At 35.7% G+C, this 144,179-nt stretch overlaps 7 protein-coding genes and 1 long non-coding RNA gene across 16 annotated transcripts; 6 read left to right on the forward strand and 2 right to left on the reverse strand.

Moving 5' to 3' along the window:
• Positions 1-1,105: 1,105 nt before the first annotated feature.
• Positions 1,106-6,341, forward strand: LOC133831562 (putative disease resistance protein RGA1). Of its 2 annotated transcripts, none has more exons than XM_062261924.1 (4): positions 1,106-1,495; positions 1,632-4,748; positions 4,841-4,941; positions 5,124-5,765. In XM_062261924.1, the coding sequence occupies exons 1-3, from the start codon at positions 1,193-1,195 to the stop codon at positions 4,889-4,891; spliced, it is 3,471 nt and encodes a 1,156-aa protein (XP_062117908.1). In that variant the 5' UTR covers positions 1,106-1,192; the 3' UTR covers positions 4,892-4,941; positions 5,124-5,765. The 2 variants fall into 2 exon arrangements, with proteins under 2 accessions (XP_062117908.1, XP_062117907.1); XM_062261923.1 differs by lacking the exon at positions 5,124-5,765 and adding an exon at positions 6,262-6,341 and having other exon boundaries at positions 1,107-1,495.
• Positions 6,342-28,527: 22,186 nt separating this feature from the next.
• Positions 28,528-34,011, forward strand: LOC133831565 (putative disease resistance protein RGA3). The gene is made up of 4 exons (XM_062261932.1): positions 28,528-28,911; positions 29,059-32,181; positions 32,274-32,374; positions 33,681-34,011. The coding sequence occupies exons 1-3, from the start codon at positions 28,609-28,611 to the stop codon at positions 32,322-32,324; spliced, it is 3,477 nt and encodes a 1,158-aa protein (XP_062117916.1). The 5' UTR covers positions 28,528-28,608; the 3' UTR covers positions 32,325-32,374; positions 33,681-34,011.
• A 15,781-nt stretch (positions 34,012-49,792) lies between these two features.
• LOC133833129 (putative disease resistance protein RGA1) lies at positions 49,793-52,977 on the forward strand. Its single transcript, XM_062263386.1, has 4 exons — positions 49,793-50,122; positions 50,270-51,160; positions 51,274-51,926; positions 52,014-52,977. The coding sequence occupies exons 1-4, from the start codon at positions 49,820-49,822 to the stop codon at positions 52,975-52,977; spliced, it is 2,811 nt and encodes a 936-aa protein (XP_062119370.1). The 5' UTR covers positions 49,793-49,819.
• Positions 52,978-70,541: 17,564 nt separating this feature from the next.
• On the forward strand, positions 70,542-71,282 carry LOC133833130 (putative disease resistance protein RGA3). The gene has a single exon (XM_062263387.1). The coding sequence runs from the start codon at positions 70,542-70,544 to the stop codon at positions 71,280-71,282; it is 741 nt and encodes a 246-aa protein (XP_062119371.1).
• Positions 71,283-73,389, forward strand: LOC133831563 (uncharacterized). Its single transcript, XR_009892530.1, has 3 exons — positions 71,283-71,577; positions 71,670-71,770; positions 73,059-73,389. It is a non-coding gene; the product is annotated as an uncharacterized LOC133831563 (long non-coding RNA).
• A 1,675-nt stretch (positions 73,390-75,064) lies between these two features.
• Positions 75,065-81,014, forward strand: LOC133831564 (disease resistance protein RGA2-like). Of its 7 annotated transcripts, XM_062261927.1 has the most exons (6): positions 75,065-75,412; positions 75,539-78,667; positions 78,760-78,860; positions 79,901-79,999; positions 80,315-80,372; positions 80,762-81,014. In XM_062261927.1, the coding sequence occupies exons 1-3, from the start codon at positions 75,110-75,112 to the stop codon at positions 78,808-78,810; spliced, it is 3,483 nt and encodes a 1,160-aa protein (XP_062117911.1). In that variant the 5' UTR covers positions 75,065-75,109; the 3' UTR covers positions 78,811-78,860; positions 79,901-79,999; positions 80,315-80,372; positions 80,762-81,014. The 7 variants fall into 7 exon arrangements, with proteins under 7 accessions (XP_062117911.1, XP_062117909.1, XP_062117913.1 ...); XM_062261925.1 differs by having other exon boundaries at positions 79,901-80,372; XM_062261929.1 differs by lacking the exon at positions 80,315-80,372.
• A 1,236-nt stretch (positions 81,015-82,250) lies between these two features.
• LOC133831566 (folylpolyglutamate synthase) lies at positions 82,251-98,608 on the reverse strand. 2 transcript variants are annotated; one of them, XM_062261933.1, is made up of 17 exons: positions 98,453-98,608; positions 97,441-97,599; positions 94,354-94,565; positions 94,053-94,118; positions 93,579-93,688; positions 92,825-92,885; positions 92,442-92,525; positions 92,200-92,256; positions 91,939-91,999; positions 91,730-91,776; positions 91,495-91,572; positions 90,858-91,016; positions 90,312-90,632; positions 90,134-90,212; positions 89,750-89,905; positions 82,729-82,925; positions 82,251-82,579 (listed from the first exon to the last, which is right to left on the reverse strand). In XM_062261933.1, exons 2-17 carry the CDS (start codon positions 97,577-97,579, stop codon positions 82,520-82,522), a joined length of 1,887 nt encoding a protein of 628 aa, XP_062117917.1. In that variant the 5' UTR covers positions 97,580-97,599; positions 98,453-98,608; the 3' UTR covers positions 82,251-82,519. The 2 variants fall into 2 exon arrangements, with proteins under 2 accessions (XP_062117917.1, XP_062117918.1); XM_062261934.1 differs by lacking the exon at positions 98,453-98,608 and adding an exon at positions 98,109-98,395.
• A 37,914-nt stretch (positions 98,609-136,522) lies between these two features.
• On the reverse strand, positions 136,523-140,206 carry LOC133831567 (peptide chain release factor PrfB3, chloroplastic). The gene is made up of 6 exons (XM_062261935.1): positions 139,866-140,206; positions 139,308-139,525; positions 138,699-138,896; positions 138,249-138,461; positions 137,469-137,646; positions 136,523-136,964 (listed from the first exon to the last, which is right to left on the reverse strand). Exons 1-6 carry the CDS (start codon positions 140,047-140,049, stop codon positions 136,675-136,677), a joined length of 1,281 nt encoding a protein of 426 aa, XP_062117919.1. The 5' UTR covers positions 140,050-140,206; the 3' UTR covers positions 136,523-136,674.
• Positions 140,207-144,179: the final 3,973 nt, after the last annotated feature.

Genomic DNA, 144,179 nt, shown 5'->3' on the forward strand with positions numbered 1-144,179 from the left:
TTTTACTCTGTCAAAAAAAAAAAAAAACTAGTAAATACCCATACTTTATCTAATGAGTATTTTTCACTTGCGGTCCCCATTATTTATATTTTGTAACAGTTAAGTCTCAAAAATTAATTTTGTATCAGTTAGGTCCCCAATATTTTCAAATTGTATTATTTAGGTTTTTAAATGCTATTTTTGTTTCTTTTTTATTTGAAAATACATAAAAAAATACAAAATAAATGTTGAATCATTTTAAAAATATTTGGATATTTAATTTATGACAATAACAAACATGACATGAGAAAATAAATATTTTCATGACATTTTTAAAAATATTTAATATTTTTATAAATTAAACTAATGTTTTATTAAAAAAAATATTCTTACTTATATTGTTGTTTTATAATTAATATTAATAATTATATTATCTCGATTATCTTGATATTATCATTTTTTATTATGTTTATGTTTTTTTATTTCATACATTCTTTTTAAAACTTAATAGTAGTGTATATAAAATTATTTATGTGCATATATATATATATGATTAGTCATAAGTCGCATTATAGAAAAAATTTACAAAACAAAAAAATAAATATATATTATAAATATTGATAATCATGTGGTAGTTCAGATATTAATATTAAAAATTTATAAGTTAGAATTTTTTTTAATGAAAAATTAATTTAATTTATAAAATTATCAAATATTTTTTAAAATGCTATGAGAATATATTTTTTTCAATATCATATTTGATATTATTATAAATTAAGCCGTCTATTTTTTTTTAAGATCAATTCACTATTTTTTATATATTTTGAAAGAAAAAATAAATAAAAATAGTATTTATAGAATTAAATATTGAGTATTAACCGATAAAAAATCAAACTTTCGGACCTAAAGCACAGTATAAAGTATGAAACTACAACTAAAAACAAAGAAAACGTGATTGATGCGAAGAATAATTTTCAATAATTTATTACAAATAATAAATATCGCAACATATCGCAAAACTATTGTACATGCATGGCAAAATATCGCAACATACGTGGTTGAGATTGATTGAGAATAATAAGACCATTAATAACGTCACATTCCTTCAACTTCAACTTCAACTTCAATTATTAGTCTTCAGCTACTGTGAAGTGAAACTCTATTATCTCTCTCTCTCTCTCTCTCTCTCTCGATCTTCAAGTCAAGCTAAGCCATGGCGGACTGGATTCTCTCTCCCATTGCCCAGATTATCATTGATCGTTTGGGATCTGAAGCTGTGAGACAAATCTCTTCGCTTTGGGGTGTCAACGATGAGCTTGATCAACTCAGACAAACCATTTCAACCATCCAAGCAGTGCTTCTCGACGCTGAGAAGAAGCAGAGACACAACAACCAAGTTCAGAACTGGCTCCAGAGGCTCAGCGGCGTTGTTGATGATGCCGACAACTTGATGGACGAGATCAACACTCAAGCTTTGCGATGCCAGGTCATGTCTGGAAATCAGATTTCCAAGCAGGTATTTCATAAAGTGAATCAATTTTTGTAGTTTATTTTCTTTGATTAAATCTCATAATAAGATTGTGTTTGGATTTCATTATCTATTGCTTATTCAATGAAATTGTAACTTAGTCTACTGAATCATATCCATACAGATGTGCACTTTCTTTTCCAGCTCCAACCAATTTGGTTTTCGGTTCAAGATTGGTCGTAGAATAGAGGACATCAAGAAAAAACTAGAAGCCATTTCCAATGATAGAAACTTCCTTTTGGAGACAGGGCGTGAAGAGGCTCTGAGTGTTAAGAGAGTGAGAGACAACACTCACTCCTATGTACGTCAGGAAGATGTTATTGGGAGGGACATGGATAGATTGGCCATAAAAAGTAAGCTTTTGTCGGAGAGTGGTGAAGATAATGTTTCCCTCATCGCTGTTGTCGGCATAGGAGGATTGGGCAAAACAATGCTTGCTAAAAGCGTTTTTAATGATGAGCAAGTCCAAAAACATTTTGAGTTAAAGATGTGGGTGTGTGTCTCTGATGATTTTGACTTGAAACAAATTGTTGCAAAGATCATTAAGGCCGCCCCAAATGATAAGAACTTGGAAAATCTGGAAATGGAACAATTGCAAAAGAGGCTTCGAGAAGTACTTGGTGGTAAGCGATATTTCCTTGTACTTGATGATGTATGGGAGGAAAATCGTGCTAAGTGGTTGCAATTAGAAGAATTGATTACAGATGGTGCAAAAGGAAGTAGAGTTTTGGTTACAACTCGAAGTAAAAGGATTGCTGATTTTACTGCAAGCAAAGACCAGTCACATGCATTGGGAATACTTAACGAAGATCAATCTTGGACTTTGTTTAAAAGGGTGGCTTTTAAAAGTGGACAAGAACCGGAAAACTCTAATCTTGTGAAGATCGGAAGGGAGATTGTTGGAAGGTGCAAAGGGGTCCCACTAGCAATAAGAACAATAGGAAATTTGTTGTATGGCGAAAATTTAGAGTCAAAGTGGTTAGCCTTGAATAAGGAATTTTCAGAAATACCACAGGCAAGTGAAGAGGATATTATGCCCACCCTTAGATTGAGCTATGATCATCTAGCCTCCCATTTGAAACTTTGTTTTGCCTATTGTTGTTTATTTCCTAAAGACTATGAAATTGAGGTGGAGACATTAGTTAGGCTTTGGGTGGCACAAGGATTTCTCAAGTTATCAAATACAAGTCAAGATCAATGTTTGGAGAAGGTGGGTTATGAATATTTTATGAATTTAACGGAAGGATCATTCTTTCAAGATGTTGAAGTAGATCAGTGTGGCGTTATAACACAATGCAAGATGCATGATCTCATGCATGATCTTGCAATACTTGTGTCCGGAGAAAAATGTGCTACTTTCCATTCAAATTGTCAAGGAAACATCAATGAAAATACTCACCATGTGTCCTTTGAACGTGATTCTTTCTCAGTAAGTCAAACTTTGCTGGTTCAAGCAAGGAAGGTTCGAACAGTTCTTTTCCTTGATGAATATTGTTCCAAAGTTGAGCTAGATGCAGTAGTATCAAATTTTTTGTTCATACGCTCTCTGAATTTGAAAGAGTTGAAAACCAATTCATTGAATTCAATTGGTAGGTTGAAGCATTTGAGATATTTAGATCTTTCTCATCATCAACATCTAGAGGCACTACCGAATTCAATTACCAATTTGGTGAATTTGCAAACACTAAAGTTGAGTAATTGCAAAAAGTTTCGAGAATTGCCTAGAGATATTGAAAATCTCATCAACCTTAGGCATCTTGAAATTGATAATTGCCGTAAATTAGAGTATATGCCGAGTGGAATAGGCCAGCTGACTAATCTTCAAACTTTATCGATGTATGTACTGAAGGAGAACAAGAAACCTGTCCTAAGATATGTTGGTGAGCTAAAAGATTTGTTGAGATTGAATGGTTTGAGAGGCAAATTGGACGTTGTAAATTTGCGCCATAAGAAAGATGAGGTAGAAGAATACGGGAGTGCAAAATTAAAGGACAAACAATACCTTCGATCATTGAGGTTGGACTGGTATTATGATGTTGAAATTGTTGAAGCAGATGCCATTATTGGTTATGAAATGTCAATGGATGCCCTTCAACCACACCCAAATCTTCAAGTGTTAGATATAAGAAATTATGGGGGTGTCAAGCTCTCCAGCTGGCTCTCATCACTTGAAAACTTGGTCGACTTAAATTTAGTTGATTGTAAGAAATGTCAGTATCTAGTTTCATTGAATCGATTCCACGATCTCAAGGTTTTGAAACTGTGGAGGTTGGAGTCTTTGGAGTACATATCCAACAATATTTTCAACGAAGACTTATTTGGGACAACAAAGACAATATTGCCATCTCTACGAGAACTTGAGTTGAATAAGTTGCCTAATCTAAAGGGATGGTGGAGAGAGATTGTAATTGATCATTCTTTTGTTGCTGCAAATGAAGAAGACAAACACATGTCCTTGCCTTATCTCCCTTCTCTTTCAACTTTAGAAATATGGGATTGTCCTAAGCTGACTTGCATGCCACTTTACCCACATTTGGAAAAGTTGTATCTGTCGAATACTAGCTTGAATCCATTGGAAGAGACATTAAGAATGAAGATGATGAGTAGTAGCACTGGATCAATAGTAGTATTCCCAACAACAACATCTTCTTTCTCTCCTCTCTCCACATTGAAAGATCTAACTCTATCAGCCATTGAGGATCTAGAATGTCTTCCAGACTGGTTCGAGAGCCTTACTTCTTCTCTCAATTACTTGTGTATTGAGAGTTGCCCTAAATTGAAGGATCTGTGTCCAGGTATTCTACATCTCTCGTCACTTCGACATCTGGAAATTTCAAATTGCGAGGGGTTAGCAGACATGCTTAATGGTGATGATGGCATTATGTGGAAAGCCCTAACTGGAAGACTCCACTCGCTAAATATAGTGACTGTTCTTCCCAAGGGTATCCAACATCTTACAAGTCTGCAACAACTTGTAGTTTCAAGTAGTGATAGTCTGACAACAATTCCAAAGTGGATCCACAACCTCAAATCACTTAAGACACTTCACTTACAAGATTGCCCCAATCTGACATCATTCCCTGAAGGAATTCGAAGCCTCACCACTTTGAACTCACTCTTTATATGGGACTGTCCCATGTTATTGAAGAGATGCAAAAGGGAAATAGGTGAAGATTGGGATAAGATTTCTCATATACAACACTTGGACTTATATCCAAATCCCAACAAAGAAGAAAATGAGGTAGATTCTTCAATCTCAAAGATCTTGTTTTTATTTTCTAATTCAATTAAAACAGAGTGCTTATCATTTTATTCTTTGATATTCCCTTGCAGAATGCATCGGAGATAAAGGGATGCAACCCCTTCAAGAAGTTTGGGCTATAAATGTTGCAAGGAATCGAAGATGATGGGACATACATGATACATATTTATAGGTAACATTATTTTTCTATTTATTTTATCCTTTTCTCATGAATAACTATTATAAGAATACTTTCCAATCATTGAAAATATATATTTTTTAAAAAATCAAAAAAGAAAAACGATAACAGGTTTTTCTATTTTAGTTATATATAATTGCCCTTGTTTTATTTAAAACTTGTTATATGCTTTACAGAGGGTGAATTAATTAAGCAAGTTACCAATTTTCATTTTAGAGGATGTTGGATCATTCATATATACAGTAAGTTTGATTTCATGATTTATTCATATAACTTATACTCTGAATAGTTTCTATTTAAAGCAAACATCCTTTTCTTTTCTTTTCTTTTTTTCTTTCACATAGTTGGTTTTATTTGCTCTGTAGTATCCTTGTAATTCTTTTTTAAAAAAAATGTTGAAAACTTTTATGGTAAAATTTGGTAATTTTAAGATGGTTTTCAATTTAAAAACGTTTTTGTGTTTCTTTGGATTCTGTTCATTTTTATGATCTCTTCTTGTTGTCACTTTGGTGAAGAACCCTCTTTTAAGTGTTTTGATCAATTCATTCAAGTGTTTTGATCTATTTGGAGATCTGTTGTTACTGTTAAACTATTGGTTTATTTTTGCTAATTTTTCATTTCTAATTAATAATTTTTCATTTCTAATTAATTCTATGTATTATATCCTTGGGATGGAGTCTAGTAGTGTAATTCTGTTTTTTTGTTTTAATAAAAATGTTGAGATATTTTATGGTGAAATCTGGTTGTTTTAAGATGGGGACTATGCTCAATGTAAAAGCTTTTTTGTGTCTCTGTTCATTTTTCTGACCTCTTCTTGTTGTCACTTTGGTGAAGAACCCTATTTTTAAGTGTTTTGATCTATTAATTGCAGTACTGATTGCATAAATGGTTTGAGTGAGCCTAACTTTAGAGAGTGGCTGATTATTTTTACTCTTTGAATGTGATCCAAAAATTGGAAAGTTCTATTGCTATGTTCCTTATTTTATACATTCTTATAGAGATTGGTCCTATACTAGTTATATTTGGAAATCTGTTGTTACTGTGAAATTATAGTTTTCTTTATACTGATTTTTCATTTCTAGTTAATTCTATGCACTAATCCTTGGGATATGGGATCTAGTAGTGTACTGCATAATCATATATTTAAGGAACAAAAGATACAAGATTATGAATATGATAATATAGATTCAATGTTCTATGAATACAACATCTAGTTTTCAGGTAGATGTGCAAGTTTATTGCTAGTCCTTGTTTTTACAATGCAAATCTAAAAGGAAATTTGGGACATTTTGGTAATGGTGATCTGTATTGCAGGATGGTTAAACATTGAGAAAGAACTGACTGAAATTTATGGTAATGGAGAATTTTGGCAGACTCCTGTTTGGCATTGTTTTCTGTTTTTTGTTTTCAAAATTTTGTTCTCAGAAATGAGAACAGAAAACTGTTTTTGTAGTTTTCAAAAAACAAGAGGTGTTTGGTTAATGTTTTTTGAAAATAATTTTTTTTAGTTTTATTTTTTTTAAATCTTAAATAAAAAATTAACAAATATATTTGCAAAGAGGAAAATATTTTAAAAGTTTGTAATAAATAATGAGATAAAATAATTTGAAGGAAAAAATGATGAAAAATAAGAAGTGAGAAAGTTAGTAAATAAAATTTGAGAACAATAGAAAACAACTTTTTGTTGTTCTCAAAATTTTATGTTTTTTGTAACTTTGTTTTTAAAAATTGTTTTCTGAAAACAATGCCAAACACTCCAACTTGTTTTCAAAAAACTGTTTTTAGCTTTTAAAAACAAAAAACAGTTTTTTAGTTAAGGTGCCAAACACCCTCTAAGTTTCCAAGTGAAGATATGTTGCTGGGAGGTTAGCATTGATTGATTAACAGATTTTAGTATATAATCTTCACATGTCTAGTAGTTGTTATTGGCATGATCTTGGGTTTAAAACTTAAGAAACTGCTCTTCAAAATGTATTGCTGAAACTTGTAGCTTCTTTAATATGAAATTTGGTAACTATTTAACTTTCATTCTATTCTTGTAAATTATGGAAGGCAAGCCATATTATAATACATAAAGCCACCAATAAAAATGAAATCTTACTGTTTCAATTTCTCATTATCTTTACCTGCTTTGATATGTTCCTTGAGATAGGATCCATCTTTTCGAGCTTAAATAGAATTTCTCATTTTCCTTAAGTAAACACAATTTTATAAAAGTTGAGGTTTTAAGGATGAGTAGCTTTGGGGTTTATATTCTAGCAAAATAAGAACAAGAATATATGAAGCTTAACAAACATTTTTAGTAAACTTTTCCCAGTTCCATAGACAAACCAAGATATAATCAAAGAACCCAGGTATGACCAAGGTGCATGCCCTTTAACTAAACACAGGTATCAAACAAGGTCACGCTAGTTATTTTCACCAGCAAAATCCTTTAAAAGACAAGGAAATTTATTTATTTCTCTCTCGTATTTAGATTTGATTCAAAATGACAAAAAAGAAGTAGAGACAGAGAAGACTAATTGTGTTTATTATCACATATATTTCTTGGTATCATCTTGTCAAAGAAAGATAGTTGTTTTAAAAAATGAAACTTACAGAAGTTTAGGGCCGGATTGGTAGTGAATCCAAATTCAATTTTATGATTTTTAAAACTAAAAAATGGTAGGACCCACATGAATACTTGATTGGTTGTTTGTTTTCAAAATCTTAATCCAAATACTGATTCTAATTTTAAGCTACGAAATAGAAAACACTATTTTCATGTTTTCTCCCAATCCAAATCATTATATTCTAAAATCCTACAAATCTATCACTTTTTTATATTTTCAGATTCTCTACCAATCACATATTCAGCTTTTTAAAATTAAAAAACAGTTTACGGATTCTGAACCAATCACATTTTCAAAAACATGTTTTAAGACTATAAATCTAGATTTTCATTAGAAACACACTTTTTGAAAATGCAGTTTTTCTGTAACGACCCGAATTCACTAATAAGGCTTAAGGGCCTTGATTAGTGTGCCTGGAGGGCATAATGGGAATTATGTGTGATTTTAATGATTTGGATGCATTGTTATGATTTAAAGCATGTTATATATGACTATGTGTATTATGTTATATGATTTGTACCGCGTGGGTGTGGTGGTATCAATGTGACGCATGTGCCGAGACGGTCCTAGAAAGCTAGATAATGGTAACTGGTGATTTAGTAACTTGTGTAACTGTTAGTAACCATAGAGAGTAACAGGTTTTGTTGGAAAAGTGGTAGAACTGTAAAGTAAGTAAGAGACAAGTGTGCCCTTGAGGTTTAGTTAGAATAGGATATTTGAGGAGGGCTAAAATGGTCTTTTGGCAGTGGTATAGATTTCTTTGGCTGAGGGAAAAGGATATACACGATTCTTTTATGCTAAGTATAACTGAAGTTAAGACTTGGAAGACTAGAAAGATCAAGAAGGAAAGGGAGAATCAAACCTAGAAGGCAAAGTGGAAGAAGAGTTGAACTGTGTTCTTTGAGGCTAGTAAAGGGCTTAAGGGTGTGGAATCAAGCATATATCAAGGTTTATACTGAGGTAAGGATTTGGTCCCTGTTTTGTTAAGTTCTGAATTTGGTTTTTGAAAGAATTGAGAGATGACCATGGCTTGTCTTGCATGGAATTCAGCTGGTTTGTTAAGGTGGAATTCAGTTCAAAGCTTGGATTGGAGGAGGCTCAAGTCGAATTTCTGATCGAGGTAAGGGTATTAAATATGTTTGCAATCTCGTAGCTCTTATGGTTTAAGGATTTAGAGGTCTGGTTTGTACTTTTCTCAAGTTTTGGCTTAAGTGTTATAGTTTGAAACTTAAGCGTGAATTCTGAGAATAGTTGTGTAATTGAGTTACATTATGATGGTTATAGGGTGAGGTATGGTCTATTTGGGGTTTTGAGTTGGTTTTGGGGCTTAGGTATAAGGTTGGGATGATTTGGAGTGATTTGGGTTCGGGAAAAACGCAGGGGAAAAACCCAGATTTCTGGGCTCGCAAAGGAGCGCCGCGGCTCCAACTTGATGGGCGCCGCAGCCCTACAGGGCTACGCCGCGATGCTAGGCCAATTTCAAAACATGGGATTTTGCAATTTTGAGCCTTTGCTCCGGGGGTTCGGGGGATGTTTTCGGTACATTATTTTAGGGAATTGGGGAGTTCCGAGAGTGTGGGATTGGTTCCGGGAAGTAGTTTTGGATTGATTAGTGACAAAGGATGTTTCAATTGCATTGTGACTAGGTCTTTGGAGAGGCTCGGGGTAGAGGACCGTGCTCGCGGCTTCGTGGCATCGGAAACTAGTAAATTGAAAGGTAAGAAAACTGCACCCGGTTGTAAGATTGTGATGGGACTAAGTGCTCCCGAAAGCTATATCGTGTCAATGTTGGTATTACGCCATGGGACATGTAAAAGCGGTCTAAGAGTACCGTACATGATTTTAGCGCACAGGGCGCGGATTGGCCACTGGGAGCCAGGAACAACGGGATAACAGAGGGAGCAGCCTGAGGGCGCTAGCCCTGGTTATCGTTTGTGAATTGTGAATGTTATGAACTGAAATGCCTAGTATGTGGAATACTTGATTATACTGACTGATGATATATCTGAGTTTATGTGATGCAATGTGAGTTATTGACTTGTCTGCTAATTGATCATGCTCTGTTGTTGTTGTGTTTTCTTGCTGGGCCTTGGCTCACGGGTGCTACGTGGTGCAGGTAAAGGCAAGGGCAAGCTGGACCAAGCCTGAGGTGGAGAGCTCTGAGGTGGAATGTACATGGCCAGCGGCTCGACCGCCACGGTCGAGGAGTGGACCAGGACAGGGATCACCTAACAACTTGTTTTGCCTTAGTATGGCCAGTTGTTGTAAATAAACCTTGAGTCTTTTGTAAACGGTCTTTGAACTTGATATTTTTGGGATCCCATGTAACGGATGATACTTTTTAATGAAAATGTGACTTTTGAGACCAAAACGCTTTTAACCCTAGTTCCTTTATAGTTTTATCAACACGATTTTATTTACATGACTTGATTAGCAAGTCTGGCACTTTATAAACACACAGTGTAACGGTCTTGGCTATCCAGGGCGTTACAACTTGGTATCAGAGCGTCCTAGGTTTATGGGTCCTGAAGACTGGCTGGATATGTACATTCGCCGCAGGAGACAAGCTCAACTCAGGGTTTGGTAATTGTGTATGCATGATTATGTGTTTAAGTGATTTGAGTGAGATATGATTGCTGATATTTGTTTGATGAATAGGAAGCATGAGATACTGATAGGGCCTGGCCCTTGACTATTGCATGATGTTATTGAGGCGTGCTTATTAGCATTGCTGTGCATGTGGATGAATATTTGGATAAATTGCTATACTTTGATTGCTTGTGAATGAGAGGAGTTTTAGTGATGGATTATGGAAAGATTGTTACCCTGTCATCTTAGCCTAATTGCCGAGTCGTTGATTGCAGATTGACTTGAATAGTTATGCGTTCAAGGAAATCCACACGACAAGCCGGCAGGTCTGGGGCTAGAGAGGATGACCAGGGCCCAACCCCTCCGCCAGTCCCTGAGAACTGGCAACAGTTAATGGCAGATATGCAAGCTAGGCTTCAGAGCCAAGATGAACAGATCAGAATTCTGCAGCAGGCTCCATCTGGGAGTGTTGCCCTGCCGTGCCACCGGCGATGGTACCTGTGGTACAGCCAGTTGATATTGGGAATAAGTGGGAACCGTTGTATGAGCGATTCAGGAAGCAGCAGCCCCCGATCTTTGAGGGTGGACCAGATCCACTAAAAGCTTAGTAGTGGATGACCTTGATCACTACCATTCTTGATTTTATGAGAGTGGAAGGACATGATAGGGTGGCCTGTGCCACTTATATGCTGAGAGAGGATTCCCTAATCTGGTGGGAGGTGGCATCACAGACTAGAAATGTTGCCGCGTTGACTTGGAAAGAGTTTAAGGATTTGTTCAATCAGAAGTACTATAACGTTGCCATCAGGACAGCGAAGGTGAATGAGTTCGTGGGGCTGGTTCAGGGCAGTATGACAGTTATAGAATATGCCTTGAAATTCGACAGACTTGCGAAGTTCGCACCAGATCTTGTGGCTAATGATGCAGCCAGGCTGGACAGATTTATCAGAGGGTTGAATGTTATGATAGCCCGAGATGTAAGAATTACCACAGTTCCTGGAGTGACTACTTATGCCCAGGCTGTGGAGAGGGCTCTTACCGCTAAGGAAGCGAAGAATAGGATATGGAGGGATAGTGCAGCAAGAAGGGAGGGTCGTAGGCTGGTGCCTCCATATTCTGGTTCTAGTAGGGGCGGAGGCTCCAGTGATTTGAAGAGAAAGACTCCTGATGCTCCAATCGCTCCTAGGTTTGATAGGGGAGGTCGGGGTACTCAGGGTGGCCGTCAGGGAGGCGGTGATTCATGGAGGACTTACCCAGAGTGCACGAGGTGCAGGAGACGCCATTCGGGCGAGTGTCGGGCTAAGGCCTGCTATGTGTGCGGGGTGGTGGGACACCTTAGGAAGGATTTCCCGGCAGTGAAAAAGGGAGAGACAGGAAAGGTGGACAGCTTGACTCCAGCTCGAGTGTTCACTTTGACGCAGGTGGAGGCCAAGGCTAGTCCCTCAGTAGTGACAAGTCAGCTTTCTAGTGCTGGCACTCCCTTTACTGTTTTGATTGATTCTGGTGCTACGCATTCATTTGTATTTGATAGGGTGATTGATAAACTGTGTAGGCCTAGTGAGTATAGTGCTTTGGGATTTGGGACTATATTGCCTACAGGGGAATTGGTAGTATCTAGGAGGTGGATTAGAGCACTGCCAGTGTTAGTTGATGGTAGGGAGTTGTCAGTAGACTTGATTGAGTTGAGTATGGAGGACTTTGACATGGTTCTAGGCATGGATTGGTTGGTTAGATACGGAGCTACCATTGACTGTAGAAAGAAGATGGTAACCTTTGAGCCAGAGGGCGAGGATCCCTTCGTTTTTGTGGGAGCGGTGCGTGGACCCCGCGTACCCAGGATATCTGCATTGAGAGCCAGAGATTTGTTACAGGGTGGATGCATAGGCTTCCTGGCTAGTGTGGTGGATACCACCAAAGTTTCACCAGTTGTTCCGGAGGATATCAGATTGATTTGTGAGTTCTTAGATGTGTTTCCTGAGGATTTGCCTGGGTTGCCGCCGCGTAGGGAGATTGAGTTTGTTATTGAGTTGGCACCGGGGACAGAACCAGTGTCGAGGGCACCATATAAGATGGCACCGGCGGAACTGAAAGAGTTAAAGATACAACTGCAAGAACTTCTGGATATAGGGTTCATCAGACCTAGCTACTCGCCATGGGGTGCTCCAGTTTTGTTTGTTAAGAAGAAGGACGGGACTTTGAGGATGTGTATTGACTATCGAGAATTGAACAAGTTAACTATTAAGAATAAGTATCCCCTACTGAGGATTGATGACTTGTTCGATCAGCTGCAGGGTAAGACGGTGTTCTCAAAGATTGATCTTCGATCTGGTTATCACCAGCTGAGGATCAAAGATGAGGACATACATAAGACGACCTTCCGGACGCGGTATGGGCATTATGAGTTCTTGGTCATGTCTTTTGGTTTGACCAATGCCCCAGCAGCCTTTATGGACTTAATGAACAGAGTGTTCAAAGACTTTCTAGATCAGTTCGTTATAGTCTTCATAGATGATATCTTGGTGTACTCCAGTTCAGAGGTAGAGCACGAGTTTCATCTTCGACAGGTTCTTCAGAGGTTGAGAAAGCACCAGTTGTATGCTAAATTTAAGAAGTGTGAGTTTTGGTTACCTGAAGTGACATTCCTTGGACACATTGTTGGCGCAGATGGGATTAAGGTGGATCCGTCTAAGATAGAGGCAGTTAGAGATTGGCCGAGGCCAAGGAACGCCTCGGAGGTGCGGAGTTTTCTTGGTTTGGCAAGCTACTACAGACGGTTTGTAGAGGGCTTTTCGAAGATAGCAGCACCCATGACAGAATTGACAAGAAAGAATTTGAAGTTTATCTGGTCAGACAAGTGTGAAGACAGTTTTCAGGAGTTGAAGTGACGACTTATTACAGCGCTAGTGTTGAGTTTGCCTTCGGGGGAATGGAAGTTTGTTGTTTATTGTGATGCATCAAGGTTGGGCTTAGGCTATGTGCTGATGCAGAATGAGAAGGTTATAGCTTATGCATCACGACAGCTGAAGGAGTATGAGCAGCGGTATCCTACTCATGACCTAGAGCTGGCGACAGTGGTTTTTGCCTTGAAGATTTGGCGGCATTACCTTTATGGGGAGAAGTGCGAAGTGTACATTGATCATAAGAGTTTGAAGTATTTCTTTACACAGAAGGACCTGAATATGAGAAAAAGGTGTTGGCTGGAGCTGGTGAAGGATTATGATTGTGATATTCTTTACCATCCAGGGAAAGCCAATGTGGTGGCGGATGCATTGAGCCGCAGAGGTCCAGGTCAATTGTATAGTGCGGTTCAGATCTCGAGGGAGTTAGCTAGTGAGATGATTAGAGCAGGGATAGAGTTGGTGGTGAGTCGGTTGGCTAATATTACTCTACAGTCGACCCTGCTAGAGCGGATTAGAGAGGGGCAGTTGGTAGATGCTCAGTTACAGAGGGTTAGAGAGGACGTCCTAGCGGGATTAGCTAAGGACTATTCTGTTTCTGAGGTTGGTTTACTTCGGTATCAGGGGCGGATTTGTGTTCCCGCTGATGAAGGGATCAGACGAGAGATACTAGATGAGTCTCATACGATGCCGTATTCACTTCATCCGGGTACCACGAAGATGTATCAGGATTTACGGACTTTGTATTGGTGGCCCGGGATGAAGAAGGATGTGGTCGAGTATGTTGCCAGATGTTTGAGAACAAGATGGAATTGAAAACCAAAGCGGCTCTCTTTGCAATGAAGAATAATTTTGAGTTTATGGTTAAGAAGTCTGGTACTGATGTGTTGTATATCACCTGCAAGGATCCTGATTGTGGTTGGAGAATAAGAGAGAAAAAAGTAGCGCGATCGGAGATGTTTGAGATCACTGTTTATAATAGTGTACATACTTGATCACTAGAATTGCGACAAAAAAACCACCGTCAAGCAGCACCTTTTGTCATTGGGCACCTTATCAAGAACAAATATGCTACTGATGGCACTAGTTATCCACCAAACAGCATAAATAGGATATGAAGAATCATTTTGGGATCGATATGAGTTATATGAAGGCTTGGAGATGCAGAGAGAAGGCACTCGGTTATGTCAGGGGGACACTGAAGAATCGTACTCCAAGTGACCTTCTTACCTGTACATGCTGCAACAAAAGAATCCAAGTACAATAACTGATTTTGTCACAGATGACGATCGTTTTCTTTACTATTTCTTCTCACTCAGAGTTTGTAGAAGGGGATTTACATCATGTCGTCCTGTTATATGTGTGGACGGAACTTTCTTGAAGTCAAGGTACGATGGCCACATGTTGTGTGTTGTCGCATTGGATGCGAATAACCACATTTATCCAATTGCATTCGCGATTGTTGACAGTGAGAATCATGCTTCTTGGAAGTATTTCATGATGAAATTGAAGGAAGCCATTGGAGTTGTTGATAATCTGTCTTTTGTATCAGACAGGCATGCTAGCATTATTCATGCTCTTGAGTTGGTCTTCCCTGATGCCTACCACGGCGCATGCTACCATCACAAAAGTATGAATGTAATCGCTAAGTTCAAGACCGATCACTGTCACAAGGAGATGTGGAATGCGGCATATGCATTTCGGAAGTCAAAATTTCACAGGTTCTTCAACAATATAAAGCAAATGGATCCTGCCATAGCTCAATATCTCGAGGGTATTGGCTTCGATAAGTGGACTCGTGCTTACTTTCCTGGGAATCGATACAATGTAATGACAAGCAACTACGCTGAAAGTTTCAATAACAAAACCAGAGACGCAAGAACATTCCTAGTCATTACTTTCGTAGAATTCATTCGTTTCACAATTCAGTCATGGTTTTCCACGCGTCGTGAGGAGGTAGAGAAGTGCACATCCAAATTAGCAACAATATATGAGAAAGATGTCTCAGGCATTGCGGATGATGCAAGGTATTTGAAAGTCCATCCTCTTGGACAGTTTGAATTTCATGTGGTAGACCCAGAAGGTGATGGTGAGGTGAATTTGATGACCAAATCATGCTCTTGTGGTCAGTTTCAAATAATGGGTTACCCTTGTGTTCATGGTGTGGCTGCGGCCATGTTGCGCAGTGTCAACATTTACTCACTGTGTTCACCATATTACACTACTGAGATGTGGATGGAGTCTTACAAAGAAACAATTTACCCAACTGGCAACGAGGATGATTGGGAAGTTCCCGAGAACATAGAGAAAATGAAAGTTGGGGTTCCCGTTGAAAAACAACCAGTTGGTCGACCGAAGAAGAATAAGATGGGAAGAAGGAAGACAAACTGCACTCCATCGAATGGAGAAATCATTCGCAAAGAGCGCAAGTGTAGCATGTGTGGTGGTCTTGGCCACAACAGGGCTACATGCAAATCTAGGCTTTAAACTCTTTTTTCCCATTTGAACTTGTTGTATTAATAAACTCTTTTTAGTTGATTTTTCTTAAAAGTTATGTTAATGGTTCGATATGAAAATGATATTACTCAATAACAATTCGATAATAGTTCGATATAGCTTGATATTAGCTCGATAACAGCCCATGAAAGTTATAAAAAAATGATAACAGTTCGAAACTGTACATGTAAAGACCCCGTATACAAGATTATCATGAAGGTAACAGCCCATGAAAGTTATAAAAAAATGTGAACAAGAAACTGTACATGTAAAGACCCTGTATATATACAATCATCAAGGTAACAAATTTTGATACCACAAGTCTGTGGTCCACTTGTTCCTGAACACCTCCATATTTTCATCGCAGATAGTTTCCAATAGAAGACCGACCATTAGATGCTCAATATGCTTGACAGCATACACACCACAATCCCCACTGTAAAAAAAAGTAAATATTAAGTGCACATTACTATAATTTTAGTTAGAAACAAACTTAGTATGAAGATGATGTTTGTTACCTTCTCTTTGACTGAGGGAGCTCGTGTTTCTATTTGCGACGCCATGTGAACTAATGCGGCCTCTTTCCTGCTGATGGAATCTTCAACATCAAGCTATCAGTAAACAGTTTACTCTACATTAACAGAGAAGGAAGCAAAAAGCACCATGGACTCATAATATCCTCAAGCTTTGCGTCACTAATCACCGAGTTGTCCGAATCGTAAACAGTCAGGGTCCAACTAGAAATGGAAGCCTCAATGGCAAACCAATGTTGTTGTCCATAGTTCTGGCACCAATATACATCCTAAACTCCTCCCCAAGATGCCAGAAACTGTTGCTCGATGCCGGTCAACATGGACATAACGTCAGCATCCCAAGTATACTTTGTTTTGTCGACTGTTTTCTTGTATTGATCATATCGGGCAGGTATCACTTGTGAGAAAAAAATGTTCATCACAACTGCATTCTGTCGATATATATTGGGAAAATACTTGCGACGCATACGAAGCATGTGTTCTGCCGCATCAATATGCTGCAAAGAGAGTATGATAAAAAAATTATCCAAACTGAAACAGTAAAGAACAACCATATTTTAACATCCCTATCAAACTGCTATCAAATTACTATCGAGCTCAGATCGAGCCAATCTCCAAAAATAAAGAACAACCCTATTTTAACATTCCTATTGAACTCGCTTGTTTGTCATAGTTATGGATTATCTAACTCGCTTGTTGTTAAAGGCTTCTAAGGAAAAAAGATTTCAAATTTCACCCCTTATGTAAATCCTTAAATCTGGTCAGCCTCTGCTTTGCCGATGACCTCCTACTCTTTTCCAAGGCTAACCCGAGCTCAATCAATATATTACAGCAAGTTTTCACAGATTTTACTAAGGCATCGGGTCTGTCTATTAATCAAAGCAAGTCTAAAAAATTTTTTGGAGGTATTTCTGATGGGGACAAACAATCTTTGTTGCAGATTTCAAACCTGTCTGAAGGACAGTTCCCTCTGAACTACTTAGGGGTTCCTTTGAGACCTACAAAATGGAGAGCCATTGATTGTGAAATTATCCTTGATAGAATGAGATCTCGGCTATCTGGTTGGGCTAATCATCATCTATCCTATGCTGGTCGGGTTCAACTTATTAACTCAGTTTTGATGGGGATTCGAGCCTATTGGATGCATATTTTTCTGTTACCTCAGAAAGTAGTCAAAGCAATAGACTGTCTGTGTAGAAAATTTCTTTGGGGTGAGAAGAATAATAGAAGTAAATTTCACAGGGTCTCTTGGGATCGTGTTTGTAAACCGAAATGCTGTGGTGTTTGGGTTTCAAAGATAGTGCTTCTTGGAACAAGATTTTGTTGGCTAAGTTCATTTGCGCTGTCTCTTCCAAGCAGGATATGCTTTGGGTTAAATGGGTCAACTGCATTTATCTCAAAGGATCTTCAATTTGGGACTATCTTTTGAAGCATGATACCAGTTGGTATTGGAGGAAAATAATTAATTTCTGTCAAAACCTGTATTGGAGGCTGCTGTGAGGAATGGCAAGCTTCAGCTGGGCAGACTGTACTCAGTGGTCTTTCCTAGCTCCCTGGTGCACTATGACAAGGCTGTTTGGTGTAGGCTCTCGGCTCCTAAACATCAATTTATCCTCTGGCTTGCTGTGAATCAGAAATTGCCTACTAGAGATTGGCTTAATTACTGTCATATTCCTCTAAATTCAATAAAATGTCCAGTTTGTTTACAAGCAGAGGAAAGCCATTCCCATCTGTTTTTTTATTGTATATTCTCCAGGAAAGTGATTCAATCAGCCCAAGAATGGCTGAGAGGGTTTGCTTGGCCAGTTCAGTTCCAGAACTGGATTACTTCGCTGTCCTTGCCTCAGTCCAGTTGGTTTTCGAAGGTGATTATTGCAGCCTGTGCTGCTTCGGTCTACCTCATTTGGTTGAATAGAAATAAATGTTGGCTTGAGAATTGCTGTATACCGGTGTATAGGATTGATCAGCTGACTCGATTCTCTATTAAAGCAAGAATTATGAATTTAGTTGGTTGTAATTGTTCTTCCAGTGAAAAACAAATGTTGCATTTTGTTAGTTTACTGTAATTTGTGGCTTTGCTGTGGTGTGGTTTTATGTCCAGCCACTGGTTTTTGATTGTTTCTGCTGTAATCTGTGCTGCTTGCTGAGGTGGTTCTTTTTCCCATCCCTTGGCTTTGTATTTGCTTGTTGATCAATAAATATTTTCTTTTGATAAAAAAAAAAGCATTCCTATCGAACTCCTATCGAGCTCACATCGAGTCAATCTAAAACAGTAAAGAACAATCCTATTTTAACATCCCTATCGAACTGTTATCGAATTACTATCGAGCTCAGATCGAGCCAATCTAAAACAGTAAAGAACAACCCTATTTTAACATTCCTATCGAACTCCTATCGAGCTCCATCGAGCTCACATCGAGTCAATGATAACTCTACAAAATAGAGTTATTTTACCACTTTTTATGTGCTAATTGTTGCTTAATTCTTGAGTTTTTAATTGATTTATCAAGTTTTAAAGTAATTTTGAATTTATTAGTCTTATCATGATTTTATATACTTTTGTGTGTTTTTATAATTATTTTGTTGTAAAATGTTGTAGTTAATTATTTGAATTATTATTGTTAAGCTAGTGGTAAAAAAATGTTGTATTATTGAACTTAAATGTAAAATATAAATTAAGTTATAATTAATATTTTCAAAGAATTAAATTGATTTATTTTATAGTTGGAAATATTGTATTATGATTTATTTTATATTTATTTTGTAGGGAATTTATGCTCTTTAAAAGAAAGAAAAATGAAGGACAATATGTCATTTTCAAGAAAGCAAGACAAGAAAAAATGTGGCATTTTTGCCTTCTCTCTTAGGCCCAAAGCAGCTACCAGCCGAAGCCCAATCCAGCCCAATGATGCCCTCTTCTCTGCCCCATCCGAAGCCCAGCCAGCCAAGCACTTTAGAGGCCCACTCCACATGCCGTCTGCCTGCCAATCACGTCTTCAGCAGACCCAGCAGCTCCCTCCACGTGCCAACATCACCCTGCCTCCAGCAAGCTATCTCCAGCCGCCACCTGTCCCAACTCTCTAGCAGCAATTCTCCCCAGCTGCCTCAAGACTTCCCAGCCGTGCACCTCCTTCCGCCTGGCCTCTGATGCACCACCCAGCCAGCTAAAGACTTCCTCATCACATGCACCCATTCGGCCCAATCCAAGCTCCTCGGTCCTGCCTCCTTCACCCATCTGAAGCCCAACTCGCCTGGCCCAAGCATCCCAGCCGAGCATCACCTGCTGCGTATGCCAGCCGCCTGCCACCAACAGCCAAATAGCTGCATTTTCCCATTTTGAGCCTAAAATTGCATAAGTGTACCTCTTGTCCCGTGTATTAAAAAATGCCACTTTTTATCCCACTTTCTATACGTTTTACCCCAAAACATCATTATTACACCCTATAATTTACCCATATTTGCCATATTATAATTAATTAAATTAATTTAATCAATTTAATTAATTTAAATTGATTATTTTAATACCTCATGTTTTGGCTATAAATAAGGGATTTGGGGTGTCAATTTGAGAAAGGAGGTTACTATACCATAATTTCTACACATTCAAAACCTCTCAATTCTCTTCATCTTCTTCTTCTTTTTGGTTATTTTTCTATGTATTTTTAGAGGAACAATTTGGGGGTTTCCCCTCCAAATTTTTCTATCTATGTTTGTAATTTTTTTGTTTGTATTTTCTATTCTAGTTATGAGTTTCTAATCTTTTTAAGATTATTAAGGTGATGATGAAACAATTTGTCACTAGATAGTATTTATTTTGTATGTTGATTTCCCATTTTGTGCAACAAAGTTTATGGAATTTTCTTCTTCAAATATCTTCTTTCATCTTAAATATCATGTATTTTGGATTATTAGCACATATTTACACTTTGTTCTTCATTAGTGCAAAAACATAATATTCTTTGTGTAAGATGTGTCATTAAATTGTACACATCCATGCTTAGAACAAAAAATATTATGTTTTGCCTTATAAATAATGTTCATTGATTTATTTGTTATTTCATTAGATTGATTTACACTAAATGCTTTGAAATTATAATTTTGAAAAGTGAAGAAAAATATTATCTTTTTAGAAGTAATTTGTGCTTAAAATTATAAATCTATTTGGAAAATGATAGTTTGATTTATTTTAACTATCACTAAAACTTGGGAATCAATGTACTTATAAATATTATTGAACTTATATTTTGTGGATTCTAATCCTTAACAATCTTATATTTACCATCTTGATTTTTACTTTTAATTTATGTTTATATATTTGTCTTTAATATCTTTATTATTGTCTTTTATTTTATTTTCATTATACAAAACTCTCATCAATATTTGGAGCTGGGTTAGAATTTATTAATTTTGGTTTAAAATAGTTTTATTTTCGATTTTAGACAACTCCTTTGGGTTCGACCTCGTGCTTACATGAACACTATTCTATAAATACGATTCATGCGCTTGCGAGTATAAATATTTAAAACATACCCGTTTTGGGTATATCAGTCAATCTGAAACAGTAAAGAACAACCTTATTTTAACATCCCTATCGAACTGCTATCGAATTACTATCGAGCTCAGATCGAGCCAATCTGAAACAGTAAAGAACAACCCTATTTTAACATTCCTATCGAACTCCTATCGAGCTCCATCAAGCTCACATCGAGTCAATCTGAAACAGTGTAGAACAACCCTATTTTAACATCCCTATTGAAGTACTATCGAGCTCACATCGAGCCAATCTGAAACAGTAAAGAACAACCCTATTTTAACATTCCTATCGAACCCCTATCGAGCTCCATCGAGCTCACATCGAGTCAATCTGAAACAGTATAGAAAAACCCTATTTAAACATCCCTATCGAACTACTATTGAGCTCACATCGAGCCAATTTGAAACAGTAAAGAACAACCTTATTTTAACATTCCTATCGAGCTCCATCGAGCTCACATCGAGTCAATCTGAAACAGTAAAGAACAACCCTATTTTAGCATCCCTATCAAACTGCTATCGAATTACTATCGAGCTCAGATCGAGCTAATCTGAAACAGTAAAGAACAACCCTATTTTAACATTCCTATCGAACTCCTATCGAGCTCCATCGAGATCACATCGAGTCAATCTGAAACAGTATAGAACAACCCTATTTTAACATCTCTATCGAACTACTATTGAGCTCCATCGAGCTCACATCGAGCCAATTTGAAACAGTAAAGAACAACCCTATTTTAACATTCCTATCGAACTCCTATCGAGCTCCATTGAGCTCACATCGAGTCAATCTGAAACAGTATAGAACAACCCTATTTTAACATCCCTATTGAACTACTATCAAGCTCCATCGAGCTCACATCGAGCCAATTTGAAATAGTAAAGAACAACCCTATTTTAACATTCCTATCGAGCTCCATCGAGCTCACATCGATCCTGTAAACTCCCATCAAACTCCTATCAAACTCATATCGAACTATCATCGAGCTCATATCAAGTCAGTAAAAACAAAACATGTCAAATTGAATTAAATGATCCATAATTAGGTATAAATGGCTTACCCCATCATTGAGCCACGACTAGGGTGTCTTCAATGTCAAAAACCACGCTGGACCGTGACTCCTAGTCTTTACATCCCGTGAGGTCTTGTTGGACATGTCTCCAAGTAGCCACTTGCACATTGTCCTATACTGTTTGGGATCTGGCTTCTTGAAAGGGTCCAGCACCTGTGTAGCCTCCTCTGCTGGTGCAGCTGCATCAGTGGGATCGGTGCGAGGTCTTTTCCTTGTGGGATCGGTGTAGACCTCAAACCAATCTGGCTTGCGTCTAGGGCGTCTAGCCCTCTAAAACTGAACCCCAGCAACATCCTCAGGGTTGACAATAACGACTCCCGGAGTCCCAGCATCAGGTGTCACAGTGATGGTAGGAGGCGTGGTTGGATCATCAACATAGTCTAGAGGAATATCCAATGACTCTGAGTTTGAATCTTCATTGGAGCCCCTCGGTTTCTCCTTAATAAATGTCAGGATCTGACTGACTACTGTAATGACCCACTAATCTAGACTAATTGGACCATTAACGAAACTATACATAAACTTACATTTTTTACGAAAATACCATAATTTTATTGAGTAACTTGTAAAATAAGAGTTACTTACAAATAAATACTAAGAAGGATATGGGATCCCATTGTCTTTAAAAAAACAAAACATGATTTAAATGAAAAGAATTACATAAGAAATGCGGAAAATACATATAAAACCATAAAAAGGTAAAATGAGACTACATCCTCGAATCGAATAACGCTCGGCCCCTCGACTCCATTCACCATTGATACACATCCTCTAAGCGTCACGAATCTTACCGCCTCTTTAAGCTATTTTCCTGCACATAAAACAAAAAGGAATGAGCCTAATGCCCAGCAAGGAAAATCTAACACATAGCCATAAACATATATTTCGTAATAAACGTAAAGACATATCATAACACATAATACATACACTTATTATAATGGCCATTATTATTTGGGGTCCCCATAGACTAAACAAGCTTATGCCCATGAGATTAGTGGGGTCCCACTAGCTAAGTGGGCATATGCCCATAACCTTTTTGGGGTCTTGTTAGTCAAATAGGGCATAAGCCCAAGCCTACAAACATACACATTCATAACATATTCATAGCATGTTTCATAACATAACACATAAAATAACATAAACATATAGATTCTAGCCTATTTTCCTTACCAAAGTTACCGGGATATGTGGACTGAGTTGGGACTTTTGGAACACTCCTAATAACCATAATGAACAAGAGTGAGTCGAAAGAAGAAAAGAGATGAAAAGGAAAATGGGAAGACTAAACCATTTGAGAATCATGCTTACCGAAACTTATGTGCTCAAGAACTTAGATTCCCTAACCAAAATGAAGATTAAGGTTAGAGATTGAGTAGAAGACTATGAGAAAGAAAATAACATAATACAGAAATGAACTAGAGTTTTGGTTACCTCAAAGACTTGAAAGACCAATCTACACCTCAACCGAAATACTATAGAACCTCACTTCCCAAAGTGTTTGATAAGCTTATGATGTTTAAGCTTATGATTTTCCCAAACCAGGTGTTTACACTCTCACACTCACTTAACACTAGCAGCTTCTGAACTTAGAGCAAAAGGTGAATAATGGCTGGGTACTAGGTCCTATTTATAGAGTTTGGAGATGAAAGGATCTTGATTTTACTTGAATAAAAATAATAGCTTTTTAGGTGAAAAATATTTGAATAATCGTTCAGCAGAGGCTGAAGACTCGCTCAAAAGATGCTGGACTTATGAAGGAGTTTGAATGACTGAAAGGAAAAGAATTCAAAAACGTTTGAACATATGCTGAAGGAGGCGATATATCACCCCCTGTAGGCGATATATCGCCTGGGCTAGTATGCCCGAGGCGACCGTGCATCGTCTCGTGTTTTCCGTATCTACGTGCTGCGATATATCACCCCCTATAGCTGCGATATATCGGCACACGCTGAATAATTAAACACGAAATTACACATTTTTAGCTAAGTTTGAATGGAGTAAACAGCCTTGACTAAGCCCTCAACGTATTCAAAGCTGCTGACTGACCCTATAACATTCAAACTTTACTCCTTATTAAATTTAATCCTAAAAAATACTTAATCCTTAATCACCATTCATAACATGTGCTTAAAATCCTATTGGTTGATGTCTAAACCTTATAATATAATAAATATAATCCTTAATATCAGTCACATTAATCAAACCTTAGGTTATACTTAATATTCTTAAACTATAGATTAAACTTAGAAAATCTATAAGTACTACTATGAGTGTCCAAATAATTCCCGGTCTGAACCAAAAATCCACAGTAACAAAGATAATACTATACATACTATAATACTACTAAACAATTAGCTAAGTAAAGTTCTTGGACTCTACAACTACGTCCAAGATCACTGACTGGTTCTTCAGGAGGGTCTCCTGTCGACCCTCGACTCTGTCCAACCGCTCAATCAAGTCGGCGAGCTCAGGGGTTGAGGTTGAGGCTGGTGTTGGGGCTGACGTTGAGGCTGGGGTTGATGTTGGGGCAAAGGCTGAGGCTGAGGCTGAGGCTGGGGCAATAGGAGGGGTGGGACCTGCAACCTCCTCCCCCGGTGCAGCATCAACAAATATCTTGGCTGCCTCGGCTACTTGAGAAACTATCTCCGAGATCTTCTCAAAAGTCGCATCCTCCTCCTCATCAGTCTCCGAGGGATCCTGGCCAAGCCCAGGATAAAGGGGAAGATCTCCCTCAGTCAAAGACAAGTAATAGTCTTTTTCTGCTGGCCGAGACTTCAACATCGGAAGAACAATTAACTGCAAACAACATAAAACATTTGGTTAACTCAAATAATGATAAAAGATAAGCATATAGATAAAAAAAAAACATAATTTACATTCTTCTTCAATAATATCGGTGCGATGATGGACTTGGTGAAATCCTTGTTCCTCCGATGCCACCAACTAAGCATCCTCGGGAACATGTTTCCCGAGCTCACAACAAGCTCCACCGCAAGTTGCTAGATAGCCTCATATGCCCAGTACTGTAAGGCCGGGGCATAACCATACATACTGTACTTGGACTCTTGCTGCACCTTGCCATCCTTTTTGGCATCATAGTTGGCCTTTTGCTTCACCATGTCCTTCTTACAAGAATGCAATAGCCTCCTATAAGAGTACTTCCCCCATGGATAGCTGAAGAAGTACTTTACATTCTCAACAATTTTTAGAATATCTCGCCAAATGTGCAACTTGCCCTCAATGGCATTCAGAACCCCCTCAACAAACAGACATAGACCAAGCTTGTACACATCTTTCACAACCGTACAAGTCTTGAAAGCATTGTCCACCTATGAGAACTTTACTTTCTCAGCATCGTTGAAATACTCCTTTATCAACCAGTCGCTGAGATTACGCCCTTCCAACTCTTCTGATGATGGGAAGGTACTGAAATCCAACCCCGTCACCAGGGCAAATTCTCCCATGCCGAATCTACAAGACTTCGACCCCAAGAAAAAATGCACCTCATCTTCGTTGTTGCTGGCGATTTTCCTCAGCAACAGTTGATGCACCAAGACTCCGGAGAAATTAAACTCCGAAGCCAAAAAGAACTACTTGAAAGGGGATTCCTTAGCCCTTTCAAGCAGCTCGAGCTCCAAAAACCTGGTCTTAATATGATTTAAAGTACTACTACCTCGATATATCACTCGACTAGGAAAGTGATCATTGAACGGAACAAGCAACTTAGGCATCTGCAACAACACATGAAAAAAAATTGGTAAGAAAACAGAATGTTAAACATAATCAGGAAAAAATTCAAAATAATTTCATCAAAAAACTGAAATAAGCTGTCATCGAGCTATAATCGAGCTGAAACATACACTATCGAGCCAATGTCGAGCCTATCGAGCTAAGCAAAATATGTCTACATAAATAATCATTATCGAACCTGTCGAGCCCTATTTATTAATACCACAGATCCATCGAGCCTACTGTCGAACCCTTATCGAACCTATCGAGCCCTTTTAACCTAATACCACAGATCCATCGAGCTCTTATCGATCCACCATCGAACCATTCAAGGTACCCTATCGAGCCTACTATCGAACTATAATCGAGCCTATCGAGCTAGTTTCATATATTACCCATGATAATATCGAGCTTCTATCGAACCTTCATCGAACCTATCGAGCCCTTTTAACCTAATACCACATATCCATCGAGCTCTTATCGATCTACCATCGAATCATTCATACTACCCTATCGATCCTACTATCGAACCATAATCGAGCCTATCGAGCTAGTTTCATATATTACCATGGATAACATCGAGCTTCTATCAAACCTTCATCGAACCTATCGAGCTACTAGTTCAAACCCATAAAAAACCATCGAGCAACCCAAACCAAAGAACTACCATACCCATTCGACACCACCAGATTCAAAAGAATCAGAACAACAAAAATATCACGAGGGTTCAAGAATATACCTTAATGAGAAATGGGTTCGATTGATGGGTTCGACGGGTTCAACCGGTTCGACGACGTGGGTTTCGAGCTTCTTTGTCGCCGTTGGCTCGATGGGTTTGACAGCCGATGCCGGAGAAGAGAAAATGGAGCTTGAGATCGACGGTTTCCTTCATTTTTGGGGGTTTTTGGGTTTCCTTTGGATTGGGTTTGGGAAAAAATGAGAGAGTTTCTGCGGATTGGGTTTGGGAAAAAATGAGAGAGGTTTCGGGATTGAGAGACTGAGAGAATGAGAGAGTTTGTGTGGGAAAAAATTTGAGTGGAAAAAAAATGAGAGAGGTATTTTTGGTACTTCTTGAAAGTTTAGCACCAATTTGAAAAATTTATTAGTGCTGGTATTATTTAGTAATTATACCCATTATTATGCATAAATAGTGAAATTTCCTTTTTTTAACTGTGTTGTTAGTTTGGTAATGTTAATTTTTTTTACAAATTGGGCCTTAGTAGTTTTTTTTTTTTAATTATGTTCGGGTTTGGGTTTAGGTTCAGATCGGATTTCACTCGAATTCGATGAGTTTTGCAAAAAATCAGATTTTTGGGTTGCAGGTCGAGCGAGTTTGCGAATTTTTCGGGTCAAATGTTCACCCCAAACATTAACTCATTTTTTTTATGCCAAATTCAACACAAAATTAAATTATGCATTGAAGAGAATTTTAGGCCATTGTATTTATATGGAAATGTAATGTGTTCCAACACCTCCAAAGGATTATTTATATATATATATTCTCTTTCAAAATATTGAACTAATAATATACATTAAATAAATATGGATGTCGAATATATCATAGATGAAGACATGAATTAGCCTTAAAATTAGAAATAACAATGATACTGTAAGCTAAGCATCATATGATATTATGTATAATTAGATGGAATGATATATATTTTTTTAAAATTTTATTTAAGAATCATGTTAATATGAATATATGACATGAAGAGTTTGTGGATTTTGATATAGATCATGAAAGATATGAAAAATTAGAGCAATAATATTTATTTATTTTTAATAAATTATATAAGTTTAAATTCTTATTTTTTTTTATTTCAAAATGTATTTTACATCCCATAAAAAATTATATTTCCAACTTTAAAATTAATTTATAATGATTTTTTAAAAAATAAAAAATCATAAGATTGTCATTGACTATAAAGAATGTGATAAATAAATGCCACTGGTAAGGGGCGGTAATACTATTTTAAGATGTTTAAATATTTTTCTACAAAATTAATACAACTCAAAAATTTGAATAGAATATTTGTGCCCTAATTATGTAATTATTCATATTTTACTCTGTAAAAAAAAACTAGTAAATACCCATACTTTATCTGATAAGTATGTTTTAGCTGCGGTCTCCATTATTTATATTTTATAGCACTTAAGTCCCAAAAATTAATTTTGTATTAATTAGGTCTCTAATATTTTCAAATCGTATCATTTAGATTCCTAAATATAATTTATATATTTTTTATTTGAAAATAAATAAAAAAATACAAAATAAATGTTGAATCATTTTTAAAATATTTGGACATTTAATTTATGACAATAATAAATATGACATGAGAAAAAAATATTGTCATGGCATTTTTAAAAATATTTAATATTTTTATAAATTAAATTAATGTTTTATTTAAAAAAATATTCTTACCTACATTATTGTTTTATAATTAATATTAATAACTACATTATCTCGATTATCTTGATATTATCAATTTTTATTATTCATACATTCATTTTAAAACTTAATAGTAATGTATATAAAATTATTTGTGTGCATATATATATGATTAGTTATAAGTTGTATTATCTCGATTATCTAAAAAAAATTACAAAATAAAAAATAAATATGTATATTATAAATATTGATAATCATTTGATAATTCAGTTATTAATATTAAAATTTTATAGTTAATAATTTTTTTGAATAAAAAAATAATTTAATTTATAAAATCACTAAATATTTTTTAAAATACCATGAAAATATTTTTTTCAATGTTATGTTTGGTATTATTATAAATTAAGTGGTCTAATTTTTTTTTAAGATCAATTCACTATTTTTTGTATGTATTTTGAAATAAAAAAGAAATAAAAATAATATTTATAAATTTAAATAATACAATTTAAAAATATTAAGACTTAACTAATATAAAATTACCTTTCGGGAAGTAAAGTATGAAACTATAACTAAAAACAAAGAAAACGTGATTGATTAAGAATCATTTTCAATAATTTATTACAAATAATAAAAATTAAGGCTAAAACTACTCTATCTACATGCATGCCAAAATATCTGAACATATGTGGTCGAGATTGATTAAGAAAGAATAAAACCATTAATAACATCACATACCTTCAACTTCAACTTCAACTTCAATTATTACTATTAGTCTTCAAGCTAAGCGTACGGAACCCAATTTCAAAAGCCATGGCGGACTGGATTCTCTCTCCCATCGCCCAGATTATCATTGATCGGTTGGGATCTGAAGCTGTGAGACAAATCTCTTCGCTTTGGGGTGTCAACGATGAGCTTGATCGACTCAGACAAACCATTTCAACCATCCAAGCAGTGCTTCTCGATGCTGAGAAGAAGCAGAGACACAACAACCAAGTTCACAACTGGCTCCAGAGGCTCAGTGGTGCTGTTGATGATGCCGACAACTTGATGGACGAGATCAACACCCAAGCTTTGCGACGCCAGGTCATGTCTGGAAATCAGATTTCCAAGCAGGTATTTCATAAAGTGAATCAATTTTTGTAGTTTATTTTCTTTTATTGAATCTCATAATAAGATTGTGTTTGGATTTCATTATCTATTGTATTGTAATGGTTTTTTCAATGAAATTGTACCTTAGTCTACTGAATCATATCCATACAGATGTGCACTTTCTTTTCCAGCTCCAACCAATTTGGTTTTCGGTTCAAGATTGGTCGTAGAATAGAGGACATCAAGAAAAAACTAGAAGCCATTTCCAATGATAAAAACTTCCTTTTGGAGACAGGGCGTGAAGAGGCTCTGAGTGATAGGAGAGTGAGAGACAACACTCACTCCTATGTACGTCAGGAAGATGTTATTGGGAGGGACATGGATAGATTGGCCATAGTAAGTAAGCTTTTGTTGGACAGCAATGAAGATAATGTTTCAATCATCGCCGTTGTCGGCATAGGAGGATTGGGCAAAACAATGCTTGCTAAAAGCGTTTTTAATGATGAGCAAGTCCAAAAACATTTTGAGTTAAAGATGTGGGTGTGTGTCTCTGATGATTTTGACTTGAAACAAATTGTTGCAAAGATCATTAAGGCCGCCCCAAATGATAAGAACTTGGAAAATCTGGAAATGGAACAATTGCAAAAGAGGCTTCGAGAAGTACTTGGTGGTAAGCGATATTTCCTTGTACTTGATGATGTATGGGAGGAAAATCGTGCTAAGTGGTTGGAATTAGAAGAATTGATAATAGATGGTGCAAAAGGAAGTAGAGTTTTGGTTACAACTCGAAGTAAAAAGATTGCTGATTTTACTGCTAGCAAAGACCAGCCACATGCATTGGGAATACTTAACGAAGATCAATCTTGGACTTTGTTTAAAAGGGTGGCTTTTAAAAGCGGACAAGAACCGGAAAACTCTAATCTTGTGAAGATCGGAAAGGAGATTGTTGGAAGGTGCAAAGGGATCCCACTAGCAATAAGAACAATAGGAAATTTGTTGTATGGTGAAAATTTAGAGTCAAAGTGGTTAACCTTGAATAAGGAATTTTCAGAAATACCACAGGCAAGTGAAGAGGATATTATGCCCACCCTTAGATTGAGCTATGATCATCTAGCCTCCCATTTGAAACTTTGTTTTGCCTATTGTTGTTTATTTCCTAAAGACTATCGAATTGAGGTGGAGACATTAGTTAGGCTTTGGATGGCACAAGGATTTCTCAAGTTATCAAATATAAGTCAAGATCAATATTTGGAGGAGGTGGGTTTTGAATGTTTTATGAATTTAATGGAAGGATCATTCTTTCAAGATGTTGAAGTAGATCAGTGTGGCGTTATAACACATTGCAAGATGCATGATCTCATGCATAATCTTGCAGTACTTGTGTCCGGAGATAAATGTGCTACTTTCCATTCAAATTGTCAAGGAAACATCAATGAAAATACTCACCATGTGTCCTTTGAACGTGATTCATTCTCAGTATGTCAAACTTTGCTCGTTCAAGCAAGGAAGGTTCGAACAGTTCTTTTCCTTGACGAATATTGTTCCAAAGTTGAGCTAGATGCAGTAGTATCAAATTTTTTGTTCATACGCTCTCTGAATTTGAAAGAGTCGAAAACCATTTCGTTGAATTCAATTGGTAGGTTGAAGCATTTGAGATATTTAGGTCTTTCTTATCATCGACATCTAGAGGCACTACCGAATTCAATTACCAATTTGGTGAATTTGCAAACACTAAAATTGAGTAATTGCAACAAGTTTCGAGAATTGCCATCAGATATTGAAAAACTCATCAACCTTAGGCATCTTGAAATCGATAATTGTGATAAATTAGAGTATATGCCGAGTGGAATAGGCCAGCTGACTAATCTTCAAACTTTATCGAAGTATGTACTGAAGAAGAACAAGAAACCCGTCCTAAGATATGTTGGTGAGCTAAAAGATTTGTTGAGATTGAATGGTTTGAGAGGCGAATTGGATGTTGTAAATTTGAGCCATAAGAAAGATGAGGTAGAAGAATATGGGAGTGCAAAATTAAAGGACAAACAATACCTTCGATCATTGAGGTTGAACTGGTATTATGATGTTGAAATTGTTGAAGCAGATGCCATTATGTTAATGGATGCCCTTCAGCCACACCCAAATCTTCAAGAGTTACACATAAGAAATTATGGGGGTGCCAAGCTCTCTAGCTGGCTATCATCACTTACAAACTTGGTCGCCTTAACTTTAGCCGATTGTAAGAAATGTGAGTATCTAGTTTCATTGAATCAATTCCACTATCTTAAGTTTTTGAATCTTCAGAACTTGGAGTCTTTAGAGTATATATCCAACAATAATTTCAATCAAGACTTATTCGGGTTAACAAAAACATTATTACCATCTCTACTAGAACTTGAGTTGAGTGAGTTGCCTAATCTAAAGGGATGGTGGAGAGAGATTGTAATTGATCATTCCTTTGCTGCTGCAAATGAAGAAGACAAAAACTTGTCCTTGCCTTATCTCCCTTCTCTTAATAAATTATATATATGGAATTGCCCTAAGCTGACTTGTATGCCACTTTACCCGCATTTGGAAGAACAGTTGTCTCTGTGGAATACTAGCTTGAAGCCATTGGAAGAGACATTAAGAATGAAGATAATGAGCAGTAGCGCTGGATCAATACTAGTATTCCCAACAACATCTTCTTTCTCTCCTCTCTCCAAATTGAAAAGCCTATCTTTAGAAGGCATTAACGATCTCGAATGTCTCCCAGACTGGTTCAAGAGCCTTGCTTCTTCTCTAAATAAATTGGATATTTGGGTTTGCCCTAAATTGAAGGATCTGTGTCCAGGCATTCTACATCTCTCGTCACTTCAAAATTTATGGATTTTAAATTGCGAGGGGTTAGCAGACATGCTTAATGGTGATGATGGCTTTATGTGGAAAGCCCTAAATGGAAGACTCCACTTGCTGTTATTAAGACAATTGCCAAATACAGTGACTGTTCTTCCTAAGGGTATCCAACATCTTACAAGTCTGCAACAACTTTCTATTGCAACTTGTAATAGTCTGACAACAATTCCAGAGTGGATCCACAACCTCAAATCACTTAAGATACTTCACTTAAGTAACTGTCCCAATCTGACATCATTACCTGAAGGAATTCAAAGCCTCACCACTTTGAACTCACTCACTATACGAGACTGTCCCATGTTATTGAAGAGATGCAAAAGAGAAATAGGTGAAGATTGGGATAAGATTTCTCATATACAACACTTGGACTTATATCCAAATCCCAACAAAGAAGAAAATGAGGTAGATTCTTCAATCTCAAAGATCTTGTTTTTATTTTCTAATTCAATTAAAACAGAGCACTTATCATTTTATTCTTTGATATTCCCTTGCAGAATGCATCGGAGATAAAGGGATGCAACCCCTTCAAGAAGTTTGGGCTATAAATGTTGCAAGGAATCGAAGATGATGGGACATACATGATACATATTTATAGGTAGCATTATTTTTCTATTTATTTTATCCTTTTCTCATGAATAATATACTTTCCAATCATTGAAAATATATATTTTTTTAAAAATCAAAAAAGAAAAACGATAACAGGTTTTTCTATTTTAGTTATATATAATTGCCCTTGTTTTATTTAAAACTTGTTATACGCTTTACAGAGGGTGAATTAATTTAGCAAGTTACCAATTTTCATTTTAGAGGATGTTGGATCATTCATATATACAGTAAGTTTGATTTCATGATTTATTCATATAACTTATACTCTGAATAGTTTCTTTTTAAAGCAAACATCCTTTTCTTTTCTTTTTTTTCTTTCACATAGTTGGTTTTATTTGCTCTGTAGTATCCTTGTAATTCTTTTTTTTATATATATAAAAATGTTGAAAACTTTTATGGTAAAATTTGGTAATTTTAAGATGGTTTTCAATTTAAAAACGTTTTTGTGTTTCTTTAGATTTCTGTTCATTTTTATGATCTCTTCTTGTTGTCACTTTGGTGAAGAACCCTCTTTTAAGTGTTTTGATCAATTCATTCAAGTGTTTTGATCTATTTGGAGATCTGTTGTTACTGTTAAACTATTGGTTTATTTTTGCTAATTTTTCATTTCTAATTTATTCTATGTATTATATCCTTGGGATGGAGTCTAGTAGTGTAATTCTGTTTTTTTGTTTTAATAAAAATGTTGAGATATTTTATGGTGAAATCTGGTTGTTTTAAGATGGGGACTATGCTCAATGTAAAAGCTTTTTTGTGTCTCTGTTCATTTTTCTGACCTCTTCTTGTTGTCACTTTGGTGAAGAACCCTATTTTTAAGTGTTTTGATCTATTAATTGCAGTACTGATTGGATAAATGGTTTGAGCGAGCCTAACTTTAGAGAGTGGCTGATTATTTTTACTCTTTGAATGTGATCCAAAAATTGGAAAGTTCTATTGCTATGTTCCTTATTTTATACATTCTTATAGAGATTGGTCCTATACTAGTTACATATTTGGAATTCTGTTGTTACTGTGAAATTATAGTTTTCTTTATACTGATTTTTCATTTCTAGTTAATTCTATGCACTAATCCTTGGGATATGGGATCTCGTGGTGTACTGCATAATCATATATTTAAGGAACAAAAGATACAAGATTATGAGTATGATAATACAGTAATATAGATTCAATGTTCTATGAATACAACATCTAGTTTTCAGGTAGATGTGCAAGTTTATTGCTAGTCCTTGTTCTTACAATGCAAATCTAAAAGGAAATTTGGGACATTTTGGTAATGGTGATGATCTGTATTGCAGGATGGTTAAACATTGAGAAAGAACTGACTGAAATTTATGGTAATGGAGAATTTTGGCAGACTAAGTTTCCAAGTGAAGATATGTTGCTGGGAGGTTAGCATTGATAGATTAACAGATTTTAGGAGTACAAGTTGATTTGTGCTGACTTAATTTGTTTGGTTATCAGAGACTTTGGTTGTATTGTTCTTACAGATTATATATATAATCTTCACATGTCTAGTAGTTGTTATTGGCATGATCTTGGGTTTAAAACCCAGAAACTGCTCTTCAAAATGTATTGCTGAAACTTGTAGCTTCTTTAATATGAAATTTGGTAACTATTTAACTTTCATTCTATTCTTGTAAATTATGGAAGGCAAGCCATATTATAATACATAAAGCCACCAATAAAAATGAAATCTTACTGTTTCAATTTCTCATTATCTTTACCTGCTTTGATATGTTCCTTGAGATAGGATCCATCTTTTCGAGCTTAAATAGAATTTCTCATTTTCCTTAATGGAACTAGCTAGAGAACCATTTAGACAGCTCAAGGCATAAGCCCACATGAGAAAAGTAAACACAATTTTATAAAAGTTGAGGTTTTTAGGATGAGCAGCTTTGGGGTTTATATTCTAGCAAAATAAGAACAAGAATATATGAAGCTTAACAAACATTTTTAGTAAACTTTTCCCAGTTCCCTGTTCTTTGAAGCCAGGATTTACAAAGGGACTGATGATCAACAGACAACTTCTTAGGGTCAAGTGTTAAAGCAAAACCAAGATATAATCAAAGAACCCAGGTATGACCAAGGTGCATGCCCTTTTAAAGAAACAGCTAACTAAACAGCAAAATCCTTTAAAAGACAAGGAAATTTATTTATTGGGGTAAAACACACACACCCAATGTCTCAGTATAAATTCATCATCATCATTTCTCTCTCGCATTTAGATTTGATTCAAAATGACAAAAAAGAAGTAGAGACAGAGAAGACTAATTGTCTTTATTATCACATATATTTCTTGGTATCATTTTGTAAAAGAAAGATAACTGTTTTAAAATTTGAAACTTACAGAAGTTTACGTGGTACTGTAATTGAACACACTTCACACTTGTTGAATCAGGTTTTCCCCCAATACCAACTTCGACAATAACAACAGCAACCTATAAAACAAACTGTTTTAAGTAGTAATAATACTCTCGAAAATATGTGTGGTTAGCAAAAAAGAAAGCTTCCTATATAGGTATACCTGTTCAAATGTAGAAAACTCAAGAAAGATTCAATGTTTATAGATCAATATTTTCCTGCAAATTCAATTTTACAGCCGATAAACTAATTTTACTGGAGATATTCTACAGCTTAAAAACATCTAATATATAAGTTGTGATTTCAGTACATAAATTGTGGTTTCTATCTAAAAATAGTAAATTGTTATTTATATATTTCTTTGGCTGTTTTAACTTAAGAAATGAACAAGTAAGCTTCACTGTGAATTGAACTATATTTGTTGAAGAAGAAGATGAATCAGCTACAAACGTGGAGCCTAGTCATGATAGATCACCACTCAAAAATTCTTCACAGAAAAGATTTGTAACGGCTCAATCTTATCCTAAAGTTTGTTTTGCTATCTTGTCTGTAGTAAGATTTTATTATAATTCAAATGATTGTAAACGATTTGTTGTCGTCCTTTGCAAGGACAATTTGTTATGATTGATTTCAAGAATATTCTCATTCTAGAATAGTCCTCACTCGTGTATAAATATGTCATCACTGCTCCATCATTCTTTGAGCAGGAATTTTTCAATATAACAGTAGCCATTTTTCTCCATATTCCTCTCCTTTAATTTGGTATCAAGAGCCCCACAAAGACCTTCGTCTATGGATCCGTCCACCACCTCCTCCACCGCTTCCACTGACCAACGTCAACCTGTCGTCCCTGACCCACAACTGCATCCTCCCCCGGCTCATGTACCAGTCGCTCACCAAAACGTTCCTGCTCCAAATCCGGCCATGCCGCCTCAGTTTCAATTTTTCCAGCACCTAGCTCCCTCCCCTCGCCATTAAGTTAGATCGCCAAAACTACTCCTACTAGCGCTCCCTAATGCTTAGCACGGTCTGAGCCTTTGACCTTGATGGTTTTATTCTTGGGTCTCACCTCCGTCCTAAGCAGTAACTACCCAATCGCACCCTCAATCCCGAGTTCACTGTGTGGATACAGATCATGCCCTGATGAGTTGGTTGTTCAATTCTATCATTGAGGTTATGATGGGCCATGTGGTCCGTTGTATTTCCTCTCACCAAATATGGGCCACTTTTGAGTCAATGTTTACCACTTAGTCCAAGGCCCGTTCACTCCAACTTACGTTCCAAATGCAAACCCTAAAAAAAGAGTCCTTTTCCATTCACAATTACATGTTGAAAATGAAAAACCTTGCTGAAAGTCTTTGTAGAATTAGTCCTATATTTACTAAGTCATATGCTGTAGAATTAGTCCTATTTTATCTATTGTAAATATAGTATATATATTTGGCTGTAACTTATTCATATTATGGTGGAATAAATTAAGCGTTTTCTCTTAATTAATTGCTATATGGTATCAGAGCAATTAAAGCAATTTTTTGGTTAAGAAAATTCAAATTTTTCTGGAATGAGCGGGACAAATGAATCTGATGTGTCCTTGGACACAACTCGATCAAATCCCTCAATCATTCCACCCAACCTTACTTCCACCGTACCAACTCAATCGAATCCCATAACCAATTCCACCAATCCTGCTGCCACTGATAATAATTCCCTACCTTTCCAAATTACTAGTTTCAAACTTAGTGGTCGGAATTACCTTCAATGGTCTCGGTCTGTTCAACTCATCATTCGAGGAAAAGGTCGTTTTGGCTATCTTGATGGTTCAATTCCGAAACCAGCTTCTACTGATCCTAGTTTTCCTTCATGGGACATCCACAATTCCATGGTTATGGCGTGGCTTCTACATTCAATGGATGACTCCATTGCTGAAATCTATCTCCACTACCCGACAGCAAAAGCAATATGGGACGCTGTTATTCTAGCTTATTAAGATTTGGAGGATTCCTCACAAATGTTTGATTTATGAAATCGTTCCATAAATCTTCGCCAAGATGAAGGTACAGTCACTGAATATTATAAATGTGATATTTAGTCGAGGAAAATTATGAAAATACAAATATTTTTATACAAGAAATTGATAAATATGACATTTAGTCTAGGAAAATTATGAAAATACAAATATTTTTATACAATAAATTAATAAATGTGATATTTAGTCTAGGAAAATTATGAAAATACAAATATTTTTATAGAAATTTTTTTACAAGTATATTGATAAATTTATTTATTAGTAAAAAAAATGGCATTAACATTATTGCATTTATTAGATGCGGTACTTTATCTATAATAAATAGGAGACATGTCAATATGTTTAATAAGAATAATCGAATATTAATAAATGTGACATTTAGTCTAGGAAAATTATGAAAATACAAATATTTTATACAAGAAATTTTTTAAGTATATTGATAATTTTATTTATTAGTAAAAAAATGTCATTAGCATTATTGCATTTATTAGATGATGTACTTTATCTATAATAAATAGGAGACGTGTCAATATGTTTAACAAGAATAATTGAATATTAATAAATGTGACATTTAGTCTAGGAAAATTATGAAAATACAAATATTTTTATACAATAAATTTTATAAGTATATTGATAATTTTATTTATTAGTAAAAAAAATGACATTAACATTATTGCATTTATTAGATGCGGTACTTTATCTATTATAAATAGGAGACATGTCAAAATGTTTAATAAGAATAATAGAATATTAATAAATGTGACATTTAGTCTAGGAAAATTATGAAAATACAAATATTTGTATACAAGAAATTGATAAATGTGACATTTAGTCTATGAAAATTATGAAAATACAAATATTTTTATACAAGAAATTTTTTAAGTATATTGATAATTTTATTTATTAGTAAAAAAAGTGGCATTAACGTTTGTATAGAGCTCGACTGTATTGAGTAGAGCTCAACTGTACGTGGTTGAGATTTTTAGAACCTTTACAAAATGGCTCGACTGATATGAGTAGAGTTCGACTGTACATGGTTGAGACTTTTAGAACCTTTACAAAATGGCTCAACTGATATGAGTAGAGCTCAACTGTACATGGTTGAGATTTTTAGAACCTATACAAAATGGCTCGACTGATATGAGTAGAGATCGACTGTACATGGTTGAGATTTTTAGTACCTTTACAAAATGGCTCGACTGATATGAGTAGAGCTCGACTATACATGGTCGAGTTTTGTAGAACCTTTACAAAATGACTCAACTGACATGAGTAGAGCTCATTTATACCTTGTCGAGTTTTATTACAAATATTTACAATATGACTCAACTGACATGAGTAGAACTCGACTATATATGGTCGAGATTTATCAAAATTATAATTTTGTTTACTATAGAGCTCGACTATATCTAGTTGAGATTTCCAATACTAAATAAGCTTCAAATTTAGAGCTCAACTGACATTAGTATATGGTTGACAAATCTAGAGAAATTCATGATGATCTTCAACTACGTATAAAGTTTTTAAAACATTGTCATTCTTGAAACTATCCAAACATTTTAAAATATAAAAATTATTAAAGATCCCAATCTTGACAAAAAATATCTACTGTCATCTTCATTCTGTAGAATGGTATCATGTCATCTGAAAGATGATCAAAAGTACAACCAGCCATGTCAAACTCAATGAACTTAATTGTGTACACTGCACAATCTCCCCTGTTATTAGAAAAGTTTAAAATCAATAATAGACTTAAGATTGCAATAAATATAGACTAAGTAAGCATGTATATATAGACTTAGATAAATACACTTACCTTGAATTTTGTGGAACACTAAGTAAGCGTGTATATGTCCATGGTTTGTGAAGACATTGTGCTATGTCCTCAAATTGTGAAGATACACGAAGCATAGTCGGAATCATCATTTGGAGTGGCAACATCAAAGCATCCATTTCTTTTGATGAGGTCGCTCCAATACTGCAGTCATAAACAATCAACTCTAATGCTTGTAAGTCTACTTTAACTGCAACCCAATGATAGTCCCTTATGTTTAAAGGCATATACAACTTTTTTGAGCCTTTCCATTTCTTGCCCCAAAAATGCGGATGATTCCCTAAAATATATTGACTTATTTCATCATCAATAATGTTAGGGTTAGAGTTGAAGTTGATGGTCACCAATTGAGTAAATTTTTCATCCAAAATGATTGCATCTTGTGGAATCACATCTTGATACTCATGTTGTCGCTTTCTAATGCCAAACAAAGCATCATCAATGTGCTGTAAAAAATAATAATAAGTAGTCTTTTATCTCATTTTTCTTTCATTTAGTGCGGGTTTATGCTTTGTTTGTTTGTCTTTGTGAATATCATGAAGAATTGAGTACTTGGAGGAAAATGTCAAAGAAATGGAAGAATTAACCAAGTTTTTCAACATATTTCGAGAAATGATGAATCTCAACATGATTTGGAAGTGTTGGTGAATTTTTGGGATGAAATCTTGATAAATTGAGAAATTCCTTAAGAGCCACGGCATGAGCAAAATAGAGTCACGGCTAGCTGGTGAAACATAACCATTGTTTTGAAGGAGAACCACGGGTCGCGGCATGGCTAAAGAGAGCCGCGGCATAGATGGGCATCAACCCAAAAATCGTCGACACGGGCCGCGGCATGGTGCATGTAAGGCCGCGGCCCGCCTCTTTTAAAAATTGAATCCTAGGTTTTTATAAGGCGAAAAAGAGAGAAGAAAGGAGACGTACGGATCTGTGAGTGGTTTTTGCTTGAAGGCTGAAGGCTTGGAGTATTCAATCTACATGTTTTTCTTCTACTTTATGATGTTATCTTTAATTTTCGTTGTGATTAGTATTATGATTATGAACTAATTTTCTATTTAGGATTTTTAATTGAATCACTTGAATCCCTATTATGAACTAATGCAATTTCAATTTTCTTCTTCTTCAATCTTCTTCAATTCCATATAACCTGTTCTTATAGATTGATTATTGATTGGCCATCTATAGTCATATATATATGTTTTTAAATCAAAATCTGAGAAGTGAGATTTGAATTTGCTGTGGTTATATTGGACATAATTCTAATTTGGAACGAAAGTATCCATATTAATTGTGTAACTTTTTATTAAGTTGTCAAGATTAATGCTACCTTTGTGGTTCAATTTACCATAGAAATATAGGAAATTGTCACCTAGGTTGAGTTTATAATTCATAGTATGATTATAGGCTGATGTATCAACTTGTTAATTGAATTAGGCAAAAAGAAGAAGAACTCAGTACTTTGCATTAGGGAATGATAGGGAGGATAGTTGATGAGATTAAACATCCTAATTATTTCTTCAGTGGTTAATTCAAAGGTTTTACTATTAGTTGTTATTCCATTTAATTTTCAATTATTGTTTCTGAAATTTATAGTTTCTTTTGCTGTGTCTACAAAAATCAAGAATTTTAATTGATCAAATAGAAAGAGAAATTAATTGACTGGTAATTGATAATTCAGTCCTTGAGGACGACACTTGGTTTCTTTACCATATTATTACAAATTGTGACTGTGTGCACTTGCATAGCTTAAAAAAATCGCAACAAATAACATTATACACGTGGAAACAAAATTAAGTCTTAGATATAAGGGATCATAAAAACATATGTCATACCTCACTAAATAGCAATTCATGGTCTTTAATAATCCACTGGAAATAGTCTATAGTTCGTAAACCAAGCCCATAATCAATACTTTTTTGACTTCTTAAATGTTCATCAAACATATTTTTTTTTCAGGATTAATCTCCCTTGAAGGATCAAACTGGATATGATCTTCTCGTCGCAATCTAGTCCGACGAAAAGGGTCAGTGTATGGTGATTTCATGTAGTGTGAACGCTTTAGTGGCCTCTTTGGAGGGTGTTCTTCAACTTGGGGAAGGTGCTCTTCAAGTTGGGGATGTTTCTCTTTATCAAGAGGAGGTTGGTCATCAACCTGAGGAAGCTGCTCTTCAACATAAGGAAATTGTTCATGGTATGTTCTCATGTAATCATCACTAGTACAGTTGCCACCATGACCATCATCACATTGGGGCATTGATACGATATTCTGTTGTTGAAGTAAGGAAATTATCTTTGAAGGCAACAACGCAATTTCTGATCTTATCAATGCACATTGTTGATCTATGTAAGCCTTGAGAGCAAACCAGTCAACTTTGTCACCTTGACTCTCTTTTGGTCCAACTTCTGTAGCTTGACTAGTGGCGTGGCCTTCATTTGTAACACCAACATTGTCACAAGTCTCATGCCTATCAGTGTCATCTCTCGTGGCTTCATTCATAGATTGGACATGATTTATGTTACCAACTTCAGTAGCTTGGCCTTCAATTGTAACACCAACATTGTCACAAGTCGCATGCCCATCAGTATCATCGACCTAATTAATTGTACCTCCAAACTCTAACACAACAATCAAAATATCAATCATGCGATTTGACTTTGGTTCAGGGATACGAATGAATCCTTGCATGTGTGGCATTCTCTTCTCTTGTTCAGTAGGTGAAAGGATACTTTTTATATCCTGAATACAAAAAACATTAATATAAATATATATATATATGTATATTAAAAGGAAGACTAAATAACAAAAAATAAATTAGATGCTAACCTTGGAATCACCTAGAGCTTCTAGTACATCACTATAAGAGGGAGGTCTCTTATGCTTCCAAGTAGTCCTCCATCGACAAATTCTCGGCATTGATTCGTCAATATCATCTTGAAGCTCTACATACTTTCTTGCCACTGCCGGCACACATTCATACACTAATGTCTACACATGCAAATAAGAAAAATTGTAAGGATTTCTAAAATAATGGATGTTCTTCAACTTTACTCAGGGCAATTTTCTTACCGCTAATGGAAGAACAAAGCCTGAATAGGTGAATGACGACATCATCTTTGCTTTTTCATGCACTGATTTTGCTTTTCCTTTCAGTCCCTTCCGAAGTTGCTTTAATGCATACTCATAAGAATGAGTCCCCCAAGGGTATTGGTTGAACATGTCCAAATTATCAACCAATCCCAATAATAATGAGTCGATGTTAGAAGAACTTTTGTTCCTATGCATTAAGGCCGCAGAGACAAACAAGAGAGATGCCATCTTTAATATTTCCTTGTTACTTACATTTACATTCCTTCGAACTCTATTATTTTGGTTTTGGTTAGACATTTGTGTAAATTTGGCCTTCACGTCGTCAATGGTAACTATTTCTTTCCCACGAAAGTGTCTATCTTTAAATGCATTTGACTCAGCTTGAGTTTCCCAACCTTCTGGATATTCTGAGCATTTTAGCCCAGATATTAATGCATACTCCATCAATGAGAATCGGATCGGTACCCCATTAACAACAAACCACATCTCTGAATCTCTATCACAGTCTGCTTCCCGAATGAGTAATAACCACATCACTTGACTTGAATGTTCATAGTTCTTAAAAAGATCAAGAAAGTGGCCAAACGGAGATTCCTTGAACACTTGTAAGTTGGTCGGGTCATTCTTTAGTACATCATTGATATTTTTTGTGACCTTATCTATCTGACTTTTTACACTTATCTTGCACTCAAAGTGTTCATTCTCCTCTAATATAGGCTTCAATCGAGGAATCTTTTCAATCTGCAATAAATTAAATATCATATTAAATAACATAAGAACTTAAATATTTTACAAAACAAAACTTACTGGAAGTGTTTTCTGTCGTGGCATAGAGTAGGACTCTGATTGTTCATCAACATGTGATTCTAATTGTTCTTCAGAACATGTCACTGACTCTTCTTCAATATATACCTATTAATTAAATATAAGAAAAATATAACTTTTTAATCAATAGAGTAAAAACACGTTAGTCGAGCTCTACTCACTCTAGTTGAGCTTTACACTAAAATTTCATTTAGATTTTGGAAATCTCGACCATGTTTGGTAGAGCTCTACTAAAGCCTGGAAATCTCGACTATGTATGGTCGAGCTCTACTCACACCAGTCGAGCTCTATACTACAACTTCAATTAGACTTTGGAAATCTCTACTATGCATGATTGAGCTCTACTCACATCAGCCGAGCTTTACTCACTCCAGTTGAGCTCTACTCACAACAGTCAAGCTCTATGGTACAATTTCAATTAGGCTTTGGAAATCTTGACTATGTATGGTGTTGCTCGACTTACACCAGTTGAGCTCCATACTACAATTTCAATTAGAATTTGGAAATCTCCACTTTGGTCGAGCTCTACTCACACTTGTCGGGTTCTATGCTACAATTTTAATTAGACTTTGGAAATCTCAACTATGTATGATCGAGCTCTACTCACCAGTCGAGCTCTATGCTATCAATTAGACTTTGGAAATCTCAACTCATGCTAATCAAGCCCTAAACTGAAAGTTCATTGCGTTTTTAAAAATCTCAACCATAACCACTTGAGCTATACTCGTTCTAGTTGAGTTCTACATTTTAAACCAATATTTTTCAAATCATGCATTTAGTGCTCTAAATTTATAGCCAATTGATTTCAATTAAATATATTATCTATTCTAAAAAAAAGTACAAGAGTAGAAAAAATGTATTTAACTTCATTTACCTCATTATCTAATTGAGTCGTTGTGTCTGCGGGAGGTGTTGGTGGCACACTAGCATCCAACGATTTTGAGCACGACGACTCCGGACTAGATTCGTGAATAATCAACTGTCGTTGAATCGGTTGTTGTGGATCTCTAATGCTTGGTACTTTCGTTCGTGCCATGGAATCTAGGAAATAAAGTGTATAAGAGTTGAGCTTGGGTGATTGGACAATCGATCCACATAAAAATGCTAATAGAAAGCAAATTTATATAAAAATATAATTATTCGAACATCATAATAAGATCTATTTAAATATATGGGTCTAAGAAAATTGACTTAAAGTGATTATGTACCGTGATTGAAATCTTCAATAAAAACAAGGTTGTTAATATATCAATTATCAAACTAAGCTAAAATGTACACTCTACATCACATATCCAATATGTTTTTTTAAACAAAAAAAAAAGATAATGAAGTAGTACAATTAATCAATCCAATGTAAGTATTCATTTTAAATATCAAACCATAAGCAACAACACATATTGTATATTAGTTGAAAATCTCAATCTAATTTAATAAAGTTAGTTCATTGAGACATTTTCACAAATATATGGTTTGCATTATTATTAAGATTGTAAAATAAAAAAATTAATAAACAAAATAAATATTATAACAAAGTGTAATAGATTACACAAAAGTTTAATACAAAAAAAAATGGGTACTCATTGTCATTTTAATTCAAGAAATCAACTCATTTATATGTATATATAAATATATATATATATATAAAAGCTGAAAGAAAACAGGATAAAAAAAAACAAAAACAAAAAAGTGAGAAATGTACCTTGGTGTGGCAGTGGAAGTGAATATATTTTTGTTGTTTTGCTTCTTTTCAATTCTTTGATAATTGTACTGTGATGTCAATATTGTATTATTAATATTATAGTGAAGGAATAGAAGAAAAAGAGAGTGGGAAAGTGGGAAAATGGGGCCTGCGAAACGAGAGAAGATAATATTTATATATTGGGTTTTCAGTTAAAAGGTTATTTTAGTAATTGTCTTCTTAAAATTGTAAAAAAAAAATTAAAAAAAGAAATAAATATTACTCAAATATAACCAAGTTATATTGTTAAAACCGGGTAATCACAAGGTTATATAACTCAATAACCCCTATATTTTGTACCATGTGCCAAATTTAACATATATTTTAGACTACTATTATAATTCAATTTTATGAAGATAAGCTAAAAAATGGATACACATCACTTTTATAGCACTCCATTGGAGATGCTCTTACAAGTTTTTTAAAAGTAGCAAATAATAACATCGAAATCAGGTAAGAGCAACTCTAACATAGTAAAAAAATGCTACATTACTATATTTTAATACATTTTAAAACATACTACTCCATTGTTGTTTAAAAAGTGTGTCTAATTTGAGTTATTGGAGTTAATTAAGATGGGATTTCGACCTTACTGGGTTAACAAATTAATGAAATGCGTAACTTCAGTTCGATATTTGTTTCAAATTAATGGAGTAATCTATGGAGAAGTAATTCCATCAAGAGGGTTAAGACAGGAGGACCCTCTATCACCTTATCTTTTCCTGGTTTGTGCAAAAGGTTTTTCAGCTTTACATCAACAAGCAGAAAGTAGAAAGGAAATAAAGGGACTAAGAATAGCTAATATAACTCCTTTCATTACGCACTTATTCTTTGCGGATGACAACCTCATTATCGTCCAGGCATCTGAGAGATATCTACAAGCTATACAAAACATTTTTTCTCTATACTCGACATGTTCTGGACAGGTAATGTTTTTAACCATTGCAATTAAATTCTGGAAGACACAATAAAGGCATTCACTAATAACTAGCTCTAATTAGAGATATCAAAACATATGTTTTTCCAATTATTCAAATATAGCTATAACTATTATCTTTCTTTTCTACGCAGATGATCAACTTTACAAAGTCTTTATTATATTTTTCTCCAAATACTTCGGAACAGATTGCCACTTTGTATACATCCTCTCTAAATATGCAAAGAACTGATTCTATAGAAACATATCAGGGTCTACCGATGTTCAATAAAAGACAAAGTTTGGATGAAGTTACACTTATGGCAATCAAAGCTTTTTTCTCAAGCTGGTAAAGAAATCTTACTTAAAGCTATTATCCAAGCTATGCCAACTTATCTAATCTCATGCTTCCGTATACCAGAAGGTTTGTGCCAAGAAATTGAAAGAATACAAGCCCGATATTGGTGGGGTTCTACTACTGAACAAAAGAAAATTCATTGGCGCGCTTGGCATAAAATGTGTAGACCAAAGTGTGAGGGAGGATTGAGATTCCGTGGTTTTATTCAGTATAATCAGGCACTTCTGGCAAAACAGGCTTGGCGATTACTAATAAACCCTACATCCCTTCTTGCAAAAGTATTCAAGGCAAGATATTACAGGTATATTGGAGGCTAGAGAAGGTCATTATCCTTCAATAACATGGAGAAGTATCATCTGGGGTAGGGACCTCTTACGAAGAGGATTGCAAAGACGTATAGGAAATGGAAAAGAAACTTTGGCCTTTAGTGATCCATGGATCCCAAGACCTCCATCTTTTCTCCCAAGTACAATCGATATATCTGATCCCCTTAGAGTACATGATCTCATTGAAACTCCTGGTTCGTGGAACATGATACGAGTCCAACAATTTTTTAATGCTGCTGATGCCCAAAACATCTTAACCATACCTCTAACTCAATTTGATCATCCAGATTCGTGGCTCTGGCACTATACAAATCATGGGAACTATTCTGTCAAAAGTGGGTATAATCTAGCCTCAGCTATGGACACTACACTGCCATCTTCATTTGTTACATTAATAGCAATGTGGTGGAAGTCCTTTTGGGGAATCAAAATACCACGTAAAATTATACATTTTGCTTGGAGAGGTTACCATGAAATATTGCCCACTCTTAAAGGTTTAAATCGACGAAATATCTCTAAACACTGTGTTTGCCCACTATGTGGTTTCTAATGCACATGTTGTCTTTTGGTGTCCTTCCTCTAAAGAAATATGGGATCGGTGGGATTATCCTTTCATGTCACATAGGAAAGAGGACATTTTTTTAAGGAGATTCTACTCTATGCCTCTGAAATTTTGGAAAAAGAAAACTTTCAAAAAATGCTCATCATAGCTTGGGCAATTTGGTTTGAGAGGAATAAAAGAACCCATGGACATCCAGCAAGACAAGGACACCAAGTGTTTGAATGGGTAACCCGATATTGGGAATCGATAAGAAGTACACAGAGAACGACAGAGCAACCCATACAAAATGCAACATCTACAAATCAAAGAAGAGAAGATTCAGGGAATCAATCCAATATCTTATCAGTGGATGCTGCATTATCTAACCAGACAGAAACGATAGGATTTGGAGCAATCATCCTCTCCCCAGAGAAGGAAGTTATTGCAGCTTTATCTAAGCCCTTAAAAGGTAAGTGTCGTTGTTCTTTAAGTTAAAACTTACTACAAAATCTCAAAATTAATTGATAAGAGGCATTCCTATAAGTGAGCAAAAAAGGTAAATGGTTATATCGATCTTTGAAAACTTAACCAAAGGGATTCATCCATTTGGTTAAGGTTATCTTATTGTTCTTGAGGGAGGTTTGTTTATAGTCTTTTCAATTCCTATGAAATCCCTTAGTTTTGTTTTTGCCTAAGCTCTCTTATGAATTATTTTGCAGGAATGTTGTGAGCCTTTCAAGCAGAAGCTATAGCACTGTTGGTCGCACTCAATTGGGCTCAAAGGCTTGAAATTCAGCTGGATGTTATCTTTTCTTACTCCCTTTCTCTTGTCTTGGCTTTAATAATAACATAACTTATCAAAATGAACTGGGGATTATTTTTTCAGATATTAAAACTTTATTGTCTACTTTTCCGAGGGCAACTCTGTCACATGTTGGCCGAAAATTTAATAATTTGGCCCATGGATTGGCAAATGATGCCCTTAGGCTAGACGATGAGTTTTGCTGGTTGGAGGAAACCCCCCTCCAATTTGTACTCTTTTTCCGTTACATTCTGAATAGTTATAAAATCTATTCCCCACAAAAAAAAAAAGTGTCTAATTTGATATAGAATATAACATGGCCAAATTTGTCCCAACAATATAATTTTATTTTTTATTTTTTATGTCACCACTAATTATTATGATTTATATTCATTATTATAAATTTAACATGTTGTCATTAATTATAAATTTCACATTTTTCATTTACTATATTACTATAATTTAGACAATAAAAACATGTAAACTATTAATTTTTGTATTTATATTATCGATAAATATTAAATGATTATTAATTATTATTAGCTTTTTGAGTTGATTTTTATTTTGTATGTTGAAGCACAAATATAAATATTAGACCAAATAATAAATTAAATTATTTTGTTATGCCAAATTCAACACAAAATTTAAATTATGCATTGAAGAGAATTTTAGGACATTGTATTTATACGGAAATGTAATGTGTTCCAACACCTCCAAAGGATTATTTATATAAATATATATTTTTTTCAAAATATTGAACTAATAATATACATTAAATAATATATGGATGTCGAATATGTCATAGATGAAGAGATGAATTAGCCTTAAAATTAGAAATAACAATGATACTGTAAGCTAAGCATCATATGATATTATGTATAATTAGATGAAATGATATTGTTGACTTAAATTTGAAGAGTACTAAACAATGATTTAAGAAAATAAGGAAGAATAATTGGATTTTTACGTGATTCAACAGTTAGAATATGTCTAGTCCACGAGTTAATGTTATTGATTAGTGTTATTCTCTCTAAACTTCTACAAAACAACTCAGTAGAGTGTTCTGAGTACCAAATTGTGCATGTCTATCAACGAAATTCTCCCGTCTATTTATAGACTTGTTAAAAAAAATATCTTCCTCTTATTTCGAGAAGTTACAATTCAAATTTGAAATAAATGTAATTAAATGCATTAATTACATAATATCTCATGATAATTGAGATTTAATATCATATAATAACAATTCCCTAAGAAATAGGGATTTCCTAATAGTTGTCGCTTGTAAAATGCGTTGCTGATCTCGAAGGCAAGGCTTGTGCTATTCTGAGATCGACCAACACTTCAAGCTCGTTATTCTAGTCAGCTTACTCCTTTGCCTGTATTTCCACCGGGCTCAACCTTTAGAGACCAACATTTTCGAGCTTGCAACGAAGGCTCGAAATACACCCATATGCATCGGAGAAGGTTCATCATTTCGAACTTAATGCTTAAACACATGCCTTCTAAACTTGTGCTCGAACACCAGAGTCAGAAATCATGCACATTTATACAAGTGTTGACCAATTACTTGTCATTTTTAAGCTTACGCTTTACGAGCCTACATTTCGAGACTCATTTATGACAGTGTCGAAATTTAAGTGTAACAAATATATATATTTTTTAAATTTTTATTTAACAATCATGTTAATATGAATATATGACATGGGATTTTGAGAGTTTGTGGATTTTGATTTAGATCATGAAAGGTATGAAAAATTAGAGCAATAATATTTATTTATTTTTAATAAATTATATAAGTTTAAATTCTTATTTTTATTTATTTCAAAATATATTTTACATCCAATAAAAAATTACTTTTCCAACTTTCAAATTAATTTATAATGATATTATCAACTTTTATTATGTTTATACTTTTTTATTTCATACATATTTTTTAAAACTTATTAGTAGAGTATATAAATTTATTTATGTGCATGTATATATGATTAGTTATAAGTTTGCATTATAGAAAAAATTTACAAAATAAAAAATAAATATGTATATTATAAATATTGATAATCACGTGATAGTTCAGTTATTAATATTAAAAATTTACAAGTAAGAATTTTTTTTAATGAAAAATTAATTTAATTTATAAAACTATTAAATATATTTTAAAATGCCATGAAAATATATTTTTTCAATGTCATATTTAATATTGTTAAGTGGTCTAATTTCTTTTAAGGTTGATTCACAATTTTTTTTTATATATTTTATTTATGTATTTTAAAAAAATAAAAAAATAAAAATAGTATTTAGAAATTTAAATGATACAAAAAATTGAGGACCTAATACAAAATCTATATTCATAAAAGTATTACAAAATATAAAAAATGAAAACTAAAAAAATGTGATTGATGCCGAGAATAATTTTCAATAATTTATTACAAATAATAAAAATTAAGGCTAAAACTATTCTACATGCATGGCAAAATATCTCAACATATGTGGTTGAGATTGATTGAGAATAATAAGACCATTAATAACATCACATACCTTCAACTTCAACTTCAATTATTAGTCTTCAGCTACTCTGAAACTGTATTATATATCTCTCTCTCTCGGTCTTCAAGCTAAGCCATGGCGGACTGGATTCTTTCTCCCATTGCCCAGATTATCATTGATCGCTTGGGATCTGAAGCTGTGAGACAAATCTCTTCGCTTTGGGGTGTCAACGATGACCTTGATCAACTCAGACAAACCATTTCAACCATCCAAGCAGTACTTCTCGACGCTGAGAAGAAGCAGAGACACAACAACCAAGTTCAGAACTGGCTCCAGAGGCTCAGTGGTGCTGTTGATGATGCCGACAACTTGATGGACCAGATCAACACTCAAGCTTTGCGACGCCAGGTCATGTCTGGAAATCAGATTTCCAAGCAGGTATTTCATAAAGTGAATCAATTTTTGTAGTTTATTTTCTTTTATTGAATCTGATGATAAGATTGTGTTTGAATTTCATTATCTATTGTATCGTATTGGTTTATTCAATGAAATTGTACCTTACTCTACTGAATCATATCCATACAGATGTGCACTTTCTTTTCCAGCTCCAACCAATTTGGTTTTCGATTCAAGATTGGTCGTAGAATAGAGGACATCAAGAAAAAACTAGAAGCCATTTCCAATGATAGAAACTTCCTTTTGGAGACAGGGCGTGAAGAGGCTCTGAGCGTTAGTAGAGTGAGAGACAACACTCACTCCTATGTACGTCAGGAAGATGTTATCGGGAGGGACATGGATAGATTGGCCATAATAAGTAAGCTTTTGTTGGAGAGTGGTGAAGATAATGTTTCAATCATCGCCGTTGTCGGCATAGGAGGATTGGGCAAAACAATGCTTGCTAAAAGCGTTTTTAATGATGACCAAGACCAAAAACATTTTGAGTTAAAGATGTGGGTGTGTGTCTCTGATGATTTTGACTTGAAACAAATTGTTGCAAAGATCATTAAGGCCGCCCCAAATGATAAGAACTTGGAAAATATGGAAATGGAACAATTGCAAAAGAGGCTTCGAGAAGTACTTGCTGGTAAGCGATATTTCCTTGTACTTGATGATGTGTGGGAGGAAAGTCATGCTAAGTGGTTGCAATTAGAAGAATTGATACTAGATGGTGCAAAAGGAAGTAGAGTTTTGGTTACAACTCGAAGTAAAAGGATTGCTGATTTTACTGCAAGCAAAGACCAGTCACATTCATTGGGAAGACTTGAGGAAGATCAATCTTGGAATTTGTTTAAAAAGGTGGCTTTTAAAAGCGGACAAGAACCGGAAAACTCTAATCTTGCGAAGATCGGAAAGGAGATTGTTGGAAGGTGCAAAGGGGTCCCACTAGCTATAAGAACAATAGGAAATTTGTTGCGTAGTGAAAATTTAGAGTCAAAGTGGTTAGCCTTGAATAAGGAATTTTCAGAAATACCACAGGTAAGTGAAGAGGACATTATGCCACCCTTAGATTGAGCTATGATCATCTAGCCACCCATTTGAAACTTTGTTTTGCCTATTGGTTTTTATTTCCTAAAGACTATCCAATTGAGGTGGAGACATTAGTTAGGCTTTGGATGGCACAAGGATTTCTCAAGCTATCAAATACAAGTCAAGATCAATGTTTGGAGGAGGTGGGTTATGAATGTTTTATGAATTTAACGGAAGAATCATTCTTTCAAGATGTTGAAGTAGATCAGTGGGGCGTTATAACACATTGCAAGATGCATGATCTCATGCATGATCTTGCAATACTTGTGTCCGGAGAAAAATGTGCTACTTTCCATTCAAATTGTCAAGGAAACATCAATGAAAATACTCACCATGTGTCCTTTGAAGGTGATTCTTTCTCAGTAAGTCAAACTTTGCTGGATCAAGCAAGGAGGGTTCGAACAGTTCTTTTCCTTGATGAATATTGTTCCAAAGTTGAGCTAGATGCAGTAGTATCGAATTTTTTGTTCATACGCTCTCTGAATTTGAAAGGGTTGAAAACCAATTCATTGAATTCGATTGGTAGGTTGAAGCATTTGAGATATTTAGATCTTTCTTATAATCATCATCTAGAGGCACTGCCGAATTCAATTACCAATTTGGTGAATTTGCAAACACTAAAGTTGAGTAATTGCCAGTTTCGAGAATTGCCTAGAGATATTGAAAAACTCATCAACCTTAGGCATCTTGAAATTGGTGATTGTGATGAATTAGAGTATATGCCGAGTGGAATAGGCCAGCTGACTAATCTTCTAACTTTATCAAAGTATGTACTGAAGAAGAACAAGAAACCTGTCTGAAGATATGTTGGTGAGCTAAAAGATTTGTTGAGATTGAATGGTTTGAGAGGCGAATTGGATGTTGTAAATTTGAGCCATAAGAAAGATGAGGTAGAAGAATATGGGTGTGCAAAATTAAAGGACAAACAATACCTTCAATCATTGAGGTTGAGTTGGTATTATGATGTTGAAATTGTTGAAGGAGATGCCATTATTGGTTATGAAATGTCAATGGATGCCCTTCAGCCACACCCAAATCTTCAAGTGTTAGATATAAGCAATTATGGGGGTGTCAAGCTCTCCAGCTGGCTCTCATCACTTGAAAACTTAGTCGACTTAAATTTATTCAATTGTATGAAATGTCAGTATCTAGTTTCATTGAATTTATTCCACGGTCTCAAGGTTTTGAAACTGTGTAGCTTGAAGTCTTTGGAGTACATATCCAACAATATTTTCAACGAAGACTTATTTGGGACAACAAAGACAATATTGCCATCTCTACGAGAACTTGAGTTGGAATTTTTGCCTAATCTAAAGGGATGGTGGAGAGAGACTGTAATTGATCATTCTTTTGTTGCTGCAAATGAAGAAGACAAACACATGTCCTTGCCTTATCTCCCTTCTCTTTCAACTTTAGAAATACGGTATTGTCCTAAGCTGACTTGCATGCCACTTTACCCACATTTGGAAAAGTTGTATCTGGAGAATACTAGCTTGAATCCATTGGAAGAGACATTAAGAATGAAGATGATGAGTAGTAGCGCTGGATCATTAGTAGTATTCCCAACAACAACATCTTCTTTCTCTCCTCTCTCCAAATTGAAAGATCTAACTCTAACAGACATTGAGGATCTAGAATGTCTTCCAGATTGGTTCGAGAGCTTTACTTCTTCTCTCAATAAATTGGGTATTTGGCATTGCCCTAAATTGAAGGATCTGTGTCCAGGTATTCTACATCTCTCGTCACTTCGAAATCTGTGGATTTAAAATTGCGAGGGGTTAGCAGACATGCTTAATGGTGATGATGGCATTATGTGGAAAGCCCTAAATGGAAGACTCCACTCGCTACAACTATGGTCGTTGCCAAATATAGTGACTGTTCTTCCTAAGGGTATCCAACATCTTACAAGTCTGCAACAACTTCATATTAGAAATTGTTATAGTCTGACAACAATTCCGGAGTGGATCCACAACCTCAAATCACTTAAGATACTTCACTTACAATATTGCCCCAATCTGACATCATTGCCTGAAGGAATTCGAAGCCTCACCTCTTTGAACTCACTGACTATTTGGTACTGTGACATGTTATTTGAGAGATGCAAAAGGGAAATAGGTGAAGATTGGGATAAGATTTCTCATATACAACACTTGCTCTTATATCCAGATCCCAACGAAGAAGAAAATGAGGTAGATTCTTCAATCTCAAAGATCTTGTTTTTATTTTCTAATTCAATTAAAACAGAGCGCTTATCATTTTATTCTTTGATATTCCCTTGCAGAATGCGTCAGAGATAAAGGGATGTAACCCCTTCATCTTTTACAGTCAAATTTTTTTCAATTTTTTTTTTTAAGCAGATGCAATTGACTGGTTATACCTTGATGATAGATGTTAAATTGAGCAACAAGTTTGTTCAATAAAAAGTTTATCGGCATAAAAAAATTGGATAACTAGAAAACAATTATATAGCCGATGAAGATTATTCTTTAAAACCAAGTCTCTGTTAAACCCTTTCGTTGTCAAAACCGACTTCTTGCCCTGAATGAGAAATAGTGAGATAGGCCATTCATTAGGTACCAGTTCAGAAAAGCCTGACTCTCATTCTTTCTCTAAGAAAACATTTAAAAAAAAATCAAAATTGTTTCCAAATGTATAAAAATAATAAATGGCGTATTGATACTATGCTAGAAGGCAAATAACCGTGGCCACTCGGAAATTCACACACTTAGCTTAGTATCCCCTCATTGAATAAAACAAGGGATAAGTCTTGACTAACCAATCCACCACTTTATCTACTAAAAAAATAATTCCCACATGTCTAATAAGATAGACATGTCTCGTTTCAACACCTATACCAATAATACTTAGTCATCACTTCACGCAAGTAATACATTAAGTTACTTTCGGGATAAAGTAGCTAATATACTATAATTTAACCGCCGAAAGTAATTCACACTATAGAGTAATTCAGTAATTAACATTTATCACCTCGATTCATTCAACAATTCACAAAATGTTTCCATGTTCAAATCAGGATCACAAAATCAATAGAAGTGATTTCTTTGTCGACAACATTTAATAAGTTTGACTTTCATCATCAGATAGGATAGTGTAACACATATTAAACAAGTTAAAATATGTGATATCTATCTTGAAAACAACCAAATTCAAGGATCCAATGACCCAACAGTTCAACGCATTTTTCTATAAATAAAATTCATCACATACACACTAAAACACAATCAATCTCAAGCTTTTGAAAACCAAATCAATTATTACTTCCGTCCATTACTCAAGCTAAGCAACACATGGCATCCTCATCATCTCAGATGAACTTAGACCTAACTTTAGCTTTACCTGAGCCAAATCTACCCACTATTGAACCTTCACCAAAAATTTCTGCACCCCTACCACAGCTAATGATGTATCCTACGGTACACATCCCAGAACGAAATACTCAATTTCCCAGAGTTTGGCTTCCCAAATTTTACTCTGATACTGGCCTTGTCACGGTGGAGGATTCAGCTATGCTCGATAAAAAGGTGGCCATTAGTATAGGTCAAAGCATACTCACCCCTAAAGACCAAACAATTTTATCCCATAGGTCAGACCTACAAGCTGTAAAAGATTCCTTAGTTCTTACCATTCAGGCGGCGACATCGGTCTCAAACCTAGGCCAACGGGTTCTTGCAAGAGAACAAGAGGTTGACCACTTGAAAAGGTATATAGAAACACAAAAACAAGAGATGCTAACCATTAGAAATGCTAACAAGGGATTGACTCGAGAGAAGGAGAAGTTGGTTAAGGAGAATGGGACTTTAACTAAACTTCTTGCTAACTACTCAGTCGATATGAAGGAAAAATTTCAGACACTGCAAACTACTGGGGAGACCCTTATAGTTGAACAACAAAAGTTGATCAACGAGGTAGAACGTGTCCAAAACCCCAATCCTTAATGTATTATGTACTTTTTTTTTTATCTATATATTTACTACTGTTTCACTAAAGTTTCTTATTGTGTGCTCTCAGCGACAACTTAAAACTCTACTCTCCAAAACACTAACCTGAATATTAACCCTTTAACATACTAACTGAACGGATAGGTCACTTTCAAAGCTTGAGAATATCAAATAACAACCCAACATCGACATCATTAAGTCATCAATTATTTATCACATTAATAATAAAGACATGCATTCAGATAAATAACAAATTTAAGTTTCTCTATCAAGTATGTGAATAATCATTTAATCCAAACTCATACTTATATCATATGGAAACTCAAAAACACAATGAGTTTCTAATACAATTATACAACATCATTAACATACATTAACTAAAATATGGATAGATTATACTAACCATTAATGTGTGGCTTGTCATGTGGCGGAACTCAGTAGCATTTTGGATCCCAAAATTTAATAATATAACGAGTATACGACATCTACAAACTCAAAGCTCTGATACCATATGTAACGTCCCTAATGTAGGGTACGTCCGCCACATACTCGTAATTCTAGGGTTTACGAGTATGTAAGGCACTTGATCAAATGAATTTAAATAAAATGATACAAAGAAATACAGAAAAATTTAAAACTTTTATATAAACTTATTAGTATAAAGTATTACACGTATGAATCCTTTAAATTTAATGTAGCCATATGAAAACTCTAAACCACTATTGCATTGCTACTGAGTCCGTGCTCCACAAGTTGCTCAACAGCTAAAGCCACACCTGGAAAAATGTTGGAAAATAACATAATGAGCTAACGCTCAGTAAGCAAATCTCATGCATACACATACACATGAATGTCATGAGTTTGAAGTGCCCATATACTAATATGCTGACTTATATACTTATGCATTTCATTTATTGCTCATGCACTTTCAAACTTTACTTTTATGATATTTCTTTTAGTTTCACATTTTTTATGGGCCCAATATCACTTGTGCACACTGTTTGATTCGGCCAATGCCTGCAGGGCTTGTTACACATATCATATAGAATCCCATGGGTTCTCCTCCGGCTAGCCATCATCACAGCTAGGCTCATCATAACACTCATTTCATCGTTGCCATAGCTGCCATACTTATTGTACACATATGGAGGAGAAAGACGGGAACATGGAAAGCATGTTTGAATGGTCAACTCTGACCTAGCCCATACTAGTGGGCAGCCACTATTAGTCTTATAGACCTCCGTCTTCTTTGCCGAACTTACTTAATTGCTTCATCAAAACAGTGGCACCCTTTTTAAACATATTATTATCACTTTGCTTAAGTCTTGTGTCATTAAAATGTTTAATTTTACATAAGACTTTTCAAGGCATTTCATAACTTTTCTCATATTCATATGCATGGTCTTATATCACATAATAATGTATCACATAACTGTACATGCCATGCATACATGCTGATGCTGAAATGCCAATGCTCATGTTCATGATTCATGTTGATGGTATTCAATCAAGGCATTGTATCACATCTCATATAACTCAAAACATCTTTAGTCATAATACATGAAGCTTTGGGTTGGTGGCGTTGTTATACCTTAACGTAGAGCTATGGCTCAGGTCTAAGGTTTCTAGCCTAAAAACTTAAACGCTTCATATATCATAACATATAACAAAATCACGAACATAACAGTAATCAACATATTCATCAACATAAGAACACATACTTGCACAAAATTCATATCAATCTTAACCAAGTAAGACATCTTTCACATATCACGAAATTCATAAATTTCATATCACACAACACTATCACGATATTCATATAACCATTCTTCACATACTTATCATATGCATCATCATCATCCCATACTTAACTCATCAGATATACACAATCAGTGTAGTCATGCATCTTACACTTAAGCACAAAAGGTGAGATTCACTTACCTTAGGTCCTTAGCTTATTTTAAAAGTGCTCACCAAGAGTCAATCAATAAAATCCACACGAATCCTATTCAAGGCACATCATTTATTAAATTATATCAAAATCGTAAATATACACTATTGATAGTGTATATTAACAATATCAGAAACTATATAAATGATAATAATAAGAATTATTATCAACGTAATGCAAATAACTCTTCATATAAAACCATGCTTTAAACCTTGCTCATAATATAATGTACTCTTATGATAATAATAACAAGAATAATAATTATCGTCTATAAATAAACTTACTTCAATATTAATAACAAAAATACTTCAATAACAATATATATATATATATATGAATGTATATATTCAAATAGTCATTTTATAAAAGAAATCATATTTTTAACATAAAGTTGTAATAATCGATATAATGATAATAATATAAATATAAATATAAATATAAATATTTATATTATTATTAATTAGTCATAATATCAATTCCAATAATATAATAAATATACTTTATCCAAAATTCACTGGTCTTACAAATATCAATAACTGTAAGAAACTAATATTGATATTATTTTAATATTCAAATATTAACAAAATATTAATATATAAGAATAATTGTTAAATATTAGGTTTACTATAAATCACACTTTTCATATATATATATATATATATGAAACTATATTCTTGATTTACTTAACAAAATAATAACAATAATAATTAAAATTACTTAATCATAATAATTTCCATATTAATATAAAATCAATTAAATATGTATTTTTATACTTTATTTAATATCTAATATTTTCTAGAAAATTGGACAGCACAACGGCTATAAAATGGACAAACCCAAAATCAAAACCTGTATCAGAAATATATATATAATCTCAGACAGCCAGTATAATTACAGAAAAATATTCCATATATCAATAATATATAATTATATACTATAAATACACATAATAACAATTAATCTAATCAATCACAATTAAATCATAATATATAGGTCAAAGAAATTATACCACAATGATCGGGTTCCACAACAAGTCAAACGGTGATTTTCTGAAACTCAAAACGTACTTCGAAACCTCGAACACTAAGTTTCGACCGTTAGTCTACGGTGGATCGCGGTAGCTCGTGGTGGGCCCACCACCCAACTATGGTATATGTAGGAACAAGTTATTGGGTTTTGAAGCCCACAACACGAGGAACGCGATGGTGGTGACAGATCGGCAAACGGATGCCCGAGGTGGCCGAATCGCAACTTTGAAGTCGCGGGGTGGCCGAACTTAAATCGACCAGTTGAGGTGTTTAATCGGCGAGTGAGCTCTAGATTCCCGCGCGGTCGATAGTTCGGAGGCCTCTGAATGCAACGGTCCGGCGCGTGGTTATAATTGGTGGCCGGAAAGTACTCTTGCGTCGTCGGCAACAGTAGCATGCAGAGGAGAAGGAGAGAGAAAGAAAGAGGAAGAGAAGGAGAAGAAAAAAAAAATCTAAGGAGAGAGAGAGAGAGGCTCGGTTAAAAGGCTGAAGCCTTTTTTTTCATTTTAATTTTTATTTATTTATTATTTTTTTTTGAAATTACACTTGGACCCAAAATATTAAAATTCTTTTCAAATAAGCCCTTTAGCAAAACTTTCTTAATTTTTTATAAAAATCCCCAATTAAAATTATATGACAATTGGGTCCAATACTTGACTACTCAAGTTTCTCTCTCTTTAATCTCATTAAAAACATAAAAACATATTTTAAATACTATTTTTCCATTACTATTTCTTAAATTTGTAAACTTGTACATTTTATGTATTGAAACTCTGATTTATAATAAAGAAATGTATTATGAAAATGTGGGATATTACATTAGTATTATGATTATGAACTAATTTTCTATTTAGGATTTTTAATTGAATCACTTGAATCCCTATTATGAACTAATGCAATTTCAATTTTCTTCTTCTTCTTCTTCTTCTTCTTCAATCTTCTTCAATTCATTATAACCTGTTCTTATAGATTGATTATTGATTGGCCATCTATAGTCATATATATATGTTTTTAAATCAAAATCTGAGAAGTGAGATTTGAATCTGCTGTGGTTATATTGGACATAATTCTAATTTGGAACGAAAGTATCCATATTAATTGAGTAATTGTTTATTAAGTTGTCAAGATTAATGCTACCTTTGTGGTTCAATTTACCATAGAAATATAGGAAATTGTCACCTAGGTTGAGTTTATAATTCATAGTATGATTATAGGCTGCTGTATCAACTTATTAATTGAATTAGGCAAAAAGAAGAAGAACTCAGTACTTTGCATTAGGGAATGATAGGGAGGATAGTTGATGAGATTAAATAGCCTAATTATTTCTTCAGTGGTTAATTCAAATGTTTTACTATTAGTTGTTATTCCATTTAATTTTCAATTATTGTTTTTGAACTTTATAGTTTCTTTTGTTGTGTCTACAAAAATCAAGAATTTTAATTGATCAAATAGAAAGAGAAATAAATTGACTGGTAATTGATAATTCAGTCCTTGAGGATGATACTTGGTTTCTTTACCATATTATTACAAATTGCGACTGTGTGCACTTGCATAGCTTAAAAAAATCGCAACAAATAACATTATACACGTGGAAACAAAATTAAGTCTTAGATATAAGGGATCATAAAAACATATGTCATACCTCACTAAATAGCCATTCATAGTCTTTAATAATCCGCTGGAAATAGTCTATAGTTCGTAAACCAAGCCCACAATCAATACTTTTTTGACTTCTTAAATGTTCATCAAACATCTTTTGTTTTTTAGGATTAATCTCCCTTGAAGGATCAAACTGGATATGATCTTCTCGTCGCAATCTAGTCCGACGAAAAGGGTCAATGTATGGTGATTTCATGTAGTGTGAACGCTTTAGTGGTCTCTTTGGAGGGTGTTCTTCAACTTGGGGAAGGTGCTCTTCAAGTTGGGGAGGTTGCTCTTTATCAAGAGGAGGTTGGTCATCAACCTGAGGAAGCTGCTCTTCAACATGAGGAAACTGTTCATGGTATGTTCTCATGTAATCATCACTAGTACAGTTGCCACCATGACCATCATCACATTGGGGCATTGATACGATATTCTGTTGTTGAAGTAAGGAAATTATCTTCGAAGGCAACAATGAAATTTCTGATCTTATCAATGCACATTGTTGATCTATGTAAGCCTTGAGAGCAAACCAGTCAACTTTGTCTCCTTGACTCTCTTCTGGTCCAACTTCTGTAGCTTGACTAGTGGCGTGGCCTTCATTTGTAACACCAACATTGTCACAAGTCTCATGCCTATCAGTGTCATCTCTCGTGGCTTCATTCATAGATTGGACATGCTTTATGTTACCAACTTTAGTAGCTTGGCCTTCAATAGTAACACCAACATTGTCACAAGTCGCATGCCCATCAGTATCATCGGTCCAATTAATTGTACCTCCAAACTCTAACACAGCAGTCAATATATCAATCATGCGATTTTACTTTGGTTCAGGGATACGGATGAATCCTTGCATGTGTGGCATTCTCTTCTCTTGTTCAGTAGGTGAAAGGATACTTTTTATATCCTGAATACAAAAAACATTAATATAAATATATATATGTATATTAAAAGGAAGACTAAATAACAAAAAATAAATTAGATGCTAACCTTGGAATCACCTAGAGCTTCTAGTACATCACTATAAGAGGGAGGTCTCTTATGCTTCCAAGTAGTCCTCCATCGACAAATTCTCGGCATTGATTCATCAATATCATCTCGAAGCTCTACATACTTTCTTGCCACTGCTGGCACACATTCATACACTAATGTCTACACATGCAAATAAGAAAAATTGTAAGGATTTCTAAAATAATGGATGTTCTTCAACTTTACTTAGGGCAATTTTCGTACTGCTAATGGAAGAACAAAGCCTGAATAGGTGAATGACGACATCGTCTTTGCTTTTTCATGCACTGATTTTGCTTTTCCTTTCAGTCCCTTCCGAAGTTGCTTTAATGCATACTCATAAGAATGAGTCCCCCAAGGGTATTGGTTGAACATGTCCAAATTATCAACCAATCCCAATAATAATGAGTCGATGTTAGAAGAACTTTTGTTCCTATGCATTAAGGCCGCAGAGACAAACAAGAGAGATGCCATCTTTAATATTTCCTTGTTACTTACATTTACATTCCTTCGAACTCTATTATTTTGGTTTTGGTTAGACATTTGTGTAAATTTGGCCTTCACGTCGTCAATGGTAACTATTTCTTTCCCACGAAAGTGTCTATCTTTAAATGCATTTGACTCAGCTTGAGTTTCCCAACCTTCTGGATATTCTGAGCATTTTAGCCCAGATATTAATGCATACTCCATCAATGAGAATCGGATCGGTACCCCATTAACAACAAACCACATCTCTGAATCTCTATCACAGTCTGCTTCCCGAATGAGTAATAACCACATCACTTGACTTGAATGTTCATAGTTCTTAAAAAGATCAAGAAAGTGGCCAAACGGAGATTCCTTGAACAATTGTAAGTTGGTCGGGTCATTCTTTAGTACATCATTGATAAGTTTTGTGACCTTATCTATCTGACTTTTTACACTTATCTTGCACTCAAAGTGTTCATTCTCCTCTAATATAGGCTTCAATCGAGGAATCTTTTCAATCTGCAATAAATTAAATATCATATTTCTCAATATTAAATAACATAAAAACTTAAATATTTTACAAAACAAAACTTACTGGAAGTGTTTTCTGTCGTGGCATAGAGGAGGACTCTAATTGTTCATCAACATGTGATTCTAATTGTTCTTCAGAACATGTCACTGACTCTTCTTCAATATATACCTATTAATTAAATATAAGAAAAATATAGCTTTTTAATCAATAGAGTAAAAAACACGTTAGTCGAGCTCTACTCACTCTAGTTGAGCTTTACACTAAAATTTCATTTAGATTTTGGAAATCTCGACCATATTTGGTAGAGCTCTACTAAAGCCTGGAAATCTCGACTATGTAAGGTCGAGCTCTACTCACACCATTCGAGCTCTATACTACAACTTCAATTAGACTTTGGAAATCTCTACTGTGCATGATTGAGCTCTACTCACATCAGCCGAGCTTTACTCACTCCAGTTGAGCTCTACTCACAACAGTCAAGCTCTATGGTACAATTTCAATTAGGATTTGGAAATCTTGACTATGTATGGTGTTGCTCGACTCACACCAGTTGAGCTCCATACTACAATTTCAATTAGAATTTGGAAATATCCACTTTGGTCGAGCTCCACTCACACTTGTCGGGTTCTATGCTACAATTTTAATTAGACTTTGGAAATCTCAACTATCTATGGTCAAGCTCTACTCACCAGTCGAGCTCTATGCTATCAATTAGACTTTGGAAATCTCAACTCATGCTAATCGAGCCCTAAACTGAAAGTTCATTGGGTTTTTAAAAATCTTGACCATAACCACTTGACCTATACTTGTTCTAGTTGAGTTCTACATTTTAAACCAATATTTTTCAAATCATGCATTTAGTGCTCTAAATTTATAGCCAATTGATTTCAATTAAATATATTATCTATTCTAAAAAAAAGTACAAGAATAGAAAAAATGTATTTAACTTCATTTACCTCATTATCTAATTGAGTCGTGTTGTGTCTGTGGGAGGTGTTGGTGGCACACTAGCATCCAACAATTTTGAGCACGACGACTCCGGACTACATTCATGAATAATCAACTGTCGTTGAATCGGTTGTTGTGGATCTCTAATGCTTGGTACTTTCGTTCGTGCCATGGAATCTAGGAAATAAAATGTATAAGAGTTGAGCTTGGGTGATTGGACAATCGATCCACCTAAAAATGCTAATAAAGCAAATTTATATAAAAATATCATTATTCGAACATCATAATAAGATCTATTTAAATATATGGGTCTAAGAAAATTGACTTAAAGTGATTATGTACCGTGATTGAAATCTTCAATAAAAACAAGGTTGTTAATATATCAATTATCAAACTAAGCTAAAATGTACACTCTACATCACATATCCAATATGTTTTTTTAACAAAAAAAGAAAGATGATGAAGTAGTACAATTAATCAATGCAATGTAAGTATTCATTTTAAATATCAAACCATAAGCAACAACACATATTGTATATTAGTTGAAAATCTCAATCTAATTTAATAAAGTTAGTTCATTGAGACATTTTCACAAATATATGGTTTGCATTATTATTAAGATTGTAAAATAAAAAAATTAATAAACAAAATAAATATTATAGCAAAGTGTAATAGATTACACAAAAGTTTAATACAAAAAAAATGGGTACTCATTGTCATTTTAATTCAAGAAATCAACCCATTTATATGTGTATATAAATATATATATATATATATATAAAAGCTGAAAGAAAAGAGGAAAAAAAAACAAAAACAAAAAAGTGAGAAATATACCTTGGTGTGGCAGTGGGAGTGAATATACTTTTGTTGTTTTGCTTCTTTTCAATTCTTTGATAATTGTACTGTGATGTCAATATTGTATTATTAATATTGTAGTGAAGGAATATAATAAAAAGAGAGTGGGAAAGTGGGAAAATGGGGCCTGGGAAACAAGAGAAGATAATATTTATATATTGGGTTTTCAGTTAGAAGGTTATTTTAGTAATTGTTTTCTTAAAATTGTAAAAAAAAAATTAAAAAAAGAAATAAATATTACTCAAATATAACCAAGTTATATTGTTAAAACCGGGTAATCACAAGGTTATATAACTCAATAACCCCTATATTTTGTACCATGTGCCAAATTTAACATATATTTTAGACTACTATTATAATTCAATTTTATGAAGATAAGCTAAAAAATGGATACACATCACTTTTATAGCACTCCATTGGAGATGCTCTTACAAGTTTTTTAAAAGTAGCAAATAACAACATCGAAATCAGGTAAGAGCAACTCTAACATAGTAAAAAAAATGGTACATTACTATATCTTAATACATTTTAAAACATACTACTCCATTGTTGTTTAAAAAGTGTGTCTAATTTGAGTTATTGGAGTTAATTAAGATGGGATTTAGACCTTACTGGGTTAACAAATTAATGAAATGCGTAACTTCAGTTCGATATTCGTTTCAAATTAATGGAGTAATCTATGGAGAAGTAATTCCATCAAGAGGGTTGAGACAGGGAGACCCTCTGTACGCCCTGGTTTTCCCACGGGCTGATTAGCAAGTCGAGCCTCGGACTAATCAAGGTTAGTCCGTAGATTTCTCTAGGCCAGAGCTCCTGTTTTCGAGGTCGTGCCTTATTAGCTCGAGGGATCCTCAAGGACTCGTCAAGGTTGCCCAAGACGGGCAAAGAGCCTAAAGGCCGAAGGTCGGTTCAGGGGAGCAGCTCGTGGTACGAGCTGGCCTGGACCTCTGACCTTTTGTAAAGTCAACACACGCAAGTTAAACGTGCCTATATCTGACATCACGTGTCCGATATCTCCCTGACTTCTCGAACACGCAGCAGGAACGTGCGTATTCAGACACCCACGGCTGGGTTGGGCCGTGCGGCCCATTATCTCCTTACCTACCGATTTGACCATACTTATATGTCAGGTTTAGGAATTAATCATGAATGTCACAGAGTTGATATGACAAATAAGAAGGTCACGGGATGACCTCCTTGCCAACTTCCAGGGGCCTTCTCCTATAAATATGGGGACCCTGGGAGTTGATAGGGGTTGGAAAAAATAGTCTCAAAAGAGATATATATTTTGTAATCAAATACCCAGAATAGATCAATAATATTGACTAGTGGAGTAGAAGGATTTTAACCTTTGAACCACTTAAAAACGTGCCTTAAGTCACCTAGTTCATCCTCTAAGATTTCATATCTGTGACGGTTCTACTTTCAGCACTAATCCCTTTCTCTCCTTCTCTTAATTACCTGTTGGCGAAGAACCGCGTCAACACCCTCTATCACCTTATCTTTTCCTGGTTTGTGCAAAAGGTTTTTCAGCTTTACTTCAACAAGCGGAAAGTAGAAAGGAAATAAAGGGACTAAGAATAGCTAATACAACTCCCTTCATTACCCACTTATTCTTTGCGGATGACAGCCTCATTATCGTCCAGGCATCTAAGAGATCTCTACAAGCTATACAAAACATTTTTTCTCTATACTCGACATGTTCTGGACAGGTAATGTTTTTAACCATTGCAATTAAATTCTAGAAGACACAATAAAGGCATTCACTAATAACTAGCTCCAATTAGAGATATCAAAACATATGTTTTTCCAATTATTCAAATATAGCTATAACTATTATCTTTCTTTTCTACGCAGATGATCAACTTTACAAAGTCTTTATTATATTTTTCTCCAAATACTTCAGAACAGATTGCCACTTTGTATACATCCTCTCTAAATATGCAAAGAACTGATTCTATAGAAACATATCTGGGTCTACCGATGTTCAATAAAAGACAAAGTTTGGATGAAGCTACACTTATGGCAATCAAAGCTTTTTTCTCAAGCTGGTAAAGAAATCTTACTTAAAGCTATTATCCAAGCTATGCCAACTTATCTAATCTCATGCTTCCGTATACCAGAAGGTTTGTGCCAAGAAATTGAAAGAATACAAGCCCGATATTGGTGGGGTTCTACTACTGAACAAAAGAAAATTCATTGGCGCGCTTGGCATAAAATGTGTAGACCAAAGTGTGAGGGAGGATTGAGATTCCGTGGTTTTATTCAGTATAATCAGGCACTTCTGGCAAAACAGGCTTGGCAATTACAAATAAACCCTACATCCCTTCTTGCAAAAGTATTCAAGGCAAGATACTATCAACATACAAGTATATTGGAGGCTAGAGAAGGTCATTATCCTTCAATAACATGGAGAAGTATCATCTGGGGTAGGGACCTTTTACGAAGAGGATTGCGAAGACGTATAGGAAATGGAAAAGAAACTTTGGCCTTTAGTGATCCATGGATCCCAAGACCTCCATCTTTTCTCCCAAGTACAATTGATATATCTGATCCCCTTAGAGTACATGATCTCATTGAAACTCCTGGTTCGTGGAACATGATACGAGTCCAACAATTTTTTAATGCTGCCGATGCCCAAAACATCTTAACCATACCTCTAACTCAATTTGATCATCCAGATTCGTGGCTCTGGCACTATACAAATCATGGGAACTATTCTGTCAAAAGTGGGTATAATCTAGCTTCAGCTATGGACACTACACTGCCATCTTCATTTGTTACATTAATAGCAATGTGGTGGAAGTCTTTTTGGGGAATCAAAATACCACGTAAAATTCTACATTTTTCTTGGAAAGGCTACCATGAAATATTGCCCACTCTTAAAGGTTTAAATCGACGAAATATCTCTAAACACTGTGTTTGCCCACTATGTGGTTTTGGAGAGGATTCTAATGCACATGTTGTCTTTTGGTGTCCTTCCTCTAAAGAAATATGGGATTGGTGGGATTATCCTTTCATGTCACATAGGAAAGAGGACATTTTTTTAAGGAGATTCTACTCTATGCCTCTGAAATTTTGGAAAAAGAAAACTTTCAAAAAATGCTCATCATAGCTTGGGCAATTTGGTTTGAGAGGAATAAAAGAACCCATGGACATCCAGCAAGACTAGGACATCAAGTGTTTGAATGGGTAACCCGATATTGGGAGTCGATACGAAGTACACAGAGAACGACGGAGCAACCCATACAAAATGCAACATCTAGAAATCAAAGAAGAGAAGATTCGAGGAATCAATCCAATATCGTATCAGTAGATGCTGCATTATCTAACCAGACAGAAACGATAGGATTTGGAGCAATCATCCTCTCCCCAGAGAATGAAGTTATTGCAGCTTTATCTAAGCCCTTAAAAGGTAAGTGCCATTGTTCTTTAAGTTAAAACTTACTACAAAATCTCAAAATTAATTGATAAGAGGCATTCCTATAAGTGAGCAAAAAAGGTAAATGGTTATATCGATCTTTGAAAACTTAACCAAAGGGATTCATCCATTTGGTTAAGGTTATCTTATTGTTCTTGAGGGAGGTTTGTTTATAGTCTTTTCAATTCCTAAGAAATCCCTTAGTTTTGTTTTTGCCTAAGCTCTCTTATGAATTATTTTACAGGAATGTTGTCAGCCTTTCAAGCAGAAGCTATAACACTGTTGGTCGTACTCAATTGGTCTCAAAGGCTTGAAATTCTGCTGGATGTTATCTTTTCTGACTCCCTTTCTCTTGTCTTGGCTTTAAATAATAATATAACTTATCAAAATGAACCGGGGATTATTTTTTCAGATATTAAAACGTTATTGTCTACTTTTCCGGGGGCAACTCTGTCACATGTTGGCCGAAAATTTAATAATTTGGCCCATGGATTGGCAAAGGATGCCCTTAGGCTAGACGATGAGTTTTACTAGCTGGAGGAAACCCCCCTTCAATTTGTACTCTTTTTCCATTACATTCTGAATAGTTATAAAATCTATTCCCCACAAAAAAAAAATGTGTGTCTAATTTGATATAGAATATAACATGGCCAAATTTGTCCCAACAATATAATTTTATTTTTTATTTTTCATGTCACCACTAATTATTATGATTTATATTCATTATTATAAATTTAACATGTTGCCATTAATTATAAATTTCACATTTTTCATTTACTATATTGCTATAATTTAGACAATAAAAACGTGTAAACTATTAATTTTTGTATTTATATTATCGATAAATATTAAATGATTATTAATTATTATTAGCTTTTTGAGTTGATTTTTATTTTGTATGTTGAAGCACAAATATAAATATTAGACCAAATAATAAATTAAATTATTTTGTTATGCCAAATTCAACACAAAATTTAAATTATGCATTGAAGAGAATTTTAGGACATTGTATTTATACGGAAATGTAATGTGTTCCAACACCTCCAAAGGATTATTTATATAAATATATATTTTTTTCAAAATATTGGACTAATAATATACATTAAATAATATGGATGTCGAATATATCATAGATGAAGAGATGAATTAGCCTTAAAATTAGAAATAACAATGATACTGTAAGCTAAGCATCATATGATATTATGTATAATTAGATGAAATGATATTGTTGACTTAAATTTGAAGAGTACTAAACAATGATTTAAGAAAATAAGGAAGAATAATTGGATTTTTACGTGATTCAACAGTTAGAATATGTCTAGTCCACGAGTTAATGTTATTGATTGGTGTTATTCTCTCAAAAATTCTACAAAACAACTCAGTAGAGTGTTCTGAGTACCAAATTGTGCATGCCTATCAACGAAATTCTCCCGTCTATTTATAGACTTGTTAAAAAAAAATATCTTCCTCTTATTTCGAGAAATTACAATTCAAATTTGATATAAATGTAATTAAATGCATTAATTACATAATATCTCATGATAATTGAGATTTAATATCATATAATAACAATTTCCTAAGAAATAGGGATTTCCTAATAGTTGTCGCTTGTAAAATGCGTTGCTGATCTCGAAGGCAAGGCTTGTGCTATTCTGAGATCGACCAACACTTCAAGCTCGTTATTCTAGTCAGCTTACTCCGTTGCCTGTATTTCCACCAGGATCAACCTTCAGAGACCAACATTTTCGAGCTTGCAACGAAGGCTCGAAATACACCCATATGCATCGGAGAAGATTCATCATTTCGAACTTAATGTTTAAACACAAGCCTTCTGAACTTGTGCTCAAACACCAGAGTCAGAAATCATGCACATTTATACAAGTGTTGACCAATTACTTGTCATTTTTAAGCTTACGCTTTACAAGCCTACATTTCGATACTCATTTATGATAGTGTCGAAATTTAAGTGTAACAAATATATATTTTTTTAAAATTTTTATTTAACAATCATGTTAATATGAATATATGACATGAAGAGTTTGTGGATTTTGATTTAGATCATGAAAGGTATGAAAAATTAGAGCAATAATATTTATTTATTTTTAATAAATTATATAAGTTTAAATTCTTATTTTTTTTATTTCAAAATATATTTTACATCCAATAAAAAATTACTTTTCCAACTTTAAAATTAATTTATAATGATATTTTTAAAATAAAAAATCATAAGATTGTCGTTGACTATAAAGAATGTGATAAATAAATGCCACTTAATAGTATATTACGCAAGAGATATAAGGGACGGTAATACTATTTTAAGATGTTTAAATATTTTTCTACAAAATTAATACAACTCAAAAAAATTGAATCGAATATTTGTGCCATAATTATGTAATTATTCATATTTTACTCAGTAAAAAACAAAAACAAAAAACTAGTAAATAGCCATACTTTATCTAATGAGTATTTTTCAGGCCATTATTTATATTTTGTAATAATTAAGTCTTAATAGTTGATTTTGTATCAATTAGGTCCTTAACATTTTCTAATTGTATCATTTAGGTCTCTAAATTTTATTTTTGTTTATTTTTATTTGAAAATACATAAAAAAATATAAATAAATGTTGAATCAATTTAAAAATATTTGGACATTTAATTTATGAAAATAATAAACATTACATAAAAAAAAACATTTTTAAAAATATTTAATATTTTTATAAATTAAATTAATGTTTTATTAAAAAAATATTATTATCTACATTGTTGTTTTATAATTAATATTAATATCTATTTTATCCAGATTGTTTAGATATTATCAACTTTTATTATGTTTATACTTTTTTATTTCATACATATTTTTTAAAACTTAATAGTAGAGTATATAAATTTATTTATGTGCATATATATATATATATATATATGATTAGTTATAAGTTTGCATTATAAAAAAAAATTTACAAAATAAAAAATAAATATGTATATTATAAATATTGATAATCACATGATAGTTTAGTTATTAATATTAAAAATTTATAAGTAAGAATTTTTTTTAATGAAAAATTAATTTAATTTATAAAACTATTAAATATTTTTTAAAATGCCATGAAAATATATTTTTTCAATGTCATATTTAATATTGTTATAAATTAAGTGGTCCAATTTCTTTTAAGGTTGATTTACTATTTTTTTTTATATATTTTATTTATGTATTTTAAAAAAATAAAAAATAAAAATAGTATTTAGAAATTTAAATGATACAAAAAATTGAGGACCTAATACAAAATCTATTTTCAGAAAAGTATTACAAAATATAAAAATATAAAGAATGAAAACTAAAAAAACGTGATTGATGCCAAGAATAATTTTCAAATTTTTTTATTACAAATAATAAAAATTAAGGCTAAAACTATTCTACATGCATGGCAAAATATCTCAAAATATGTGGTCGAGATTGATTGAGAATAATAAGATCATTAATAACATCACATTCCTTCAACTTCCTTGGAGAGTGTGAAGATAATGTTTGGCTATAATCTTACTTATTATAGATTGGCTATAATAAGTATGCTTTTGTTGGAGAGTGGTGAAGATAATGTTTCCCTCATCGCTGTTGTCAGCATAGGAGGATTGGGCAAAACAATGCTTGCTAAAAGCGTTTTTAATGATGAGCAAGTCCAAAAACATTTTCAGTTAAAGATGTGGGTGTGTGTCTCTGATGATTTTGACTTGAAACAAATTGTTGCAAAGATCATTAAGGCCGCCCCAAATGATAAGAACTTGGAAAATCTGGAAATGGAACAATTGCAAAAGAGTCTTCGAGAAGTACTCGGTGGTAAGCGATATTTCCTTGTACTTGATGATGTATGGGAGGAAAATCGTGCTAAGTGGTTGGAATTAGAAGAATTGATTATAGATAGTGCAAAAGGAAGTAGAGTTTTGGTTACAACTCGAAGTAAAAGGATTGCTGATTGTACTGCTAGCAAAGACCAGTCACATGCATTGGGAATACTTAACGAAGATCAATCTTGGACTTTGTTTAAAAGGGTGGCTTTTAAAAGCGGACAAGAACCGGAAAACTCTAATCTTGTGAAGATCGGAAAGGAGATTGTTGGAAGGTGCAAAGGGATCCCACTAGCAATAAGAACAATAGGAAATTTGTTGTATGGTGAAAATTTAGAGTCAAAGTGGTTAACCTTGAATAAGGAATTTTCAGAAATACGACAGGCAAGTGAAGGGGTATTATGCCCACCCTTAGATTGAGCTATGATCATCTAGCCTCCCATTTGAAACTTTGTTTTGCCTATTGTTGTTTATTTCCTAAAGACTATGAAATTGAGGTGGAGACATTAGTTAAGACACTTCACTTACAAGATTGCCCCAATCTGACATCATTCCCTGAAGGAATTCGAAGCCTCACCAATTTGAACGAGCTCGCTATAATAGACTGTCCCATGTTATTAAAGAGATGCAAAAGGGAAAATGGTGAAGATTTGGATAAGATTTCTCATATACAACGCTTGTACTTAATTCCATATCCCAACGAAGAGAAAATGAGGTAGATTCTTCAATCTCAAAGATCTTGTTTTTATTTTCTAATTCAATTAAAACAGAGCACTTATCATTTTATTCTTTGATATTCCCTTACAGAATGCATCAGAGATTAAGGGATGCAACCCCTTCAAGTAGTTTGGGCTATAAATGTTGCAAGGAATCGAAGATGATGGGACATACATGATACATATTTATAGGTAGCATTATTTTTCTATTTATTTGATCATTTTCTCATTAATAACTATTATAAGAATGCTTTCCAATCATTGAAAATATATATTTTTTAAAAAATCAAAAAAGAAAAACGATAACAGTTTTTTCTATTTAAGTTATATATAATTGCACTTGTTTTAGTTAAAACTTGTTATACGCTTTACAGGGTGAATTAATTAAGCAAGTTACCAATTTTCATTTTAGAGGATATTGGATCATTCATATATACAGTAAGTTTGATTTCATGATTTATTCATATAACTTATACTCTGACTAGTTTCTATTTAAAGCAAACATCTTTTTCTTTTCTTTTTTTTCTTTCACATAGTTGGTTTTATTTGCTCTGTAGTATCCTTGTAATTCTTTTTTTGTTTTTATAAAAATGTTGAAAACTTTTATGGTAAAATTTGGTAATTTTAAGATGGTTTTCAATTTAAAAACGTTTTTGTGTTTCTTTGGATTTCTGTTCATTTTTATGATCTCTTCTTGTTGTCACTTTGGTGAAGTGTTTTGATCAATTCATTCAAGTGTTTTGATCTATTTGGAGATCTGTTGTTACTGTTAAACTATTGGTTTATTTTTGCTAATTTTTTTATTTCTAATTAATTCTATGTATTATATCCTTGGGATGGAGTCTAGTAGTGTAATTCTGTTTTTTTGTTTTAATAAAAATGTTGAGATATTTTATGGTGAAATCTGGTTGTTTTAAGATGGGGACTATGCTCAATGTAAAAGCTTTTTTGTGTCTCTGTTCATTTTTCTGACCTCTTCTTGTTGTCACTTTGGTGAAGAACCCTATTTTTAAGTGTTTTGATCTATTAATTGCAGTACTGATTGGATAAATGGTTTGAGTGAGCCTAACTTTAGAGAGTGGCTGATTATTTTTACTCTTTGAATGTGATCCAAAAATTGGAAAGTTCTATTGCTATATTCCTTATTTTATACATTCTTATAGAGATTGGTCCTATACTAGTTATAAATTTGGAAATCTGTTGTTACTGTGAAATTATAGTTTTCTTTATACTGATTTTTCATTTCTAGTTAATTCTATGCACTAATCCTTGGGATATGGGATCTAGTAGTGTACTGCATAATCATATATTAAAAGAATAAAGATACAAGATTATGAATATGATAATATAGATTCAATGTTCTATGAATACAACATCTAGTTTTCAGGTAGATGTGCAAGTTTATTGCTAGTCCTTGTTTATACAATGCAAATCTAAAAGGAAATTTGGGACATTTTGGTAATGGTGATCTGTATTGCAGGATGGTTAAACATTGAGAAAGAACTGACTGAAATTTATGGTAATGGAGAATTTTGGCAGACTAAGTTTCCAAGTGAAGATATGTTGCTGGGAGGTTAGCATTGATAGATTAACAGATTTTAGGAGTACAAGTTGATTTGTGCTGACTTAATTTGTTTGGTTATCAGAGACTTTGGTTGTATTGTTCTTACAGATTATATATATAATCTTCACATGTCTAGTAGTTGTTATTGGCATGATCTTGGGTTTAAAACTCATAAACTGCTCTTCAAAATGTATTGCTGAAACTTGTAGCTTCTTTAATATGAAATTTGGTAACTATTTAACTTTCATTTTATTCTTGTAAATTATGGAAGGCAAGCCATCTGTTCCTGATATTATAATACATAAAGCCACCAATAAAAATGAAATCTTACTGTTTCAATTTCTCATCAACTTCACCTGCTTTGATATGTTCCTTGAGACAGGATTCATCTTTTCGAGCTTAGATAGAATTTTTCATTTTCCTTAATGGAGCTAGCTAGAGAACCATTTAGACAGCTCAAGGCATAAGCCCACATGAGAAAAGTAAACACAATTTTATAAAAGTTGAGGTTTTAGGATGAGCAGCTTTGGGGTTTATATTCTAGCAAAATAAGAACAAGAATATATGAAGCTTAACAAACATTTTTAGTAAACTTTTCCCAGTTCCATAGACAAACCAAGATATAATCAAAGAACCCAGGTATGACCAAGGTATCAAACAAGGTCACGCTAGTTATTTTCACCACCAAAATCCTTTAAAAGACAAGGAAATTTATTTATTTCTCTCTCGTATTTAGATTTTATTCAAAATGACAAAAAAGTAGAGACAGAGAAGACTAATTGTCTTTATTATCACATATATTTCTTGGTATAATCTTGTCAAAGAAAGATAGCTGTTTTAAAAAATGAAACTTACAGAAGTTACACTTCACACTTGTTGAATCAGGTTCTCCCCCAATACCAACTTCGACAATAACAACATCAACCTATAAAACAAATTGTTTTAAGTAGTAATAATACTCTCGAAAATACCTGTTCAAATGGTAGAAAACTCAAGAAAGATTCAATGTTTACGGTAGGGTTGATCATTGGACGGGTTGGTCGGGTTACAAGGTATTTTTACCCGTCCAATGTCATAATCGGGTTAGTAAAAGTGACCCGTAACTTGCCCAATTAAGAAATTTTTTTTTAACCCGTTCAATAATTTAAGCAGGTTGGTCGGGTTAACCCGCCCAAACCGAAATGGTATTTTTTTTTGGGCGGGTTGGTCGAGTCAACCTGCCCAAACAAAAGTGGTATTTTTTTTTTACATTTTTGTAATTTTTTTCTTTTAAATACTAGTACTAATAGTGTGAAGTTTATCTTTTTAAGCTTAAAACAATATTTTAAATTTATAGTAAAAAAATTAAAACAAAACTTAATTAATTTATATATTTATTTGAATATATTAAAAATAATAAATTCTTAATTGGGCAGATTGGGTTATATTGGGCAGGTTGATAATTATTTTCAACCCGCCTATTGTAACAATTGGGCAGTTTAAATTTTGGTCGGTTTATTCAGGTTGCGTTTTTTGGTGAATTTTTCGAGTTGGTTTGAGCGGGTTGTAAAAATTTATGCACAACCCTAGTTTACGGATCAATATATAAGTTGTGATTTCAGTACATAAATTGTCGTTTTTATCTAAAAATAGTAAATTGTTATTTATATATTTCCTTGCTGTTTTAACTTAAGAAATGAACTAGTAAAGCTTCAAAGTGAATTGAACTATATTAAAAAAATAAATAAATAAAATAAAAAACTAAAACCCCTTCTTGTTACTTTTAAAGATTATTATTATTATTATTATTTCAAGGTAAATGAAATTACTTTTTAAAATTCCCATTAGTCAAACACAACGTGTGTATCTTACTTACAGAAGGATACGACAAAAAAGAAAAGCACAGACCACAGATATATATATATATTAGTCTTCAGCTACTGTGAAACTCTATTATATCTCTCTCTCTCCCTCGGTCTTCAAAAGCCATGGCGGACTGGATTCTCTCTCCCATCGCCCAGATTATCATTGATCGTTTGGGATCTGAAGCTGTGAGACAAATCTCTTCGCTTTGGGGTGTCAACGATGAGCTTGATCAACTCAGACAAACCATTTCAACCATCCAAGCAGTGCTTCTCGACGCTGAGAAGAAGCAGAGACACAACAACCAAGTTCAGAACTGGCTCCAGAGGCTCAGCGGCGCTGTTGATGATGCCGACAACTTGATGGACCAGATCAACACTCAAGCTTTGCGACGCCAGGTCATGTCTGGAAATCAGATTTCCAAGCAGGTATTTCATAAAGTGAATTAATTTTTGTAGTTTATTTTCTTTTATTAAATCTCATAATAAGATTGTGTTTGAATTTCATTATCTATTGTGTTGTATTGGTTTATTCAATGAAATTGTACCATACAGATGTGCACTTTCTTTTCCAGCTCCAACCAATTTGGTTTTCGGTGCAAGATTGGTCGTAGAATAGAGGACATCAAGAAAAAACTAGAAGCCATTTCCAATGATAAAAACTTCCTTTTGGAGACAGGGCGTGAAGAGGCTCTGAGTGATAGGAGAGTGAGAGACAACACTCACTCCTATGTACGTCAGGAAGATGTTGTTGGGAGGGATATGGATAGATTGGCTATAATAAGTAAACTTTTGTTGGAGAGTGGTGAAGATAATGTCTCAATCATCGCCGTTGTCGGCATAGGAGGATTGGGCAAAACAATGCTTGCTAAAAGCGTTTTTAATGATGACCAAGTCCAAAAACATTTTGAGTTAAATATGTGGGTGTGTGTCTCTGATGATTTTGACTTGAAACAAATTGTTGCAAAGATCATTAAGGCCGCCCCAAATGATAAGAACTTGGAAAATCTGGAAATGGAACAATTGCAAAAGAGGCTTCGAGAAGTACTTGGTGGTAAGCGATATTTCCTTGTACTGGATGATGTATGGGAGGAAAATCATGCTAAGTGGTTGCAATTAGAAGAATTGATACTAGATGGTGCAAAAGGAAGTAGAGTTTTGGTTACAACTCGAAGTAAAAGGATTGCTGATTTTACTGCAAGCAAAGACCAGTCACATTCATTGGGAAGACTTGATGAAGATCAATCTTGGACTTTGTTTAAAAGGGTGGCTTTTAAAAGCAGACAAGAACCGGAAAACTCTAATCTTGTGAAGATCGGAAGGGAGATTGTTGGAAGGTGCAAAGGGATCCCACTAGCAATAAGAACAATAGGAAATTTTTTGTATGGTGAAAATTTAGAGTCAAAGTGGTTAGCCTTGAATAAGGAATTCTCAGAAATACCACAGGCAGGTGAAGAGGATATTATGCCCACCCTTAGATTGAGCTATGATCATCTAGCCTCCCATTTGAAACTTTGTTTTGCCTATTGTTGTTTATTTCCTAAAGACTATGAAATTGAGGTGGAGACATTAGTTAGGCTTTGGGTGGCACAAGGATTTCTGAAGTTATCAAATACAAGTCAAGATCAATGTTTGGAGGAGGTGGGTTATGAATGTTTTATGAATTTAACGGAAGGATCATTCTTTCAAGATGTTGAAGTAGATCAGTGGGGCGTTATGACACATTGCAAGATGCATGATCTCATGCATGATCTTGCAATACTTGTGTCTGGTGCAAAATGTGTTACTTTCCATTCACATTGTCAAGGAAACATCAATGAAAATACTCACCATGTGTCCTTTGAACGTGATTCGTTCTCAGTAAGTCAAACTTTGCTGGTTCAAGCAAGGAAGGTTCGAACAGTTCTTTTCCTTGACAAATATTGTTCCAAAGTTGAGCTAGATGCAGTAGTATCAAATTTTTTGTTCACACGCTCTCTGAATTTGAAAGGGTTGAAAACCAATTCATTGAATTCAATTGGTAGGTTGAAGCATTTGAGATATTTAGGTCTTTCTTATCATCAACATCTAGAGGCACTGCCGAATTCAATTACCAATTTGGTGAATTTGCAAACACTAAAGTTGAGTTATTGCAACGAGTTTCGAGAATTGCCTAGAGATATTGAAAATCTCATCAACCTTAGGCATCTTGAAATTGATAATTGTGATAAATTAGAGTATATGCCGAGTGGAATAGGCCAGCTGACTAATCTTCAAACTTTATCGAATTATGTACTGAAGAAGAACAAGAAACCCGTCCTAAGATATGTTGGTGAGCTAAAAGATTTGTTGAGATTGAATGGTTTGAGAGGCGAATTGGATGTTGTAAATTTGAGCCATAAGAAAGATGAGGTAGAAGAATATGGGAGTGCAAAATTAAAGGACAAACAATACCTTCGATCATTGAGGTTGAGCTGGTATGATGTTGAAATTGTTGAAGCAGATGCCATCATTGGTTATGAAATGTCAATGGATGCCCTTCAGCCACACCCAAATCTTCAAGTGTTAGATATAAGCAATTATGGGGGTGTCAGGCTCTCCAGCTGGCTCTCATCACTTGAAAACTTGGTCGACTTAACTTTAACTGATTGTAAGAAATGTCAGTATCTAGTTTCATTGAATCGATTCCACGGTCTCAAGGTTTTGAAACTGCAGAGGTTGGAGTCTTTGGAGTACATATCCAACAATATTTTCAACGAAGACTTATTTGGGACAACAAAGACAATATTGCCATCTCTACGAGAACTTGAGTTGGGATATTTGCCTAATCTAAAGGGATGGTGGAGAGAGATTGTAATTGATCATTCTTTTGTTGGTGCAAATGAAGAAGACAAACACATGTCCTTGCCTTATCTCCCTTCTCTTTCAACTTTAGAAATATGGCATTGTCCTAAGCTGACTTGCATGCCACTTTACCCACATTTGGAACATCTGACTCTGGCGAACAGCAGCTTGAAGCCATTGGAAGAGACATTAAGAATGAAGATGATGAGTAGTAGCGCTGGATCAATAGTAGTATTCCCAACAACAACATCTTCTTTCTCTCCTCTCTCCAAATTGAAAGATCTAACTCTAAAAGCCATTGAGGATCTAGAATGTCTTCCAGACTGGTTCGAGAGCTTTACTTCTCTCAATAAATTGGGTATTAGGCATTGCCCTAAATTGAAGGATCTGTGTCCAGGTATTCTACATCTCTCGTCACTTCGAAACCTGTGGATTTCAAATTGCGAGGGGTTAGCAGACATGCTTAATGGTGATGATGGCATTATGTGGAAAGCCCTAAATGGAAGACTCCACTCGCTGACATTAATATCGTTGCCAAATATAGTGACGGTTCTTCCTAAGGGTATCCAACATCTTACAAGTCTGCAAGAACTTGAAGTTTTAAGTAGTGATAGCCTGACAACAATTCCAGAGTGGATCCACAACCTCAAATCACTTAAGATACTTATGTTAATAATCTGCCCCAATCTGACATCATTGCCTGAAGGAATTCGAAGCCTCGCCACTTTGAACTTACTGACCATTGTCAAATGTCCCATGTTATTAAAGAGATGCAAAAGGGAAAATGGTGAAGATTGGGATAAGATTTCTCATATACAACACTTGGGCTTATATCCAAATCCCAACGAAGAAGAAGATGAGGTAGATTCTTCAATCTCAAAGATCTTGTTTTTATTTTCTAATTCAATTAAAACAGAGCACTTATCATTTTATTCTTTGATATTCCCTTGCAGAATGCATCGGAGATGAAGGGATGCAACCCCTTCAAGAAGTTTGGGCTATAAATGTTGCAAGGAATCGAAGATGATGGGACATACATGATACATATTTATAGGTAGCATTATTTTTCTATTTATTTTATCCTTTTCTCATTAATAACTATTATAAGAATACTTTCCAATCTTTGAAAATACATATTTTTTAAAAAATCAAAAAAGAAAAACGATAACAGGTTTTTCTATTTTAGTTATATATAATTACACTTGTTTTATTTAAAACTTGTTATATGCTTTACAGAGGGTGAATTAATTAAGCAAGTTACCAATTTTCATTTTAGAGGATGTTGGATCATATATACAATAAGTTTGATTTCATGATTTATTCATATAACTTATACTCTGAATAGTTTCTATTTAAAGCAAACATCCTTTTCTTTTCTTTTCTTTTCTTTTTTTCTTTCACATAGTTGGTTTTATTTGCTCTGTAGTATCCTTGTAATTCTTTTTTTTTATATATAAAAATGTTGAAAACTTTTATGGTAAAATTTGGTAATTTTAAGATGGTTTTCAATTTAAAAACGTTTTTGTGTTTCTTTGGATTTCTGTTCATTTTTATGATCTCTTCTTGTTGTCACTTTGGTGAAGAACCCTCTTTTAAGTGTTTTGATCTATTTGGAGATCTGTTGTTACTGTTAAACCATTGGTTTATTTTTGCTAATTTTTCATTTCTAATTAATTCTATGTATTATATCCTTGGGATGGAATCTAGTTGTGTAATCATTTTTAAGGTATAAAAATACAAGAATGTGAATATGAATACCATAATAGATTCAATGTTTTGTGAATACAACATATAGTTTTCACGTATATGTGCAACTGTATTGCTAGTCCTTTATTTGTTCTTAAATATATTGGTAATCAACTCTTTGACTTCATTTATCTTACTTTGTTTTCATAATGGTTCTGGGGACTTGATCCTTGTTTTTACATCGCACATCCAAAAGGAAGTTTGAGACATTGTGATGCCTCTTGGTTCTGTTGACCTATATTTAAGTTTAATTTATTTTTCTAATGGTGATCTGCATTGCTGCTGAATGGTTATGAATATTTTCACCCTAAGAGCATTGAAATTTATGCCAATGGGGAATTTTTGCAGGTTGTTTTGCAGTTCTCTTCACGAGTGTTTCTTTTGTTTTGTTTCGAGCGTCAATATTATCGAGTGTCAGAATTTGTGTGGTTCCTGATAATTTGCTAGGTACGTACGAACCATGTTCTGTCATATAAAAACAAGCGAGTAGGGCTAAGGGAACTGAAGTCTAACAGCAGTGTTCTAGGTGATGCTGAAATGAGATCACCTAATAGAGTGTAACTGAGTGGTGAAGCAAATAAAGTGTCACAGAAGTATGTATCAGCTAGAAGACAGCAGGGTCAAAGTCAAAGCATATTATACAGTAGCCATGCATTGATACTTTGTGCTTTCTGAGTTTTGAATCTGAGCTTAAAAGAATACATTGCGCTGTTAGATTGCTATAAATTAATAACTAACTTTATCAACTCTTGAATTCTGTAGATGAGTAGCCAAAGACTCTATGGAGAGATAGATGCTTACAAGGAAGACAACATGGCATGTATCTCTCTCAACAAGTTTCTCTATTCCTCTTGTTCACTTCATGACATGAATCCCATATAAGAAATAACACATGTTTACAATCCATTTGTCAAATTCTCATTGTTGAAAATTAATGTTCACCATTGTTAAAATAGTGTTGTAGGATCCACCATCATTTACTTTTCACAGTTAACACAAACAAATTGGCTCCAAAGTAGTTAAGTTCTCACGTTTTAGACAAAATGCTAAGGACTTTCTGTTTCGAAGAAGCAAACTCAACTTTCTACCTTTCTAGACATTGTGGCATTTGTTATGAATAGGACTGATATAATTTGTTGATGTGAGTTGTGCTTTTTCTTTGTTTATTTATTTAATCTTTGTTTCATTGTATTGTGAATTTTGGTGCAGAATCTGAAGAGGGTTAACTGGACATTGCTGAAGTAGTGCTATTAAATTATTTGTGTTAAGATTTATGTGAAATTTGGTCAAAGCCTATTTCTTAATTGATGATGCAATGTAAAAAAAAAGTTCATCTGTATATGGTAGTTAATTTTGGTTTTGGAGTTGTAAAAATATGATATTATGCTCAGCTAACATCTGGGCAAAATCATGGTTTACATAATTAGTCTAGGATAATAAAATATCATTCATTTTCCTTTAATTTAAAAGTTTATATAAATATATTTGAGTCATAAATTGATTCACTGTCTACTTTCATTGTATCCCCCATTGAAAATTTGTATATTTGGTTTTAATTTCATTGTTTTTATATTTGTTTAACTAATGTTAATGTCGAAATGAGTTTATCTAATATACTATACATTAACCCTTTTTTTTTTCTTAAGAAATGTAAAACTAATTCAATAACTCGAATGAAATTAAGGTACATATAATTAATTTATGTTGAAGGGGAAATAAGGCTACATTGAATATTAACACTTTAAAACTCTATTTTGTTTTTTTTTTACCTTTTTTAAGCTGAAATAAGTGAAGAGTTGGGGAACTATGAGACATATGTGCATTAAATTTGCTGTCTAAAGAAGTAGACTAGAACGATATGTGAGGAGAAAAAAGTCAATCTACATCTCATAATATTGAGACAAATCAGATCTCTACTGTCTAGTAGTGCTGCTCTAATGAAATCTTCTCATAATTCTCAATAATTAAAGTTTATTAACTTTGAGTAAAAGTAGCCAACAATGCCCTCTAAATTTATGTAAATTATTTATAGGGAAATGTACTATGTATTCCAACACCTCCATAGATTTTTTTCTTTAAAATATTGAACTAATAATATACATTGAATACTATATGAATGTCATATAATATTGTTACACTCCAAATTTCGAAATACAAAAAACTGCCTCCAGATACAAAAGCCAGCCTCAAAATGAATTACACCCAATGATAGTAATTCATTTTAATTTGTAATTTTATCACCTTTCGAAAATATGTGTAGGCTAGTTGATGACAAAATTTTAAAGATTACATTATAAATTCAACACAATTATCATTATTTTTTAAATTTAAGAATTTAATTTCCAAGAAAAATTTCTTGAAATCCTTTATCAATTCTGATAAATACAAAAAATTCCAAGAGTAACCTTACTAGAAGCCATTTTTATAAGAAAACAACAGTTGCAAAGAAATCCGAAAAAATATTACAAAAACTATCCAATTTAATTACTAATTTGAACGAAATAAAAAAAATACTAACTTAAATTTGATCAGTTGTTACATGAGTATTTTTTTTTTTTTTTGGCAAGTTGTTAAGTGAGTATTCTAATTGTGAGTGTTTATGGTTATTAAATACAAGTTATCATTTAATATAAGTGCAAAATCATAATCAAATGTGCTTTGAAGATGAAGAGAGTCAAGCTTCAGGAGAAGCATGATATGCCAAACAATTAATCCTCAATTGAACAAATTAAATAGAATAATTCATTTTGCTCATAGTACAACAACAATTAATATCACAAACTAAAGTGTATCTATCAAAACTCCACTGAAAAGAGAATTATTCAAGCCAGGTTTTAAACAATAAGCCATATAGAGCTTATTTTGACAATGATGTAAAAATGGAGTGAAAGAAATGGAGTGAAAGAAAATGCACTTCAAAGAATGTTTTAAACAATCTGTAATCAATAACCTCTTCTTGATAATCTATCATCTTCTTAATACCTTTAGTACATCTCCCACCAAATGCAATGATCCAGTCACAAGAACCTGTATTTCAATACCAAGTATGACAACAATTCAGCACTTCTACATGTATAAATTACACCCACTACAGCATACTGGCATTTGCTTTTAAATTCTGTTCACAAAAGAGATAACTAAGAAACATAATAGGATTGTGTCAATAACATTCATACCTGAAGTCTCAAGGAAGGGTTTTCCTTAACACAATCTCTCAGCCATTTGATTGCCAATGGCAGCGAAGGCATTACGGCACTTGAAGCAATGTAATTATCTGTAGTGCTGCAACGATAAGCGTCCTGGTAAATGAATTCACGAGGTAAAGTTTTTGCATTATCGATATTCAAGCCCTTGTCAGAAGCAGCATCTACTTCTGCATTTCAAACAATTAGAAGCCAAAAAAAAGTGTCCCAGTTAGATTGGTTTTGAGTGGTATTCGAAAGAAAATATCCTGCAATGTGCATACAAATGCGATTTGAGAATTAACAAATGAAGAAAAGAAAAGATGGAAAAAAAAAGGGTATACATTTGGTCTTCTCAAGCACTAGTAGAACATGCTAAAGCATAGTAAAAGGGATGGCCATATTGTTAACAAGCAAGTGGAACGTTATGGTAACCTCAAAAAGACCAAGTTGAAAAGTGTACAGAACTATAGAACCTGTTCAAATAATTTTTTTTTTTTGAAAAAGAGACAAAGGTCAAAAGACTGACCTTTACTCAAATAGTTGAACACCCTCACTTATGGCGGAGGAATACCGTGGTTACAAAAACAATTAAAAAAACAAACAGCCAAGAAACCACAACTAACCCCACCCCCAAAAATTAACTCCAGAAATTGCCCCAATCTCTAATAAGGTCAGAGAAGGTAACCCTCTCAAAACATTTGTTTCTATACACCCAAGTAGCCACCCAAAATTTTATCTTATCCCAAATAGTCTCTACCGAATTTGAAATATCTTCGAATAGTCTGTTATTTCTCTCAAGCCATAAGGCCCAGAAAGTTGCCAAAACATTAGTTTGCCAGAGAAGTGAAACTCGCTTGCCGCGCCCTAACTTAGTTGAAAACAATTGAGAACAGTTAGAGGGCATACACCAAAAAATACCAAACTCAGCTAAGACTTTTCCCCACACTTATCTTGAAAAATGACACTCCAAGAATAAATGACTAGTGGATTCCCCTGCCTGCTTACAACAAACGCACCAACCAGGGGACAAACAATGGTAAGGTCTTCTTCTTTGCAAGTTGGCATGAACGTTTAGTTTATCGTTGAAAACCAGCCAACCAAACACTTTAACCCTCGAGGGAGAGACACTTTTCCACAAAGACTTTCCCCACTCCCGAACAGAACCCAACTGAGCATAACCTAACCTCCAAAAGGCCGATTTGCAAAAGAATACTTCATTACAGTCAGGTATCCAGGCCCTCCGATCTTCTAATACTCCCGGTAAAGCCACGCTTTCCAACAAAAGTAATAACTGAGAGAGACTGGTGACCTCCCTATCGAAAAGATTCCTTCTAAAACGCAAATCCCAACCCTGAGTTTGGAGGCCCGAACCCCCTCCTAAAACCACCATGTCCCTAATCAAACAATTTCTGGACATCGAAATCAAATATAATTCAAGGAACTGCTCCTTTAATGGGACACCGTTTATCCAAATATCTTCCCAAAAACGGATTCGATCCCCCTTCCCCACCCTGAAGCTAACCAGCTGAAGATATTCCTCATAAAGGGAAGAAATATCTTTCCACGGGCCACGAACAGACAACCTCCTCCCTCTACCTGTGTCCCAAAAACCTCCATCCCCCCATACCTTCTCAGCACCACTCTATGCCACAAGGTGTTGTTTTCCATCGGAAAGCGCCACAGCCACTTCATGAGAAAAGCCTTATTTCTTGCTTCCAAATTACCGATACCAAGGCCCCCGTGATCCCGAGATTTGCAAACTTCTTTCCACGAGACCAGATGATCCGACTTAGAATGATCCGCACCTTCCCAAAGAAAGTCCCGCATCAGCTTTTCCAACACATCCACCACCCCTTTAGGAATACGAAAAAGCGACAGGTAATACACCGGGATAGCAGACAGAACCGAATGGATAAGTGTCAATCTGCCTCCCCTAGACAGGAAAGCACACTTCCACCTATCCAACCTCTTAGCACAACTTGATACCACGGGCTCCCAAAAACCTTTGTTACGGGGGGAATCCCCCAAAGGGAGCCCCAAATACTTCATAGGCCACTGACCCACCTCACACCCAATCTCCCTAGTAGGAAGCTTCACTATTTCCTCCTCCAAATTAATCCCTAATAACTGGCACTTCTGCAAGTTTATAGAAAGACCAGAAACAGCACTAAAAACTTTCAGAATATCCAACAGTGCTGTCAAAGACTCGTTATCGTCCACAAAAAATATCGTATCGTCTGCGAACTGAAGATGGCTAACTTCCACCAAATCTTTCCCTACTTTGAAACCTCGCAAGGCCAAGACGCTCTTGGCCTTATCCACCATCCTACCCAAAACATCAACCACCAAGGTAAACAAGAAAGGTGAGAGGGAATCACCCTGGCGAAGACCTCTAGAACCCTTAAATTTCCCCCTCGGTCTTCCATTTAAAAACACGGAGAAAGAAGTAGAAGACAAACACCCCAGAATCCACTTTCTCCAAACTACACCGAAACCTTTCTTTTCCAGAACAAAATCCAAGAAATCCCAATCTACACAATCATAAGCCTTAGCAAAAACAATTTTGAAAACCCAGCCCTTCTTTCCTTTACTCCGATACTCCTCCACTGCCTCATTAGCCACCAACACTGTATCCAAGATCTGCCTGCCCTCTACAAAAGCTCCTTGAGTCTCAGCTATTGTATCGGAGAGCACTCCTCTAAGACGACCAGCCAGCACCTTTGAGATAATCTTGTAAAGACTAATGACCAAACTAATTGGCCTGAAATCTCGCACCCGACAACTATCCAACTTCTTCGGAATTAGGCAAATATATGTTTCATTGGTCCTCCCATGAATAACCCCATCCTTAAAGAAACCATCGAACACTGTTTGAAGGTCACTCTTAAGCGTATCCCAATTATCATAATAGAAATCCAAAGAGAATCCATGGGGACCCGGAGCCTTAGACCCATCACAATCAAAAACTGAAAGACGAATTTCCTCTTCCGAGAATGGCCTCTCAAGGAGAGAGGACAAGAAAGAGGGAATAGGCTCCCAAGAAATGCCTTCAACACCACGCCACCTCCTAGGGACCAAAGAATACAACGAGGAATAAAAATCAACAATTGCCTTTTCAATATCAGCATCTTTGTCGAGGATAGTACCATCCTCTTGCTCAATTCGAGAGATGAAATTCCTAGCTTTACGAGCGCTAAGGATACTGTGAAAGAGCTTGGAATTAGAATCTCCTTGCTTGGCCCATTGACATTTCGACTTAAACCAAACTCCTCACTCCTCTTCAAAGACAACCTGGTGCCATTCTTCCTTAATCTTCCTTCGCTCCGAAAGAAAATGCTCATTCCACTGACCACCTTCCTCTAACCTATCCAACTCGAACATCCTTCTTTCCAGGGAATGTTTAAGCAAAGATCTTGAACTAACAACCTCCTTACTCCACCCCTTAACTTTGTCTTTAACCAAAGAAAGTTTTTCCATGAACCCATAGCCTGGCCACCCCATCATCTTAAACGAGTTCCACCATTTTTGACAAAACACTAAACACCTTGAAATACTTATGCTCAAGCCAGGAATTATCAAATCTGAAAGGGCTGGGACCCCACGAAGGAGGATTGGAATCCAATACAATAGGACAATGATCTGAGACAATGCAGACCAAAACTTCCTGGCGAATGAAAGGATACAACTCAGTCCACAATGGCGAAAATAAAAATCTATCAAGCCTACTACAGATAGGCCTCTGTCTGAAGTTAGACCAAGTGAAACGGCCATTTTGGAGTTTAGGATCCACCAAGTTCATCTCTCTTATCAACGCATCAAAATTCTTCATACTTCTAGTATTGGATACACTGTTCAGTTTCTCATCTCCTCTCCTAACCACATTAAAATCCCCCCCAGGCACCAATGACTGCCACAAATGACTTGTAAACCAGCCAACTCATCCCAAAAACTCTCCCTTTTACCATAAACCACAGGCCCATAAACACCGGTAAACCACCAAGGGCTCTTTCCCTCAGCTTCAATACGAATGGAAACGGTGAACTCCCCAACCAATGAATCCGAAACAGAAACACTACGAGTATCCCAAACAACTAACGTCCCGCCTGATCTACCCATAGCCTGCTGAAAAAGCCAAGCTTTAAATCTGGACCTCCAAATACTCCCTATAAAACTCCTGTCTATTTTAACCTTTTTCACCTCTTGAAGCACAATAAGGTGAGGATTGACCTTGCAAATGGTTTCCTTTATCGCCCTCCGCTTCTCTTTATTACCACTTTCCCTTACATTCCATGATAAAATCTTTATGAGAACTTTCGACACCCAATAATTCTCCTATTCTCATAGTTCACATTAAACTCAAGTTTTTTAAGTTCGCATGCACTCTTTTTAGGCAAAGATGAAGGACTTCCTTTCTCTTCCTCCCCTTGATTACTAGGTAGTAAAGAAATTCCAAAAGACTCCATCACGAGAACGAGCCTTGAAATATCATGAGGGTTGTCTGCCACTTCCACAGTAATTTCCTCTATGCCTCCGCCCTCTTTCTCAATACTAGGAGCTAGATTTACCTCAGAATTTACCACTTCTTCTTCGCACCACAACTTCCTAGCTTGGACTACGATTTCTTCAATATCCTCCTTGTCAACATCAGATTCCAAGTCTAAAACCTCCTCCTCTGAACTACAACATTCCGAAGGGCCATCTTCCACCGGATTAAAGAACTCAACCTCTGCCAAATCTTGTCCTGTATCCATCATTGTCTCCAACTGTTCTTCTAAAAGAGAATTACTCACTGGAAAAGCACCTTTTGGCTTACGATGATACACTTTCAGGCTTTTAGTTGAAAACTCAAGGTTTTTCTCTTCTATTTCTGACTGTTGAAGAGAAACAGCCCCATGACTAGGAGCCTTAACAGACTGATCTATCCAAAGAGAGATTTTCCTCTTGCCGAAGGCCTCACAAAGTTTGGGGTTTCTAAAATTTCGAGTGGGCCTATTTTTAGTGGTCTTAAATTCTTTCCAGGGCCAGCCACCCACTCCAAACCCCATTAAAGTTGGATTGAAGAGAGCCCAAACATGGGTGAAATTTACTTTAAAAGAAAAGGCCCTATTTTCTAAAGACAAGGCCCAGCCCAAATCTCCAACATAAAGGGCAATTTTAAAATTTCTTTTTGGACACGTGGACTCAGTTAAAAGAAAACTTAAGCACGTGCCCTCTTCTTCCTTTTCTGATATTGATAGGTCTGAAAATAGTCTATTAAAAATAGACTTTAAAGTGTAGCAAGAGTTCAGCGTAACATTCCCTATTTTTCCGCGATCAACTCCCTGAATATCTGGATCCGAAATAAATTCTCCTAGCGACAGAGGACCGTTTTGGTTGACCTCCGGCACCACCTCAACCGTTGCCCCCCCTATCACCGGCGCCACCACACCAGTAGATCCCTCCTTCTGAAGCTCCACTTGCGGCTCCGAAATCTCTGAATCAGCCACCGGTTTCTGGGTTTTTTTTCTAACCCAGATTTTCCTCCATCTAAACGCCTCTGTCCTCATCTATCTTCCTTACCCCCAATCTTCGGCCACCAACTTTGGATTGTAAAAGTTGATCATCCAATTTAAAAAAACTTTAAAGCTCTATGCTACTTCCTTCGTACGACAGTGTGATTGAACACGGAATGAAGCCGTTGGAATCTCCAACCAATCTCAGTCGGGCAAAAGAAATATCTCTCATCTCTAAAGAACTTTTGTCTACTGCCATTAAACCGCCACAAAGAGCCCCAATGACCTTGAACACGTGAATATTCCAGATATGGAAACAACTGACTTTCCTATTTGCCATCTGATTATTCCAATTCCAAGGTTGTATAAAAATCTGCATGTCTCCTGCAATAGTAATCTCCCTTCTACATAATAGTTCCTGTTGTAGGCCTTCATTAGGACACCAAATTATCATTCTATCATCAGACACAAAAGTTGAATCCACCTTGACTCCTAAAACTTTCTGTAATCCTTCTAAAATTATCTTCCACTGATGCTGGCTTTTGCTGCGAAACACCAACACTGCATAACCCTTGTTTCCCAAAAAAAGTTGACTAGCTCGACTTCTAATCTTCTCATCAACCTCCTTCTCTTCCTTCCCTGCTACCACGGAGGCCCACGACTTCTATGATAGGCTGGCCTTTTGATTCTACTCCTTTTTGAATCCTGCTTGTCGCCCCACCGAACCAAGAAGGCAGTTGTTTAATTCCATCCAACAAGATTCCCAACCTTCATCCGGAATAATGACGCATCTGACAGCACTGTGAATAAAGGTTGAAATTTTAAGAAAAACTCCTCTGATATTTCTGAAACATTCAAAAGTCACCCTCTGATTGTTGTTCGTGAAAAGACTTTTGAAACCCTTCCTATTGGCATCCTTCAAGGCCGACAAACTCCTTATCTCATCGACCAGCCACCTTGCGCCTTCTAAAGACAGCCTAATCTCGAATCCAGACAACCTTGTTCTTTCACATAATCGGACTGCCCCACCGTCGTTGGTCAAAGTGACCATGAAAACCTTGTGCTCTGTTTTGAAACTCCAATAACGATTAAGGATGTTACTAGAATTATCAAGACTGGAATATTTTTTACGTCCAATTACAGTGGGGAAATGGATATTTTGCTTCACATAACCAGTGGGGTTACGTGAAAAACTCGAACTTTCTCTCATACTCTCAGGTTTCTAAACATCATTTGGTTCAAAGATTGGTCCATCCTCTGCATATTCTGTGTTTTAATTAGAGCAAAACTATATTGATTCAAAAATAATTCAAATAATTCAAAATTGTTCAAATAATTCAAAAATGGTGTACGAGCTAAATTGATCCTCGTGCAAAACATTACAAGTTCCATTGATTCAACTCAGTAGACAGATACTAAGAAACTTGTATAAATTTTCATGAAAATCTAAATGGAGTAAGTAACAGTAGCAAAACTAATCATATGCATTCTTTTAGGAAAGCCGAGATGAGAGTATATACCCTTTCCTTGGACAATCTTTTCCCAAATTCGCTGTAGATTGAATTGCCAGGACAAGTCTTTTTTACAGATGCCAGAAGGAATGGCAGAGGCACCAGATGTAACTTTGTTATATGCAGACATACTTGGGACAAAGAGGGCCTTCGAAAAATAGGTACCTAAGAAAGATTATAGTCAATCCCAAAGCATCAATGTTTTACAATGACAATAACAATGCCGAAATACCAATGGGTTTTTCCTTTCTTTGGCTGGGAAAGGATGACTAGTAATAAGATACGAATAATATACAGCAATTTCTAAGCTAATTTACTTATTTTAAAAATAAAATGCAAAAGAATGATATCTCAGGAAGCACAGGTATCATAGAATGTGAAAGCCAATGATACCTGAGGAAGCACATGTATTAGCAAGCCGGGGAAGCAAAATTTGAGGGTCTCTCAAGTCCATGCAATTGAATAAAAGAATCTATAAGAAGGAATATACACTGTATAAGAAGCCACTTAATACAGCATATACAACCAATAAAAATGAAACCTTACTGTTTCAGTTTCTCATCAACTTTACCTGCTTCGATATTTTGCAAGAACCAAACTCATTCTCATGTTGAAGGTGACCATTCCTTAGAATACGATCCATCTTTTCGAGCTTATAAGAAGAAACCGAAGAATGTTCATTTTCCTTAATGGAACTAGAGAACCATTTAGCACAAGCTTCCACGCTTTCTGGACTATGAGCTCCATCTAAATAGAAAATCAGATCTCCACGAGAACCTTCAGACACATTAGAGTTTGAAGAAGTATCATGAATTATCTGAGCTCTTCCAGAAATGTGCGCAGTTGCCAGACCTCTACGAAAGGCATGTGGTAAATCAGCTTCTAAATTACCCTGATGAAATTTGTAATTGACAAAAGTTAGAACAGAAAAAGAAAAAAATAAACTATAAAGGCAAGCCCATAAATTTTGGAAGCTCAAGGAATAGTATATTCATATTAGAAGGCCCACATGAGAAAAGTAATCACAGTTTCCAAAAAGTTCAGGTTTTTAGGATGTGCAGCTTTGGGGTTTATATTCTAGCAAAATAAGAGCAAGAACATATGAAGCTTAACCAACATTTTTAGTAAGCTTTTCCCAGTTCCCTGTTTTTTGAAGCCAGCATTTACAAAGGGAAACAGCAAGTCCAGCGTTAATTAACTGATGATCACCAGACAAGCTAAGCTTTAAGCCCTTCAACTTCTTAGGGTCAAGTGTTGGAGCTACTTTTAATGGAACCTGCAGCAGAGGGTGAAAAGAGAGAAAGAGATCAATGTAAAATTCTCCAATTCCATGTAGTGTGAAAGCAGCCACATGAAGCATTAGCTGCATTACTCTATGAATATGTCACTGTAAACATTGGCAAACACCTATGACCAATTCCATACTGGCTGTACTGGCTATTATTTAAGTTATTATTACAAAGAAATTAAAAAACAAATCTCCAAAGTCACGATACGCTGATAATGAATTAGTTTCTTATCTGAACCCAACTTAATGCAAGAGTAATATTTCCATTAAGCCAATGAAAAACCAATATATAATCATAAAACCCATGGCTAAGGTGCATGTCCAAAAGAAACAGCTAAACACAGGTACTATCAGACAAGGTCGAGCTAGCTATTTTCACCAGCAAAAAACCTCTAAAAGGCAAGGAAATTAATGGGGGTAAAAGACAATACAGTGAATAAAGGATGGGACTTGGAAATACAATTACCTCGAGCTCATACGCCCTCTCCCGAATAACATCCATTGCTTCTGAAAGTTGGGATACCGTGAATGCTGGAATTTTAGGCTTCATGAGCAGGGAAGACATCAATCCAATTCAGAAACTACTTGAAAATGAAAACTGCCAATTTAAGTAATCAAAACAGAAATATTGCAATAAATAACTTATTACCAAAGAAATTCATATTCATGCTAGTTAAGTGACTTACATAGGACACTTATACCTTAAAAATTCCAGCTTTGTGAGATGCTATCTCTGAAAGGGTATTTCCTGAAAATTTATTAAAGTATGTAGTTTAAGCATATACATAAACATGTACAAATGAAGATCATTCATTCACTATGTCCTCATCTGAAAAAACTGAAAGATCCAACACCAAAGAACACTAAAACTTGAAAGTTGAAACTAGTTATCAAGGAATAAGACACACACCCAATGTCTCTGTATGATCCATTCCCAAAGAAGTAATGCCACAGACAACAGGTTCTTTGATCTGCATGGTTAATAAATTCCATCACCATCATCACCATTTCTCTCTCATATTTAGATTTTATTCAAAGAGACAAAAAGAACTGCAGAGAAAACTAATTGTCTTTGTCACATTTATTTCATGGTATCATCTTGTCAAAGAAAACTGGTTTAAAATTTGCAATTTTAAGAAATTTACATTGTACTGTAATTAGATATACATACCACATTTGTTGAATCAAGTTTTCCCCCAATACCAACTTCAACAATAGCAACATCAACCTATAAAACAAACTGTTTTAAGCCATAATACTATCTAAAATGTGTGGAAAAAAAAGTAAGGTAAGATAGAAAAGCGTGATATGGCAGTGTAAAGAACGAATACATAAGCGCCTAAAGCTTCCTAGCTAGTTCAAATGTAGAAAACTCAGGAAAGATTCAATGTTTTGGATCAATATTTGGCATACCTGTTCAGAAATAAAGATTTTGAACGCCAATACAGTGAGGAACTGAAATAATGGAGGCATTGGTAGGTCCTCTGTTATATTTTCCTGCAAATTTAATTTTAGAGCTGATAAACTAATTTTTATGGAGATACAATAGAGCAGAAAAAGTCAATTATATAAGGTGTGATTCAGTATATAAATTGTTGTTTCTAAAAGGAATAAACATATTTATATATTTCTTTAGCTATTTTAACTAGAGAAATTCACAAATAAGATTCACCATGAATTGAAATCAGGCATTGCTGACAGCTTAAATTATATAAAATGAATAAATAAAAAAGTAAAGCCCTTCTTATTAATATTTTTGTGGTTTAATGACACTATAACAAAATCATGTTTATTACCTCCAGCTTGTGCCAGCATTCCCAAAAATGCTGTAGAAACATATCTTCTGTGATCTCCAACCTAAACACATACAATTTAAAATAAGAGTTAAAATGAGGAAAGAAAGAAAAAAAGGAAAAACAATCAGTCAATTAACAAACAAAAGTAGCTAAATAGTTTCCTGTGTCGTAGCAATAGGGCTTTTCTTCTCTTTTTTTTCTTTCACATTTTAACTCTGACTCCAGCAAAAAAGCATATGCATAAACATTGCATCTTGACTCAACCAGGCCTTTATCCCAAAAAAAATTGGTATCCCTTACATAATGGATGCTAAAGCTTTTGGGTTGCAACAACTGTTTTGAATATCAATGCATCTGGCATCCTAGTAAATTGGTGTCCCTTACATGAACAATTAAGATGGTTTAATAATACTTTAGAACACCATATCCTATTATGGGGCAATGTCAACACATTGAATATATATAGAAGGACTTGTAAAAACAACTATAACACATTGCAAGTCAAAAGTGCATGTATTTATTTAGTTTTTAATAAAAAAAAAGACATTCTTGAGCCATCCTACCTTAATAGAGTTTTATAATAAAGCTTACATCTGATCCAAATTTTATGGTAGGGGTTGCTTAGGAACCTGTTCCTTAGTTTTATTTGTATTCTAGCACAAGAATCTAACATCAAGTATTGTGTGGCAACGCATACACATGTTAAGATTAAGGTCCAAAACAAAACACAATTGTCAAGAGATCATGCTATTACCCATTTATTCGGAATCTTTCTCTCACATCAATTAGGTGAGGAGAAGTGAAGAGTCCAGTTCGCACACCACATTCCCGTAGAATAGCCTCACAGAAGGTGCAGGTCGAACCCTAAAATGTTCATTAAAAAATGAAACAAAAATAAATTAGTACAGAATGTAAATCATCTTTGACTATTTTCAGTACAAACAGCAACAAAGTTATAGATGTAACACTATAGTGTAAACAATAAATGCAACGATTACCATCAGAATTTTAGTTCCAAATTATTTATGTCAAATATATCCAATTCTCATTCATAGGTGAACCAAAAGTACATACTGCTATCCAATACATATTTGTCAAGTACATTTTTTGTGCTCACCAACAGGAAGATTGAATTCACATTCAAGTTAAATGGGTGGCTATTAACTATTTGAAAGTTCAGTTTGAATTCTTAAAACAAATATACATAATAATTCAATTAGTACAATACCTTCCCCTTTGTTCCAGCCACGTGAATAATTTTGAGTCCTGCGATATGTTCTTCCAAGCCAAGTATCTACAAACAAAAAGGAATTTAAACATTTAAATATCAAGGAATTTTATTTAAACGCAAAAATCCCCAAATTGGCAGGAAATAGATGTTGATGTAGGCAAAAGAATTGCAGAGAGGATGACAAAAGATAAAATCAGTCAATTGCTTAAAATGTGACACCCCAAGAAATGTGTATAAATGCAAATACAAATTACTCAAATTTTCTATCCTTGAAAAATTCTGAAAAAACTGCTATTACCTTTAGATACATCGTCATTCGTTCCATTTTTTCATATTTACAAGGTATAGACGATTTCTGTCCACGTTTCTGACCAGTAATGAGAGAAGAAAGTGCCTCCATGGCAGACTCATAAGAAGACGCAAGATGCAAGTCATCAACGTACTCTTTGGTACTGCCATTGCTATCAAACTTTTCCATAACTTGAGATGATACCTTTCGATATCTAACACCTAATAAAATAAAACAAATGCACGATTAAATTAAAATTATAAACAAAGGCATAAACGAATAATGGTTTGCAAGATCTCCTGACAATAGAAGGAGCTCACATAGAACAAATAATCCCAAGTGAATTGATTCAGAAGTCTCATATAAACATTACTAGTGATTTATAAAAAAAGGCAATTGTTGATTTTTACTCCTCGTTGTATTCTTCGGTCCCTAGGAGGTGGCGTGGTGTTGAAGGCATTCCTTGGGAGCCTATTCCCTCTTTCTTGTCCTCTCTCCTTGAGAGGCCGTTCTCGGAAGAGGAAATTCGTCTTTCCGTTTTTGATTGTGATGGTTCAAAGGCTCCGGGTCCCGATGGATTCTCTTTGGCTTTCTATCAGGATAATTGGGATACGCTTAAGAGTGACCTCCAAACAGTTTTCGATGGTTTCTTTAAGGATGGGGTTATTCATGGGAGGACCAATGAAACATATATTTGCCTAATTCCGAAGAAGTTGGATAGTTGTCGGGTGCGAGATTTCAGGCCAATTAGTTTGGTCACTAGTCCTTACAAGATTATCTCAAAAGTTCTGGCTGGTCGTCTTAGAGGAGTTCTTTCCGATACAATAGCTGAGACTCAAGGAGCTTTTGTAGAGGGCAAGCAGATCTTGGATACAGTGTTGGTGGCTAATGAGGCAGTGGAGGAGTATCAGAGTAAAGGAAAGAAGGGCTAGGTTTTCAAAATTGATTTTGCTAAGGCTTATGGATTTCGTTCTGGAAAAGAAAGGTTTCGGTGTAGTTTGGAGAAAGTGGATTCTAGGGTGTTTGTCTTCTACTTCTTTCTCCGTGTTCTTAAATGGAAGACCGAGGGGGAAATTTAAGGGGTCTAGAGGTCTTCACCAGGGTGATTCCCTCTCACCTTTCTTGTTTACCTTGGTGGCTGATGTTTTGGGTAGGATGGTGGATAAGGCCAAGAGTGTCTCGGCCTTGCGAGGTTTCAAAGTAGGGAAAGATTTGGTGGAAGTTAGCCATCTTCAGTTCGCAGACGACACGATATTTTTTGTGGACGATAACGAGTCTTTGACAGCACTGTTGGATATTCTTAAAGTTTTTAGTGTTGTTTCTGGTCTTTCTATAAACTTGCAGAAGTGCCAGTTATTAGGGATTAATTTGGAGGAGGAAATAGTGAAGCATCGTGCTAGGGAGATTGGTTGCGAGGTGGGTCAGTGGCCTATGAAGTATTTGGGGCTTCCTTTAGGGGATTCTCCCTGTAACAAAGGTTTTTGGGAGCCCGTGGTATCAAGTTGTGCAAAGAGGTTGGATAGGTGGAAGTGTGCTTTCCTGTCTAGGGGAGGCAGATTGACACTTATCCAATCGGTTCTGTCTGCTATCCCGGTGTATTACCTTTCGCTTTTTCGTATTCCTAAAGGGGTGGTGGATGTGTTGGAAAAGCTGATGCGGGACTTTCTTTGGGAAGGTGCGGATCATTCTAAGTCAGATCATCTGGTCTCGTGGAAAGAAGTTTGCAAATCACGGGATCACGGGGGCCTTGGTATCGGTAATTTGGAAGCAAGAAATAAGGCTTTTCTCATGAAGTGGATGTGGCGCTTTCCGATGGAAAAGAACACCTTGTGGCATAGAGTGGTCCTGAGTAGGTATGGGGGGGATGGAGGTTTTTGGGACACTGGTAGAGGGAGGAGGTTGTCTGTTCGTGGCCCTTGGAAAGATATTTCTTCTCTTTATGAGGAATATCTTCAGCTGGTTGGCTTCAGGGTGGGGAAGGGGGATCGAATCCGTTTTTGGGAAGATGTTTGGATAAACGGTGTCCCTTTAAAGGATCAGTTCCCAGAATTATTTCTGATTTCGATGTCCAAAAACTGTTTGATTAAGGAATTGTTGGTCTTCGGAGGGGATTCGGGCCTCCAAACTCAGGGTTGGGATTTGCGCTTTAGAATGAATCTTTTCGATAGGGAGGTCACCAGTCTCTCTCAGTTATTACTTTTGTTGGAAGGCGTGGTTCTACCGGGAGTTTTAGAAGATCGGAGGGCCTGGATACCTGACGGTAATGAAGTATTCTCTTGCAAATCGGCCTTTTGGAGGTTATGTTATGCTCAGTTGGGTTCTGTTCGGGAGTGGGGAAAGTCTTTGTGGAAAAGTGTCTCTCCCTCGAGAGTTAAAGTGTTTGGTTGGCTGGTTTTCAACAATAAACTAAACGTTCATGTCAACTTGCAACGAAGAAGACCTTACCATTGTTTGTCCCCTGGTTGGTGCGTTTGTTGTAAGCAGGCAGGGGAATCCACTAGTCATTTATTCTTGGAGTGTCATTTTTCAAGAGAAGTGTGGGGAAAAGTTTTAGCTGAGTTTGGTATTTTTTGGTGTATGCCCTCTAACTGTTCTCAATTGTTTCTAACTAAGTTAGGGGGCGGCAAGCGAGTTTCACTTCTCTGGCAAACTACTGTTTTGGCAACTTTCTGGGCCTTATGGCTTGAGAGAAATAACAGACTATTCGAAGATATTTCAAATTCAATAGAGACTATTTGGGATAAGATAAAATTTTGGGTGGCTACTTGGGTGTATAGAAACAATTGTTTTGAGGGGGTTATCTTCTCTGACCTTATTAGAGATTAGGGCAACTTCTGGAGTTAATTTTTGGGGGAGGGGTTAGCTGTGGTTTCTTGGCTGTTTGTTTTTTATTTGTTTTTGTAACCACAGTATTCCTACGCCATAAATGAGGGTTTTCAACTATTTGAGTAAAGGTCAGTCTTTTGACCTTTGTCTCTTTTTCAAAAAAAAAAAATTATCAAAATTTATAATAGCTTATATATACTTACTCTTGGTTCTAACATGTAAGAAAGACTGGATCTTACATTCTAACAAGTGAAAAAGAATGGAGCTTACCACACCCTTTAAGAGTATCTAAACTTAGGCAAGCAGTTGGCCTCCATGTTATTTCATATATTGAACTATAGTTTCTCCTAAGCAAGTATGAAACTCCAAATATTCCACTCGTTAGGTATGCGTTCGTATTAATGTACATCAGGAAATGTCAAATCAAACCTGCAAAATACAACAAAATTCTCAACCTAAAGTACCAAATTATCAAACAACATCATGTGACATCTTGAAGCACAATGAGGGGTGAGAAAAAGTAGACAAGCATGAAGAGAAGGATAGAGGCATCCTACCACAACCAACACTAATTGAGTTACAACAATTCTGTTTCTCCTTACAAGTTTAAACCCAACAAATAATGGAATATAATGGAAGGAAAAATCGTTTAGGGACTTCAGATAGTCTTTCTCTGTCATATGATAATTTAACCAGAACTAATTGCTAGTTCTAACATCACCCAGAACTAATAACTTCATAAGCAAATATAACTATAGTTCTAATTGGGTTATTCCATCTTGTAATGCATACAGCTTCACTATTGGAGTACAGATAATATTTAGCTATAACATTGAAAAAAAAATGCTAATAATAATAAAAAATGACTACCCATTTACGGCTATAATATGGGAAAATTTTCATTTATAGGAACAGCCAAATCAAGATTCATTCCTTACTCAAAGGGCTGACAAATCTCCAAAATTGATAGATACCATGACAAAGCGAAATAGATGAGTGAAAAGTATCACATTTGAGCAATATTATGTTATCTTCAATCCCAGAAAAGAGCCAACACCTTAAACTAACACCAACCCATTTTTATCCTCACCAACTCAAAAACAGAAAAAAAAAATGCTCTTTTTTATTTCTTCTTCAAACAAAAAAATTGAAGCTCAAAACTTTCACACGCCGTTAAAATCATGACACACAAAGATCCAGAAAAAGAAGAAACCCCATATATGACACACACATATATATATACGCACACACATATGCGTGTGAAAAAGGAAGATTAACTTACAGAGTAGCGAAAGGGAAGAAGGGTCATGGTGCTATGGAGGCGGTAAGGCACTGTCCAACTCCAACCACACACTTATGAATTGCGCTATCGCGCATTTCAAGTTTGTTTTTTCGCTTAAGAAGAACGTCACCAACCGATTCTTTTTTTTTTTTTTAAGGGAAACAAACAAACTCAACCAGTTATATTTTATTATTATTAAAGAGAGAACCTTTTGATCTAGGGAATTTATTAAGGAATATTTACATTTGGGAATTTATTTACAAAAATACCAAATATAAAAATAATATACAAATACATATATTTGTAAAAAATAATTATAAAATATGGAGTTTATATTTTAATTATTTTTAAAACTATTTAAAATACTTTTGTTACTTGCTTGATGCAAAATCACCCTTTAAAATAATTACATATTACATTTCGAATTTATATTTTAAGTAAATGTACATGATTTTTATCAAGGAAACTACATTTTATATGAAATTTTTAATAGAGTGTGAACAAATATGGTTTTTTTTTCAAAAAAAAAGTTAGTCTATTACTTTTTTTAAGAATTTTTACTTTTATGGATTTATTTTCTATATTTTTGTATAAAAGTTGGTTTATGTCATAGTTTTACTCTTAATCAAGTTTTATTAATTTTAAAGAGTATGTTTGTAATTTGATTATTATTTTTTTAGCTTATTTATTTTTTAATATTATTTTTATATAAATAATTTTATATTAAATTTTTCTTTGGTTGTTTTGCAAATTTGTAATCCGAATTGTGTTTATTATTTTTTTATTTATTATAAACATTTTTTTCCTTTTTTTAGACTATATATTTATTTTTTTCAAATGCCGAGTAAAATAACCAGTTACTTGATTGATCTTTGACAATTATGTAAAAAAAAATCTTAGAGCTAAGTTAAATAACATGTATCAGGAGGAGTAGTCAGTTACCCGGAGAGGAGTAATTTTCATAAGAGGGGTAATCAGTTATCATAAGAAGGATGACGAGTTACTCATATTGAATATGAAAAGAAACATCAAATTTGAATGAAAAAGAGGAAGAACACTTCATTAAAAAAAAGAATAAGTAATTATGATTTTAGTAACATAGGTAATCGGTTACCATAAAGAATCCAGAAATATACACACATCAGAACGTGAAGGTAACCAGTTGTCCCCAAAAATATACACACAAAAGACGGTAATGTAACCAGTTACCAAAGATCTTAAGACAGAAAAAAAATCAGATCTATCCCTTTTCCCTTCTCTCTCATCTTCTTCGTATAATTTTTTTTTCTAAATTTGAATGTTTTCATTAAAGTAACTGATTACCTATTCACATTTTCATATTTTTATTAGTTTTTTTTCCAAATTTTGGTATTCTATAAGGGTTACAGTAAAAAGAAAATGCTAAAAAAATTGATTAATTTTTTTACATATAGTGGAAAAAATATAAGAACAATTACAATAGATAAAAAATAGTAAAATAATTATGTAATGTTAAATATATGTGTAAAAAAAGAAAAAAAATGGAATGAGAAAATAATAAGTACAAAATATGAAGAAAAAAATAAAACAAAAGAAATGATGAAGGAAAAAAAGTAATGAATAAAAATGAAAAGTAGAAGAAAAATAATGGAAAGAAAAAAATATGAATGAAAAAATTGGTAGAAAAAAATAAAAAAAAATTGAAAAAAAAAGAAAGAAAAAAAAGATCATTTGTGTGAAAAAAGAAAAAAAAAAGGGAGAAAATAATAAATACAAAAATGAAGAAAAAAAAGGAAAGAAATTAAAAAAAAATGAAAGAAAATTGAAAAAATATGAAGAAAAAAACAACAAAACAATATTGTTATCCCCAAAATTTGAAAAATGATGATGTGGCAATAAAAGTGACAAGTGGCAAGAGATACTTGACTGATCAGTTACCTGCTCCGGCCGACCAGATAAGTGTTTGGCCGACAGGTGAGGTGTGTGGCCGACCAATCAGGTGCTTGGTCGACCAAATAGGTGTTTGGCCGACCGGTGAGGTGCATGGCCGACCAGTCAGGTGTTTGGCCGACCGATGAGGTGCTTGACCGACCGGAGGAGTGCTTGGTCGACCAATGAGGTGTTTAGCCGACCGGTCAAGTGTTTTGGTCGACCAGTTTTTCTCCAAGGAGTGAAGTCGACTTACTGAACAGATTATTGTTATGCAAGCGAAGTTCCAGCAACGGCTTAGACTAGAATCAGTTGTGCCTACGCGGGAATCTCTTAGATTATCCCAAAGAAGTAGTGTATTGTTGTATTTTAAATATTATTATTAACTAAATATTGTGAGAGTAATAGAAAGATCCCGATTATAAGGGATTTCAGTTTGTACGATCCTGGGCCTATAAATACATAGCTCATGGCATCATTTAGGGATTCGAATTCTGATTTTCCTAAGAGAGTATTTGTATTTAGAGAGAAGTATTGTATCCTTTTCATTTACACTGAAAAAACTCAGTTAACTCACGTTCATCTGATTTTTAGTGTAGATCTATAATCATAACTCTAAGTGGACTAGGTTATTACCAACACATTGGGGCTGAACCACTATAAAAATCATCAGTGTCGTTTTTTTTCTCTTGAAGGTTTAGTATAGTTTTCACGTCTACTTGATAACTCTACAAAATAGAGTTATTTTACCACTTTTTATGTGTTAATTGTTGCTTAATTCTTGAGTTTTTAATTGATTTATTAAATGTTAAAGTAATTTTGAATTTATTGGGTTTATTTTGATGTTATATATTTTTGTGTGTTTTTATAGTTATTTTGTTGTAAAATGTTGTGGTTAATTGTTTGAATTATTGTTGTTTAATTTGAGGAAAAAAATGTTGTATTATTAAAATTAAATGTTAAATATAAATTAAGTTATAATTAATATTTTCAAAGAATTAAATTGATTTATTTTATAATTGAAAATATTTTATTATGATTTATTTTGTAGGGAATTTATGGCATTTTTTTGCTCTTGAAAAGAAAGAAAAATGAATTAAATGTGGTATTTTCAAGAATTAAAGCTGAAAGAAATAAGGGCAATATGGCATTTCTGAAAAGCTTCTGGCCCAAGCCTCACTTGAAGCCCACGGTTTCAACTCCAGGCCCAAGGAAGCCCATCAACTCTCCAGCCATTGCTTGGTGCCATCACCCATTCAAACACCAACAATCACGCCTGCCTCAGGCCATTGTCTCCCCAGCCACGCCAGAATGCATCCAGCCATTTCATTTAGTTGATGCCATCCGAAGCTGCCACCTGGCCAGGCCCAAGAAGCCCAACCGTTTGTCCCCTTCAGCCAAAAATCTCCAACCAGACCCAACACAAGCCCACTCCAATCCACCTCTGCAGCAGCCAGCTTCCCAGCTGCCACTGTCCAGTCGTACACCACACAAAGCCACGCCTGGCCCAGCCACCCAACCAGCCACCAACACCATTCTTTTGAGCACAATATCCAAGCTTAATTTGTCACTTTGTCTCATTTTCACCAAATTTCAATTTTCAAACATACAACATTTACATAAAAAATTACCTTTTTATTAGTTTTTTTATTATTTCATATGTTATTTTGGTTTAACTCTTATTTTTAATCCCCAATGTAATTTAATTTTATTTCTTAGTCCCCATCCCCTCCTATAAATAGGAGTCTCATACCACAAAATTTGGACACCCTCTCTTAGACCACTTCTTCCACCACTCTATTCTTTTCTTCTTGTCTTCTTCTTTTGGGTCATTTTTCCTATGAATTTTTAGAGGAAAATTTTGGGAGTTTCTCCTCCAAATTTTTCTATTTATGTTTGTAATTTTTAGTTTGTATTTACTATTCTAGTTATGAGTTTCTAATCTTTTTAAGATTATTAAGGTGATGATGAAACAATATGTAACTAGATAGTATTTATTATGTATGTTGATTTCTCATTTTGTGCAACAAAGTTTATGGAGTTTTCTTCTTCAAATATCTTCTTTCATCTTAAATATCATGTATTTTGGATTGTTAGCACATATTTACACTTTGTTCTTCATTAGTGCAAAAACATAATATTCTTTGTGTAAGATGTGTTATTAAATTGTACACATCCATGCTTAGAACAAAAATATTATGTTTTTCCTTATAAATAATGTTCATTGATTTATTTGTTATTTCATTAGATTGATTTACACTAAATGCTTTGAAATTATAATTTTGAAAAGTGAAGAAAAATCTTATATTTTTAGAAGTAATTTGTGCTTAAAATTATAAATCTATTTGGAAAATGATAGTTTGATTTATTTTAACTATCACTAAAACTTGGGAATGAATGTACTTATAAATATTATTGAACTTATATTTTGTGGATTCTAATCCTTAATAATATTTCTTTTACTATCTTGATTTTTACTTTTAATTTATATTTATATATATTGTCTTTAATTTTTATATTATTGTCTTTTATTGTATTTTCATTATTCAAAAATCTCTTCAATCTTTGGAGCTAGGTTAGAATTTGTTAATTTTGATTTAAAATAGTTTCCTTTTCGATTTTAGACAACTCCTTTGGGTTTGACCTCGTGCTTACACGAACACTATTCTATAAATACGATTCATGCGCTTGCGAGTATAGATATTTAAAACATACTCGTTTTGGGTCCATCACTACTCGTTGTTGGCCAAATTTGTGGTCAACATTTTGGTGCTTTCATTGAGAGCCTGAAGAGAAAAACAGACAATTACCGTAGCATTATGGCGCCTAAGAACACCAATGCAGCCTCCAAGAAGCCAGGTTCCTCTAAAGAGCCTGCTAGATCAGAAGGTCCTGGTCCTCAAGACCACGAGACTGAGCCTAGAGTCTTGCTCGAGGACATGACTCCAGAGGTTGAACAACTCCAGGAAACCATGGGGGCTTTCCAGGAGGAAATGGCACAATTCAACGCCCGACATGAGTCATTCGCTGAAAATATGGCTAGACAGAAGGCTGCATTTGAGCAGCAAAGACGAGAGATGGACTCCAGGAGCGAAGAGATCAGGCGACGGCAGGAGGAGGTCGATAGGCGACACCGCGAGGCTGCACTCGCTTTGGAGGCGGCTACGCAGTTAAGCCAGGCCAATGCCCAAGCTACAGCGCGAGGAGCAGTTACCCAAGGAGCAAGGACCACAGATGTTGGTCGAAAAACTATTGACAGGCCCAGTTCTCGAGGACCGGACAGAAGCGGTAGTAACCCTCCTGGTTGGGAAGAGGATGGGATCCGATCGAGCACTTCCTCAACCCAAAGGGGGAACTCCAGAACCCCCTCTAGGAGCCACCGATCATAAACTTCCAGATCCGGAAGTCACAAATCAGGCAGTAAGAAGAATCCACCTGGGCAGGAGAAAAACATAACTCCTCGAGGTAAAGAAACTTCGCACTTCAAAGACGGGCATGGTCGTGATGAAGCTGATAGTCATCACACCGACCAGTCGAAGGAAAAGGATGACAACAACCAGCAAGGAGGAAGAGACCGCCTGGCACAGACAGGAAGGCCACCACTGCATCTCAACCAGCAGCGCAGTGGCAAGGAGTATGTCCCGCACAGTAAGCCTTCCGAAAAAACTCGAAGCACAGTGTTCGATCGGTTAAGGAGGCATACCTCTCAGAATGATTTAAGAGATGTCATTGCCGACAGGAGAAGGACCGTCCCGGTCGAAGGGCAAGATCCGAACCGACCTACCAGTCAAGTAGAAATACTTAATGATGGTGCGCCGGATAGGAGCGCCCGACCAGGCAGTCCAGAACTTGAACCCCCAGTAGTGGCCCCAGGCATCGAAGCCCAGCTTGATGCGCTAACGGTAGCAGTTCAAGGTCTGTCGAAACGACCTTCTGCAATCGATCCAGTAGACCACAAGAGTGGCAGCCCATTATGTGCTCGAATTAGAGCAGCCCAGCCGCCAGCAAAGTATAAAGCACTGATACTGCCAGTTTATACAAAAAAGGTAGATCCGATAAGGCATGTGGGGAAGTTTGAAGACCAAATGGAGCTTCTCAGAGTGAGCGATGACTATCTCTGTAGAGTTTTCCCCACTACATTATCCGATACTGCCCAAGAGTGGTATTGGAAATTTAAGCCAAACTCCATTACTTATTGGGAGAGTTTCAGGAAAGAATTTTGTAGGCAGTTCAGTGCTGCTCGGACCCCTCCGGTTTACGCCAATCACTTGGCAGATATTAACAAGGGAAAGATGAATCTCTCAAGAACTACATACAGAGGTTCATGAGAGAAGCCAACCGAGCAACTGTGGTTGGGGGTCAAGAACTACATACAGAGGTTCATGATAGTGAGGTGGGACCTATGGAAGAATTAGAGGAGGCTCCAATAGATGAGAATGACCTGACTAGAGGGGTCAAGGTTGGAAAAAAGTTGAAATTAGAAGTAAGAGCACAGTTGGTAGAATTTTTGCGGAGGAATCAAGATGTCTTCGCCTGGTCTCACAAAGATATGGTGGGTATCTCACCAACTGTGATCAGCCACATGCTCAACGTGGATGAAAGTTATCCAGCAGTGCAGCAAAAGAGAAGATTGCTTGACAAGGATCGAGCAAAGGCTTTCAAGGAGGAGGTAGAGCGTCTAAAGGAAAACGGGTTTATAAGGGAGGCTTATTAACCTGCCTGGGTTTCAAACCCAGTATTAGTGCCCAAGTCCAATGGAAAGTGGAGGACTTGTGTGGACTTTACCGATCTGAACAAAGCATGTCCTAAGGACTGTTTTCCTTTGCCAATAATAGACGAGTTGGTTGACGCGACCTCTGGTCATGAAACGTTGTCTTTTATGGACGCTTACTCATTGATAACTCTACAAAATAGAGTTATTTTACCACTTTTTATGTACTAATTGTTGCTTAATTCTTGAGTTTTTAATTGATTTATTAAGTTTTAAAGTAATTTTGAATTTATTGGGTTTATTTTGATTTTATATATTTTTGTGTGTTTTTATAGTTATTTTGTTGTAAAATGTTGTAGTTAATTATTTAAATTATTGTGTCTAGTTAGAAGTAAAAAAATGTGTGTTTTATTGAAACTAAATGTTAAATTAAATTAAATTTTAATTAATATTTTCAATGAATTAATATGATTTATTGGATAATTAAAAATATTTAATTCTGATTTAATTTATGTTTATTTTGTTAGGGATTTTGGTGTATTTTTGCTCTTGAAAAGCAAAAATAATGAAGAAAAAAATGGCATTTCAAGGAAAAGAAAGTAAAAATGTGGCATTTTCCTCTTCAGCCCTTCAGCAACCGTGGGCCTCCTGCCCAGCTGCAAAGGCCCAAACGCCAGGCCCATCCCACGCTCAGCATGCCTCCACGCTTTTAGAACCTCTGCCCAGCCGTTTCACAGCAACTCTCCCAGCGCCACCAAGGCAAATGCCTCCAGCCGAATCCACCACATTCAGCAACTTGCCAACCCAACGCCTGGCTCAGAACCAAACCGCCTAGGCCAGCCATCAAATAAGCTCCAGCTCTGGCCCACTTCACCCTCCTGCCCAGCATTTGGTCCAATAAGCAGAAGTCACCCCAGCAAGCTGCCATGCTCCAGGCCCACACCCGCCTGGCCTAATCAGCCAAAGCCGCCTGCCACAAGCACATACCCAGCCAATTCGCCCAAGCTTCCACATGCCTGCTTCCCTGCCACAAAGCAGCCTCCTTTTCCCATTTTTGAGCCCAACAAATCAAATTGTCCCCTTGTTCCTTTGTCCCTAAAATACCACATTTTTACTGTAACGCCCTGGTTACCCCAGAACAGTTACGGTGAACAATGAGCCGGAAATTTGACTCGCTACCCGAGTCCTTTGGTTAAAAACATGATCTAAGTGTTATTATTAGGTTAAGGTGAAAACCAGTAAAAAGAAAGGATACATTTCGTTAAGTAAATAAACTGCTCATGAGCCTTTCAAAATGTTTACAAGTAGTTTGTAATACAAAAGAGTCACTACTGTTTCAAATTTACAGTCCCCGCCGGCCTAAGCGGCAAAAATAGGGTAAACCCCTAGTTCCTCTAAGAACTCCTTGATCGTGGTGGTCAAGCGGCCCTGTATGTACACAACATCGCCCAAGCTCTCCACTCAAGGTTGGGTGAGCTTCTCTTTCCCTTTACCTGCACCACAAAGCACCCATGAGCCAAGGCCCAACAAGAAAACACAATAAAGCATGATATAATATCGACAACGATCATAATAACCATTCAGGACTGTCAGTCCAAGCAAATAGGTGACAATAGCCAAAAGTCACAATAATGAGCACAACTCCCTCTAGCCATGTGACGATAGGGTCACCAGGGCTTAGCCGATAAGTGATTCTTTCATAAGTTTAATCAGGACAGGTGCATGGTGATTGGTCACCAACATAACCTTCCTCTCGACTCTAGAGTCGAAGCTATGGACAACGTCCCCTAGCCATGTGACAAACGGTCACCGGGGTCATATACCTTGGCTATAAACATCTGGTCATAGACCAGGCAAGCGCTTATAAGTTCTTCGACCTTAGGGTCGGTCCCGCATTAATGCCATAGAGCCATTCAATGCGTGTTCATCGACTTTAGAGTCGGTCCCTGACTAGTCAGTGTCATAAACAGGTAATCAGCGTTCGCTAGCATTTAATATGCAATCCATGTCCACATATATCAACCAACATACCTTAATATCAAACCATGCATGTCATATACCTATACAGGGTGCAACGGTATCCATACATTGTTTTCTTACCTCTGGTTCGAGTGAGAATTATTGTATGAACGACCCCTGAGAACGATCAACCTTTAAATTCCTCGACAGTCACCTGGTCATAACCAAGATATAGGATTCATCAATGAAAAATGATAACTGAGGGTTCCCAACCCAAAATCTAGCCTCCGGGACACCAAACACTACCCAACCGGGTACTAGGTTCAACTCCGAGGCCTAAGGTTTGAATCCCCAAGCTAGAAACACCATTTTTCCCAAAATGACCTTAAGGGTCGCGACCCTCCCCAGCTGCGCCGCGGCGTGCCCTCAAACAGAGAGGACTCCCCCCTGCCAGACGCCAAGGGCCGTGGCGCACCACAGCTGCGCCGTGGCGCCCAGCCCAGACCAGCAACATGCCCATACACGAACTCAGTTTTTCCCCTGTGTTTTTCCTCTCAAACCAGCCCTTCAAATCAACCCAAAACCCCCTTCAAACACACAATTAAACCCCCAAACAACACCCATAACCTCCCCTCATCATAACCCAATCTAAACATCAATCAAAACCCCTTTAAATCCAAACTTCCAACAAGAATCAAAGGCTGACAATCTAAAAATAAAAACAGAGCACCACCTGAAATAAGTGACTAGATCTCACCTTGAAACCAGTTTTGGACCTTCCTCAACAGCTGAACTAAGTCCACTAACTCAGCCTTGGAGTTCCCTAGCTTGATATCCCACCTTGAGTTCAAAAACACCAAAGGAAGAATGAAGGGAAGATAGTGTACGGGAAGGGAAGAAGGCAACTCTGTTTTAGTCTACAACTTTCTACAGCCAACATCCACTTAAGTCATATATATCCACCCTTAAATGACCAAAATACCCTTGAGTCATCTAAAGCTTCTCAAACTATTATAAGGGTAAAATTGGTACTTTCCGCTGAACCCGTTAATCATAATTAATGCTTCCCAATTCCCGATAATCCCAATATCCTCAAACACCAATAATTCATATCCCGTTACCCTAAAATCCCCGGTAACGCTATAATCATTAATATCACCCCGAGACTCACCCCGAGCCTCGAGCTCAAACCTGTTATGACCAAACCGATAAATCATGTTTAAAGATCGTCTCATGTCGAAAAACTCGAACCAATCCACATTATAATGTGGTCTCACAATATATCTTTGACATACAAACAAGTATACAATTATACCCTCAACGGGCCAAATTACCAAAATACTCCTGTAAACAAATGTGGACTCACATGCATGCATTCAACATCATATTATAATATAATTCTCATAAACATGCATAAACACATTTAATGGCATAATTAAACAGTTATGGCCCTCCCGGCCCACTAATCCAGCCATTAAACTATAATAGGGAATCCGGGGCATTACATTTACCCTACTTTCTACACATTTTACCCAAACTCATCATCACCCCTACAAATTTACCCCTATATGTAATATTATTCATCATTTCAAATTTAATTTAATCAATTTAATTAATTTAAACTCATTATTTTGGCTATAAATAAGGGATTTGGTGTCAAATTTAAGGGAGGAGGAGGATACTATACCATAATTTCTACACATTCAAAACCTCTCAATTCTCTTCATCTTTTTGGTTATTTTTCTATGTATTTTTAGAGGAACAATTTGGGGGTTCATCCTCCAAATTTTCTTATTTATGTTGTAATTTTTAGTTTGTATTTACTATTCTAGTTATGAGTTTCTAATCTTTTTAAGATTATTAAGGTGATGATGAAACAATATGTAACTAGATAGTATTTATTATGTATGTTGATTTCCCATTTTGTGCAACAAAGTTTATGGAATTTTCTTCTTCAAATATCTTCTTTCATCTTAAATATCATGTATTTTGGATTGTTAGCACATATTTACACTTTTTTCTTCTTTAGTGCAAAAACGTAATATTCTTTGTGTAAGATGTATCATTAAATTGTACACAACCATGCTTAGAACAAAAATATTATGTTTTGCCTTATAAATAATGCTCATTGATTTATTTGTTATTTCATTAGATTGATTTACACTAAATCCTTTGAAATTATAATTTTGAAAAGTGAAGAAAAATCTTATCTTTTAGAAGTAATTTGTGCTTAAAATTATAAATCTATTTGGAAAATGATAGTTTGATTTATTTTAACTATCACTAAAACTTGGGAATGAATGTACTTATAAATATTATTGAACTTATATTTTGTGGATTCTATTATCTTAATAATCTTTCTTTTACCATCTTAATATTTACTTTTAATTTATGTTTATATATTTGTCTTTACTATCTTTATTATTGTCTTTTATTTTATTTTCATTATACAAAAATCTTTTCAATCTTTGGAGCTAGGTTAGAATTTATTAATTTTGGTTTAAAATAGTTTTCTTTTCGATTTTAGACAACTCCTTTGGGTTCGACATCCTTGCTTACACGATCACTATTCTATATGAACGATTCGTGCGCTTGCGATTTATAAATATTTAAAACATACCCATTTTGGATCCATCACTCATGGTATAATCAGATTAGTATGCATCCTCCCGATGAGGAGCATACCAGTTTTCGAACAGACATAGGCTTGTACTGTTATAAGGTCATGCCATTCGGCTTGAAGAATGCGGGAGCCACCTACCAGCGTTTAGTGAATGGCATGTTCCGTGACTTGATCGACAAAAACATGGAGGTGTACGTAGACGATATACTGGTAAAGTCAAAGGAAGCTGAAGGACATGTATGAGATTTGGAGGAATGCTTTGCAGTATCGAGAAGGTACAGCATGAAGTTGAATCCCCTCAAATACTCGTTCGGAGTAAGTTCTAGAAAATTTCTTGGGTTTATTGTTAACTCGCGAGGAATAGAAGCAAATCCAGAGAAGATAAAGGCGCTCGCGGGAATGAAGTCTCCAACTAGGATTAAGGATGTGCAAAGCTTGACTGGGCGGATTGCTACTCTAAGCAGGTTCATTTCTAAATCAACGGACAAATGTGTCCCGTTTTTTAACTTGCTTAGAAGAAGCAAAAAATTTGAATGGACGGAAGAATGCGAGCAAGCTTTTCAAGCCATAAAGGAACACTTGGCTCAACCTCCTGTTCTTTCAAAGCCAGTTGATGGGGGAAGACCTCTTTGTTTACTTAGCAGTCACAGAGCATGCTGTTAGTGCTGCTCTAGTGCGAGAAGAAGATAAAGTGCAACATCCGGTGTACTATGTTAGCAAGCGGCCGATAAGAGCAGAGTCAAGGTATCCCATGATCGAGAAGTTGGCCTATTTCTTGGTACTTGCATCTCGCAAATTGTGACCGTACTTCCAGGCACATCCCATTAAAGTACTTACCAACCAGCCCCTACGCCAAGTCTTACAGAAGCCAGAGTCATCTGGTCGTTTACTTAAATGGGCAGTTGAATTGGGCCAATTCGAAATCAAATATCAACCAAGGGCTGCTATTAAGGGACAGGCTTTGGCGAATTTTATTGCTGAATGTACTGGGATTCCTGATATTCCCGACCGGCAAGAGCATGTGATTGGGCAGAGAGAGGATTTTCCTACTTGGCAACTTTTTGTTGATGGGTCGTCAAACAAACATCATTCGGGAGCAAGAATTATATTAATCACGCCGAAGAAGCACCGAATTCATTGTGCACTGAGGTTCGGATTTAAAGCTTCTAATAATGAGGCGGAGTATGAAGCCCTCATAGCAGGCTTGTGCTTGGCTAGAGATGTTCGTGCCCGGTCGGTTGAAGTAAACAGTGATTCTCAGTTGGTGGTCTACCAAGTCTTAGGGGAATATCAAGCAAGGGGCCTGCGCATGATGGCGTACTTGAATAAGACCAAGGATCTGCTAGCACAATTCGAAGAGTATACTATTAAGCTGGTGCCACGGGAGCAGAACTCTAATGCAGACGCTCTAGCAAAATTAGCTAGTGCAAAAGATGCTGAAACTTTGAATATAGTACCAGTGGAATACTTGGCAGAACCGAGTATTAATGAACAAGAAGCCATGCCCATCACAATAGCTGACACTTGGATGACACCCATCATTACTTACCTTGATCAAGGAGTCCTACCAGATAATCGTAATGAAGCCAAGAAGATTATGAGGCAAGCTGCTAGGTATATTGTGATGGATGGGGTGTTGTATAGAAGAGGGCACTCTATGCCACTGCTAAGATGCATAACACCCGACTAGTCAAAAAACTTACTGACCAAAGTACACGAGGGGTTCTGCGGAGATCATGCTGGGGGGCAGAGTCTATCTAAAAAGATTTTGCAGCAAGGATTTTTCTGGCCTACAATGAATGAAGATTCTGTGGAGTATGTGAAGAAGTGTGATAAATGCTGGAGATTTTCTAAAGTATCTAGGGCACCTCTGAATGTCTTGAAGCAGATGCAGAGTCCATGGTCTTTTGCAGTATAGGGCATTGATCTGATCGGGAAACAACCTAAAGGAAAATGAGGAGTACAGTTTGCAGTAGTTGCTGTGGATTATTTCACCAAGTGGACCGGAGTCGAACCACTAGCAACAATCAGCTCAAAGAAAGTGTTAGATTTTGTAGTAAAGAATATAATATGTCGCTATGGTCTACCTAAGAAGATAGTCTCTAACAACGGCACTCAGTTCGATAGTGACTTGTGTTACCGATTTCTGCACTAGGCATGGCATTACGAAAAGTTTATCCTCGGTAGCTCATCTGCAAGCCAATGGGAAGGTTGAAGCCATAAATAAGACTTTGAAGGATACTCTAAAAAAGCGTCTAGAACAAGCTAAGGGTGCTTGGGCGGAAGAATTTCCAGAAGTCCTTTGGTCATACAGGACTACTGCTCGGACAGCAACTGGTCATACCCCTTTTTCCTTGGCATATGGATATGAAGCCATGTTGCCTGTCGAAGTAGACCCACCATCTCATCGGAGAACCACGTATGACTAGGAGGAGAATCACCAGTTGTTAGGTGAATCTTTGGATTTTCTTGAAGAGAGACAAGAAAAAGCAAACTTGAGAGTTGCTGCCTATCAGTAGAAAGTGGCCCGCTATTTTAATTCCAGAGTTAGAGATCGAAAGTTCCAGGTCGGAGATTTGGTCCTCAGAAAGGTGTTCATCAAAGACCCGGCAGCTGGAGTGTTAGGACCAAATTGGGAGGGACCGTATCAAATTGAGCAAGTCTTACCACCCGACACTTACAAATTTTCTCGATTAAATGGAGAGTTGATCAAGAACTATTGGAATGGCGAGCACTTGAGGAAATATTATCAATAAATACTGCTTACAGAGCAGTAGCTTAGTTTCAAGTGTTTAACTTGTTATTTAAGTTTGTTTGTGAACTGGCTATTTGTTAACCAATCATTTTATTTTTGAACAATTTTATTTTGTTTGAGACTCGTAATTAGACACGCTTTGTCCTTTTTTTACGAGTAATAAAAGAGACCACGCGCAGCGCGGTCGAATCTTGCTACAAATTTTGCATATGTGTTGATTATTCTTACTCTGGCAGTGTTCAACTGTCAGTGCATTTTAAAACAAAAAGGTCTTTTGAGAGGAAAAAGCCGGGCAGTGTTAAACTGGTCAGTATCCATCAGATGAATGGCCAACATTTAAATAGTCGAATGTTTTTGCAGTGTTTAACTGCTGAAATATCCTTGTTATATTTAATGTGTTTCACGAGTAATAATTGCTCGGACAAATCCAATCAAGTAGCAAGTGATCAAGGATTTTTCAACCCTCAATCACTTGGGGGGGCACATAGGGTATACTAGTATATAATTCAACACAAGCAATAAGAACATGAGCAAAAATATTTGTTTTCACGCTGACTTGTAAATTTTTGAAGTCAAAAGGGGCCATCAAGCTAACTTGTTTTACAAAGCTTAAGTAACTTGGAATTTTTTCAAAATTTTAATTTAAGAACAACTATTTGTGTGTAAACAAAACTGTTATCCAAAAAACAGACATGGATGACATGGCAGACATTTAATACACGAGGCTGGCATCTAGCAGAATTCATGCTTGACCATCGACCAGGAAGATATCTATTGGCGCAACGTTCAATCTCTATATACGACCAGCCTGGTCGTGTACACACTATACACGGAGAAAATCTTATGCAGTTATGATCGAATCCGAAATTATCTCCCATGATTTCCTGAGTATCCGATTATTTAGGAAAGAATATCTGTAACAAATTAATGTAATCTTCCTTGAGCCTATAAATAGATAAAGAGAGCTCAAGGAAGGGGGACTTTTTTGGCTTTCAAGTGATTTGAGATTAGAGTTATTCTATTTGGTATATTGTTTTGTTCTTCAGAGGTTTGTGAAACTCATTGAACCCGAGTTCTTTGATCACTCCTTTGAATCCTATATCAATAACAGTTCAAGTGGACGTAGGTTGTTACCAGATTCTGTGGTCGAACCACTATAAACTCTTGTGTTCTTTATTGTTTTTGTCATCACATTCATTTCAACGCATTTGTCCACATCAGGCATATTTGACTCCGTGTCAGTTGTCCAAAATCAGGGTCAACATTCTGGTGCTTTCATTGAGAGCTTGATACAGTATCGTTGAAAGATCAATGAAGAAAACTACCAAGAAAACTGGACAGGCGGCCAGCGTTGCACCATCTCACCCGCCTCCTCCTCCTCCAAACGTGACTGAGGATGAGCCACATTTGGAATTCGATGAGGAAGAAATGGATTCCGAGACGCTGAGGAATACCCTGGGGGTATTGCAGGATGAACTGGCCAATCTGAGGGCCAACCAGGAAAGTGCTGCCGAGGATATGGCACGGGAGCAACAAGAGATTGAACGACAGCGCCTGGAACTGAGTGAGAGGCAAGCGAAGATGGACTGCCGTCAGAGGGAGGCCATGACAGCCCTCGAAGCAGCCCTACAGCTGGCTAGGATTCAGGCTACGCCTGCATCGCAGCCTGACCAACCTACAAATGGGCTGCCACAAAGGGGTCCTAATCCTAGCCCGCCTATCCAGCCCGAGCAGCCATCGGTGCCTCAGGACGATGTCCCGCTGAGGGACCCTGGTCGCAGAAATCCCCCGCAACAAAGGCAGAATAGGGTCGGGCAGACGCCTCGCAGTCCTAGATGCCATAGGGGCGATGAGCCAAACCCTCCGAGCAGAGGACAGCGTCCTCCCGGTAACAGAAGGAACTCAGAGTCAGGTTCTGCGATCCGAGGCCACCCATGACATGATAATGCACGGGGACCTACCGACCAACGCAGGCCACCCTCTAACGCTCGGGAGATTCCAGCCTGAGAAGGCAACCGAGGGAACAATCGATCCCATCATAGCCAATCAAGATTCAGAGATGGCCATGGTTATAATGAGGTCGACTCAGGTAGAGGAAACGCCGGTCGGAGAAATGAAGAAAGAGGTGGGGGTAGAAGCCTACCACCTAAGGATGACCAACCCGAAAGACGGGATGCTGGGGGGCAGCCCCGACAAAATAACGTCTTTAACCGGCTCGGAGCGAGCGAGCAGCGGAGGAGAGACGAGGATTTACGAGACGTACTTAACGATCGTCGGGAACGGCACGACGAGTACGTTCCCCCAGCACCAGAGGCTCCGGCGATTCCTGGCGTCGTGTAGGCCCAGATAAATGCCCTCAACCAGGCAGTGCAGCAGCTAGTCGGGGGAAGAACATCTTACATCGACCATGATTGGAGAAAGGGCACTCCTTTTGTCTAGAGGATAGCTATGTGTTGCGATAATTTTGCTATGCAAGTGCACACAGTCGCAAACTCGTAATAAAATGGTAAACCAAGTATCGTCCTCAAAGACTGAGTTATCAATTACCAGTCAATTAATCTCTTGTTCTATTTGATGAATTAAAATTCTTGATTTTTGTAAAATACAGCAAAAGAACCAATAAAGTGCAGAAATAATAATCGACAATTAAATAGAATAATAACTAATAGTAAGACTTTTAATTTAATCACTGAGAAACAATTAGGATATTCAATCTCATCAACTATCCTTCCTATTATTCCCTAATGCAAAGTATGAATTCTTCTTATTTTTTTTTACCTAATTCAATTAACAAGTTGAAACAGCAGCCTATAATCATACTATGAATTATAAACTCAACCTAGGTGACAATTTCCTATATTTCTATGGTAAATTGAACCACAAAGGTAGCATTAAATTCCACAACTTAATAACAGTTACACAATTAATTCAGATACTTTCGTTCTAAATTAGAATTATGTCCAATATAACCAAAGCATAATTAAATCTCACTTCTCAGATTTTTGACTTAAAAACATATGAATATGACTAAAGATGGCCAATCAATAATCACTCTATAAGAACAGATTATATGGAATTGAAGAAGATTGAAGAAGAGGAAATTAAAATTGCATTAGGTCATAACAGAAATTCAAGAGATTCAATTGAACATCCTAAACAGAAAATTAGTTCATAGTCATAGTGCTAATCACAACAGAAATTAAAGATAACATCAGGAAGAAAAACATGTAAAAATACTCTAAGCTTGAGCCTTCAAAACCAGAACTCCTCCCTTTGTCCGTACGTCTCTTTTTCTTCTCCTCTTTCGTCCTTTAAAACCTAGGATTTTAGATTTTAGAGAGGCAGGCCGCGGCCCTACATACATTATGCCGCGGCCCGTGTCAAAATTTCTGGGCAGAATATCCTTTCAATGCCGCGGCTCTCTGAAGCCATGCCGCGGCCCGCATCGTTGTTTTCTGGGCAGAGTGCCCATCCATGCCGCGGCTCTATCTAGCCATGCCGCGGGCCGAAGATGTCCTCAAAAACCATGCTTCTGTTTCTCCCTCTAGCCGCGGCTCTACTTTGATCATGCCGTGGCTCTTAAGGAATTTTTCAATTCTTCAAGTTTTCATCCCAAAATTTCACCAACACTTCCAAATTGTGTTGAGAACCATTCTTGATCAAAATATGATGAAAAACTCGGTTATTTCTTCCCTTTCTTTGGCATTTTCTTCCACATGCTCAATTCTTCCTGATATTCACAAAAACAACCAAACAAAGCGTAAACCTGCGCTAAAACAAGGAAAAACAAAATAAAAGACTACTAAAAACATCACCAAAACATAATAAAAACTAGACTCATCACTATGGCAGAAACTCCTAGCAAGTTTAAGATGCCTACGCTTCCGAACTTTGACGGGTATGGTGACCCGGTATCTCACGTCAACAAGTTTGAGATACAAATGGACATTCAGAAAGTGTCCGAAGACACTCGGTGCAGGATCTTCCCTGCAACACTTTCTGATGCCGCACAGGAATGGTTTTTCAAATTCCCTCCTGCAAGTATAGTTTCCTGGGAAATGTTCGTGAAGGAATTTTATGGACAGTTCTATTCGGGTCGTGTGCACCCGATTGAGGCAAATCAGCTGGTTGAAATACGCCAGCAAGACGGAGAACCACTGAAGGACTACGTCCAGCATTTTATGCGAGCAGATGCTGGGGCGAAAGCAGTGGGAGACGAAGGCAAGATGATGGCCATAACTACAGGGTTTAAGCGCCGCACGCCTCTCTGGGACAGCCTCAGAAAACATGGGGTCAAAACTACCCAGGAATTTTTGGATCGAGCTGATCGATATATCAAGCTCGAGGATGCCATTGCCAATGAAGGAAAGCCCCCAGGCAAAGACAAGGGGAAAACCGAACTCGCCAAAGCCGCCAATGGGTCGAAGCCCAATGGCAACGGCAAAGGCAACGAGAACGGCAATGGCAATGGCAAGAATGGGAGGAAACGGCCACACAATGAGTCTTCCACCTCTGACAATAAACGTGCAAAGGGTAATCGTTATGAACCTCGGTTCACTAACTATACTGCCCTTATTGAGTCTCGGGGAGAGGTTTATCAGGCCACGAGTTCCAAGGTGCCTTATAAGAAACTTGCCCCCATTCGAAAGGATATTTCGAGAAGAGACACTACCAAGTTCTGTCGTTATCATAACGACTACGGACATGATACCAATGAATGCAACCAGCTGAAGGATGAGATCGAGTTCCTTATTAGACAAGGACACTTGAGAAGGTATATACGGGCCTCGGGAAATTCCCAACGAGAAGCTCCAGGTGGCAACGAGCAAGCGCCCACGCACCAACGCTTGCCACCTTTGCAGCCTGATCCCGTAACTGGCACATTGTAAACCATCTGTGGAGGCCCGCACCTCGCGGGAAATAGTGGAAAGGCCAGGGAACGATATGATCGGACTCTGCGCCACGACCAGGACATCGAGATGATGACTGTGGAGGACCGCGCACCGAAAAAGGCTCGGTCAGAGGAGGGTGAAATAACCTTCTCTGATGGCGACGCTTAGCATGTCCGGTTCCCACATTCCGATCCGTTGGTCGTAGATATCCAAATGGCCAATATGATGGTGAAAAGCGTGCTAGTTGACACAGGAAGTTCAGTGAACATCATGTATAAATCTTCTCTGGAATGCATGAAGTTTTCCGTTAAGGACTTGGAGCCCTGAAACCAAACAATATACGGCTTCTCTGGTGAGGGACTCGCCCCAGCAAGGTCAATCAGACTTCCAGTGACGGCAGGCACAGCGCCTGCTACCAGGACATTACTCGCTACTTTCATAGTAGTCGATTGTCCCTCGGCGTACAATGCGGTCATTGGAAGGCCTATACTGGTTGACCTTCAAGCCGTCACCTCAGTATGGCACTTGGCCATGAAATTCCCAACAGACGTAGGGGTAGGACACGTGTTGGGAAATCAGAGGGAAGCCAAGGAGTGCTATAATGCCTCAGTCACGAAGGCGAAGAAGGGAACATCAAAGAGCACTCCCCCAGACAGGTTGCAGATGGCTATGGATACACAAGCCCAATCTGGTGATGGAGTCACCAAATAGGCTGTTGCCCAAAGTGAGGATAGGGATTTAGATCCTCGCTCTGGGGATTTTGAGGAAAATGTCGGACCCGTCGAGGACCTGGAAGAGGTCCAACTTGACGAAAAAGACCCGACCAGAGTCGTGAAGGTTGGGAAAAACTTAGAACCAACCACGAAGGATGCACTGGTGGAGTTTTTGCGAAAGAACCAGGAAGTCTTTGCCTGGTCGCACAAAGACATGGCTGGGATAGATCCTGCAGTTATCAGCCATGTCCTGAACATAGATAAGATTTTTCCACCCATGCAATAGAAAAGAAGGCTGCTCGATAAGGATTGGTCAAGAGCCTTAAAAGAAGAAGTTGAAAGATTAAAGGAGAATGGGATCATCAGGGTGGCGTTTTATCCGTCGTGGGTCTCTAATCCAGTGCTGGTTCCCAAGCCTAATGGAAAATGGCGAACCTGTGTGGATTTCACAGACCTCAATAAAGCCTGCCCGAAGGATTGATTCCCACTCCCAAGGATCGATCAGCTGGTCGATGCGACATGAGATCCTCTCCTTCATGGATGCATACTCAGGTTATAATAAGATTAGTATGCATCCCCCTGACGAGGATCACACCAGCTTTCGGACCGATGCAGGATTATACTGTTATAAAGTGATGCCCTTCGGACTGAAAAACGCAGGTGCGACTTACCAGCGATTGGTTAACCACATGTTTAAGGAGTTGATCGGAGTAAACATGGAGGTGTACGTAGACGATATGCTGGTAAAGTCGAAAAAAGCAGAAGGACATATGAAGGATTTACAAGAGTGTTTCGATGTGTTGAACAAGTACCAGATGAAACTAAATCTTCTCAAATGTTCCTTCGGAGTTGGATCAGGGAAATTTTTGGGGTTCATTGTTAATTCAAGAGGAATCGAGGCCAACCCCGACAAGATAAAAGCCCTGATCGACATGAAATCGCCAGAGAAGATCAAGGATGTACAAAGTTTAACTAGAAGAATTGCCGCCCTAAGCAAATTCATTTCCAAGTCGACGGATAAGTGTGTCCCTTTCTTCAATCTACTTAGGGGCAACAAGAAGTTTGAATGGACAGGAGATTGCGAGCAGGATTTTCAGGCCTTGAAGGCCCATATGGCACAACCTCCTATTTTGTCAAAGCCTATCGAAGGAGAAACTTTGTTCATCTACCTGGCAATCACCGAAGTTGCTGCTAGTGCGGTACTAGTACGAGAGGAAGAAGGCGTACAAAAGGCGGTATACTATGTAAGCAAGAGGCTAATCAGAGCAGAGCTGAGATACCCTCCCATCGAAAGGTTAGCTTATTGTTTAATCTTGGCCTCAAGGAAGCTACGTCCTTACTTCCAAGTCCATCCTATTACAGTCTTAACTGACCAGCCCCTTCGGCAAGTCCTCCAAAAACCAGAGGCGGCTGGGCGTTTATTAAAATGGGCAGTCAATCTAGGGCAGTTCGATATTACATATTCACCGCGAGCAGCGGTAAAGGGACAAGTCCTTGCTGATCTTATTGCGGAGTTCACTGAACTCCCAGGCAACGAGCAGTGCGAAAAGCCTAGGGCGCCTGAGCCCCAAGATGAAGCTCCTTCGTGGAAGTTATTCACAGATGGATCGTCCAACGAATCTCACGCGGGAGCGGGAGTGATTTTGATAACTCCAGAAGGGCATCGATTTCACTGCGCCATTAGGTTCGACTTCACAGCGTCGAATAATGAAGCCGAATACGAAGCACTCCTCGCTGGACTAAGACTGGCAAAAGACATGAGTATAAAGGTGCTGGATATTTACAGTGATTCACAGCTGGTAGTGAATCAAGTTCTAGGGGAATATCAAGCATGAGGCCTCAAAATGGTGGCCTACTTGAACAAAACTAGAGATCTGTTGGCTCAGTTCAAGAAGTATACCCTCCAGCAAATACCCCGGGATCAGAATTCGAACGCAGATGCCTTAGCTAAACTCGCAAGCGCGAAAGATGCTGACACTTTGAATATTGTTCCAGTAGAAAGATTGTGCTAGCCAAGCATACGAGCAGATGAAGCCAGTATGGAAATCCGGATGGGGGACACATGGATGGCACCTTACTTGGAATACCTTACAAATGGTGTATTACCAGCAGATAGAAGTAAAGCCAGAACCCTCCAAAGGCAGGCTGCTAGGTATATATTGGTCGATGGTGTTCTTTACCGAAGAGGATATTCCATGCCACTGCTCAGATGTATTACACCAGAGAAAGCTAACGAGCTGATGAGGGAAGTACATGAAGGCTTCTGCGGGGATCATGCTGGGGGGCAAAGTTTGGCGAAAAAGATTCTGAGGCAGGGCTATTTCTGGCCGACTTTGAACGAAGACTCAATGGAGTTTGTGCGAAAGTGCGATAAGTGTCAGAGATTTTCCAAAATCCCACGCGCAGCTCCAAATGAGTTAAACACAGATGCAGAGTCCTTGGCCTTTCGCAATATGGGGTATAGACTTGATTGGATCCCTGCCAATGGGAAAAGGCGGAGTGAAGTATGCAGTCGTAGCAGTCGACTACTTCCCCAAATGGGCCGAAGCTGAGCCACTCGCTACCATAACGACCAAGAAATTTCTTGACTTTGTCATCAAGAACATTGTTTGCCGATATGGTTTGCCTCAAAAAATTGTCTCAGACAATGGCACCCAGTTTGACAGTGACTTATTCACAGACTTCTGCGAAAGACATGGAATCGTCAAAAGCTTTTCTTCAGTTGCACATCCACAAGCAAATGGGCAAGTTGAAGTAGTGAATAAAACACTCAAGGACACCCTGAAGAAAAGGTTTGAAGATGCTAAAGGAGCATGGCCAGAACAGTTGCCCGAAGTACTCTGGTCGTATAGAACTTCTCATCGAACAGCGACGGGTCATACCCCGTTTTCCTTAGCATATGGATATGAAGCTATGTTACCTGTCGAGTTAGATCCCCCCTCACACCGACGCATTACATACGACTAGGACCAGAATAGCCAACTAATGATGGAGTCCCTAGACTCAATTGAGGAGAGATGAGAAATAGCTCAACTCCGAGTTGCTGCGTACCAGCAAAAATTCGCCCGGTATTTTAACTCAAAAGTAAAAGAAAGGAAATTCAATGTCGGTGACCTAGTGCTACGACGAGTTTTCTTGAATACCCGCGACCCCACTGCTGGAGTGCTCGGACCAAACTGGGAAGGACCTTATCAGATTGAAGAAGTCCTTCATCCGGGCACCTACAAGCTTGCACGCTTAAATTGAGATCTCGTCCCACGATATTGGAACGGTGAACACCTGCGCAAGTATTACCAATAAACAGTCCTTTTTAAAGGACTGGCTTGTACTGATTTTTACTTTTTACAAGTTCCGAAAAAGGGTTAGCCACGTTGTATGGCTAATCGCTTATAAGTGTAAGATCTTTTTAAGATCACTCGTAAAGACATGTTTAGTCCATTTTTAATACGAGATTATAAGGGACTGTGCGCAGCCAGTCATTCTTGCCAACCTTTGTAAATTTTATTTTTACAAGTATTTGTTCATTACGTGTGTTGTTTTGCTGTATTATAAGTTTTACATTTCTTATCGAGCAATGATGTTCGCACAGGTCGTGGTCAAGGCAAGTGACCAAGGACCTAAAGCTCCTCGATCACTTGGGGGGCATATAAGGTACATTGATAGCAAAGCATACCAATAAGTATGTAAACACATGAACAAAATAAGTGAAAGCATGCTAAGGTACTTAGAGTATTTTTCAAAATATTTTGTTAAATCAAACCAAAGTACTATGCTAAGTTCGGTCATGCGAACAGATGTTATAATAGACAAAAATATTATAATGTCAAGGCATTCTTTTACACCGTGAGCAGTACTGCTCGGATGTAATTGTTTAATTAAAAGTAAAGCTGCCCTCGCAGCAATAAAAACCAATTGTCTTTACAACACGACCCGTGGGCCATAAAAACGAAATAAAAGAAAAAGAAAATTGTTAAGGAGTAGGAGGGTCTTGAGGATTAGGAGGAGTGCCTTGGTCGGCCGGAGGACTAGATTCAGCGTTAGCAGCAAGCACCTTGGCCTTCTCTTCTCCTTCCAACCGGATGGCGCACTACGCCATCAGAGTCCTCTTCAACTGCTCGGACAGGTAGTCGAAGTTGGCCTCCTGGTTGTGTTTCCAGAATTCGTAGACGCAGAGGTGAGTGGCTTCCTTTTACTTCTTCAAATTCTTGGCCCCTTCCTCCTTGAGCTCCTGCACTCGCTTCTCAAGCTCCCTCGTCTCCTCCCTGCTGGCGGTCAGATCAAATCCAAGCTGCTTACATTCTTGGTTGACAAGCTTGGCACTTTCCCTGAATTTCTCCCAGGCATCGTTGGCTTTCTTCAAGGCGTCTTGGGTGTCCAGAAGCTCCTTGGTGAGAGTAGCTTGGTCCTCGCACATTTGTTCATACTGTTTGGACAACTCCTTGTTCTCCTCGAGCAGCTTGTCCTTGTCAGCCTCAAATGCTTGCTTTGTCTGGGCAAGCCTGGAGTCAAAGTTCTTGCCCCGAGAAACCAACGCCCCAATACGGCGCCAGCCAGCAGTTAGAGTTAGCAGCCCCTAAAAGACAAAAAATGAGACAAAGTAAGGGAAAGGAATCAGACATAAATGGCAAAGTAGCAGAAGATGACTTACGCTAACTATCTGGTTCAGCCCTCTGTTGACGACCTGATTAGCCTCCATTGAAGCGGTTTTGGTGATGGCGGACTGACTGCGTCTGTGCTTTGAGAGTTTGTATATCCTCTCTCTGGCCGATCCGACCACGACGCTGGGCAGGGAGCCTTCGACCAAGTTGTCCAATGCCTCCTTGTCAGCGGCCCTAGAGGAAGGCTATGGATTAGCAGGTGTGGGAGCATCAGCAGAAGGCTGACCTGAGGAGTTAGGGGTTTTCCTTTTTTGAGCTTTTGTTTTTGTTCGGGCCATTCTCTGGGTTGGGACTAGAGGACGGTTTGAGCTAGGGCGAGAAAAAGGGATTTCCGGTATCAAAGTAGATGGGTTTTCTTCGCCTTCAAGTAGTTGAGCCAAGAGGTCGTCTTCAATGGGTCTTTCTCCTCCCCAAGGGTCTTGCATATGAACTGCAAATAGACAATGCAGGAGATAAGACACATAGTCTATGAAGTAGCGTGGGAGATTGGGATAACGTTGCTCGCGTCTAAATAACCAGCAGCATCCTACCCCTACACTAAGTTCGGCGCTAGTGGTTTGAAAAACGAATCAAAAAGGAAATAAACTGTTTTATGAAAGAGAACTTTTTCGACTCCTGAAGGGCAGGAAAAAACCCAGTTTTTTCATCTAGCTTAAAGATTGAATTTTACGTCGATCTTACGCCCTAAGCCTATGATCCTTACTACCAAACTAAGTCCTAACTTGTACAAAGCAGAAAGACGCCCTCTTACCAAGCATTGGAAGGTTTATACAAAAATACTCATAAAACCCTACTCAAGAACACGGAAATCACAGAGCATAGTAACGACATGCATGGCATGACGAAAATTTTAAAATACAAAGTGATTACCTGGGCAAAGGTGGAGATTCAGAAAAAAGTAGAAATTTTGAGTCGGAAAGACCTTCAGCTAGACGTCTGACTGGTTTCGAATCTCTATATTCTGGAAGAAAAATTCTTGAGGTTCTTGACAAAGATGGTGAGTAAAAGATTATAAGGAAGAAAATGAAGTTACTTATAGGGGCCGAGGTATGGAAAAAAGTGGCAATCATTACTTTCCATTTTCGAAACGTGGGGAAGTGTATAAGCCTTCAAATTGTTTTCTTGAAAACTGAAAAGGCTTGATTAGACATAATTATGTCACGGCTTTAAAAAACGAACAAGGATCATGACAGATTTGATGGGGATATGAACGGTTGTTTCCCTAAAGTTTCTTTATTGCTGGTCGCACTAAACAAACTTGGGGGGCAAATGTTATCCAAAAAACAGACATGGATGACATGGCAGACATTTAATACACGTGGCTGGCATCTGGCAGAATTCATGCTCGACCATCGACCAGGAAGATATCTATTGGCTCAACGTTCAATCTCTATATACGACCAGCTTGGTCGTATACACGCTATACACGGAGAAAATATTATGCAGTTATGATCGAATCCGAAATTATCTCCCATGATTTCCTGAGTATCCGATTATTTAGAAAAGAATATCTGTAACAAATTAATGTAAATCTTCCTTGAGCCTATAAATAGAGAAAGATAGCTCAAGGAAGGGGGACTTTTTTGGCTTTCAAGTGATCTGAGATTAGAGTTATTCTATTTGGTATATTGTTTTGTTCTTCAGAGGTTTGTGAAACTCATTGAACCCGAGTTCTTTGATCACTCCTTTGAATCCTATATCAATAACAGTTCAAGTGGACGTAGGTTGTTACCAAATTCTGGGGCTGAACCACTATAAACTCTTATGTTCTTTATTGTTTTTGTCATCACATTCATTTCAACGCATTTGTCCACATCAGGCATATTTGACTCCATGTCAGTTGGCCAAAATCAGGGTCAACAAAAACGCTATGCTCATAAAATGTTAGAGCAATAAGAATGTGAGAAAGCATACTTAGTAGTGACTTATGAAATATTTAGAATTTATAAGTTAGAAAACTAAGTACTCATATGAAAATGTAAGGCATCTATCGTAATAAAACTTTTAAATGACTAAAGTCTAAAAAAGTAAAGTGTTCATGCCAATAGCTTGGCCATACGAGCAAAGTATAATAGCAAGATATAAAATAAATGTCTACTAGTTGGGTAAGGAGTTCTCTGGTCGGATAGAGGCTCACTGGTCGGCTATGGGGCTCCCTAGTCAGATTGTCACTCAGGTTGATTAACACCATCCTCAGCATCGGTGACTTCCTCCGGTCGGAACGATAACGTGGGATAAAAGGGTGTAACACCAGCAGGATTGGCTGCCCCGACAGCGGCCTTTGCCTCGCACTTAGCAAGTTCTTCTGCCTTGGCCTCCTCTATGAGAAAGTCGAGGTTGAGGGGTTTGTTCAACTTCCATACATGGTAGAAGCAGTTGAAAAAAGTCTCCTCATAGCGAGCGAGATCGGCTTCCTTTTCTCACTTCAGCTCTTCGTTTTCGCAAGTTAATTTTTCTACCTGATCAGTCAACGTCCTGTTGATTTGAATTTGCTTCTGGTTTTCATCAGCCAGCTCCCTAGGAGATCCATCCCGCTCGGCAATGGTCTTCTCCACCTGCTCAACCTTGGATCTAAGATCCTTTTCAGAAGAAGTTAGAGTTTCTACTTTGGTTTAGGCTTCCACCAGCTTATCATTCAAGACCTTGATCAACTCCTTGTAGTCCACTGCTCGGTGCTGAGCATGGCTAATTGTAATAAGCGACTGCAATGGAAAACTGAAAGTTACTACAAGTAAAAGCAAATAATAACAAACTGGGATGTTTTATGATAAAATACTTACATTCATCAGTTGGGCAAGCCCCCTTTGTAGGACGACTTCAACACTGAGCTGAGGCAGAGATTCAAAGCTTTGAATTATTGAAGCATCGTGAAGTGTTTGCTTAAGCAATTCCTTCCTGATGTTGCCAGTGATGCGAAGGGGCTCACTTAAGCCAGTCAAGTGAGTGGGGGTTAAACTCGCAGAGGGAGAAATTGATGAGGTAGTCAGCTGCGGGATCGTGATTGGCTGCTCGGGTTGTCTTCCCTGGCTGTTCGGGGTTGTCCTTGGAACTTTGTTTGGAGGGTTTGAGCTACTTCCCTCCCCAGGCTTCCTCTTTTGGGCAAGGGTAGTGTTGAATTGCTTGAACACTTCTGAATCTGCAAAAAGTAAACACAAGATTTGTTAGTAAAAATTGGAGCAATATGTAGATAAATATTTTTACTACTACCAGACAACTCTATAGATTCAGTATAACCAAACATCAAACTATGACTACTGAACCTGAGTTTAGGATTTGATCAAGAAAGTCGTCCTCTTCTTCAGATGATGAGTTGAAGTCCCTATGAAGCTCAATGGTCTTTCCTTTCCTAGGCTGTGTGGGAGAGACTCGTCTATGTTGATCTTCTGGCAGGGTTTCCCTAATAATAAGGTCGCCTGGTCTACGAGAGTAGGGAGATTGTGACGCCCCACGTCACTATGGCTACTTTCTGGAATGACGACTGACCCTACAAACCAACACGAGTCTTTTCAACGTGCTTTGTCCTCACTCACATGCTTCCTAGGAAAACTTCCTAGGAGGTCACCCATCCCTAGATTACCCCAAGTCAAACACGCTTAACTTTGGAGTTCTCAAGTGATGGGCTACCGAAAAGAAGATGCATCTTGTTGATATAGGTAGTACCCATCAATCCATTTAAGCCCTCTTCAACTGTGTAGTCCCATACCTACACAGTCTTAGAATCATCACACTTGACCTTCCCCAGGCGGTGTGGGATTGCACAGCTTACCCGGTCTTTCCCCTTACGGATCACGGGATTCTGACTGTCACAGAGATGGTTTAGGAGAGAACTGATCGGTCACTACTTCGGTGTCAGCGTTGGACTGGTCAGTTGCATTCGCTTCCTTAGTAGTACTTTCTCCTATGATGTTCTGGTTGCTTGGTAACAACCCCACTATCTGAAGATTTTCCACGTTAACCAACTCTTTTACATTCTTCTCCTCGGTGGACATGTTAGCCAGTTCTTCTGCTCGGGAACACATTTCCTTGGTAGGCAGAGGCTGGTGAAATGGACCCGCATGTGTGAAGGCTAAGTTGTTGACCTTGATATCTGAAGTCAGAAAATACTCTGTATAGTATTTTCCGGGATTTGATTTATGAGCAATACCATGGAGGTATTTGATCCCTTTATGCCTGTGGAATAAGTGGAAAAAACTTGTATTCTTGTGGCTTGGGTTAGTCGTAAAGTCGAAGAGGTAGTGCACTTCATGAGGAGTGGGTGGATCCCAACCTTGCAAGAAGTGTAGAATGTATAAAGCGGACAATGCCTGAATCCCATTGGGAGCAATCTGGAAAGGAGAGACGTTGAAATAATCCGCTACTGACCGAAAGAAAGGATGCAGCAGAATGGTAGCTCCTGCGAATACATGGTATCTGGACCAGGCACAGTAAGGTCCACCAGGCTTGTTGGCTCTCTGATGAGGACGCGGGCATATCACGTTAACCCCTTGCAGGCCTGAAGCTTGAATGTGTTTGTCAAACATGTAGGGGTTAAGTTTGGAAGGTTTGGCTGTGAACCAAGAGGGTGTTTCATCTCCGTCTTTTCTTGGTTTTTGAACAGCTAATTGTTGAATCTCGGTGGTAAATTTCTGAATGATTTTTCTCTGAGATTTGTTGGGTTTTTGTATCTGGCGAGGCGGTCTTGAAGAAGCCGCAGTTCAGACTTCACTACGTTCCACTACCTTCTGTGCCGCTCTGCGAGCCACTTGAGGATCTTGGTCCTGAGGAAATCGGTTGGATTTCTTCACCCTCATTTCTGGATGTTCAGCCTGTTGATTGAGAAAATGTTCTTCGTGAAGGAAATATAAGGCTGACCGGGGAAGGATCTTTTTAAGGCGGCGAAGGCGATCTTCGGGGGTGTGACTGCTAGGATACTTGGATGAAGAGTCGCTACTTTGAGGAGTGTCGCTTGATTGCGGAATTGAAGTGTTAGAGTTTGTATGGTTGTCACCTCCCCTATAGTCGAATCGATTCATCTACAAAAGAGAAAAGTATGGGGAGGTGAGTAACCTAACAAACATAAATTAATCAGTGCAAAGGAAAAACTTTTATTTATTGCTTAAAAAAAAAATTATGGGTAGTAAAAATATGTTATACTACCCAAAATAAAAGTTAATGAGGGAAAAAAGAAATATTGCAAGCCCAAATGCTTGGGGGCATTCATGTATCCGGGTGAATGCATGTGCATGACCGGTCGGGTAGGTGTGTGTCTGAGCGGATGGGCGTGCCTCCGAGTGATTTGCGTGAAGATGGGCGGATGATGTGGCGTGTCCACCAAGTGCTCTGCATAGCGCCCGAGCGTATGGGCGTGGTGTCCACGAAGAGCTGCGCATGTCCGAGCGGCTAAGCATGCACACATTTGAAGATGCCGAGGAACTGGGCCCTTTGTCCGAGCGGTTGGTGGTGCACTCGAGGGGTTGCATCATGCATGCATCCGAGGAGTTCCACTTTGGTTCCAAGGAGTAACTGCAAGCTGGTCCGAGCATCTGGGCATTGCTCCCGATCGGCTAGGTGATGTCCGAGTAGAGGAGACGCATATCCATGGTGTCCGATCGGTACAAGCTGGTCCGAGCAGCTGGTCATTGTATCCGATCGGCTAGGAGATGTCCGAATACTTAAAAAAGGGGTGATGACTGATCGGTCATCTCTAATAGGCCATTTTCGAGAAGACCCAAATCTCAAAGGGCAAAGATACAAACACCTTTTTCTTACTCAAAATACATTACAACAAGATCAAAGTATGAGATTTGAAAGGTTCATGAAGTTCTAGGGATCCTAAGTACTCATCAAATACCCATAAACCCAAATATGCAATTTGGGGTAAAAAATTAGTTTTTCTTCAAATTTTCATAAAATTGGAGACAAGATTGATTTACCCATAGCCTAAACTACATCAAAACAGCCACAATATGCATTATTCATCAAGGATTCAAACATAGATTCATGGGTGTATTTTAAATGGGGATCTCGGCCTACAAGTTTTCTTTGGCTTTAAGAGAAAAAAAAAATCCATAAATGGAGATGAGGAAGAAGAGCTTACCCAAATGTGTTGATTTCTTGAGGAACCCTTGGATTTGCTTGAAGAAAATTGGAGCCCTTCTTGAAATTCTTGGAGTTTTTCGGCCAAGAGGGGAGAGAACTTTGGAGTGTCACGACCAAAGGGAAATGGAGAGGTTTGGGAGCCTTTTTGGTTTTCTTTTTGCTTGTGAGTATTGAGCACACTTATGGATCTATTTAAAGGGAAAAGTGGAAATTGTCACTTATTCTTAGACTCTTGGAATTCTCTTGGGTATATTCTCTCCCCCACGATTAGGAGCAGTTAATGACAGTGATTATGGTCTGGTAAGACGTTGTGGTTTGTTGCAGAGGCGGGAGAGTGTGTAAAGTTAGTTTTTTTTTCTTTCTCTATGCCGTCAGCAGTGGAGAAAAAAGTTTATTATGTGAGTATATCATATAATAAACTTGAGGGGCAAATGTTATCCCCAAAATTTGAAAAATTATGACGTGGCAATAAAAGTGACAAGTGGCAAGAGATACTTGACTGATCAGTTACCTGCTCCGGCCGACCAGATAAGTGTTTGGCCGACCGGTGAGGTGCGTGGCCGACTAGTCAGGTGCTTGGCCGACCAGATAGGTGTTTGGCCGACCGGTGAGGTGCGTGGCCGACCAGTCAGGTGTTTGGCCGACCGATGAGGTGCTTGACCGACCGAAGGAGTGCTTGGCCGACCAGTGAGGTGTTTGGCCGACCGGTGGAGTGCATGGCCGACCAGTTTTTCTCCAAGGAGTGAAGTCGACTTACTGAACAGATTATTGTTATGCAAGCGAAGTTCCAGCAACGACTTAGACTAGAATCATTTGTGCCTAGGCGGGAATCTCTCAGACAATCCCAAAGAAGTAGTGTATTGTTGTATTTTAAATATTATTATTAACTAAATATTGTGAGAGTAATAGAAAGATCCCGATTATAAGGGATTTCGGTTTGTACGATCCTGGGCCTATAAATACAGAGCTCATGACATCATTTAGGGATTCGAATTCTGATTTTCCTAAAAGAGTATTTGTATTCAGAGAGAAGTATTGTATCCTTTTCATTTACACTGAAGAAACTCAGTTGACTCAGGTTCATCTGATCTTTAGTGTAGATCTATAATCATAACTCTAAGTGGACTAGGCTATTACCAACACATTGAGGCTGAACCACTATAAAAATTATCAGTGTCATTTTTTTTTTCTCTTGAAGGTTTAGTGTAGTTTTGACGACCACTCGTCGTTGGCCAAATTTGTGGTCAACAAATACAAATGAAAGAAAAAAAATAGATAAATGAATAAAAATGAAAAAAAGAATAATGGAAAGAAAAAAAATGAAAGAAAAAATTGGTAGAAAAAAAAATGAGAAGATGGAAGAAAAAATAAGGACAAAAAGAAAGAAAAAATAACTGAAAAAATAATTAAAAAATGAAAGAATAAATAAAAAATTGAAAAAAATAAAAGAAAATTACATTCAAAATCAAAGAAAACATAACTATGATAAAAAAATGTGGCATTTTTAGATTTTAGTTAGCTACTAATTGTGTTTTCCATACTTTAATTTTTTCTTTAATAAATTTTCCCATACAAATTAAGAAAAGTATAATTCTCATATTTTTGCACATTGATAATATAAAAGCCATATTTTTTAAAAATTCCTTTTTTTTATTTTGTAGTAAAATAGTCTAACTATCTTTTTAATATTACATATTACCAAATATGCCCTTTAGCAAATTACTATTTATTCTAAATATTTTCATATTATGGGATGTGTATATTATTTTTGTTTAATTAGTTTTTATTTTAAAGTTATTTTGATTTTTTTTTCGTTTTTTATGGGTTGTTGAATTATATATCATACCACAAAATACCGAGTTGAAAAATAATATATCAACAAAACTTACAAAATTATTACTAAAAAATGTATATACAATGCTAACAAAATTATATACTACAATTAAAATTTATATACCATGATATAAAATTATATACTACTATTTTGTATAATAAGATAGAAACTAAATATCACAAAAAAATAATAATATACCATACCACAAAAAATATAAACACTAATTAGAAAATAATATAACAACAACTCGTAAAAAATCTTAAAAAATCAATATAACTTTAAAATAAAAATTAATATACATATATCACTATACTAAAGTCATACGCTTCTAAATAAATAAATAAATTATAAAAAAATGACAATTTAAGTAATTAACAATGTAAAAGAGTCATTTCTATACAATTTAAAAAATAAAGACATTAGCTTATTCATATCATTATTTTGAGTAATTTAATATGATTTTGTGTGGAAACATAATTACAAAATTATTGGGGCTTCCTTGGGCTGCCATAAAAGTTGATTAAGATATACCTTGTAAAATATAACTTAGTTTTCAAGTTTTAAATTTGTAATGTTAAAAATATATTTTAATTATTTAAAAGGCAATTTTAGAAATCTCTGGAAGTAACATTTTAAAAGAGACTTGTTTAATATATTATTTGATAAGTTTTAAATAGAAATTAGCACTAAATAACCAATAGACATCTTAAATAATTTTAAAAGTAACTTAAAAAAAAATCCAAAAATTATATAAAAGTTCTTACATCTAAATTTTGTCCATTTTTATGTATGCTGAGCTGATAAATACCCATCTTTCGAGAACGTTTACATGTGAATGTTATGATAAAGTTGAATTTTATAAAATAAAAAATTAAATTAAAAAAACTAAAAAAATGAGTATAGAGAAAGTAAATTATTTATAAATTAGGTATATAATATTATGATTTAAAAATTAAAATTAAAAAAAAAACATTTTTAAGTTGTGTAACTAATTGTTTTCTTATCGGTTTGAGGTTTTGTTAGTTTTACTCTCTCTTCCTTGACCAGCTACACAAAGTTTGGTTTTATATTTCTTTTAAAAAAGATCATTAAAATACAAAAAATAACGATCATTTTAAATTGAAAAAAAACTTACGAAAATTGTGAAAAAGTATTTTTGAAAACATATTTTTTTGGAAAATATATTATTATACACAATATTTATTTATTAACAATTCTTACATTTCGCTTTAATATTTCGAAGTCATAATTTTATTATCATAAAATAATATGTTTTTTTTATGTAGTGTCCTTCTAATATTACTTTTAGCAATTAGTCTATTTACCAGCTTAATCTAATTCCATACAACTGAGAAATGAAGATATTCATAAATATATAATAAAACTAGAAAACATAACCGCGCTTCGCGCAGTCTTTTGTAATTATTAAAAAATATACATATTTTAAAATACTTTTAGGAAATTGCTACGACATGGATTCTTTTTCACCCTACTCGTACAATATGTTCTTTATATGGACACGTGATAGCGTATTGACCACAAATTTTTTCATAATGGTGTCCATTGTATATCAAACCTCTTGCAAGTTTTTGAATAATTAAAGTACCGAAAACAAAGTTAAAAAAATTTGTTGTACGTGTGCTTTTATTTTTTATTATTATTATCATTATTATACGCTTTGCGTGATTTTTTTTTATAAAAAATCTAAATTATGTATATGGAAATTTATATTTTGTGTAAGACTTATTTTGGGCGATTACCTATTTGAACCCTTTAGTTTTAAAAATTAACTTTTAAAACTCGTGTTTTGTCAAAAGGTTAAATATAAGATTGGATAGATCGATTATTTGAACATTGTATTTTGGCCGATTACCCGTTTTGATCCTTTATTTTTATAATTTAACATTTGGATCATATATTTATTCAAAAGGTTAAAAATTCTTTATAAAAATTAAATTATATATAATTTATGTTTTTTGTAAGGATTCACATCATTTTGAACATTGTATTTTAGCCGATTACCCGTTGGGACATTTATTTTTAAAAATTAACTTGTGGACCTCAATTTTTGTCAAAATGTTAAAAATAGGAATAGATAGATCGATTATCTGAACACAATACTTTGGCCGATTACTCGTTTTGACTCTTTATTTTTAAAAATTAACCTTTGGACTATGTATTTATTCAAAGTGTTAAAAATTCTTTATAGAAAGTAAATTATATAAATATATATAATTTATGTTTTACTTAAGGGTTCATACCATTTTGAACTTTGTATTTTAGCCGATTACCCGTTTGGACCATTTATTTTTTAAAATTAACTCGTGGACCTTGTGTTTACTCGTTTGGATAATTTATTGTTAAAAATTGACATTTGGATGCTAAGAAAAGTATTATTTAAGTATTTAATATCATGTGTGTATATATATTGATGTGTATATTTATTGATATTTTTAATTGTTAATATATTTTGGTTTGGAATTTGAAATTTTACCTTTTTGTTTTTTATTTTTTTAAAAACTTAGATATTTAAGTATTAATTAATAGTTTTTTATGTTTTTTTTTATCTATAGATATATGCTATTTTTAAAATACATATATCTAAAATAAAACAATATTTACGTAAAATACATTACTTCATTAATTTATAAAATATATTTTTTTGAATGTATTAATTTATATATAGGCGTAGTTAGTACTTACGTTTTTTTTATTGCTATATTTTTTTAATTTGTAAAATAGATAGAGTAAATAATATATCTTGTAAATATCTTATTTAAATTTAAAAAAATAATTTTATTGTATGTAAAAATTGTGTGTAATTTAAGTGTGTTCCAATCATTACTCATAATATATAGATATAGATTAACATAATAGAATGTCTATTTTTTTTCCAAACTAACTATATATCACCACACCATATAATTTTTTATCTACCGCATCAAAAAATTTATTTTATTAGTATATTATGTAGTATATATTTGTAGTTTTTTTTTTGTTAGTTTATTAGGTATTTAATTCAAAAAATATCTTATTTAAATATCTAAAAAAATAACGTTTAATGTAGTTGTTGTTTTATTTTATTTTTTGTTAGTTTATTAGGTATTTAATTAAAAAATATCTTATTTAAATATTAAAAAAAATAAAGTTTAAATAAGTAATAATAAAAATGAATAAAAAATTAGATTAAAGGAGAAAATAGAAAAAATAGTTTGAAGTAATTTTAGAGTACCACATCATCTCCTTGAAACTCTCATTTATATGTATATATAGATATAGATTTAATTCAAAAAATATCTTATTTAAATATCTAAAAAAATAATGTTTAATGTAGTTGTTGTTTTATTTTATTTTTTGTTAGTTTATAAGGTATTTAATTAAAAAATATCTTATTTAAATATTAAAAAAAAAGTTTAAATAATTAATAATAAAAATGAATAAACAAATTAGATTAAATGAGAAAATAGAAAAAATAGTTTGGAGTAATTTTGGAGTGCCACATCATCTCATTGAAACTCTCATTTATATATATATATATATAGATTTCACTAAATAAAAAATTTTATTTTACTATATATACATTCTTATTTTTAGTATGGCTACTGGCACCATATATTGCGTAACACTAAACACTGATAAATATGATTGGTATAATTTAATATTTAATTTAAAATAAAATATTTAGATATTAAATTATATCAATTATTATATGCCGTATAATGTTTGGCACTATTGGTACCCAAACAGTCAAACACAATATTAATATATAACATGTCACATTAATATATAACATGTCACTTTTCTTCTATTACAACATTAACATTTTGACTTCACTAAGATCTTACGTGATGCAAGTAATGTTGTTTTCTATTTAAAGTATTACTATAAGATAATATGGTAATTAATACAATTTAATATCAACACTTAATTATTATAATTTAAATTAAAATATATAAGATTCAATATTATATTGTTTAAATAATTACTGCTTCAAATAATATTGGACACTATAAGATGTCGTCCAATAACAATATTCAAATTATAAACAATTTGTTGGTCCTTATCCATGCTTACCTTGAAGAAGAAAAAAATGTCAAGAATGAGAATATTCTTCTCCTATATTGGTTGACAAAGTTGATTAATAAAATTTTAGCATGGTACTCTTTTTTCTTCTTTTTCTTTTGAGCTTTTTTTTCATTTATTTATTTTTTTGAGAAATTTTGACGAGGTTACGTTCACTTTCAAAAAAAAAAATTCCTTTGCTTATTTCTATATGCTTACAATTAAATAATCAGTCACATGATGTAAGCTCTTACGAACATTAACATTATATAAATATATATATATATATATATATATATACAGATAGATGAAGATTAAAGTGTACAACATGTGAAAGCAGAGTTTAATAGTAAGGTTGCACAACAAATATTCTAACTTCACCAAAGAGTTGTTTATGTTTGGTAGTTATGACACATCGCTTGAAAAATATGATGTATTTCGTTAGAGTGTTGCTATTTGATACATTAAGATGTCCAACATCACATGAGATAGCACTCTATAGTTGGTTAGCGATATCTCATAATAAATATTAAATTCAAATATATGAGATTCGATATTGGATTATACCACGGTATGTAACCTCCTTGTATTGTTGGGCACCAATGATGTCCCTAAGCATTTCTCATTTCGTTATGCACTGCAAATTTTGTTTTAGGTATCCAAATTAAGATTTAATGTACTCCGGAGCATAAAATTAATATTCATCTGATTAATATGAACATAATGTATCCCTAACACATTATGCACCTATTTTCAAAGAAAAAAGCTATAAATGATGAACCTCAATATAAATTGGCAGAAACTCTTTCTTATCTTTTATTTTTCATTTTGTATTCCTTTCATCTGCAAGCCTAGTTTCTCTCTTCATAATCTTTCTTTCACTCTATACATCTAACAATCTTACTTCATAAGTTAGATGATAAATAGAAAGAAAAAGAAAATTTGGAAACACAGAAAATAATGAAATAATTTAAAAGGGCTTCTTTTAATATTGAATATTGAAGCTTTGTATTGATTTGTTTATTTGTCTTTTGGTGATTAATTATTTAATTTGAGTGCATTTGGTTAATGTGGGGTGCCATTACCATCATCACTCTTTTGTGTTTGCTTCTAAAGATGAAATAAATGAAAATCATATATATATATAGGGTAATTCTAGGTGCATACATTTCGAGTTTCTCGGCTCATGAACAGTTTTCGATGTGATTTTTTTTATGACTGTGTTTATTACAGTGCCGAAAACTAGGTTCAAACAGACTGTTTTCCACGCGTATAAAAAAATTAATCACGTGTGCAACAACCTGTTTGAACCGGTACTGTAAATTAGCAAGATATTCTAAATAACTACAATAAACACAGTCATAAAAAAAATTGCGCCGAAAACTGTTCACAAGCCGAAAAATACAAAAAGTCACAAAAGGTATGCACCACCATAGAATTACCTTATATAATCACGCATACAACAACCTGTTTGAACCTAGATTTCAACAGTGTAAATTATTCAGAATTTCCTGAAAATTTGCAGGATGCTCTAAATAACTACAATAAATATGGTCATAAAAAAATCGCGTCGAAAACTGTTCACAAGCCAGGAAATACAAAAAGTCACAAAAGGTACCGGTGCATACTTTTTCGGGTATGCACCATAGCAATACCCTATATATATATATTAACCAAAAAAGAAAAAACCGGATTGCTTTAGCTGCTGCATTTTCTGTTCTTCAAATTTTCAGTATGACTAAAGTGTTCCAACTTTGAACATTTTGACTTGTGTTGAGGTAAACCAAGTGCTAGGGAAAAAATATTACACACTTGTGGCACAATAGAAAAAGCAGAACTTGGTTTGAATCTGCAACTTTGTCATGAGCAAAATCATATTGAATCAGCAAACAAATTGATTTTCCATTCCATTCCATTCTTGGGGGCACCATAATTAGTGCCTTTCGTTGTTGAGATGTTTAATTTCCTTTTGGATTTTGAACAAAATTGGTGTAGTTTCATGAAAGCACAAATATGAATTATGTGCAAGCTAAAACTTACTAGTTGACTGTCTTAAAATTATAAGAGCCCCAATAAAAGGTTCAAGATTTCCATCTAATACAGAATTTAGACCAGGAAGTTGGATACCAGTTTTTAGATCCTCTACTAGCTTATGGGGATGAGACTTGTACTTCCGAGTCTCTCTTTGCCACACATCAACAATGGCCTCTCTATTGATGTCACTTACATTGGACACTCCTTGTTCCCAAGCAATCACAAGAAGCTTCGCCATCAACCGATTAAGGGCTTTGATTCGGTTTGAGAATTGGTTTCTCTCCCCTGCAAATGAAGAACTGGATTGAAGCATAATGGAGAAACTTATGGCATTGAAAATGCAAACTATTTTGTTTTCTAATTTATGTATTCTAAATTACAGAATTGATTTAAGAGCTCAAGTTTGAATGTAAAGGACCCACCAAATCCTCAAAGCATCAAACTCGTAGTTTTTTTTTGAAACTAGGCTCCCCGCCTAACCCTACAATATTTGGGGACCAGAAAACTATGGCAATTGCTATAAAGGTACCCAGGAGAAACTCGAATTTCAGACATTGTGGGAACAAACCAAATGCCTGACCATTTGAGCTTCCCCTCTTGAGTTCAAACTCGTAGTTATTCACTAAATAGTTGGAATAGTTATGAGGAATAACCTAAATAATCAACTAGCACAAGAAGATCTTGTTACGTTGTATAAACTCTAGGCACATTTACTAATAGGATCAGATCATATTGTCGTATTAAACATGATAAAGAATTAGAATGAGATGTATAAATATGACTAATCACCTGCTGATTGGATACTTATGCCAGTAGGAATATGCTGAATGCAGACTGAAGGTCTAGTTCCACTCTGCTCTTCTTCAAGCATGGAGGAGGACGTGATATTCAAATCCCTATCATCAATTTGAAGGTTGTAAGTGTTTTCAAGGAACAGGGGAACAACGTCTACGCTTGCTGAGCTACTCTGCATGATTTCCACAAATGTGTCAAGCTGTGAAAATTTTAATCAAGATGAATAGAATCTTCTACTTAGTAGTCAATACTTTCAGAATAGAGCTATGAGACATGACAGAGCATTGGAGCATTGTCTTGACTCTTACAGTTATATTATTTAGAATGTTGAAGGAAAAACCAGACTGCATTGTTCTATATTAGAATGAGGTGCAACATTAAATTGGAGTAACAGTGAAATTACTCTTCACACAACACATCATATAAAAATCTCTATGCACTCACATAGTCTGGACTAAGTTCGTTCCTTAAATCAATAAAGAACACAAGAATCTCATCTTAGTGAAGAGAGTAAATAAACAGAAGAAACAATACACATCCGTAAGGGGAGGAAAATAACTAAAGGCTCCTGCAAATTCTTAATGTTTCAGAACTGGAGAAAGTATAAGCATATATGTATGTATTGGCTGAAGAACTACACTAGATATGGTATAGCAAAAAAAAAAATTTATCAAGTAAGATGTGGAAAGTAGCTAGGATTCAGAAAACTTTATAAACAAGCAACTGATATAAAAATATTTGGCCAGAGATTAATAGCAAAAACAGAAGCTGTACCTCAAACAGAGCAGATTCAACATTAGGACCTCTAATCATGAAGTGGACACCCCTTTCTCCTGAAAGATATCCATACGCATACTTAAATTCAAATTCTATAGTCGCTGACTTAATGCCACCATTCGTCGAAGGGCGCTTCTCAACCACTCTCCCTTTTTGTCCTTGCTTTCTCCCCCATTTTGTATACATTCTCAACAGTTTACTTGCCCATATCTGGACATGGAATATATAAACAAAGTCAGAGAACAAAAGAGACTGAAAACATAGGAGAGACAATAATCATCTTGTTGAGCTTTTTCAGAAAAATGCCAAATTTCTGTTAGACGTTGCTTCATTTAATTACATACCAAGTTGGACCATGGAATTCCAAACATGTATGTTTTATCTCCAAAAGATCATACATAAAAGGTTACATATATGAGATAAACAAGGTAAACAAGATTATCAAACCTCAGAGTGACCTTCAGATCCAGCTTTAATAACTACACATGCTCCCTCAATGTCATATGGCCCCTTTAGAAGCTTGGCCATCTCATAATGATCCAAAACCTTGCTTACGTCTAAAGAAGCACTATATGCTTGCTTGAAAAGCCCATAATTGATAGCATCTATCTCGGCCAACTGCGTTATTAACTTTGCCTCTTCAACCTGCAGACATAAATTAAATAAGAACAACAAAATAATCATTCCATCTAAAAGAGGAAAAATGGTAAAGGTGATTGGAGCAAACTCATATAGACAAGTTCTAAAGAATGTTGAGGAAAAATCAACAGAATGCACCAATGCACATGAGTCATGACTGCCAAAATATTGTTTTTAAAAATGTAGTTTTGAATGCTCAAACGTTCACTCAGAGGAAGGATAATGTGCAGTTTAAGTCATGAATTTAAAACAAAGAGCTCTCCATGCCAGTCTATTATATAATGGATACAATATGATTATTTCCAAGAAGAGGTAGGCAATGACATACTCCAATGGTGCACCCATCTAAAAATAGTTAATTATCCATTATGTATTAATTCATAATAAATATGAAAAATTCTATGCATAGATTATCACCTTATATGTTAAATCCTTAAGGGCATCAACCACTTTGGCACTATCAGCTAACTTGGCAAGAATCACATCGGATTTAGCAGGGTCATCCCAGAGGTCATAAGCTCGTATCATTTCTTCCTGTTTATTTCGTTTTGCCTCTTCATGTTCGAGTGCCGCAGGGGCCAGCATTTCAGCTCGCAAAACTGCCTCTTCAATCTTCCTTTTCAATGCAAATAATCCTACACAATTACCAAAAGCTACATTACATCCCATGAGATAAGTAAAAAAACAACACAACCAAATATAACCAAAGAACTTTCTTTTTTGTTCTCTGGAAAAGAACGAATATTAACTGAGAAATAATCTCAAACAGATGATAGGTACCCATGTATGCAAAACCGAAAAACTACACCATATAGCCATAACAAGCACCACAAAAAGAAAAGCCGCCATTCTAACATCAAAACACTTGGTTCCAAATTGGTGCAAACCCCATTTGCTCACTAAAAAGCTAGACACCAAGAAGACACATATAAAGCAAGCTAAGAGTGAAGGAGAAACAGAGAAAGTAGAGCTGACCCAGTTGTTTGTAGACCTTGCTCTTGTCTTCATCCATTGAATATGAAGCTCGGGCAGCAGAATATAGAGGGAGTTGAATATAAGAGCAAGTCTTGCGTTTGGAAACTTTGCATTTTGATGTCAGCAATGTCGCTGAAGCACTAGATTTTCTTACGAAAGCGGGTTCCGCGGCCATGCTTAACATAAAGAGAAAGAAACTAAGAAGAAGAAGAAGAAGAAAGAGAGAAGCTTCATGAGTAGAGGGGTTGGAACAATGGAGCGAGTTGAGAGTTAGACGAAACCACGTAAACAGCTCCACTTCCACCACTTGCCTTTGTTCCTTTTTCTGTCTCTCGGTGCCTTATCTTCACTCCTCCCCTTCTCCTGGCCATGTTTTTATTTTTTTATTTTTTTTATTTTACTGCTGTAATGGAAATTTGATTTCCTATGCTTAAAAGGCACTATTATTAAATATATAAACCCCATAAGTTTAGACTTGCAAAAATATGCTTGAAATACAAATTTGGACAAAATTACCTTTCACACAAATTTCAAAATTCCCTCCTGTCCCATATCTCTCTAGCTCTTAGTTGAAAGATCCCAAAAACCCTATTTCATCTTCCCTCATTTAATCAATGTTATTGTTAACTTGTACAGTTCATACTCTTTGACTCTACCCATAATTATCCAGTAATAGAACACCTCATTAGTGAAGCCCACCACAACCCACCCTAATCACTACGAGGACGAGGACGAGCATGCTGAAGACACCAATAAATTAGTCATCTCTGTCACTGTTCGTATTAAAATTATGGGATTTCTTTTTTTGCTTAAATTCTATGTCATTTTGATGAGTTTTGAATTATAGTTTGATGGATTGGTTAGAAAGAAAAAAAAAACATATGTAATGTAATGGAATTCGATGCTAGCTCAATGTTGTTTTGATGATTTAAACGATTTGTTTCTAAGTAATTCTTGATGGAATTTCTTTGACGGTCTACCATTTCATATTTTAAAGTTATATTTTAATCATTTTTAAAGTCTGTAATGATTTGATGGTAGTTAATGATACATCAATACTTGATGGCAACAACTTAGTCTTGAGAGATTTTCTAAATTAGTATGTATGTACATGAAAATTTGAGTTTCTATGCACAATGTGGGGCATAATTAAAAAAGTCCCCTTATGCACATCAAAAAAATATGCTAATGTTTTTAAAACTCCTCAAAATACTCATCTCATAATTTGTTTCCCTTCTCTTCTGCTCTCTCGCGATTTCTTTGTCCCTCCCAAACCGACGCTGCACCCAGGAGCCCAGACCCACGCCGCACCCGAGAGCCTAGACCCACGACTAGGGGTGGCAATTCGTGTAAACGTGTCAGATTCGTGTCGACACGACACGATTAAGGTAAACACGAACACGACACGATTATTAAACGTGTCAAAAATACGAACACGAACACGACACGATTATTAAACGTCTCAACACGACACGAACACGATGACACGATTATGACACGATTAGAGCTGTAAATGTGGGCCGCCCGGCCCGGCCCACATTTTTCGTGCCTCCGGTAAATTCGGGCCGGGCCGGGCCCAGCCCATATTCAATTGGGAAATCTACAAAAATGCACTAAAAGTTAAAAAAAATATGAAAAATACGGTACATTACAAAAATACGGAATTTTTGGATAAAAACACGGAATGACAAAATTGTAAATACGGAGTGGCAAAATCATAAATAAAAGCTGTAAAATACAATTTCTTGTGATCAACGTTTACAAACTAGTAAATATATGTTACGAACTTGTAAATATCTGTTACGTGTTTGTAAATAATATTTACAAAATCAGTTATAGAATTGTAGATTTTTTTTTTTTTTTTGTAGATAAAACTTACAAACAAATTCGTAACTAAAATTTTTATTTTTGTAACAATAGTTTACAAGTCTAGTTTTACAACTAAGAAAGATATTTTTGTAACTAATATTTACGAAAATATTTTATAGTTAAGAAATCATAAACAAAATATACATAAAATTATTATACTTTTTCATATTGTTACAATATTGTACCAAAAAATTACATGAACCATCATATTTATGCTATACAACTTAAAAATATAAATTTAAGATATTCATTATTTATAAAACACTCTATTGAATATAGTGGTGAAATACAATATTTTTTTAAAAACAAGTTTTACATTTTTGTAACAACAATTTACAAAACTAATTTCACAACTAAAAAATTTATTTTTGTAACTCACATTTACATAAATATTTATAAATTTATTTAACATGATTATTACAAAGATTTACAAAACTAATTTTTTAACTTTAAATATATTTTTGTAACAAAACTTGGATTAGATTATGATTTTGGTTTAATATTGAGTGTTGAGACTTGACTAGCTATGATTTAAAAAATATATATAATATTTTTATAAAGAATAATAATATTGTGATTATCTTTAACTATATATTATAACATATAGTTATTAATATTAATTTTAATTAACAGCATATTGTAATTTGTATAAATATTTATTTATTTTTTGAGTAATTGTATGAATATTAACTTTAATATTAATAAATATATTTATTTTAAATAAAAATAAATTAATCTACTTTATTTTATTGAAGGTAGTAACTATAATTATTATTACTTTTATTATTATATTAATTGATATGCTTAAATTCTTATTAAAAATTAAGACAAAAAAATAAAATAAAGGTAAATATATATATATACACAGGTGGGTGGGGAGAGCCGTATTTTTGTAATTTATAGGTGGGGAAAGCCGTATTTTTGTAATTTATTAAAGGTACCGTATAAAACAAATTTCTTTTTATATTACCGTAGGAGATGTAATTATCCCTATTCAATTCGTGCCGTGCTCGTGCCGGCCCATTTTTGAAAGAGTAGGCCCAGCACGGCCTATGGGCCCGGCCCATGTCGTGCCGTGCTCGTGCCGTATCGGGCCGGCCCATTTTCCTTATTTGGGCCCACTTTTAGGCCCACTTTTTTTTTGCCAAAAAATGTGAGGATGGAGAATTGAACCCTCCACCTCCTCTTTCATCATCAATGGACTTACCACCAAACCAAATACATTTCTTTGTTTAAATTATAATTTTAGATATTTTTATATACTTTTTAACAATATTTTACACAAAATTATATCAAAGATAATTATTAGAATTTTAATACCTACTAATAAATGCTAAAAATTTATCTAACAAATCTTAAAATAAATTAATATAATTATAAAAATATAAACATTGAAAAAAATAAGACATATATTATCATTTTAATTTATTAATTATTGACAAATAAAAATTTATTATGATTATTAATGTCAAAATATCGGGTTTTTTATCGTGTCGTGCTTTCGGGCTAGTTTGTTCGTGCTTTCGTGTCGTGCCTTCGGGCTTGTCGTGCCGTGCCGTGCTAAGCCCGTGTCGTGCCATGCCTAGCCCGAGCCCATATTTTTTCGTGCCGTGCCTGGCCCAAGCCCATATTTTTTCGTGCCGTGTCGTGCTCGTGCCTCCCGGGCTCGTGCCGGTTTCGTGCCGTGCTCAAAAGCCCGGCCCGTATTTACAGCTCTAGACACGATTAATCATAATTATACGAAAAAAATCAGAAAACCTATGTAAAGTATTCGTGTTATCGTGTCTGACACAATTATGACACGACACGATTATTAAATGGGTCGACACGATTATGACACGACACGATTAAGGTAAACACGAACACGACACGATTATTAAACGTGTCGTGTTCGTGTTTACCTTAATCGTGTCGTGACCCAAATTGCCACCCCTACCCACGACCCACTGCTAGGGGTGAACATTTGACCCATAAAACCCGCAAACCATTCCGACCCGCAACCCAAAAACTCGATTTTTTTGCAAACCCCCTCGGATTCGGATGAAATTCGGTCCGAACCCGACATGGTTTTGGTCGGGTTCAAGTCGAGTTCGGATTTTGAAACTAAAGACCCCAAACCCGAACATAATTTTTAAAAAAAATTAGAATTTAGAGATTAATGCATTTTTCAAAAAAAATTACCAATGACCAATTTGTAAAAAATCAACATTACCAAACTAACAACAATGTTAAAAAAAACATGTGAAAAGTTAAAAAAAAAAAAAGTTAAAAAAAATGGTATTTTTGAATTTTTTTATCAAGGCCCATTTTCGGCCCAAAGCCCATTTTTGGATCAATCCCACCCGAAACAAGACCCCACCCGACTTGACAAAACCCGACACCTGAAACCCGAAATCACCCCCAAAACTGAAAACTTCGGAGCAGGTTCTGCACCCTATTTTCCCA

The sequence above is a fragment of the Humulus lupulus genome, chromosome 4, assembly GCF_963169125.1.
Source record: "Humulus lupulus chromosome 4, drHumLupu1.1, whole genome shotgun sequence".
NCBI classification, from domain to species: Eukaryota; Viridiplantae; Streptophyta; class Magnoliopsida; order Rosales; family Cannabaceae; genus Humulus; species Humulus lupulus.

Bases quoted from the DNA above. Each gene is read 5' to 3' on its own strand.
- LOC133833130 (XM_062263387.1), top strand. From the start codon at position 70,542: ATGTTTGGCTATAATCTTACTTATTATAGATTGGCTATAATAAGTATG.
- LOC133831566 (XM_062261933.1), bottom strand. From the start codon at position 97,579: ATGTACATTAATACGAACGCATACCTAACGAGTGGAATATTTGGAGTT. The intron at 94,566-97,440 runs GTAAGCTCCATT...TTATTTTATTAG, and splicing joins AGATACTCTTAAAGGGTGTG to GTGTTAGATATCGAAAGGTA. The intron at 90,213-90,311 runs GTAAAGTTGATG...TCCTTCTTATAG, and splicing joins CTTGCAAAATATCGAAGCAG to ATTCTTTTATTCAATTGCAT.
- LOC133831564 (XM_062261925.1), top strand. From the start codon at position 75,110: ATGGCGGACTGGATTCTCTCTCCCATCGCCCAGATTATCATTGATCGT. The intron at 75,413-75,538 runs GTATTTCATAAA...TGTACCATACAG, and splicing joins GAAATCAGATTTCCAAGCAG to ATGTGCACTTTCTTTTCCAG. The intron at 78,668-78,759 runs GTAGATTCTTCA...ATTCCCTTGCAG, and splicing joins CCAACGAAGAAGAAGATGAG to AATGCATCGGAGATGAAGGG.
- LOC133831567 (XM_062261935.1), bottom strand. From the start codon at position 140,049: ATGTTAAGCATGGCCGCGGAACCCGCTTTCGTAAGAAAATCTAGTGCT. The intron at 139,526-139,865 runs GTCAGCTCTACT...GTAATTGTGTAG, and splicing joins CAAGGTCTACAAACAACTGG to GATTATTTGCATTGAAAAGG. The intron at 136,965-137,468 runs GTGATTAGTCAT...CTTCATTTGCAG, and splicing joins CATAAGTATCCAATCAGCAG to GGGAGAGAAACCAATTCTCA.
- LOC133833129 (XM_062263386.1), top strand. From the start codon at position 49,820: ATGGCGGACTGGATTCTTTCTCCCATTGCCCAGATTATCATTGATCGC. The intron at 50,123-50,269 runs GTATTTCATAAA...ATATCCATACAG, and splicing joins GAAATCAGATTTCCAAGCAG to ATGTGCACTTTCTTTTCCAG. The intron at 51,161-51,273 runs GTAAGTGAAGAG...TATCCAATTGAG, and splicing joins AATTTTCAGAAATACCACAG to GTGGAGACATTAGTTAGGCT.
- LOC133831562 (XM_062261924.1), top strand. From the start codon at position 1,193: ATGGCGGACTGGATTCTCTCTCCCATTGCCCAGATTATCATTGATCGT. The intron at 1,496-1,631 runs GTATTTCATAAA...ATATCCATACAG, and splicing joins GAAATCAGATTTCCAAGCAG to ATGTGCACTTTCTTTTCCAG. The intron at 4,749-4,840 runs GTAGATTCTTCA...ATTCCCTTGCAG, and splicing joins CCAACAAAGAAGAAAATGAG to AATGCATCGGAGATAAAGGG.
- LOC133831565 (XM_062261932.1), top strand. From the start codon at position 28,609: ATGGCGGACTGGATTCTCTCTCCCATCGCCCAGATTATCATTGATCGG. The intron at 28,912-29,058 runs GTATTTCATAAA...ATATCCATACAG, and splicing joins GAAATCAGATTTCCAAGCAG to ATGTGCACTTTCTTTTCCAG. The intron at 32,182-32,273 runs GTAGATTCTTCA...ATTCCCTTGCAG, and splicing joins CCAACAAAGAAGAAAATGAG to AATGCATCGGAGATAAAGGG.